Source organism: Melanaphis sacchari, unplaced genomic scaffold, assembly GCF_002803265.2.
Source record: "Melanaphis sacchari strain LSU unplaced genomic scaffold, SCAv2.0 Contig31_pilon_pilon, whole genome shotgun sequence".
NCBI lineage: Eukaryota > Metazoa > Arthropoda > Insecta > Hemiptera > Aphididae > Melanaphis > Melanaphis sacchari.
Window position 1 is genome coordinate 808547 of NW_020271193.1, and position 118512 is coordinate 927058.

Sequence of the window (118512 nt, forward strand, 5' to 3'; positions counted from 1 at the left end):
ATATGAAGAATTCAAATCACACTAAAATTTGTTGAAATATTAATACTAGACCACCTCTAACTAATACTAGTTAATAAAAATTAAAATTTTTTAACATAATATATTATTTATCAAACATCCTCATGGTTGATTAAAATAAATACATAAATATACAACTAACTGTTAAAAAAAAGGGGGAAAATGTTTGGAAATTTTTAAATACCTATTCTATGAATTCAACAATAAATATTTTGCAAGGGAATATATACTAATGCTTCTAAAAACAAACAAGACATAGATAAAGTAGTTATAATCAATAACAAAACAAAAACTAAAATCACATTATTAATTTAAAAAAAAAAAATTATCGATCTATATGCCTGAAGTCGTCATTACTGTATGTTAATGTTCTTAATAATAAACTTTAAAGTTATAAAACATCCACTGAGCAGTTTAATTTTATTCAAAATAATTTCCATATCAACAACATAGCAAACAATATAATAAATAAAAATCAATATTTAAAAGCACAAAACCAGAATATCCACTTTATCTGATCACTGAGAAATTGACAAATGCTAAAATGATTTAATCGATCAATAAACTAACAATTTATCTGTAAGCATCTGATGTTTTCAAATTAAAATGCCATAAAAAAAAATGTACACATTTTATAAAATCAGTGGTCAACCCAAAATACAAAATTATGAAAGTAAAACAAAATATAAATCCTTGTAATAGTTCAAAACACCTAGACAGATAGAAATGATAATACATCAACTAAGGGTCGATAACGACCATCTGACACATAGACACTTCATGGCTCATACAAAACAAACCACTAACAGAATGCACTTCATGAGAAGTAATACTTTGGTATTGAAAGTAAAACATAAAATGATAAGATACAAATTCAATGAACGAGATAGAAAATAACACTACATACCAGAGAATCTTTACACATTCTAGCCAACCAAAAAATGTCATTTAATTTCTTTGGAGTACCAAAATAGTTTTAAGTTTCTTATTTGTTATTATCAAATTGTTTATATAATTAAGTAAAATATTATAAGAAAAGTTAATAATCTTTACTGTTGAAGCTTTTGAGAGTTAATTAATTTAAAAAAGTATAATTTTTGATACATAATAAACACATTCAATAAAATTAGAAAGAATGTCCATAAAAAATATTTTTCAAAGAATTTTAATAAAATCACACATAAAAGTTTATACTCCAATACATTTTTTGAAATCCACAATTTAATTTTTATAATTGAACATTAATATTATACAATAAATTAAGTTCTTACAGAAAAAAACAAATATAAAAACAAAAATCCTTAATATTACGAAAAATTTAAATTAATTTTTTGATATTATCAAGATTTATGATTCAATTAATCATTAAACCAATAAGTGGTTATATTTTTGTATTGATTCATTTCCACGCTTGTTTTAATGCTTTTTGTGAGGCGAGATTTTTTGTTACATAAGCACTTATTAAAAGAATTGTAGTAACAACAATTATTACTAAATAATCAAAATCTTCTTTCAGTACATCAAACGTTTTTGAAGGTGCAACTCTTGTATAAAATAGATCTAAAACATAAATTGTAAATATTTAAACGAATTACATAAATTATCAAAAAACAATAATAATAATAATAAAATTACCCAATCCATAAACAAAAACTAAGCATGTAGATTCTAGACTGCTAGGTGTAGTGTATATGCCATCAACTCGCATAAGACTTTTGTTATAATTGATCATAGATTCAGATGGCATTGGAAGTTCAGGAATATACGGTATTGCTCCTTCTTCTTTAGGTTCACCTAATGGTCTACGAGGGTCTAAAAATGCCCATGGAACTTCTAATAAATGACCAGTTGTAGTAGCCACTGAAAATGTTATTATTGATAATAAATACAGCATAGGCTAAACTATAAATACTAAGATCTAAAATCAGTGGCAAAAAACAAAGCATTATAACTCACTTAATATATGTTTGCTTGTAATTCCTTTTTCAGTGATGGTTGGTTTCATGGCTTGTAAAAATCCAGGAAGTATGTAAGCTTGCTTTTCTACAATTGGAGGGATCAAACTACCACCAACAGAAGAAAAATCTAAAATATTCACATAATACTGTTTAACAAACTAAAGTTTAATTATAAAATTAAAAGGTATTTTATAATACTTGTAGAATTTGAAAGTTGATTTCCATCATAAAGCTCATAAGATGTTATTTCAGTTCGTCTAGTTTTGTCATTGTAATAAGAACATAACAACCAGTTTTCAGAATGAATTAAATGAATAGGATGAGAAGCTCGTTTATGAACAACTGAGTAAATAATTATACCACTGACTGCATCCAATAAATGTAACGTCAAAACACCTAAAATCAACTAAGTTAAAAACAATATAGTTTTTATAAATTTAACATACTTTTATGAGTAGTATCTGGAGCCAATGTCAAAATAGCCACCATGTTAGGATTAATATATTTGTATAAAACACTTCTGTCACTCAGTACTCTACCCTGGGAATGTACATGTTCCATAGCATCTCGTGAGCCAATTGCTATAATTTGAGTAGGTTTATTAAATTGTATTTTCCAAACTTCTTTAGCAGAAAACTCCTGAGAATAAATTTATACAATTAATTTTAATTTTTTGAAAGTATTACTAAAATGTCAAACCTTTCCTGAAATTGGTACATCAACAGTAAATCCTTGCAGTAAGCCATTTATAGGATTAGCAATATATATGTAAATAGGAGGTGGTTTTGAAGATAATGGTATATCAGCAGGATAAAGATGAGGAGAATTGGAGCTATCAAACAATATTAGACTACGGATTGATTCAATATTCAAAACTGGAAGAGGAACAGCTTGTACAACTCTATATGGAAGTTGTGTAATACCATCTAAATTAATCAAAAACAAGTAACAATAATTAACAAAATTATAATTTTAGTAAAAGACTGAATAATGAAATATTGAAATAACATACTTTTGGATTCACCATTAATGGGATTAAATGTAAACAAAACTGTATTTTCTGAATCCTAAAATAATAGCAAAATTTAAAATTATTTAATGTATAATAAAAATATAATAAACAAATTACTTCGCTTTTCAACAACAATGTACACATTGGTGAATATGATAAATGCTTTGAATTTCTTTGTAAATGCATAGGAGCTGATGGCAATCTATTAACCTTGTTTTCATAAAATGTTCCAACACCACATAACAGGACAGACCATAGTATTTCACCATTTAAATTATCAATGCCAAATACCTAATATATTAAGACAAAATAATCATTTAGTAATTATAATTACACAGTTTGAAGTATGAAATTTCATAATTTAATCACCTTTCCTGCACTAGTAACAGCCACAATAATTTTATGTAAGCCAAACTGATCCCGGACTAAATTACTTTTGGTTCCTGTCGTTTCAGATGGTGATTCTATAATTCCAAATACAGTTTCAAATAGAATACGTAATTGTTGTAACTGACTGAACAAACGACGAACAAACATACTGAAAGCGCCAGCTACATAAAATACAATAAAAAATAATTTTACACCAAAAAATAATACTATATAGAATAAATGTAAAAAAAAAAAAATATCAAAAACTAAAAGAAAAAAAAAAACAATTATATTTAAACACAAAAATTCAAACTTTTACAACACTACAAATAAACCTTTATATCACTCATCATCACTCACTTGAGACACTGTGATCCAAAAATGCTTGAGCACAAACATTTATAAATATGTTTAAACATAACTTTTATATTAATTTTCATTATGAATTTATATTATATTTACTGAGCATAAAATACTTACATTCTTTGTTTCCAAATTCCTTTTCAATTGCTGCTTCAATATCAGAAACTGGTAAATCCACCAGCTCTACATTTATAATATTAGTTAAAGATTCTTCTCTATGCCATTTTATTGAACCTAATTAATATAGAAATTTTATATTATTTTGTTTTTTGTATAAATTATTTCATAAGGAAATAAATAATACAGTCAAATGTATTTTAAATTCTGAAAGAAGTGATGAATGTATTGATTTTACGATTATGAGTGGATTTTTTTTTTTGTGTCTGAATACACAATTAGCAGTCAATAAAATGCTTCAAGTTTTACTTTAAAGATGATTATAAATAGAATCTAGTTTTTACTTAAAGAGGTTCAAGATAAAAATTCTAGTATATTTCTTTTAATTGGAAAAACGAAAACAAAATTAAAGGAAAATAGTAATTTTCCCACAAATTTAATATAATTATTAAAATAATTGTTTTAAAACCATGGTTATCAAAATTTAAACAGTATTCGTTAAGAATGGTTTTTCATTGTGTACAATGAATTATCATTGAATTTAAATTTAACAAAATCCATTTCAGTGATTTACTTAATTATGAGTTGCATTCTATGTTTAATGTACAGCAGAACACTTATCTAAACTAATATTATTAATCTTTAAACCAGAATTTAAGACTACATCCTTTGAATCAATAATTAAATATACAGAATAAAGTTAAAACCTCTAAATATTTTATTTATTGTCATAAACTCATAATAATATCAAAATTATGATATAATTACTTATTATAACAAAACAATTATTAAGAATAATCTGTATTGTTTTGGAAGATTTTTTAGAAAGTTAAGATTATTGGAGTATTTATTTTTTTTTACATTTTTAGTTATTTGTAAACTTTTTTAAAGATTTCAGATGATATAATTATTTTTTATAATATCTTAATTTTAACAATGTTATTATAATGAATATAATTTAGGAGTTTTAGTTAAATTATGTATATAAAGATAAAAATAAATTAATACATCTTTGTACCCTCCTAAGAATAAATGTAATTTAGTTCTTAAAAAAATTGAAAAAAAAAAGAAGAATTTAATTTTAACTAAAAATAAATTATTACCCATAGTGTTCTTGACCTACCAATATTACTTATACTTATCAAAGTTGATTTAAAATTAATACCCGGATTTTAGATCAATGGTTTGATAAATTATAATCAAGGGCGGAGTGGCCCACCAGAATACCAGGAAAAATCCCAGTGGCCTGGAAGTTAAATGGCCTGTTGACCTCAAGAGTATAAAAAGAAAAAAAGAATTTTATTTTATTCAAGAAATGAAAATGTCGAATGGCCTGGAGGAAATTTATTTTCCTAGCCTGAATTTTTTTCTCACTCTGCACTTGATTATAATCTATATTGTAATAATAAGATAATATTATGATAAGGCATCTGATGATATTAATTATTATTACTATTAGTTTTCAGTATTATCTGACAACTTGTTGTATGCGCGTACATGTTGTACACGCTTCACGACACTAAATCAAAATTATTACATTATTATTCTTTTGTATGTTTTTATTATATTTTATTTGTATATGTTAAATAAAATTAATGTGTCGTATGCATTAATTGATTATTTGTTCTTTAATTCGCATATTATTAATGGTTATGATCATGTTGTGCGATTATAGTAATTGACCCAAAGAATCAATGCCCAACAAATTCAGAAGTGAGATTCAAATCCACACCCTCAAAAAAATATACATATATGTTATGGGAAAATTATACAATTTGGGCATCTTATACAATGCCTGAACATTATTTAAAATGGCCTTCATATATAAAGCAATATAGAAAATATAATAATTTATTTTTATTTTAGTATCACTTATTTTCACATGTACTGCTTTCGTGGCATTTTTTTTAATTTAGTAAAAAATGAATTAATTGAACTTTTTTTTTAACAAATTATTTAAATTTGCATTAAACTTTGCCATATTTTAATTATAAGTTAATACACAATCAAACTACACTATACAAATGATTTGTGGTTACTAAAAAGTTAATTTTACAAGAATTAACTCCATACGCGCAACTAGACCTCTAAAACTTGTTAAAACTGTTAATGCTTCACAAAGCCATGGTATTTTACTAAAACAATAACAGTTAGGTATAAAAAATAAGAGATGCTAAAGACCTTTTTTGCACCCCCTTAGTTATGCCATAGATGAACCCATATAGGTAAAAGGTCTTATTGATTATAGTATTATACAATAAACATTACAATCATAATATATGTCACATTTACTATGTAGACTTTCCCATTTAAGAAAACCAATAAGAACAAACCAAAATACTCACTAGCTAATCCAAATCTACAAATAATAATCAGCGCTTAATCTGGCTTTAATATTTTGATAATAATTTACAATTAATACTATATTATCTATTGTCCATTGTACAAAGGCCACTTTATACAACACCCAGGTATTGTAGAAAATGCCCAAATTACTTTGCCCGTAACACATATACACGAAACATTATTATTTAATAGGTTTTACATAATAATAAAACAATTAAATTACCTGGCATTTTAAGAAGCATTAATGATTGATCGTGTGTTGAAACTAAAGTGACACAGTTAACAGTATTTGCTTTACTACGAGCACAAAAAGCAGAAGATATTTTTGGATTAGAAATTTTTAATGTACTCTTAGACTCTTTTGATGACAAACTTTCAATCATAGTAGAATCCTCCAGTATTGATCCTTCTGTTACAATAGTATCCTAAAAATATTTAATGATTATTTTTTAGTATATTTGATTAGTAGGTACAAAAAAATGTGACAATAAATCTTAAATAAGAAGACAAAAAGTTAGGTTAGCAACACTAAGCAGACACTAATAAAAATAAGGTAGTATATTTTCTTATTATCTTATTTAGGTAAAAGTATAAGTGAATACAATTATTATTAATTCATTTATAATTTTTATTGATAACTAAAAAAAAATTGTAAAATAAATTGAAAAAACTTAGTTGTTAATTATACAAAATATTTAAAACAAATTGCATAAATTATGTAATACATACTTGTACAGGTGAAGAAATTTGTAATAAAATATGCCTGTCAGCCATATATGTATATATAAATGGTGATGATCGTTTTGTTAAAGATCGTGTATGAATTGTATTATCTTTGACATAAATTAATTTTTCTACATTTTTATTTGTTATAATAAATGCAGGTATTGGGCTTCCAGGAATAGCTTCAATATTATCTCCTATTATATCAAGACTTAGACGATCATTATTAGATTTTATTAATGATCCAATATTTAATTTTCCAGCTACATCAAAACAGGCTAAACTTCCAGATGATAATGCACAACTAAAAATATTTAAAATACAATCAAAAATATTAAATATATAACACATTAATATATTATTGTACCGATCAAAACCACTAAACCAATATGCTGGGAAAGTATAAGTAGCTTTTCCTTTGACACCTGTTTCTAAATGATATGTATCAACAGCAATTAAATTGTTTGATGAATACACATTATGGAGAAGTCCGTTAAAAACAAACAAATACAAGACGTTACTAGTCTCTGTACTCCATTCAAAATGTAAATATCCATCTTTGACATCCCATCCTCTCACTTTGATAACATCAATTCCACTAACTGTAATGATTTTAGATTTGGTTGGATGTATTAGTTCAACACTACCTTCGGGGCCTTTTTCCAAAATTTGTCTCCAAATAATGTCACCTTAACATAATTAACCATATTAAGAAACATATACAATTTATTTATTTATTACTTACCAGTATCTATGGCTAATGAAGCTACAACATTTTTCTTAGTTGCAACATATAACCTTTTTGTTGTTACATCAACATCAATTGATGAAAATTTAACTTCGCCAACATAATTTTGTTTCCTAAAAATCATAATAGTAATTAAAATTTTATTTAAATACATTAAGGAACATTAAATAATAATAAAAAATTATTCAATAGTTTATAATGACTGAACATGTCAATAGCAAATACATTCAAATAATTAAAGAATACTAATTGGTTGATAAGCAGGTAAATATGTACAAATAAATACAACTACCTAAAAATATTATTATTAAATGATTCATTCACCAATCATGATCACCCATATTTTTTATTTAATAACAAATTTATTTAGATCCTGATTTTCAAAATTTTTAAATAAATTTAAAAACCATATTTTCAAATTTGTCGAGAATTTTTATGCTACTTATAGAGCATATACTTTTGTTTTTCAAATGAGAAACCTTATATTTACTATAAATTATTCAATTGATAATTTTTTTGAAATTATTGATAGGTACCTAATTTGAAGTTAGAATAAGTGGTTTCTCAGTTATTGAAATCTATATACTATAGATAATAGTTTTAAAATATGAGTTTTCAAAAATATAACATTGATGTAATATTGAATCTAGTACTTATTTCTTATACTTTGACCTTTGACAATTTTTATAAATTACAAATATAAATAGATTGACATTAATTTCTAAAGTTTTTAAACCATCATGGCCTTCAGATTCTCCAAACTCATAATTAAACACTTATTTTATTCTTTGTACACAAAACTAAACAGCTCAGTTTAGTAATACTAAGTTTAACCTATTCATTTTTCTTAGTTTTGATTTTGAAACATCAAAATATTCAGAAAAAATATCTGGTAAATAATTTTAAGTATAAAAGAATTCTCGTTTGAAAAACAGAAGTTTTTATCTCTACAGCTTACTCCTTAAATAATGCAAAAAATCTAAAAAAATTTAACATTAAAGTATTAATTTTATAATTTAAATAGATTAATTAGTTTGTTAACAGTGGAGTGAAGTGTATGATTGTTGTTTGGCATGTTGAACTATTAGGAAAAATAATTTTGGCACTTTTGATGATAAACTGAATACTTGATAAGAATTTAATTTCTGAAAGGAAGTTTAACATTTCGTTTTTTGTGTAAAATAAAAAGGTATTGATGTAATGAATTACATAAATATAGTGTTAACATCCTAGTGTGCTTTTTTCACACTGGATTGAGCAAATTAATGTGCATGATAGTCAAATGCACCAAGCACAGTACTTACCAGTCAAATTTTCCAACTTGATCTTCATACAATCCATTGACAGTAAATAAAAATGAAGTTAACGACACAACAAATGTAAGTTTGGAAACCATATTTTTTTTATTTAGTGCTTAAATTATTTTATACATAGTCGTGAAAAAAAAGTTAATAATGTATAAATTCAGTAGATCGTAAATAAAATTATTTAACTATTTTTAAATTAATGATGATGAATTACAATGATGATCATTTTATTAAAACCTAGCCTTTCGATAGTTATTATAATTGGTAAATACTTTTTATGACAACCGGAATACCGACTATTGCTTTATCATAGAAGATCATCCTTTTAGTTAATATCTTATAATTCTCGAAAAAGAACATGTTCATATCAGTTTCAGATAACTATTATCACGGATTAAAAATGTTATGCATGATGCGCCGCCAAAAATATTTGATTTGAATTTTGAACAAGTACACAAAATTCTTTTCTTCGGTGGTTTTCATGTTATTTTCCCATAAACTACATAAAAAGATATTAGTTGATTTCAATTTATTCAATTGCATGTAATTATATCAAAATGTATCTGTTTAAAATAAACAATATTTAAAATGATTTAATTTAAATCATATTATTTTACATTTCAGTTAATTTGTTAAAAAAGTTTTCTATTATTTCGAAGATAAAATGTAATATTTTTTCTAATATTACTCTTGTTCCTTTTTTATTCATAGAACTGTTTTTATATCCAGCAACTAATTTTTGTTTAATTCTAATTCTTTTCCCATAATATTATTATAATAATTATTTACCATTATTTATTACTCATTTCAGATTTGTAATAAAAATATTCAATTAAAATTCCGTCTTTAATTTGTTATTTTTTTGTCAATTATTTTAGATTCAGGACAAAGTTTAACAAATCTCAGGAATGAATTGATTTTAATCTTTTTAACAATATAATATTTCATATATATTGTTTTTAAATTAAAATTGTTATACTCAAAAATTATAAAATTACTTTTAAATGTTATGGAAATTTAATCTAAGATTTATTATACTTGATCTATCTTAATAAATTTATTAGTAAGCTTTATTACATGCGTTTAACTATTTAAGCCTTAAAGTGGAACTCTTCAAGATTATTTACTTATATTAGAGCCTATACTCTATAGAATATTTGTTCTGCTGCCCATTAAAATAATTAATAATAAGATATAATATGTCATATTAATTATTATATTATATTTAATACATTCTATTCTATTTAAAAATTACAAATATTAAAAAAGTAAAAAATTTAATTTAATTTTTTTTTTTTAGTTAATTCATCAATTACTTCTTTAGAATCAGAATTAGTAGGAAATAGGAATATTTCTACAGAGAAACTTTACTATTGTCTATTAGGTATTTAGGTATCCACAAAATTATTAATATTTCAATATAAATGCGGAAAGTCTAAACGGCTAAACGCGCTACTTATTTTTAAAACTGTTTCTAATGTATAGGAAAATATTTTATTAGCTAACGAACATAATATGAATGTTGTTACTTGTTTTAGTGTTGATATTGGCAGCGGTGGCGACAGCCCGCGCGCGGTCGCCGATTGGTCAAATTTTATACTTGTAATAATAATTATTATTTAATAATATATTTTATGAAATTAATAAAATACTATTATTACTGATTATTTATTAGTAGAGCTGGGTTTTTAATGCCCTAAATAATCTCAATAATTCCTTAAAAAAAATTCAAAAATGACTTAAAAAACTCAAAAAGTGCACTATAAAAATGCATTTAAACTATATTTATTATAGCTTAAAAATTGAAAAAAAGTTTTAAATGATACTACAGTAGTGTATTTTTTTTTTTTTTAATAGTATTGTTCGTTGTTACTTGTTTAGTTCTATTGTATTTCTGTTTTCTTAATCATTTATTCTAAAATAATAATTTAAAAAAAAAAAAAGTTATCAATGATAACTTACCGTGTTATATAATTTATTATTCATACCATCGGCAGTTTGCCGAAAGTCTCTTGTTAATCGCAACAATTTTTGTTCATTTTTTAAATAAACTGTGAAAAATGCTCTAAAAACTAATAAAATGTATTAAAATCTTCAAAAAATGCTTTTAAAATACATTTAAGGATAATTTCGTCAAAAAATGCAGAAAAAAAATTTCTTTAAAATAATTAGTATCACGCAAAACATTTTTATACTTACGGACCAATGCTTCAAAATACCAGAAAAAAAGATGCCTTTGCATCAAAATCCCAGCCCTATAGTCATTAGTTTAAGTTTAACTGTGTACTATCTTTTGGATATAACAAAATAAGTATTTAAAACAATCCCAGCCATTTTTTTATGTTTTCTGGTAACGCTTTTACACAAGGAACAGTAGGAACACTACATTATAATATTTAAAAAAAATACATGTGGGGTAGGATCTAACCTCCACAGATACATCCCCCTTTTTACACAATCTTGTCCACAATTTAAGTTGTAACTTATTCAGCAGTTAACCACTATCTATTCAATTACTCAGATACTTATTAAGTAATTAAAAGACATTTTTATTTGTCAGCACTTAACACTTACTTATAAAAACATTATTAGTTATTACAACATTATAAGCACCTACTAATAACTAGGTACAGAAAATATATATTTATTTCAATAAACATTTTAATAGATATCTCATTTAAATAATCAAATAGTTTCATATATTACTACTGCAAAACTAGTTTCATTTAATATTTTTCTTCAAAATATCAGCTAAATCTTCCATATTTAAATTCTATAAAAAAAAGTTAAAATTTGTTATTTATATTACATTAATAATTTAAAAACTATATGTTCTTGAATTTATAAGCTTAGCCTCTTAGGTTTTAGGCTATTATTTTTTTGTTTATTTTAAAAATAATTGTTAAGTGAATATTGAATAACTAACCTTATTGATATAATATAAAACAAAAGCATTCTAATATCTAAATAAATTTTATGAAACTTTCGTGGGACATGGATGGTGGATGAATTTATCACCTCGAATTTATCATTTAAATCAACATAAATTTATATTTCCGAAAAATTCAACAGTAAAATTTATAAAATTACACTAATTTACTATAAGTACAAAAAATACATTTACTTAAAACTTATAAACTATATAGACATATAGTATAAGTATATTTTATAAGCATTTATATTTTTATTATACTATTAACTTTTATATTTAGCTGTATTATTAGACTCCACCCAAACAGTAAATAGTAAATTATTGGTTCATATATATAAAATAAAAAAAAAAAAATTAAAATAACGCGCTAAAAACATCAATTGGAGCATGTTTGAAATAACCTAACCGCTCTATAGTTTTCTAGGGACAGGTGCTAGATTAGTCATAAAAATGTATATAGTTATGAACTTTTTTGAAAAATAATTTCTGATTAACGAAAACCCACATGTAAATTGAGTTTGTAGTTTCGGAAATTATCATAGGCAAATAATAAACATAATATGTTTATTTAAATATTGATATTATCAATATTTTTTTTCTGTATAACCCGAGAAAAATGAACAAACGTACGGCGATATAATATCTGTTAGATATATCTCAGGTTAAATGTAAGTTTACGGGCAAATCCTTATTTTTTTTTAAATTTTCATGAAGCTAAATGAAACATTTTAATTTAATACAATACTGATAATAATTCATCTAGCTGCATAATCCGATTTCACATGGAATATTTTTTTTAATTTTATTTTACTGGACAGATGATGTTACTGATGTATTTCTATTTATCGCTCAATATTTCGTGAATAGGAATTTGACACATACAATTATACTTATAATTTACTAAATGTTGTACTTCTTAAATCGAAAATTACTAGTTTGATCCGTTCGGTAGTTAACGAAATTATTCCAAACATATAAGTGCATTTTGTTTCATAAATATATAATATGTATACAAATTATAAAAGTATTTATAGCATTTAGTCAATACCTACTTAATATTTATAATTAAATATATTTTTGAATAAATACCTTTTCAGCAATTTTTAATTCATCCCAACTGATATCTTGAACTAATGAAGAGCAGAAACTTTCATAACAAGTATTTTTTAAAAGTTGCATGAGCTTTTTCGATAGAAACCTATAAATAAATTTGATTAATATATTTATAATTAAAAACTTTTCATTGGGCGATTATAGGTGTGAATAGGTATTCGATATTTGTTTTATTAATTTCTAATGTTTATTAGGTAACTATAGTTTAATTTTTTCAAATAAATTAGATACCAATTTTTTTCATTGTAATATTTTAAATTTTCGCTATGTAGGTAATATACAATACCTATTATTCTAATTTTGAACTCCAGAAGAAAAAATATTTACAAAAAAGCAAGCAAGCTGTCATTATAAAAAAAAAGCTGTTATTTTTTATTTATTTTTATTTTGGTATACATCTTGGCCGTTACCTGATATCTGCGTTAGCATCTTCTATTGTAGCTACGCAATTTTTAAGAATTAATTGTCTAGCTTTTTTTAATCCGGTTATTCCACTTAATATTTTAATTGGATCTGCAATTACAGTAACACAATGCATCAGTCGCAATTGTGCTAGTTTAACAGCCGGATTTTTGTGTTGACTACAGTTGGCTAATGAATTTATGGAATATAACGGCGGGATACTGATCACCATTTTATCAAGTGCCCAATTCGCATCAATACGAATGTTTTGATTTTTATCTGCTGTACGGTTCATAAGTCCAGTGACAATGTTATCAAATAACTATGTACATAATAGTAACAAATTTAATAATGTTCATTTTTAGTCAAGTTACTACCTATTAAAGTAGTTAAGTTAAAAAAATAGTAAATATGTTATGGGTTTACTGGTCGATCTGTGCACCGCATTGTCCTAAAAAGTTCGCCAGCTGACTGACACGCTAACCGGACATATAAAATTCGTTGGCTGTTGAGAAATTGAACAATTTTTCGATTAATTAAGTTTATATGTGGTTTTAATAATTTCTGGTGATTTCGTGCTACCTGCACCGCATCAGAAATAGCTCGTATGTGTTCTTCTCTAAAATTATTGGTTTAAATACGTTTTAATTAGACAAATTTGTAAAGTAATTTAAAAACTATTACGAATTAGTATTTTTTAAACGAATTTGTACTGATTTGATAACTTCTTTTGGATTATCAAGTGATGCTTTTTCTGGTAATAAGTCTGTTACACATCCAATAATTGTATCCATTTCTGTTAATAATTTCCTAAAAATAGATTGGTATTTTTATTAATGTTTAAATTTAATAAAAGTACACATTTATTTCATACAAATTGTTGAAATTAGATGCCACGTTTGTATTTGTTTGGTTTCCGACGTGTACAAATGCCTTAGATTCCTAAACAATAACAACATATTAAACTTCTTTGTTGTAAAAAAAATTGAAATTCTTATTTTTTTAAATTAAAAAATATCTATTAATAAACATTTCAAATTATTTAAAAAAATTTAAACTATTTTATATTTTAATTTATATTTTATATTAATTATTATCAGTAATTTTAAATTATAAAAAAATGTAGTTTTATACACTCTGAACTTGTGGAATAGATATTTAATATTAATAAGTTTAAGTTAGGACTACTGTGAGTTGTAATTTAAAATCAAAGAAAAGAGTTTAGCCTATTCAATTATTTCTAATGCTTAAAAGTCGGCCCAATATCTCCGTTTATGCTTGCACTGTAATCCTTACTTTGAACAATGAATATGTCTTTTAAATCGTATAGCGTAAAATATTATATAATTGTATACCTACTACAAACTTATAGTTTTCATGTTGTTCATTTTGATTTAGAATTGGATCTAAATAAAAAATTTTAAAATATTATTTACAGTAGGTAGATTACCCACCTAGTTTGAAAAAAATGGCGATTTAAATATTTGATAGTGCCTAGTTAATCGACTGATAAGTCTTTCGCATAAATTTATTACAATGCTGGTAAATATAAAAATTATAAAAAAAGCTATTGTCGTTTAACTATACATAATACTATAGTTGATGTAATGATGTAATATTAAGTAATAAAAATAATAAGATATATGGCTATTCAGCTATTTGCCACCTATTTTGAAAATTGAAATATTGCCATAATTTTATGGTCAATACTCTGCAATAGTCAATAGGTAGCTACTAGTTATAGTAGCTTCATAGTATGATGATTTATGACTATTATTATTATTATTATTATTATTATTATTACCTATTATTACTTTACATTGTTATTAAATACATGTTCAATAATAGTATAAGTAAATAAATTATCAATTTTAATGATAAATAATACAAAAGATTAAGTTATTTGGGGAGCTTGAACAGTTAGTACACTAATATAAGCCCCCCTGCTTGTTTCCAAAACTAGCAAAACAAATTTAAATTTCCCAGTTACTTGAAAATTCTATATAATATAAGAAGTACTTATATAGTATAGTATACCTATATTATATTATATATCGTATTATATTGTGATATATGTATGCCAAAATGGTAAACTACTTGCCTACTTATAAGTTATAACAGTTTAACTAATAATTATAATAGATTTCACGACTTCACCCATGGGCGTCCCTAACAGGAGGCAAGACAGAGCACTTGCCCCCCCCCCCCTAGAATTTTAAATTTGTTTTTCTAATCGTAATAATTTAATGTTATACTACCAAAACATAATAATGTTCTATAAATAAAATATATAATAATAATATCTAATTGTAATAATGACAAAACATGTAATGTACTATAAATAAAATTAATAAAACAAATCTTTATTTATTTTTTAAATTAATTTTGCCCCCCTTGAAAAATGTCTGGGGACGCCCATGACTTCATCTACTTACACCAAAACACCCAGAAACCTCTTCTAAAGTCCAACATCTTACAAAGTGGATCTAGGACATTTTGATGTGAAACAGTTTATTCCAAATAACTTTTTAATAGGATTTAACTAAAAAAAATTCCAATTATATTATACTCTCAGTTTCATTTTGGCAAAGCCAAAAACCGCATTTTCCGTCACTACTTAATGCATCAAATAAATACATATAATTATTATTCAATATAGCTTTTCTATTTTATGTAATAGATTCAATTCATTTTGATATAATAATTAAATTTAAAACTCACTATTTATATAAAAGATATAGATAATTAATATTTACCTAACGTTGATATTCAAAGATAATAAAGGATACATTTATCGAATGATAGAAAAGAAACGACAAATGTTGCTAAACATATCGCCGAAAACGTAAATAACCAATCTTACACAACGATAGGCTTTATATTGAATATTTGATTATTTTATTTTATGTATTTATTTTTAAGAGTACGCTGTACTCGCATGCGGCGTCTTAGCCTTTTAAGTTACAAGCGCATAGCATAGCAAATTGTTCGATTTGAATAATCTATTTAACTCTATCATATTTAATATTACAGTTAATTGACCTATTATCAAATTAAAAGTAAGAATATTAATGGATTATTCAAATTGAACAGTTAGCATTGTTATGCGTTTGTAAGACACTGTATACGGGTACAGGCGTACAGCGTCCTCTTAATGTAATCTGAAACATTTACGCCAAAATGTCCTATTATGTTATAAAGTTGTTTCTAATTTGAATTTCACTTTATACCTAAATTAATTTTTAATAATAATAATAGTAATAATGTGTATTAATATTTCCAATAAAATTGATATACATAATAAACATCATGTATAGTGTTAAAACTAGAAGTTACAGGTTAAAATTTTAGGAATATGTATACATTTACCCACAAAATGGTAATTATACGATTATGTTGTACAAATAAATTTTTTTTTTTTTTTAATTTTTGGGATTTTTTAATTAGATAAGATTATAGTTAACATTTTTTTAGAAAATTAAATTTGTATATAATGCATGATATACAAGGCGATTTTTTTATTAGCAAACACTGATTATCTCAACAATAAAAAATTACAGTTTTGGAATTTTTTTTTTCTTTAAAATAGTCATTGCAAAATAGCATTTTAAAAAAACGAATAATTTTTATTATTTTTTAAGTTCTTACGTTTTGAATGACAGTATACATTTATATTTCATCGAAACAAAAAAAAAAAGTTTTATTTTTGTTTTTAAAAATTTTGTTTTGTAATGATTTAAAATAAAAATAGATGTTCACCTTTAAAATAATCACCCTGTGTTAAAATTGTTTATATCTTTAATGTATATTATTTAACAAGAAATTACGAAATCGATTACATCACCATTTGAAGGAACTTTTCCTAGACCTCTACATGTAGGGCATTCAACGTCGTTGTTATGTTTAGAATCCTAGAATATTATAAAATTACAAAACAATTTTAAAAAAAGAACATATTTTTTTCATACCATCATAATTTTTTTATAATAGTGGAATAGGCACCATATAAAAAATAAATGTAATAAGTTTTTGTGAAATATTAATTATGTCCAATTTTATGGATTACCTGTTATTTGTAAACAAAAATAAAAAAAAATAAAACTTGGTAACCAAAATGTATATGTTCTTACTATATAATTAAACTATGATAATTATTGATTATTTCAAAATAAATAGTAAATATAAAGTTGACTTGGTTACGCGTATTTACTGTATTATAACATACATTGAAATTTTAAAGTTATTCGTATGACAGAATTTGGCACAATGGCTTACTATTTAAACTTCGAAAATGTCTTCTTCAACTCTTTTTTTCTCAATCAAATCTTACTTAACCGACCGCCATTTCCAAATTTGTGTTGGCTCAGAATTTTCAGATATTTCTTTGATCAATGCAGGAGTACTCCAAGATGGTATACTCTCTCTTCAATTCTATTCAATATATTCGCTTGCCCATTCTCGATAATAATATAGTACCTAGCGGATTATGCAGATGACAAAACCATAATATTGATACAAAATAACCTAGTCACATTTCTACCAATCTCCAACGACATTTAAACTTTATGAATGACTGGTTTAAAAAATAGAAAATTAAAATAAATAACACTAAATCAATTCATTCAACCTTCACCTTAGTCCTTAGACTTGAACACTACTTAAATGTATTTATAATTAATATTTTAATCCCTACTTTCGACACAGTTAAATATCTAGGACTCCATCTTGATAAAAAAAACTCACCTGGAACAAATATTTAAAAACTAAAAGACCAAATCTTAACGTCTTTGGGTTCCTAGTCATACAGGCATATATGGTAATGAAGTTGCTGACCACCTGGCTAAATCTTCATCCAATCTCATCTTTCCTTCTATGTATCAACTCCCCCATTCTGACTTCACACCTCTTATAAAACTATACTCTACTAATATTTGGTTCTCTCTCTGGAATAATCTACCTGCTGATTTCGCCTCAAGATACAGAAATATTACACCAAATATCCTCAAAAAAACCTGGTTCAATAACCTACACTTACATAGACCATATATAGTACAATTTAATAGGCTACGCATAGGGCATCACCTTCTACCCAGCCACTCCTTTAAACTTGGCCTTAATGATTCTCCATTCTGTACTCTTCACCTGAATGAATGCATTTGTGACTTATCCCATATTCTACTTGACTGCCCTGCCCTACAACTCAAACGCATTATTTTAGTTAATGAACTTAAGACTCTTGATATCCCCTTAAATATCCACTCCATACTTAATACAAAATCTACTACCGCCATTAAATTAATAATTACCTTTATATTGGATGCTGGCTTTATTATTTAATATGTATTATAATGTTTAATGTATAATGTTAATTTATGTATTATCTCTGTAATAGTCGAGCTGTCATAGTTGTAAACTAATAGCTAATAAAAAAATAAAAATAATAATAAATCTTAACGAACGCTACCGTGTGCTAATCATTTTAATCTTAAGGTCAAGTTCACCAATTTGAAAACAAAAATTAAAATTTACATATCACTTCTAAACCCTATCTAGACTTACAGATTCCAACTGTGGATTCGATCAAAAAATCTAATTCAAATAAAATACTAACAATTAATATCATAATATAATAACCAATATTAAATTATTTTCAAGGAGACGAGACCAATGTTTGCTAACATGTTTAATAATCAATATTAAGGACATTTAAATCTATTTCTGTGTGATAGAACTACTAAAACCTAATGAATAATAGAAAATTATTTCATAGTTGTACCTATCCATATCAATAAGCTGTAGATATAGGTCGTAGGTACTAACATAACATATTAGGGATATGTTATTTTATTGTGCTTCTGTAATCATACAAGTTTGCTATGGATACAACTTTGATCGATTTATTCATTTTTGTATACGAGAAATAAACACTAAGCAATTTTGTTTATTTTGTGTATTAAATGTTATAATAGTCACATATTAATATATTAATTATTATTAATTGTATTACAATTTACCTGCCCAGTGCCCAATTACCTCAGCTGGGTTAGTCTGGGTTCAGATAGTTTAGTTCTACAGTAGTCTTGTTGTACAGTTTTTTTTTTTTATGGATTTTAGGGGTCAATAGCAACGGTTATTACTTATTAGCCAGCACAGAAATTCTACAATAGAAGACTTACAGAATACACTTAATTGTCTTAATTGAAGGACAAATACCTAACAATTATTATAGCTGATCTTGAGTGTTGATTTGTGATTATGTTGGGTAAATTCCAAAGATAATGTTCATAATTATCTGTTATCTGACAGCTGTTTGTTGAACATTGATAAGCGAGGGGCTGAGTATTAAATAATATAACAATATTTGATTACTTTATGCCTTTGTACCTATTGGTTATTATTACGATTTAATATTTACTATTTACTATATTCTTAAACTATTCGTTACTTTTATAACTTGGTTTTAATTATAAAGTTTGGGCTTTATATTATATTCTATAAAAAATATTTACAGAGTAAAAGCTCAATAAAAATCAATAAAAAATGATGACCCTAATAAATCGGATACTTGATTGGATTAAGAGTAAATTTTGGACAGAAGAAATGGAACTTACCCTCGTTGGATTACAGTGTTCTGGCAAAACTACATTTGTTCATGTAATTGCAGTAAGTAACTTTGATTTTCTTCTAATTTAACCTTTTTTCCATAACATTTTTATTACTTACTCCTCTGTATATGGATAATATTAAGTTGTATTTACAGCTGTTTGAAATGTTTGAATACATTTTAATCTGAAAATATTAATTATTTGATCTTTTAATGATTTATAATTAATGACATGAAAAATTTCATGTATTGTATTTTCTTTTATATTTACCATATAATTACATATTAAATGTTTCATTCATAATATTAAGGGAGGGGTCTATTAATATTGTTCAGTGTTTTTGTTTTATTATATATATCTGTTAAGTTTATTGAGTAATCTAATTTTGTCTACTTGAATAATAATAAATAATATAATAAAAAGTGTAATAAGATCAAGGGTGTTTTTTATAAATGTATTGGATAAAATATTATAACAGGTAAATTTATACTTTTTATTTTATGAAATATGAATAGTTCTATATGTTAAATTAAAAACTTAGTTATTAATCAATATGATAATAGGGACAATAAAAATTCTTATAAATAATGCAAATAACAAAAGGAATATAAATTATCTACCTATTTAGAAACATACTTAATACATATAAACTGTTGTATATTTACAATTTAAATTTGAATAATATATAATTAACCTTTTATTAAATGTTCATATGTTATAGTTAAATATGGTAATTATGTAGGTAATATACAATAATATATAAAATTAACAATTGAAGTTCCAACCCACTTTTATATTATATCATATTTTGTCATTTATTATATTTTATTTGGTAATAAATAAATAAAATTACATTTTTAGTCTGGGCAATTTAATCAAGACATGATACCAACAGTTGGTTTCAATATGCGAAAAGTGACAAAAAATAATGTCACTATTAAAATATGGGATATTGGTGGTCAGCCACGTTTCAGATCAATGTGGGAGAGGTATTGCCGAGGAGTAAATGCTATTGTGTATGTATTCATAAAATTAAAATTCATAATTATATATTTGATTCTTAATTTGTAAATACTTACAGTTATATGGTAGATGCTGCAGACACCGATAAATTAGAAGCTTCAAGAAACGAGCTTCATAATTTAATAGATAAACCACAATTAGCTGGTATACCTGTCTTAGTTTTGGGTAACAAGAGAGATTTGCCAAATGCTCTAGATGAAGTTGAACTGATTGACAGGATGTTAGTAAAAATATTAGAAATTTTATTAGTATTGTTAAAAAATGTAAATTATATTTTTTATTCAGGAATTTAAATGCAATTCAAGATCGAGAAATTTGTTGCTATTCAATATCTTGCAAAGAACAAGAAAATATTGATATTACTTTGCAATGGTTGATTAGCCATTCAAAATCTAATCGTCAGTCATCAACGTAAAACTAATATTGGAAAATTTCATATCTAGCACTAAGTTTGTGCTAAAAATATTGAATCATTTCTAGATTTAATTTTTTGTTTAAGGCTGATCCACCTTCAATTTTCTTTTATCCAATAAAGATAAATTAATGCCATTTTTATCAATGCACTCCTGGTTATAAATTTATAATACAGCAACTAAGTATAGAAGTTCTAAATTTTAACATTTATATAGAAAATCATATTTTTGGATCAACCCTCAGTATATGTATTATACTATTTGCATTAATTTATATGGGTTTTATTACTTTTTTTTCTGTATTTATAACATATTGTATGGTTTTGTTGTAAGACGACTAATTTAAACATTTTTATGTAAGTTATAATTTAATCATTCAAAATTTATACATTTATATTATTATTTTATTATTATTTAAATTATATTTATATATATATGTATTATTCTATTAATCAGAAGTATATTGCTTCTAAGAATATTAATAATTTATCCAACTATTTTATACCTGAAAGCTGACCATTGTTACTTGGGTTTATTTTTTTTTGTAAATATTTAGTTGTTTAGGCATTAAGTCTATTATTGTAATACAGTATTAAAATAATTTCTGTCATGCCTAACTTAAATATCTTATTCTCATATTTTCTTCCCAATCTTAAATATTTAATAATTATATCGAACTTTAGTTATTATATTGTGTCTATAATATTATTTTATTTTACCTTTAATTTATAATCTATGAATAGTGTGTAGTTGTAATTGTATGTTACTTATGTAATTAGTTAGTTATTTTTATTTTTTGTTTTATTTATAAATAATCTTTAAACAATAGTTATTAAAAAACAAAGAACTGATTTCTAACAAGTAATGAATATTAAATATGGTAATGTGGCGTTTTATTAACTTATTTGAATAAGTTAACTTAATTAATAATTTTTTTAATTCGCTGAATTTTATTTTCAATGGCATAATTGTTGTTATGGTGATTTTATCTAATTATTTTTACAAGAACGTAGTAGGTAGTAATTAATTTGTGACCATAATTTCTTTATTCAAGAGCATAATAAACCCATTTGTTATCCATTATAAAATTAATATGTTATAAAACTAATTGTATTATTATCAAATATGAAAACTATCTTAGTGTGATTTTGTTTGATGCATTACTTATTCAAAAATTATTTTAATATTCGTTTGGGTATATTTGCATAACTTTAAGCTTATATATGGTTAAAGTGTATAACATGAAATACGAACTAGTAATTTAAATCTTTTGGCAATTATTGATTGGATTTGGGATCCGTTGTTGTTATAGAAAGGATTGGTCCATGGGGTTCAAAGCTCAATGTAGTCGATCGTTCAACTGTGATATATTATTTGAGTATATTTGATTTTTTTTTCCAAGTTTTCTTGCCACATGGTCAATCATGGCTTATCATTTCATGTCTAGTCACCTATCATCTTATCTAAAATAACACCATACCAACTCTTGAATGTGTACACGAGTCACGAACACGAAATTAAGAAATTTAGTATTAAAATTAATTATAATGCAAATTATCATAAAAAATTATAAAATTTATTCTAAATTTAATTTTTAATATAGTTGAAAAAATAATGAATCTGTTTATTTCTAGTTCAAAAACAAATAGTTTATGTTTTTTTTAATAATTTATATGAAAAAGACTAAGTTTATAGTTTCAAGCAGTTGAAAATATGAATTTTATGAAATATATTTAATTTTAAAGAATTTAGTAATTATGGTCTTAGCATCTAAGGAAGTCGTTACCGTGGCTTTGTTGTGCTGTGTATGGTATGTAGTAAGTTCCAGTAGCAATGTAGTTGGAAAGACACTTTTAAACCAATTCCCATATCCAATGACTGTGACCATGGTACAGCTCCTATCCATAGCTGTTTATTCTGGTCCGTTTTTCAACTTGTGGGGTGTGAGACGGTTTGTAGACATAAGTTGGCCCTATTATTTTAAGTTAATAGTGCCACTTGCTCTCGGAAAGTTTGTAGGATCAGTTTTTACGCATGTCAGTCTATGGAAAGTACCAGTTTCCTACACACACACAGGTAATATAATACATGAAATTTATGATTTCAGTTTTTAATAATGTTTATTTTGTTATTTCAGTAAAAGCTACTATGCCACTATTTAGTGTTGTTTTATCAAGAATAATACTAGGAGAAAAACAATGTTTAAAAGTGAGTAATTGAAAATAATATATGATATTTTTAATCTAGTATTTATAACTTTTGTTATAGGTCTATTTATCATTAGTACCCATAATTGCTGGAGTTGCTATTGCATCTTTTACAGAAATATCTTTTGACATAATAGGGTTGATGAGTGCTTTGGCAGCTACATTACAACACACATTACAAAATATATTTTCTAAAAAAGTACTTCATGATACTGGTATTCACCATTTACGGCTATTACATATACTTGGTCGTTTAGCATTGATTATGTTCTTACCAGTGTGGCTTTATTTTGATTTTTGGCACCTAGTGACAGTTTCAAATTTTAATGTAATTTAATATAATAAATTATTAATAAATAGTTAATTAATTTTACATTTAATAAAAAAAATTTTAGATGAATAATGAATCGTACAAAGTAATAGGTTTGCTTTTTACTGATGGCATACTTAGTTGGTTGCAAAATATATTAGCATTTAGTGTTATGTCAATGGTTACATCTTTAACTTATGCTGTAGCCAGTTCATCAAAAAGAATATTTGTTGTGGCTGCATCTTTATTTGTAATTGGAAATCCAGTTACTATTAATAATGTCTGTGGTATGGCATTGGCTCTTTTTGGTGTTATTGCATACAATAAGGTATGTATTCTAAGATAACTATTTGTAAAAAAAATATATATTTTAATTAACTATTTTAGGCAAAATATGATGCCAGACGAACAGATCAGAAACGTGTAATATTGCCAATGACATACCAACATACAAACAATTCTACATTTTGGCATAATGGTAATGTAAGTTCTGGTTATATTAATGGCAATAAATCATTATTTGTATAATTTTAAACGTGACAACTTCAATACAATTATAAAATTTTTTTTAAATTTAACAATGAAGTTGTTCATATATATGTTTTAATTTTGTTAATATTTTTATCTATATACTTATTGTATTATTTTATTTTTGATTGTATTACTTGTTGAGTTTTTATTTTTTTTTTAATAATGTTAAAAAATGGTTCTTTAAAAGTGTTATGTATATAATTATTATTTTATGTTATAAAAAGTGATTTTAAATTCTACTTTATTATTTTTGTATAAAATTTGTCATAATCAATTTTTTTTTTTACTATTTACAGTCAATACAAACTAAATACATTCATGTAAAAATCAATTCCATTGTTTATTATGATCTTTTAAAAGTATTGCATTTAGACCTTATTTATATTTTGTAAAGACTGTTTATTTTGTTTATGTTGCAAAATATCATAATATTAATTATTCTTTTAATTTCTCATTATAGTTTATACTAATTATTAAAATATTTTTGTAATCAATGCCAATTAAATTAAACTGTTACTTTTATATATTAACAAGTTTAATTTTTAATCTTTATTGAATAATTTTTTTCTATGAAAAATGTAACTAATGATTGTAAGCTTACTGACAGGGGATTATATAATAATTTATATGTTGTTATCTCTAATTGAGATTATGTTATATTTTATTTAAACATTAGTATGTTAAGTATTTTTTTTAAAATAAAATAGTTATTTTTGTAAACATAAATTGTACTTAATTGTTTAATTGTAATTTGTCCAATAATAGCTTAAAATGTAAGTACTTTTATTTTTTATGAATGTAAAAGTATTATAATTTGATTAAATTATATTTAATACATTTTCATTCATTTTTAGTATGAATGTAATACCTTAAATATTGGTCATATTATTGTCATTTTAGTTTATAAAATAAATTGATAATTAAAGCATAAGAATATATTTACAGGAGTTCTCATAAAACCGCATATTATGAAAGTTTCTTCTGTATTAATATTGAATGATGAGTATATATGCTATAGTACATCTAGAAACTGTTAATGTTATATTACGTATTAATTATTATAATTAATAGAAAATACGAATACAATAAGAGGATTAATATAAATGTATTCACCAATTGGTAAGTGGGCACACAAATACACAATTAAGACATCAATTGTCAATACTTAGTAGTGACATATGTAGTATGCATTTGTAATATTCTTCACTTAATTGTGCCAGATTAAAAATTATAAAAATAGTCTAGACACACAAAACAAGTATGTAAAAAAATATAAATATCACACGTTACAATGTATAAGCGATAATTAATTATTGAAATATAGATTGAAAGTATTAACTGTAATCAGCTAAATTATCTAAAAATTATAAGACTTAATAGTCACTGAATATTCTATATCTCTTATATTATATAATAAATATATGTTCTCACATTATGTAACAGCGTCAACGTAACTCAGAAATTGGCAATTATGATTTGTAATTGAACTCAGAAAGTTAGAACTATACATTATATAGTTATCTAGACCACATACTTAATAAATGTAAATATTATTATCTTTATAATGTCTATGGTCTAGTCGAAGGTCGAACAACGGTTTATATTGTCTACAATAGTACGAACAGTATGAATGTATGATGATTGATGAACATTGAACAACATCTCGGTTGCACTATGACCATTGATAAAAACGTAATCGACAATTGTGAACTATGATAAAAAAAACTCATCAAAATTAATTGTTATTGATAAATCTAATTTTTTTTTTTATGGTTTAGACCATTGAACTCTATATGATAACTGGAATGCTCACCAGTCATAAGACCAATGTAAACATAACCGAGATAGCGTGTTAGAAAAAGACAGCAGATAAGAATGGTGTTGCTATCTTTTTTTATCACACATAGTTATATGAATTGATTACCAATACATTTTAAATTCGTTGTTCGTTTAACGTTTTGACTTTTGTTCTGCCTTCTGCGTTCTCAAAGTTTTAAAAATAATTAAAATAGTGTGTACCTACTGTGCAGTTAAGACTTAAAATGGTGAATTTTTGTAGTGCCTTTAATTGTGCTAGCTCTAGTGATGTTAGAAAAGACTTGTCATTTCACAAGTTAGTATTAAGTTATTATATGGTGTTATTGATTTTACTCATTGATATTTTTAAACAGATTTACATCTATTATTTTAATATATTCTGCAAATATAAAAAATAATAACTTTAAAAAAGATATTATATTAAAAGTGCAAAGACAATTTTTGGATCAAGTAAAAAATGTAAATCCTATACATCCAATTATTGATACGTGCACTTTAGAATTACACGAAATGAAAATAGTAAAATTTATATCTTCATATTATTGTACTTTAAGAGTCCATACTGAGTATAAAAAATTGACACAACAAAATCAAGGTTTAAAATCATCCCTTAGACACAAATTAAACAAACTTATTTTATTTAATCATGTTTAGCCTGAGTTTTATAATATTGATTACATGTGTTTATAAATTTATTTTGTGTGTTATAATATATAACCACTTTATGTTTAATTATACTTTTATATCCAACTTCAGCACTCTTGTCATTGAAAATTGTGCATGTTAAATACTTTTATATAAGCTTGATTTATTTTATAATTAATATATATTTTCATTGTATGCTTTTATTTCAACACTACTGCTCATTTATGCACTTATTTATCATAATATAACATTGTTAACTTGTAGTGTATGATTTTATTTTAATATGCTTTATGCTTAATGCTTTAAAATTTAATAAATCTATTTATTTTAAACTATTATATTTTACAATGGTTTCTTATTTAAATGAATATCTTGATAGTTTATTTTAACTGTAATACCTTTTTTATTAATTTATAGTTTTATTGTCATTACAGGAAAAATATCTAGCTGAAGTCAACTCAACATAAGTTACATTAGTTAACTTAACAGATCATATAACTCCAAGGTTATGAATATAGTTAAAGTATCTACAAAGTATCATAGTATCTTTAAATATTTATTTATTTTAGGAAATTTGGCCATGAAGTATAACAAAATGTATTGCAGATTTTGTTTTTCTGGATATTTCCAGTACTAATATTTCCTAAATTATAAATCTACAATATTAAGCTTAAGTTAGGAAAGTAGTAAGTACAATCTAAAGTAAGTAGTAGATATAGCTCCAGGTAAATAGCGTAAGTACACTTTTATTTCAATTATGATTAATATTATAAATACTATGTTTATATTTTAATAAATATTATTTTACTAAAAATGCAGTTGTTATTTCATATGCTTGAGTTATGAACTAAAACCTTCTAACTTTCAATTTACAACTTAATTTATTCCCAACTTAAAATTTCCTATTACTTCCTTTATATGACAAAAAAATGCAGAAGTCTACAAAAAAACATGTTTCAATACTTGTTATATTATTTTAAATTATAATTATAAACTAATAAACTATTTATTTATCATTTAATTATTTATATTTTATTAAATTAATAAAAAATATTTTGTGGAAGTTAAAAAAAATAATGAGGTGCAACTACATTTTAAGAACCAAACTAAAATAATATCGCGGTAAAATATGAAATTAAGACATTAGCGCCATGTGCAAGACAAAGATAGTAACACCATTAGTATGTGCTATCTCATTCTAACATCCTCTTTCGGGCAACACTGCTTGGTGAGCATTCCAGTTATCATATAGAGTTCAATGGTTTAGACACAGAATATATTTAATAATATTTATTCTGTGATCTATGCACTCCAAAGTCTTTGGTACTTTGGTAGGCTATAAACACTATAAACACTATAAACAGTATAAACATATTAAACATTATGATACACTATGTGTCTACCTGACTGATATGATAACACTGTATTCCATAGAATAAGAGATTTATTCTGTGTTACTATTACGATATATAATAAGTGATAACATGATATTTTTTAAATGTTCGATTCGAATGTCCCAAACACGGACTAACATAGAAAGTATCTGAATTTAGAAATATAGAATACATTATTAAATCTAAATTCAAACCTTTTCAGTCATACGTTTAGTAGTTGTTTGGGTGATTAATGATGAATAAATAAACTAATCTAAAATTTTGTTGAAATGACTTGCTTGTACGGAGACGTACTGAGCTTAAAGCAGCTGTTGAGAGTTGACAATATTGTAAATGCTGTTAGTTTTCAAACGAATAACAGTAATATTTTTGCACTGGTACTAAGGTAAATGTTTCAGTATTTTCAATATATTATAAAATGATTAAAATTTGAATTAATTAGGAAAAACCTTCTATTATATAATTTTGATTTTATGTTTACAGTAGCAATGATCTCATACTTTATTGTGATCATGTCCCTCCATCTCTCAAATGGTTGCCTTGGCCCAAAGATGACAGAAAAAAAATTGTTTCCTTAGCGTTTAAATCTACTAGTGAAAAGCTTCTTGTATGTGGTAAGTTTATAGTATATTCAAGCTGTTCTAGCTATATTTATTTATAAACTAGTTTATATTTTTTTCACATTTACATTTAAACGCTTGATGATAAAATTGTTGATACTGTTGCTGGATAAATTATGAATATATTTAAAATATTTTAGGATTTGATTGCACTTTATATTTGGTGTTTGTTCGTGAAATTTTTGAACCAAGAGATGGTGATCGAAGAAATAAGGTAAAAATTATTAGACCAGCTCCTGGGGAACCTACTAGTTCCTTAAATCCAACTGCAATTACTTGGTGGACTCCTGTAGTTCCTACATATTCAAGGTAAATTCATTTGTATGACGTGTTTTTACTTGTATTTAAATAATATTAGGTATTAATTAATAATTATTGTTTGTATAATTTCAAGTGATATTGGTATTGTTGGAGGAAATATAGGAGAAATTGTTTTTGTTAATCTCCGTACTGGAGCTTGCCTTGGATCCACTTGTGTGAAATGTTCTATAAAAACTCTAGAAATATTAAACGAATCATGTTCTAATACAGTTTGGTTGATTGTAAGTTTAGTATAATAGTTATTACATTTTATTAGTATAACATTTGTTGTTATTGTAATGTTGTTCTTAGATAATCAGTAGTAATGGAGATCGTTGGAAATTATTGCTTGAAAGTTTTGATGTAGGGTACTGTTGGCTGAATCCCAAACCACATAGTGTACATGATAAAACAACTAAGTATGACTTATTAGTTAATTATCATTTGGTTTAATTAATTTATTGTAATACATTCATGAAACAATTAAGGCCAACTAATGCATTGAATATTGATACCATTGTTCCTGTTATATCAAATTTTCCTTCTACACGAGCTAGATTATTGGGATTACGACAACTTTTTATAGAAAAATTATCTGCACCAAAAAAACAAAGATCCGTGATAAATTGTGTTCAAAATGGTATTTATTGTACATTTGTTTTTGGTTAAAATTTTTATTATTAAGTTTAGTTATAATATATTTCGTAATTTTTTAGTGCCAAATGAAAATAAACATCCAAAACGAAGTTTTTCGTCTGATACAATCACTTCTGGGTGTTCTTGTCCTAGTACTGGCCCATCACCTGAACCTATTGCTAGTGTAGTTGACATGAAATCTAATGTACAGAGTCATTGTGGTAAACAAACTATTGTGAGCTTTTGTTCTAATCATATTTTGGTAAGCTAATAAATATCATATAAAAAATAATATAAAAATAATTATAATAATTAATAATTAGGGCTCGGAAGTTGTAGGAATTGCATATTATTCTGTATGCTCTCAATTTATAGCTAACCAAGTTAGAAATTTGATCTGTATAATGGAGAGTTAAAAAATTGAAAATTGAAATGCATATCTTGAATATTTTGTCAACTTTAGTTATAAAAGTGCATATTTCATTGATTTTATACGCATATTATGCACATTTAATATTTCTTTAAATAGGATTCTTTTCTTTCTTAACCTGTATATTTCAATTAATATTGAATATAAAACTCAAAATTTTGAATGAAGGTATTTATTGTAATTAAAAAAATAATGATAAAATATTTTTAGATCAAAAAGATGTCAAAATGCCAACCAGTTATACATTTTTTTCAGTTATAAACAGTTTTTATATATACAGTAGACGCCGCTTATAAGACTCACTTTGGGACCAGTACAAAATGAGTCTTATAACCGAATGAATCTTATAGGCGAAGTGGAAAAAAAAATTAATTACGTATTTATAAATTTTATTTTACTACATATTTTGCTTTGATTTTAATACATTAACACATATTACATACTTTATTATTGAATAAATTTAATAATCCCGATAAAAAAAAACTAAAATTATAATCGATATAATTATCGTTGCGATAAATGTGAACTTTTATCTGCGATAAAAATTATTATACGTTATAAGGTACCAACAGAAACTAAAAATAATCAACACGAATATTATTTCATTTTTCAAAACCAATTTATTTCTAAATTATAACCAAAAAAGTTTATTTTCTACTATTTATTTTACGAAATTTGAGCCTTATAACCGAAGTGTTGAGTCTTAAAACCGATTTTTTTTTAATGTATTTGGATACGTCTGAACCGTTTCAGACTATTTTGAGTCTAATAAGCAACTGAATCTTATATCCGTGAGTCTTATAAGCGGCGTCTACTGTATTATTATTTTATTAATTTATTAATAAAATCTGATGTATTTATTTTTTATTTTATTTTTGAATTCAGAATGATTTTTTTGTATATTTCTCAATTTTTTCGTGCATATTTTATCTTTTTTAGCTCTTACAACTTCCGAGCCTTATTAATAATTAATTGAAATATATTCAATTAAGTTAAATGTATTTTTCTTAAATAATAAACTTATAAATGTTATTTTCTTGTTACTACTACTAATGTTGTATCATAAATTTTCATAATTATAGGTACACGCTTCTGGATTTAACATTAATCAACCATTGGTGTACAAGTTATTTAAAGGAGGAGATGTCGATAAGTTTTTATATACTGATCAGTTTATATTTACCTCTGAAAATGGCGGTACTAAGTTGAGTGTTTTTTCTTCTAATCTTTGCTTACTTAAAAATGATATGGTAATTTGTTTTTAAAAATTTTGCCATAATCGTTTTGTACAAATTGTATCGTTGACATAATTTTACAGGAAGATGACAAAGAAAAAAGTCTTTTAGGTACTTTTAATTTTAACAATGGAGAATTAATTTTGGATATGTTTAGAGTATTGGGAAGAAAAGTAATAATTACTTAAATTATTCTATTGCTATTAGAATTAATGTTTGTATATATTTTTAGATAAAAGAAAATTTAGATGTTTCTCAAAGTATATCTCCTAAAAATAAGAATCGTTCCTCAATTAATAAAAAAAAAAAGTGTGATCGACAACATACTCGAAAAGATAATACTGTATCAGAATTGTGTGCAATTGTTACTAATTGTACATTATATTTTTTGAATTTAAGGTAAAAATGGCAAATTGCCTTTTTATAATTTAATATAATTCTTAATAATTTGTGTATTTATATTGAATTTTGTTATAGTATTAAACCAGAAGAGATAATATTTAAAAATATTATGGCTGGTGCATTAGATCATGCAAATAATTTGTCAGAAGCATTTGATGTTGATATAAGGCCTATATTGGAAAGAGCTGCTGATCAACAGCTTAGTGCTAGAAAATTTGAAGAAGCTACTCTACTTTATCGATTATCTAAGGTAAATAAATTATTAATTTATACTTTATTTAGAATAGCAGTACATTACTTTTGCATACATTAAATGAGGTCCTGAATAATGCTGTTTCTTGTCGTTGGAAAGTTATTCTATAATTGGCTACTCATTGATGGTAGTTTGTAACGGTTGTCAGTGGGATATAGCATATTAGCAGAGTCAAATTTAGGAGAGGACTGAATGAGGTGAAGCCCAGGGGCCCCCACAATTATATGATATTTAAATTAGAATACAGGAAAAATATTTTATTTATATTTACGCACATATAATTAAATAATATTGAACTTAAAAATTTAAAAATTTTAATTGTATTCACATTTATTAACAATGAACGGTGTCTAAAAATCTAGATAAAATTGGTCTTCATGCCGTTTGTGATCGGTATGCACTGTCGATTGTAATAATATTAGTAAATGCATTTCTAAAATATATGCACGCGTGGGTCTGGAATTTTGTCAAAATGTCGTTGTTCTTCGCATTTATCTTGTTTTTATGATTAAAAACAGCAGTAGTGAAAGATTATTCTCTAATTTAAAGTACATAAAAAATAGTTTGCATACTTCTGTGGACAAAGACAGGCTCAATCATCTAATGATAATGAGTTCTGAGTCTGATATTTTAAAGAAAACTTGATTTTCAAAACATTATTGATAAGTTTGTACAAATAAAATTAAGAAAAGTTTCAGGCATTTAAATTTTAATTACTTGACTCTATTATTTATTATTATTTTTTATTTAATTACTTACACTTAATATTATGATGATATTACTTCTACTAGTTATACTTAATTTGATTGTTTTTATAATTATTTATTATTATGTAAGTATTTAATTGTTACTACTACTAAATATGATAATAAGTAAAAAAATATATTTCCTTGTTTATGTATAAGGGGCCCTCACAATGCATTCTGCCCAGGAGCACCACATATACCTAAATCCGCCCCTGCATATTAGGAACAATTATTGTTAATGGTGCGATGAACACATACTAACAACACTAGTTTTTATTTGCTACTCATTGAACTTTTATTCTGAATAGAGCATAGTTATTTGTTTTTAAATTGTCTAGTTTATCTTGATATTTTTGACAACTGTTGAAATTTGAAAAATTCATTAGTTCGTAAATTATTTTATACCAAAAAAAATATAGTTTTTAACCATTTTTCTTTTTCAATTTTAGCAGTTTTTGAATGCTAATTAACTAGACTGGTTAAACATAATTACAGTTAAAATTTTTACTCTGAAAAATGTATGTTTAATCTAATAATCTAATCATTTATATTACAGACAAATCCATTAAAACGTGTGCTTAGATTAGCATCTTCTGGAAATACGGATAAAGTTGTTCTTTTTGTCAGCACGCTTTTAGAACAAGCTCATCCAAGAGATCTCACTGCTTTAGAAAGGTTACATATTTCAAATTTAGCTGTAATGAGCTATACAGAGCAATTATTACGTGCTACCAGCCGAGAAAAAACTAGACTCGAAGCTAAATTTTTGTAAATAGACATACAAATTAAATAATTTTGAATATTTAATTTTAATACATTATTTTTATGATATAGGCGTTTATTATCAGAGAACAATCATTATGATGAAGTTTTATGTGTCAATATAGTTGGTCAAAGTCGTTTATGCAATGTGTTAAGATTTTTAGCAGTTGAAAGAGGATTACACAATGAAGTTATTACAGTTTTAGTTAGTTTAATGAGTCAACAATCTACTGATAGTCAATACTTGCACTGTAAGTTATTTTCTACAAAATATTAAAGAACTTAGTTGGTCTAATGTTTGAAACTTACTTTTTATGACCTGAGGTGACTGGCATTGTTAACATACTAAAAATAACCGATAGGCTACTAAATTAAAAAATATATTTTATGGCAATTTAACACCACATGTTTGAATCAAAATTTTTATTTGTTGCTTGTATTTTTATAAAATTACAATTTTTGAAAATAATTTGGCAAACAAAATAAGTTTGACCCTAATTACATAATTTTTTATTTTCAAGACATACTATAGCAATTAAAGGTGATGGTAATTAATTGTTATTTTAACTCCATATTAAATCTGAACATTTTTCATCAATATTAAAATTAAAATAATATGGTGGTGTAATGAATACCACAAAGTTTTTAATAAATGACTCATATTTGATAATTAGACATAAATGATTTTACATATTTTTAAAAATAAATATGGTGTTTTAGTAACCGAAGGATTTTGGGATTTGGTGTCTGAATCAATTTTTACAGAAGCATTAGTTGCCTGTAATAAATTTACAACACTTCATTCTAAGTTTGTACAGGCAAATTTGCATAATGTTTCTCAAGATGTTCTTTTGGTAAGTTTTTACAACGGTACATTACATGGCATAATATTTTTAACATTGTTGTTTCTACTTTAGAAACTTAAAATACTTTATGATCCAACCAACCCAGCTTTGCGACCAATTTTACGTAAGGTATTCCAATTTAAAAATGAAACTGAGTCTATATCTGAACAAGATAATAATGTAAGTACATTCTACTAATTTGAATAAATTTAGTATTTATTTACTATTTATAAGCTGCTTAAGAACATTAAAAATGTTGAAATAATAAATAAGTTTAAAGCTTTTAAAAACAGTCCAAATATTCATATTTCAATCTTTCTCTGGTTTGAAAATTGATTATAAAGAATTAAACTTTAAAAAATTAAATCTATTATTTTTCATAATATGTACTTGAGATTTTATGTTGCCAAATATTTTTCAGCTGACTTATTCTATTAAAGAATGGTTAACTACTTACCTTATGATTATATCCAGACTATCTTCAAATCAATATTCAGATGATTTTGTGGAATCAGTATTATATTCTCACCAACCTATTTCTAATATCTCTGATTCTGAAAATGAGATAGAACACAAGTCTAGTCTTGGAGCTGGATGGGCTCACGCAGCTCATATACGCAATCATAAACTTTATACGTGGGGACATTCATCATATGGTTGTTTGGGTGTTGGACCACATATGACTAAAATTGCTACTCCAAATCCAGTCTCTTGGTTTGTTTACATACGTGTTGAAGTTATTCAAGTAGTATGTGGTCGAAATCATTCGTTAGCTCTAACTACAAATGGAGTAAGTGTAATTTTGAATATTAAAATCTTTTAACTAAATTATAAACTATATAGGTCTATTCTTGGGGATCAAATCATTATGGGCAATTGGGTACTGGCCGCCGTGGTCAAGCTCCATATCCAATGTTGGTGGATAGTTTATCAAATGAGTTGATAGTAAATGTTTCTGCTGGACAATATCATTCTTTAGCCATTTCTACAAATGGAAAATTATGGACATGGGGTTGGGGTGTTTACGGTCAACTAGGTCATGGAGCTATTGATGATTGTGAAAAACCAAAACTATTGAAGACCTTAGAAAATGAAGTAATTTTAATCTTTAAAAAAAATAAATAAAATAAATAGATTAATTTAATTCATATTTAAATATTTCTAGAATATAATTAGTGCATACGGAGGTTATTCACATAGTATTGTTCTTACAAGCAATGGAAAAGTGTTCACTTTTGGTTCTGGTTCATTTGGTCAGTTAGGTAATGGTAGCACATCAAAAATTACTTGTCCAGTTCCTGTATATGGACTCTCTGAACCAATTAAATGTATTTATACAGCATACTTCCATAATGTAAGTATAACTCAAAATTTCATGATAGAAATATTAACAATAATATTAATATTACAGTTAAAAAAATAATTTGTATCTTAAGCTAAAGAAATTATTAATTTACTAATAATTATTAACATTAAATATTTACAAAATCAATTGTATAAATACATAAATGTTGAATGTAATGGTTTAGTTATAATTGTATAAATAATTATTTATATATAATATTATACAATATTATCATAAACAATCAATATTTTTGATTATTCTTCAAATCATCTAGTTAGCTTTAAGTGATGTTGGTCGTTTGTATACTTGGGGTAGTAGTCCACAAGTACTTCGGTTTCATGCACAATCACAAAAACGAGCTAGAAATCAACTTGTATTAAATGAAGGTGATCAAGTAAGTTTTTACATTATTATTATTATTATTATTTTTTTATATATACTTTTAATTAATATATAATAATAATTGGCTTTAAGGCAGATGATACAGAAATTGATGCCTTGACTGCTGATGATGGCTTATTACATTTAAGTCCAACACTTGTGGATACATCTCATATTGTTGGAGATATTTTTCAAGTATAATTAACTTTATATTTTTAAAATATAACTATAATAATTTAATGATCCCATGTTTAGATGTGTTGTGGCTGTCACCATTCAGCTGTTATTAGTACAACAGGACAATTATATACCTGGGGACTTAATTTAGATGGTCAATTAGGAGTGTCAGGTATACGTGAAAGACTTGTTCCAACTTTAACATTAGTTGGCCCCCCTTCAGTTATAGTGGATTCATCATCAACCAGTGGCTCACTAATAAAAGAAGTTAGATGTGGGGCTGATTTTACATTAGCTTTAGATGCAGCTAATAAACTTTGGGGTTGGGGTAGTAATCATGAAGGACAAGTAAGTATTTATTCTTTAAATTAACTTTTAAGTATTGATTACAAATTATTAAATATTTATTAAATAATTTTTTTTAGTTAGGTAAAATTCCTGAAGAAGACTTAGCCAAGACATTATTAGATGGTAAAATGGTTATGATAAAGTCAACTAATAAAGTAATTAAAATCCAGCATGGCACTGTAAATAAGTTGGACTCTCCAATTGAAATAGTATTGCCACAATTAAGATTTTCATTTTCCAACATCAAAGATATACTTTCGATTCAGGTAAGTTATACTTATTATAATTTGATAGTTTATTTGATACTAGAAAAATTAGTTTTAATTTTTTTTGTTATTGGTTTTCTAGGTTAAACGTTGTATTAATTTTCCTGGATTACCTTCATTTGAATGTTTTCTTGAAAATCTAAATAATTTAAGCAATTTATATGGTATAGATTATTTGTTACAGTATGCAATAGAATGGTTTTATCCTTATTATAATATTTCTTCTGTTGTGTCAATGGTAAACTTGTTGAATTAAAATAATGCAGTATGATAACTTAGAAAATTTTATTTTTAGTGTCTTGAAATGAAAAACCATCAAGCAATTAGCAAAATTCGATTGATTAATAATGAATCTTCTACAGCATTGTTTCATCAATTTGAAGCGTTTGTAGAAACAAGAGATTATGGAGAAATGTTTGGGTTTAATATTGAAGGTGGTCATGAAGAGCGGGCTTCTACTCCTCTTACACCATCTGAGGGCTTTACTATTAATCTTGAAGAAGGGGAGTTATTAACTTCTCTGCCAGAGTCGTTTGCATTACGTATGGCCACTGAAGAAACCATTGTAAAAGAATGGCCTGGAATCGCTAAACTTTCTCAGATGTTTGATTATTATTTCAAATTCCTACTAAAAGATGATTTGGTTTCATTTTTACATGAAGTATGTAAAAAATAAAAAAACTAATAATTTAAATCTAGTATTTATAATAATTATATACATTTATATATATTATTATAATAATAATTATTTTTTAGTATCTTACATACTGGTTGACTAAGTCTTTCCCAGTTGATGCTTTAGAACAGTTGTTGAAGGATCGATGGGATCAACTTAATCATTCATTAGGAATTTTGTTATTATGGTATGTTATGACAGTTAGTGTTTGGTAGAAATTATATATATATTTATTATTTTAATCATATTTTCATTTATTTTAGTAACAATGATGTATCAAAAGCCTGTGACCTCAATGAATTGAATATAAAAATTATGGACCCCAAAAAAATTCTAAAATGTTTTTCTGTGAATTTTTGTATGGAATTATGCTCATCTGTTTCGAAAAACATTCAAATCAAATGTTTGTTTATCATTGTTATTTTTTACAAATATTACAAAATATATTTATTTTTATAGCTGAAGATCAAAGAGACTTTATAAAGTTGTTAGCTACTGTTACTAATTCACCAGGTTCTTCATGGATTGAACCAGTATCAGAAACTAAAACTGAAGATTTATTAAACCGTTCAGTACAAATTCTTAATACTGATAAACTTCAACCATTTATGCACTTAGAATTTCAAGTATAAATGATAAATTTATTTTCTAAATTTTGTATTTAATAAATTTTATTTTATTTTGTAGGACACAGAAGTTTTAGGGAACACATTATTGGCTTATTCTTGTGGCCATCGTTATTTATCAAATGAACAATTTAATAAGGATTCTCAACAGGTTGTTGCTTGTTTAGATCATTTACCTAATACTGCTGCAGCCATTCAATCACTTCTACAAGATGTTAGTAATTCAGCTTGTCCAAATTGTGTATATGAACAAATAAACGGTCTTATTCAAAGAGATTAATTAAGTTTATAATTTTAACACCATTATTTATTACAATTTTACTATGTAATTTAGTGCTTACAAGTGTTTTAAATTGAAATAATCTAGTCGAAATTAGAAAATTTATACTTTGTTTAAAATTTAGTTAAAATATTTTTGTTGTGCAATTATTTATGTTTGCTTTTGTTATAGTAATTGATAAATATATATACATAATACATTAATGTATTATACATAATTCTAAAATAAAATAATATCAAGTTATTTTTATTTGTAAAACTTATTAATTATTGTACTGATATTTAATGCAAAAAAGGTAAAGCAAATGGCTCATTTTTTCCATGGATTTGAGGTTTTACAGAAGTTTCCTTATTTTCAAAAGTCCATAGTGGTTTTAATCCTAGATTTATAGTTGGTTCATCTTTTTGATCATATTCTTGACTTAGTTCTTCTAATTCTTTAGGGTTATTTGTCACCATACAACATGCTCTTAGTGTGAAGTAATATATGATTTCCACTCCGCTCAGCAAACTGAAACCTAAAAATAAACCTGCTATGCCACCAAAAGCCACTATAAGAAATATAAAATATTAGTAAATTAATATTTATTCAACAATTATTTTGAATTTATGATTAACCTAGTAAATCTACCCAGCCAAATAATACTTCTCTTCTGTACCTCACCATTGGCCATGATACGAAACCGATTTCTAGAGATTCATTAATCTTATCAAACCTAGTGATGATTATATTAGTCCAACACTTTTATTATTTATAATTTATATTTCCTTAGATATTTTGTCTTAATAAATCATGTATCAACATACTGAGCATCTTGAAGTTTTTCTACTTCATAAACTGTATTCATACATCCCAATTCACATTGACAAGCAAGTCCATTTAATATTTGATCTAAAACATGTAGGTTGAATCAATAAGTTGTATTAAGAGAACGACATACCTGCATGTATTGTCTCCATCTTATTAACGCATACTATATCAAAATATACATTCAGCAGTTCCAATTTTGTATGTTTAACTTAAATATTAGACTATTAAAGTGAAATTACCTACTATTAAACTTAATATTATACGTTGTCTCGTTGGTTTTTTACGATTCTTTAATTTTTAAGTTAATTATAAGTATTTTTAAGTATTTATATTTTACATACTCATAATTATTATGAGTCATAAAACACACAAAAGTTAAAATTGAAATTATCGAACTTATATTTTGGTATTATATGTATGAGTAAGACGAAGACAACACATGCAGGTACGATATCTTAAACATCCATTGTGATTATACTAATTGGAGATTGAAAATTATAGATTTTTGTGAAAACATTATTAAGTAGTAAGTGCTTATGTCAGTGACGCAACTAGAAAAAGGCTAGGGTGGCTTAGCTCCCCAAAAAATATTCTTTATTGATTACAAATATACACGTAAAATTGTATTTTGTCACTAGGAAAAAAAAGAAATGAATATTTCCAAATTTATACAAGTTCTTTGGTGTTACATACACTTTGCCATAATAATTAGTTACTTATTGCACTACTGCATCTAGTGAAAGATTGTTTTCTGCGACGAGATGAGTCAAAACACTCAAAACATGGTTACGGTAAACTATGTTACAACGATGCAAAAGCGGTTTTCAAATTTATCCATAATTTATACACATCAAACGATATTGAAAGAACTACAAAACAAATTTTAAATAATTTTGTAAATGCTAACGATAGAAAAATACTGTTATGTATTAAAATGTTACCTAGTTTAAAGTTAACTTTTTTTTTTTTGTCATTTTACAGGTAAGCGACAAATTTAGTTATAATAGTAAATAGTAATACGTTTTTAAGAAACTAGTAAGATACTAGTGGTTAGTGTATAAAATATTGAGTAGAATATAGATACCATTTTCATGATTAACTTATATTGCTCACAATAGTGTCACATACCTACATAAAAAAAACAAATTGTTGTAAATCCAATGTGTTCTTCTCTTGGTTCAGATTTAAAAATGTATTGTGACTGTATATATAGGAGAACGATGGAATTGTCTCCTACAGAATATTTTAAATTTATAGATTTGTTATGGGGGCTATAGCAACCCAAAATTTGAATCCTAGTTGCGCCTATGACTTACATGGATATGTATTGTATCATCGATAAAATCTTCATGAGATCAAATATTAATCTGTAAATACGTACTAAGATTTTTACCAATACACTTTAGTCCGTCTAAATTGCAATATTTATATCCATCTGAAACAATAGTATAAATATAATTATATTGTTCAATAAAATGGTGCTATTTGAAATTATTATAAACAGATTATTTGTGGAAAAAACTAAAAACTTCAAAATTTGTCCGATCTAAATTTAAAATAATTAAAGTTATAATGTAGACATAAGTATACTGATTCTTTTATTATTAAACATTCGTTATTTCAAAACTTAAGTTTCAAAATGTTTTACATAATTTATAGTTGATAAATAAAACAATATTTTTAAAATAATTATATTTTTGATATTTCTTTTTAACTATAGAAGTACTCTTTTTACCTTTTGTTGACTGTTGTATATTTGAATGAAAGACAGATAATTATCTATATGCTTACAAGTCCCATACAAACGTGCATTAATATGTATTATAATGTGTATGGGAATTGGGAGAGAGAGATAGAAAAAGGATAGATAGATAGATAGATAATAATTCATTTTTGATAAACCGAGGATAATTAATAAATAGATAATTTTACTTTTTAATCATATAAATATAAATAACCAATAACAATGTTTTAAGTATTTACTATTTTACGGATAAATTCTGAGCGGAGCGATTAAATTATAAATATATTGATTTTACAATGATGTGCATTATTTTCTTTTTATTATTATTTACAATACATTATTAATCGGGTTAGTTACTAGTTATTACTTATTATTCCTTAATACAAGTCAATATTTACATTTTGTTAATGTGTTATTATTATGTACTTACTGACTACTAAAGTACTACTTGTATATAGTTAATACTCATATGAGTGTTACCAGCTTAACTCGATTTAAGGTATCTTAAATTTATTGGTTGTTACCGAGATCATTACCGTAAAGGGTAAAGTTGTTTCAATAATTATGCTGATTAAAGGGTTATCTTTTTAAGTTTTCGGATATCAAGGATTTTGGTTGACTTCATCTTTGTGGTCGGCAGAAAAATAATTATTGGAATTCATAATTTATTAATTTAAAGTTTATGGGCTAAACCTATAGTTTAAAAATCTATACTTGTTTGATTATTTAATTATATATTATAATAACAATACTTAACTGAAATATAAAATTAGGTTGGAATGAGGTACCTATGTATAAGAATTTACAACATTATTTAAAGGCTTTAAATCACGCCCTGTATTAGAGAACAAGGTTCACTGTTGATGATATTTTAAGATAAATTGTCTCCACGGTAAATGAAAAAGGAATATGTAAACATGAAATCATCAAAAAGTTATCATTCATATTGAACGATAAACGAAGTTGAGTAGTGTTTAACATTTATTTACTACAAATGATTCAACAAAAATGAACTATATAATTGTGGTTTTAGTAACAGATGTTAAAAAAAAATTTGTCTCAACTGCAAGGCTATAACAAACCCTCAATCCCTATTGACCAGTGGTTCCCAACCTTATTTATTCTACGCCCCCTTTGTAGATTTTAAAAAATCTCGCCCCCCCCACCTATAAATTGAAAAAATTATAGTTTTTTTGTTTACTTTACATTTTACAAATTAACTATATAATATTCAGAAAGACTACTTTTTTATTGATGATAGTAATTATAAAATATAAATACTTGTAAATAATATAATATTATAGTGGAATTTTAAATATAAAAAAATTTGATAAATAAAAATTTTACTTTGTGATGACTGCTTGCGCCTCCCCAGCGATGTGTATACGACCCCTAAAGGGAGCGCGCGCCCCCAGGTTGGGAACCACTGCTATTGACGTTACTATTATTTATTTATATTTATCAAGTTTCAGCGAAAGTAAATTAAAAATCAAAGATGTGTTTTTATATACGTATTAACGAATAGGTATAGTCAAGATAAATAAAAATAAAAATAATTGATAGAAGTTGAAGTTGTACAAATATTATCAAATATTATCTCATCTATAAATGTCTATAATTATTAGACTAGACAAAATAAAAATATAAAATTGTATTTTATTATTTTTTTGGTGTTTTTCATATATTTTGTGTATATTTCATATTTCATATCAGTAAGAACTAGGAAAGCATTTACTTTAATTTTTAAACCTGATCTTGTGACAACTGATTAATTATTTATTTATTGAATAGAAAAAAATTGTTAGAAGATTGGATTTAAAATCGGTATCAAGTTTATGGTTAAATAAGTCGTAGCGAGATCTGACGTAGCTAAAATAAAAGTTAAATAATATATTAAATTATTAACTCGCATCGTAAAGTACTAATTTTTTAACATTTATTACAGGATTAATTTTTATACGGTTTACTGTATTCTGGGTCGAAATTAGATCGGTTTCTTAGAACCGATAGTTCAATGTTATTAACGGGAATTAGTTAAATGCACTTAAATTACCTTTTTATAAGACAACTGCGCTCCGAAATAATGTATTATAAGTATATTTTGATATTAGCTAAGTGGTAAGTGCGTAAAATAGAATATGAAATAAATAAATATAAATAGATATGTTTAGAAATCAAAATATATTACATATTTGACGTATTAATGAAATATATTAAATATTGCTGACACACATCGACGTTAAATTAAACAAAATAATGCAGTCTTAAAATATATTAAGTAATAAAATAATACATATTTCAGTAGGTAATATTTTCTATAGTTACATCGCCAGTAAAATATTTTATGAAAAATTCATGATTTTTTAAAATATAACCCTATCTATATAATACGTATAATTTAGCATTATGTTGACTTAAAACTTGATTTTTAACTTAATTAATATTTTTTGTAACCGTGCCTAAGCACTACTTAACCCTACTGATAATGACCGAATGAAATATTTATGAAGTTCTCGTAGTATATTGATATTTGATAATTAAACATTTTTTTTTTTTTTTTTTTTTATTACGGCACTAGACTTTTACTAAAGACCTAGATTACTTATTGGGGATTATGATGATTTATGAATATCACTAGATCAAGCAAAGTTTACTATCACTCTATTGAACAAACCTAGAAAACCATTCCTATAAATTACTGCAGCTGTTGGCTTTTCCCGACAAAGGCGACAATCGCATTGTAATTTGGTAAAATTTAAATAAATGGTACTAAATTACATTTACCAATAGATTTATAGAGCCAAAGGACACATCCACATAGTTTCCTGCTGGTATCCATTCGACATTGAATCATACATGCACTAAACGTGTAGTTGGAGTCTGTCAGTAATGAAATTTCGTCTGGAAAAACGCATTTCCTTTGTTTTATCGTTAACTGTCGAGCGCCTTCGGTGGTGTACGTTTGTTTGCTATTAAAAAATATTTTCGCTATTCTCCTGGTCCACAGATGTTGCGGTAACGAGTCTACGATTAACATGTCGTCTATGCTGTGTATGAATACCTGTTGCATCATTGAAAATTAAATTATAGGGAATTTATAAAATAAATATATACTTACATAGTTTCAAACTTAATAGTTAATACCTATATGTGAAAATATTAACGGACGGACACAGTAGTGTACCATGTACTTTAAGAGTAGGTAGATTGTTAAATTAAATTAAAATTATAAATATAAAATAAAAAAATCTCACTCACCAGAGCAATAATTCTACTTATAGTTGTATCTCATTTACTCGACAAATTTATTTAAATACGTTGAAGTGAAGATAAATAAGTCGTAGGTGATATAAAAACGGGCACTTGTATACTCCCATAAAAAAAATTAATGGTAAATTCCTCTAAAAAGATTTTTCTGCCGTTTTATGCTTATGATAATTTTTCCAAAAACATTTTACTATCTTAAAATAATTAGAACCATTTAGCATTATCTGGAGGAGACCACTTAGAAGCAATTCTATAGTTATCCTTCAAAAATGTTTGTATTTTTAATTGCATTTATTTTATATTTACAAAAAAATTATATTCATCATTATTTTAATTTAATCAAAATTATATTTGTTGTTATTTTAATGTGAAACAGTTTTTATTTAATGAAATGTAGTAATTTATTGTTATGCATGCACGATTTTCTCAATTATTTGATTATTATTATTATTTATTGCAAATGATTAAATAAAAATTTTAAATCTTATAAAATATAAATGCAGTTTAATTTATCTCTATTATTTTTTTTAGGAGAATTAACATAAGTGTAATACTTATCGTATGTTTTTTTTAAAGAATTTATTTACGTAAAAGTAATATGGTATAAAAATGTCTGAAGGAGAATTTACAATATTTTTTGGGAGTTTAAATTTACATATAGAAACAGCTATTTATAGGATTTATTGTTACCTTAAATTGTTTATATTCGTGTCATTGTGCATTCTTCTTACCTTTAATGGGTTTTTAGTTACATTATCCATGTTAAACGTAATGGTCAATTTATTGTCTGTTTCGTAGACGTATTCTATATTAGCTTTTAAATAATTTTCGGGTAGCCTGTTGACCAATAAATAAAATCAATTCAATGGTATTTACAACTTGTGTTATACTTTTATAAAATGTAGATATAGATATGTATTGTATAAAATGTCAACTCTGATGGATGTGGATATGGATCGCACTATTTGAATTACCATGGCCAATCCAGTTCTACGTGTTTAGTATTGAAACTGTAACAAAATCCGTATTCTGTGAACACCGGTTCAAATCCCAAACAACAATTGTATGGTTCGCCTTTAAATGTGCAATCGTATAGTAAGTCTTCGCAATGATATACTACCTATACATAAAGCATTCCAGTAATTATTAAATATGTTTATAGTAATAAGCAGATAATAATATAAATATATAAATAAATAATAAATAATATATAAAAGTAAAAATTACTTGATAAGCTAAATCTTTAAATTTATCCTTTGGTAGCCAATTGTATTTTGAAAATTGTTTAAACATTTGAATATTTTCGTATGAGAACGACGCTACTTCGTTAACAAACTTAAAAAATATTTCTGCGCGCTCATTATCCGTGTTGTTATCGTACACACTAAAGTAATTTGTTTACAATTATATTAATATATTATACAACAATTAATTGTATTATATAAAACAAAAGATTATGTAACATATTAATATTTGATAACAATCATAATTGATATTCTCTGTTTTAAATAATTACGGGACATTTTATCAAAACTCATATGATTGTTTATTTTTAGTTTGAAGTGTTTAAGTGTTTTTCTATATTTTTTAAAATATTCTACTTTTTATGGTTTAGAACAATTCAAATAGATATAAATAACGTATATAGTCGTATAAGGTTAAACTGAATTATGGTTTAAACTTTAAATAGATATTATTGTATTTTTTTTAAATTTTTATTTTTTTAATTTAATTTCACTATATATATAAACATCATAAACATACATGTTAAGATTAAATAGTGTCGTATAATGTATTTAGAATATATTAATATTAATTATGATTGACTTACTTATTTCAAAGTAATAAGTAACAGAAAAAATATCGAGTTCGATGATTTATAACTACCTATCACTTGTTCATCGGCGGAACATAAATCGGTGATGTGTCCTTGTAATTAATCAGAATTCAGATAAAATATACTCATAATTATATGCAATAATATACAACTTACCCCGTAAAAACATAAAATTTCTGAGCGTTAAATAAGAAAGTATTGATCATAAAAATACTTGTATTATACTACAAAAATCTGCTCACCTCGTAACGTACTCCCATACTTTTTCATCGGAAGTTGGTCGTTTAGGACATACCGTTATAGCTGGAAATTGTACGTCCCAACTGTGGAAATCTGTATCTAATCCGGTAATGGTTGGACTTGTTTGAAACTTCTCCCAGAGCGATATAATTATGATAGAAGTAACAACGATACCCACAGATAAGAAACTAAACCACATGAACCTATAAATGAAATATATATCTTATGTGTCTTAAATACGAATATTTCTTTTTAAAATATAATTATTTCACCATTTTTAAAAATTGTTTTGTTTTTTATGGGATCTTTAATATTTAATATAGTCATAATTGTTTATGTTGTAGATTGAATTATAAATGAAAAATAAATGAAAGTTTTTGATATAAGTGATTTGTATTTTAGGGCTGGAAAACAAGTCATGTAAATTTATGGCATCAGATATAGGTTTTTAAAATAACTTTTTTTTATTGTTCAAAAGGCTTTTTCCTCTCCCAATACTAGAAAACAGTGTGAAGGTGTCAAGACAAAATGCATTTTATTCATGATTTATAAGTTATATATACCTATATATTACGATGTAATTGTGCCCTTTATCAAAGTCAGTTTCTTAAATTTCCATTCCTATTATAAAAATATTTAATTTCTACACTCTCTAGTCTTCAGTATGTTTTTAAAATGTCGCCTATGGATTTAGACACATACTTGACGATGAATAGGAATTTTATCAAATATGTAGTAGCGGTTAGCTGTAGCCGGCCTGTAGTTACTTATAAATATTTTTCTAATTATAAAATATAATGACTTTATTTAAATTTTGATATTGGATAAGTTTTCTTGACCATTAGTTGTTAAATAAATGTACAATTAATCAAATTAATTTTAATACCGTTCGTGAAGTGGTCGATCGCTTTGTGCTATGTATCTAACGCCGTGTAATGTGCTTTGGTTGAAAAATTCATTGAATTGGAGACGCATGCTGGTCTTCAATAGCTTTATTTTCGGAGTGTCGACTTTTTCTATGTTATTTAGACCGTCAAACATCATTAATGTTGTTTTTCCAACAGTTTACTTTATATTGAAACATTCAAACACATCGGCTGTGTATTTTATACATAGCACATAATAGGTATAATAATGACTTTGTAAACACGAACAAGTTATCTCTGTTAATCTGGCGTGTACGAAATATATGCTCAAATTATTGGTAATCGACTATGGTACCTATACTTTGTTATTGATTTATTTGGATTGGTATATAATGATAGTGACACGGACAACAATTATTTTGGATATATTATAGGCTGTATCTCCTAGTTTACTCTAAATAATTAAACATAATAGCGTTGAAAATGTTTCATGATAAGAAAAAACTATATTGGAAGACATATTATATTAGATCTAAAGTTTTAATCCTTTATGCTTTGAATAAAAAAATCAAAAGAGATTTGTTAAAATTTAATATGAGTTATATAACATTTTAAAATTTAGTTCAAGGTATAATGTATTATTTCAATTTAAATAGACGTAAAAATATTACACTTAATTACATATTTTTTTAGAAATGAACATTACAGATCAAATTATAACTTTTAAGCCGTTTAATATAACGTAGAAGCAGTTACATAAAGTTATTGTTCTCATTTTTATTTTTAAAATATTATTTTGTATTTTAACAAAATGTTTAAAATTATTAATCATTTTTTTTTAAATTTTTAGTTTTATTTTTAAAAACATATTTTTGTTATTGTATTTGTTTCACACAAGTGCTCGTTCAAACTATACACAAGCATATCACTCTTGTTTTTACAGACAAGATATTGTTGGTATTATAAACTAACAATTATCGTAAATGCGGGAATATGAACTATTTAGTTTCTAGTAATCTATTATAAATTATAATTAATAACGTTTTGTAATATTTTGTATTAAATAATAAATTTTGAATGAATAATGAACAATATAGTTTTTAACAATTTTATTATGCCATATTTTATTGTTTTAAAGACATATTTAGATATTTTTTGGAATTAGGTATTTGCATACATTCTTTTTTAGAGTTTTTAAGGTCAAGTTTAAGAAAAGTACTAATGTTAGTATAGTTATATTGACCTAATCGTATAAGGGATTTATTGGTATATATATAGACACAATATAAGAGTTTAAAATTTTAAAACTAAATAAATATGGTTTTTAAAAAGAAAAAATCATAAATTTAATAGTTGATTAAAGTTAATAAAATGTGTGTTATGTAGTTTTTGTAATTTTTAAAAATACATTTTTTTATTAATTCAATGGGAAAAAATAGTTAATTTTTTAAATTAATTTAACTACATTATTTTCCTCTAAAATTTTAGTTTTACATAGTTGAATATTATTAACATATACGTCATTGTATATTTGAGCCTTCGCGTTCATTCGTTATGCCTGTCTCCAATCCCTTCACTCTATAATTAGACTCACTCCCCCACTGTAAAACGCGTCAACGCCAGTCCTTGGACGTATAAAAACTAATATAGAATTTGTTTATTTTTCTGTCCTTTTTTTGTAATTGTTTTTACACGTAAAGGCTGATATTTATTATTTTGTGTGTAGTTTGGCAAAAGGCGACTTTAACGACAGAGTCGTAAGTGCGTACTGTACAATACATATGAAGATTTTTTTACCAAATTGTATTTCTTTTCATCGTTTTCAGTATCGGTGGAAGGGACGCGGGTGTATTATACAGCAATGAGTCGTATGTTCCAAAATTAAACTTCAGCCAAATGGATCACCGACACGGTTGTGTCTAGTGTACAAGTTTAGTGTACACCGCGCCGTCATCTCGTTGCGTCGCTCTTTTAACTGCACTATTCCGCGAATCAGCATGACGGTGGCGCAATGTTTTCGTCGTTAAAGTTTTCCACGTTACGGTCAAAGAAACACACGTCTCCGAAGCAAAGTGTGCAACACCGGAAATCTACAAGCAAATGTAAGGAGCCTACACGTGAGCAACATTGTATGTTCAAATATAATATTATAAGCAGTCAACAGTCAATTCACAATGGTGTTATCATAATTTGTTTAAGGGTTGCTGGAGAAGGTGTGTTCGACCCAGAAGAGTGAAGACAAACGAATGGTGTCCAAGCACAAGATTTATGAGTCCACTAATTACACGGATCAATGTACGGGTAAATGTTTATAATAATAGTAATATGCCTGTAATGTAGAACTAAATATAGATAATATAATAGGAATTCAATAGAAAATTAACTAGATAGTAATATGTATACCCACTATACATTATCATTGTAAAAGTCCCAAGTTCAAATTATTTAATATTGTGTAGTTGTTATTAATATCAGTTACTATTTAATAATTAATGGAGCATTGGTAAAGAAAAGTAGTTATAGAACAAATAGGTGGTTTATATGTACGTATATATAAATAAACATATGAACATTTTATGTTTACAGCGGAAATGTATTTATAAGCATGTATTGATGGTCAGGTAGATACTTTTATGGTAATAAAGATTAAATATAGGGAACAGTAAATTAAATTTAAAAATCGTATATATCCCAATAAATAATTTTGAATTAATGAATGAGTAATCATATTAAAAACTAATAGGATTTAAACAATTTACGATACTGAAACCTAACATATCTACAACTTTGTTTATATTAAATCCAAGTTCCTTATAATTTGAGCACATCATGTCATCATAATAATATTCTTTATGATACTCGAATTAGTATTTTAGTGTATATACCTTTAGTCTTCATTTTCAGATCAGTATGTGAAGCACAAAATCATCGACGTGTTCATTGAACGGGAAGACGGTAGTCTCGGGATAGTGCTGCGCGGTGGTGCACATCCGGATCCTGACATGTGCAAACCATTGACCGTGACGCACGTTAGACCTGACGGACCTGCCGACAGGTTAGTTATTAACTTAAATTAAGCCCAGATTTTTGTTCAAAAGTTTAAATATTTTTAAATTGATGATAAATTAAATACTGATCAAAATAATTATGATTAAATAATTGTATAATATAATCAGGACAGACTTGGTGGATATCGTGACTAAATATAAAATTTTCTTGGTAATCCTATTTTTATAATGTGTTTAGGACTATTTTGAGGCCTTAATGGCAACCTGATTTTATCATTGCATCTGGATGATAAGATGAGTATACGAAAATAATTCGTTTTATTACCAATCATCATTAACCAATAAATTTTGTATAACAAAATTGATTTATAATTAAAGGGATTTAATACCTACTGTTTCCATCTTTAACACACGTGGAACGGTGGAACATATAAAATTAGATATGCTTTTTATCAAACACACCGATTAATCTAGTGAAGTTATAAGAAATCTGAAAACTTATTTTAATTTGTTACTTGAGAGTTGATATCGATTTTCCCACTTTTTTTTTAATTTTTACTTCTTCAAAAATTGACAATTCTAGATACTGAGCTGATGTATTGATTTTATCATGATGCGTTTATTTTGTGTATGAATACACTATAATATATCGATTAAATGCTTCGATTTTCAAAAATAAGGGTAGTTTCAGATATTAAATTAGATCTAATTTATACTACAGATAAGTAAAATTAAAAATTCCCGGTACTTATTCTTATAACTCAGAAAAACAAACAGAAAATTGAGGAAAAACGGGAATTTTTATGCCAATTAAATTTTTGAAAAAATTAATTTTATTTTTTTGATATAACACAAGAAACTTGAAATTTTCACCAAATAATTATATTATAATTTTCTATTTACAATAACATTTTTATAATTTTTTCACTCTTTTTGAGTTATTTATAAATTATAACTGATAAGTATGAAAAATTTTCAATTTTTTAGTTTTTTTTTCTATAAATGTCTTTAAAAATTATTTACTGAGTTAATATTTTTGAAAATTCAATACTAGATCCTATATATGAATTTATTATATCTGTACAAAAATAATAAAATATAGGCACACATTTTTTATATTTGTATTTAAAGTTAAAATTTTGCTGAAATTTCTCAAATAAGCAAAAACTTGCAAACTATTTTGTAGTAAAAAATGTACAAAATCATTTATTTTTGTCTCTAAGTTTTATAAATTTAATACAATCTTTTTACGTAGGTATTTTATATTATTATGAAATTTACTATAAGCAATAACATTTTTAATTTATCTTAAAATATTATTTATTTATAGATACTATGAATCTATTTTTATTATTTCACGGTGTTTATAGAAAGATGTTACTAAATTTTGAGTTATATAAGTTGATATTATATGGTACGTATACATTGTATATATTGTTAATTATTATTATAATTAAATAATAATAATATTATAAATGCTATATTTTTAGAAAAAATTATACCAAACCTACTATAATACTTTTTTTTTATTTTATTAAAAAGTCCATAGTTATAATCTATAAACATGTTGGTACAATAAGTAATTTTTATATTAGATTAAATAGTGGGAAATTACATCCTACAAGAAGGGATGTAGGTAGGTATAGCACCACAGCACCACCTGATCTAATATAATACTAAAAGTAAAATAATTTATTTAATAACTATATAAAAAAACATACTACCTACTTAGTTTATAAAGGCTGAAAGACTTTTTCCGCTGAGAATCATTTTTCGTATACAATGACATATTATTGAATTAAAGTTTAATACACCATATGTTTTTCAGTCATATTTTGTTCATAATTTTTTAATTTATACTTTATCAGTATACATTTTTTTTTTCTGAACTTAAGGTGATGAAATCAAAAATGTAGAAAAGTTGATATTAAGTAGACTTAGCGAAAAAATCAAATATGCTTTTAGATTTATTATCACTTCAATAGATCAATACCAATAAAAATATTTACATAGTCTAAATTCCTATGTTCCATGTTAACAGAAATATGGTTAACAGCTCATACTATACCCTACTTAACTGTAATGAGGCCACATGTGATTTTCAAGTTTTAATATCTATTCATTAATTAATGTCTTTCTCTCTTACACTCTAGAATATCTTTAAATTATTTTTTTTCCTATCTTGATCTTAATTTATCCTATATTAATGCTCTTTTTTCTAATATAAAAGCCATCCTTAATTTAATTTTTCAAATTAATTTAAAAATGTAACCGTAAGAGTTTTACATATATTATATTACATTTGATCTTATTGTTGTTTAGTATTTAACTCCAAACATTTGTTGAAATTAAACTATTTCTGTTAAAATCTTATTAAATAAAAATAAACCGTCAGGCGTCGATTAGAAAAATAATTTATTTTTTCCGATTGGCCATGGAGCCTATAAATGAATGTCTTCTGCGATTAGTTAGCGAATAACCATCCTGAAGTAGATACCTATTTATAAGTTATAAGTTTCGTATTGTATGTTTTATACCAGGGCCAATTAACGTAAAATCACCCTGCTAGGTCCAATTTAAATGCTAATATTTTATTGGAATAATAACTAAAGAAGTAATAAGCATATTATTACAATACATTGTAAATTTCAATACATATATTAACTTACTGGATTTTTTTTATCAAAAAACTATTTATATAGTTATAGCATTTTTTATGATAACAAATTAGGTTATTAAATAAGTAATCATTGATTGATGTAAATAAATAATGCATTAATTTATTTTTAGAGAAGGCACAATTAAGGTCGGTGATCATTTATTAGCTGTTGATGGTGTTTCATTAAATGGTTTGATATTAGCTGACGCTGATGCAGTACTTAGACAGTCAGGCGGAGCATGCCGATTGACCGTGCGATACCAAGTATCGGCGGCAGAACGAGTTGGTAACGCCGCTTGTCCGCTGTTGGTTGAAGTCGAAAGTCCGAGACCCCATCAATTAGGTCTAACTTTAACAAACACAATCAATAATAGCGCGGTTGTAGTCGATCACGTAAAACCTGGTAGCATTGCCGAACGGTAAGTCTTAAAACCCAGATATAATTATATTACAATTCAAACACATTTCGAATTTAAATTAACGATATTTAGTAATTTGTACATGAAACATTTCAAATTCAAATATATATACAATTTAAAAATATTTCTTTATTTTATTGAAAAGCTGTACGTATAATACATATTATTATCTGTATATTCTGTCTATTATAAATATTATTAAGATAATTAGTGTCTTCTCTTTCTAATCCACGCACAACAACAAATTTGTGTTTAAGGACGAGATTTAATTTCAGGAATATTATCTGTGTTCTTAAGCTAATGATGCTTTTAATAGACTTATATAGACAATACTATTATATACTATTAAATAAAATCTTTTTAACTATAAATGGAATACTAAGTACACCTTTTATACCCCACATTATGACTGTATTCCATTTTTCTGTATAAACATGTACTTTTAACTATCCATATTACCATGTGAAATTATATTTTTATCGAAGTTGCGGTGCTATATTTCCGGGTGACCAAATAGTGGCAGTCAACGACACGAGAGTGGCCGGGCTAAGGACAGCCGCCAGTGACGTGTATAAACTGCTACGAACGTGTGGAGGCGCTCAGTCCACTCTCAGATTAGAAATAATACCGGCATTTACTGCAGACTTAATACACGCTGAATGTAAGTGCGAATATGTGGTTATATTTTATAATCAAGTATACTACCAAATATGCTATATAGTTGTTCTAAAACGATGTTTTTCCAAATCAATTTATTTTAATTTATTATTATGGACGACGACAGTGTGCATATTTGAATGTTTATTTATGAAACAAAAAAAGGCAAAAAAATAAAGGCATAAATGGTATAAAATATCATGGAAAAACTCATACTTACAAAATAAGATCTATATTTATTTTTCTTTTTTTGTGTAACCATCATCTAATAACTTAGTACTTACATAAGCTTGTAACAAAGCTCATCAAAGCTCATCAAAAAAATTATAATCGCGCAATTCATATATTTTCTAATTAAAAAATTATCAACGAGAATAAGTTCGATAAAAATATCGAATAAAGGTGGGATCACCCTTTTAGCATTCCCTTTAAATATATGATTGACAAAGGTAGGTACCTAATATCTATATTTATATAAAATTATAAATTCCTATTACATTCATATTTATAGACTGTTCGTCGTACGATTCTCGCCAACATTTATATTCCGTATACGAAGATCCTATCGATCCGGTAGTTTGGGAACCAACGGAAACGCGTAAGATTAATTTTAATATAATATTTACGAGAACTTTGTCATCTCTCTCGTCATTATAACATATTTTTAATTTTAAAAATATCGATTTGTGCATAGATAACGTAGTACGTGTAGATTACACTATATTGACTTTGGTAGCTGACGAAAATGGTTGGTTTGGAATGGACATTCGATCGAATAATTTGTCACTGATCGTTTGTTATATTGAACCAGGAGGACCCACTGACAGGTTACATTCATATGAAATGTCCCTTTTTTCTACCAACTTTCCTGTTTAATTATCTTTAATATATATTTTTCTTCCTTACTAGAACCGGTTGCGTACAAGTGGGCGATCGCATATTATCTGTGAATGGATGCAAAAGCAGCAGTTTTGTGCCTTTATTCCAGCAACCATTACACGAATTTTTAGGACCTGAAGTAAAAAATGCCTGCATCAAGGTGGAGTTTGATATCACAGATTCTGTAGTTCCCACATCGGGAGAATTTACAGTGAAACTGCTGAAAAATGACTACAGAAGTCTCGGAATTACGATAACAGGTAAATTATTGTAACCTTTATCACGTATTTACGTATAATAGATAATAATATAGTAGTAGCCGCTTATAGAAACATGGATAATTGATATAATCGCGTTATTGAAACAAAATGTCCCGGAACGGGTTGGCTGTGTATTAGAACAATAAAAATAAATCGGATTATTGAAACATCATTGGTTATGTGAAACAATTAGGCAAAGGTCAGTTGACGCATGTACACCGTCTATCTAACGATAACCAATGTTCTTTAATATTATCTTTGGTATTGTTACGTTCATTTTTACTGAACTTTATCGAAGTACAGCACTTATTAAAAAATGCTCTTTCCCGTACGTATTATTTTTAGTTTGAGGCACCCTTGGCACCATCACCAAGCAAAGAAATTATAGAAGCTCTTAGTGTCCTCAGAAGAGCAGATGCACCATTACTCGTATGAAAATATGGTCATGGAGTTATTACTCAATACAAAAAATAAACATTGATAGATACTTATTTTAAATAATATAGTAAAATATACACATATTTTTCTAAATTATACATATACATAATTAATAATACATAATATATTTTTTTAAATAGATACATATTAAATATATTTTTTTAATTTTATTTTTATAGTAAAAATTAAACCAATTGTTTATTTGAAACAATCGGTTAATTGATAAATTTCACCGTGGTCCCAATAAGTGTTCCTAATAAGTGGCTTCTACTGTATATATACAAGTACATTAATACAATGTATATTATTAAACGAATAGGTATTCTGTTTTTGCATTAATTGTTATACATGGACAGAGGATATTTATAAATTATAACTAATTATCATATCACATTGATCGGTGTTTATATAATATTATGTAGACGATGGCAATGGGCAAGTGTGCATTTCGGAAATCGTACCTGGTTCTATAGCTCATCGGTCAGGCACATTAAAAATTGGTGACACATTGTTAGCTGTAAATAATAAATCATTGATTGATTGTACTAGACAAGAAGCAAGTAGTATACTCCAAGAATCTGGAGACGTAGTGACGCTGCGAGTACGGACTTCTAATACAGCTATAGGTAATATAAATTATACATCTTAATACACCAATAGATGTAATAATATATAATCATTATTTTAATTAGGACAAATTTGATTTTGATTGTAAAATATTGTATGTTAAGCAAAACAATTATACATCATAATTATTTAAATATTTTTAAACAAAATTAAGTTTTAAAGAAAAAATAAATATTTACAAATTAATAAAAATATTATATTTAAATAAATAAAATTTCTACATCTACATCTGCTTTAGCTAAAAGAGATATTACAAATTTTTTTTCTTATTTTAAATTATCTAGATTCATTTAATTTTTACTTAATTTTAGTAAAATATTCCAATCACCTTAATGAAATGAATATTTTATTTTCGATGGAAATCTGATATATTTCTGTTATTACGGATAACTAATAAAAAAAACTTTGAGACTAAATTACTTAATATTTAACACTTGTACGTAACCTCTATCAAAAATAAAAATAATGAGTTGGCGTAACTTAGTGTTTTAATACTTATTTTATTAACTGTATACAATGTAATATATATAATACGTTTTGGCACTGCTAGGTTAAAAACACATAACTCTAAATTAAGTGCATTATTTTATATTAATTATCAGGTGTTTGATGTTTGTCATTTAATTAATGTTTTTTAAAAAATATATATATTTATAACATGAAAGAATTTATCTTTATTTAACAAACACGATTTTAATTGTTTTTTTTTTTTTTAATTTATACTAATTATAAACTAAGAAATTAAAAGTTATACTTGAGAAAACAAATTTATTTTTTATTTATTATATTTTTAAATGATTGTTTTACTATTATTTTATTTATTTTATTGAAATGATACGACATTTACTATAGATCTAACACAAACATACCAAACATTTAAAATAAAATAAATGATGTCTTCAGATAAATGAAAAATATACCTAATATTAAACAATAGTCAAATTAAAATCGTATATTAAACAATTAGTACCTAATAGTTATTTTTTATTGACTATTCTTATTACCTATTTTTAAATTAAAAACATGTTTTACTTATTTCATTTTATCAAATAATTAATTAAGTTCTTATTATATGGTAGGTAGATAGGTTGTAATTTAAAACTTATAATGTATAATTTGTTTTTATTAATATTTATATCAAATTATTTGTTATTAAATAGTATACAATATATTCATTATTGTTTATTTGTGAATATTTAAGCACGATGATTAAAAATGTAGAATGATAAATTGTAATTACAAGGATTAAACATAATTATTTGATATGATTATTAGATGATTATGAAAATGAAGATGATTTAGTTCAGTATACAGTAGAACTATACAAAAAAGGCGAACCGTTGGGTATTACCATTACAGGTTCAGAGGATTCCCGATTACCAATTTCTATACAAGAATTATCACCAGGTATTAAAAATTATTAAAATAATCATTAAGTTTTTATAACATTTTTTTTTTTTTTTAATACATATTTAATTGTACTATATTATTTTACAAATAGCCAAATCAAAATTAAATTATAACTGTGCAAGTTTTAAAATATTAAATTTAGGTTTAATGTATATAATTGGTTATGAATTTAGTTTTGTCCAAAAAGCGTTCCATATAGTTTTAATTTTAAAACTTGACTATACACGGCATTATGGTAACTATTTTATTCCATTGGATCCAATAACACATGTATGTAAATCAAGTTTGCGTGTTGCGTAGAAAAATGGTGACGTACAATTCAACAGATAAAATCTTTATAATAATTGGAATCATTAATGTAAGTTACGGTTATTACATTTACTCAATGCACGCAAACCATAAAATCTAATTTTAACAGCAGCATAAATATTACAATACCTATTACTTATAAAAGCTTTATTTTTTGATTTTATCACAGGTATATAATTCATTTTATTTTTAAACAAAATAATGCCTAACATGGAATTATATTTGTACACAAAATATATTTTATTTTTATTTAAGTATACAGAGTGATTTATAAAGTACGCTCACCTCCCATTTCTTCTAAAAATAATGCAGTTGGAATCTAGATTTTGGAATTTTTAAGAATATTTGCATCATGTTCGCGCATCAGTTACCGGTCGCAATATTATCAATGTAATGTGCTGTTATCCTGTAGGTGGATTGGCTGATCGAACGGGTGCCATACACGTGGGTGACCGTTTGCTGGCGATCAACGGCGCAGATCTATCTGAGGCACCGTTGTCCACTGCTATAGCACAGCTACAGAACACCGACGACAGGGTGGTAATCACGGTTTCACGGCCGCAACAACGATCGTTGTACACCAGTGCTGGTATGCTGTCTGGTTCGGCCGTTGCCGCAGAAGACTCGGCTATCGAGTCGGACACTTGTACCCGATCGGCGCCCAACTTGCATGAGCCAACACCCGACCGGATTGTATTCCGACACAGGTCCAAAAGCGCCCAGAGAAAGGTGCCGGAGTTCGACAGTGACTATTTCGGCGGCACGCTCCGCCCGTACTACATACGCGAGCACGCCGACTATGACATTGATAACATATTCAAGATTGCCGAGAACCAGGATCGGGATGGGCTGCTAGATTTCGACCTGTTTCAAGTAAGTCGATGGATGTTCTAGCTCCAAAATCGTGTGTTATAATAATATTATACTACAGTTTGCTGCAAAATTATTCACTAAGCGTGTTAACTTCATTTTTTCAATTAATTTATTTAAATTCTGATATTTGCTCTTTTAAATACCTATACTTTAAAGACCGTATTTTCAAATTCTTATGATATTCTGTACTACTTTAGGAATTTCTAATGGTGATACATACTAAGAGCCTTTCATTTTTATTGTAAATTATTTAGTATATAAAAAAAATCAAATACTTTAATTTTGATGCGTCTCTACAAGAATTTGAAAATATGATCCTAAGTATGTTCAAAAAGTCCAAGAATCAGATTTTGAATAACTGCATTATTGAAAAAAATAATTGGGATATCCAATATACTTATTGAATCACTCTATAATACTAATAACTAATCTTGATATTAAGTTTCCCAGTTGCAGGATTTCAACCTGTTTCACTAGGCAATTGTAAATTCCGTTGATTTTAATTATTAAATATATTATTTTTTTATAGTTAAATTTCAGAATCCAGTGGTATTAATTTTTGTTCTATATTATTATCTCTTACAATAGGTATTATTTTTTAAACAAATGTTTATTAAAATTGTTAATAAAATGTGTACTAGAATTCTACATTTACATTCATGGTAGATTTTTTTAATTTACTCCTTTTATAGTGAGTCTGTATTTTGTTGTTAGACCTAAATATAACATCATAAATGGGAACGGGGTTTTAGGCCATATTTATAAAAACTACAGGTATAAAATAACACCGCCTTCTTTTGTACAGGTTACTCTGTTCAAAGACGCGGTGTACGAAGATTTCGGATTCAGTATATCAGATGGTTTGTACGAGCGAGGAGTGTTCGTTAACAATATCCGAAAAGGTGGACCGGCTGACTTGAGCGGCATGCTGAAACGATATGACCGTATAATTCAAGTAGGTGTTTATTCAATTTTTTTAAATATATTTATTTATCGTACAATGTTACAAACAGTATATTTACGCTAAGAAGTACCTCAAGTACCATTAATATAATTATTTTACTTGTTATAACTGATGCATACATAATGATCTTCCCTTACGAATATGTATTAATAAATGTCAAACAATTTAAGGAAAACACTAACCTGATTTTTAAATATAATTAGCTAATAGGCGTTTAATTTTTGTCGTCAAATTATTGTAGTGGCGTTTATCGGCTGGGTATCTAGTGTTTTGTTAGACAACACGAGCGCGTTGCTTTATTGTGATTAGAGATCTTATATAAATAAGGAGATTGTTAGGTGACTTTTTTGGAGGTAGTCATTTGGGTGATTCTTATATCAATGATTGTATGTTGTCTGTGAGTAAATTAACAACATCGTCAATATCATTTGTTATTTTTAAATTAATTTTTAAGTCAGTTTTTCTCGTAAAGAGTGTAAACATTTTTTCCCAATTAGTTTGATATTGAGATATAACCGAAGTGTTCAGTTTCTTTGGAGGTTGGCAGTTTATGATAAGCAGAACTGGCAAGTGGTCAGATCATGAGTCTAAGAGGTTGAGAGTTTGTGTATGGAGGTTATTAAAAATTTTAGTGATAAATATACCCAATATATCGGAGGTTTTATGGCGAGATGTAAGCCAGTATGTGTAGTTAAGAGAAAATAGAATAGATATGTTAGAGTGAAATATAGACTATAGGAGAGAGAGTTTCCTCTAAGGTTTGTTGCACGGCAGCCCCATTAGATGGAAACATCGTTATTGTTTCCATCAGGCTCGAGGTCAACGAAAAACAGAGGTAGATAGTTCTTGGCTTGATAGCGCAGGATATAAGTTATTTTCCTTACAGAGCAGCCAATTTTTTCTAATACTGAGCTAATTTCGATAATGTTTTGTCAGATTATAACTGATATGTATGGTATTCAGCATTGTTATCATTTATAGAATGAATTATTTTTCTACAGTTCGTTTTGGTTTTGTAGTATTGTTGGCTGGCATAATGAGTTATCTTGGTTCAAAGGTCACCGCGCGCGACGATACCTCGGGAAATGTTAATTTGTAGGTATTATTTTTATTTATGATTTATATTATATTAGTAATAGTTAACTTAATTAAATTAGAATTTATCGAGTGTTATACCTACCTATCAACGCATTTCTTTTTTTAAACTACAGAAGTAATAGCGTTCTTCAGTCAACTTTCGCCTTTCTTCCTTCCTAGGAATTGAAGCACACGTATTTTTCATACGTTTTAGAACAATAAGCGGTGGTAAATTACACATACTTCGAATTGTTCGATTTAAATTCTTAACATATGTATAAATTCTTTGACAAATTATCTAGGCTTTTTAGGAAGTTCATTTTCAATTTTCAATTTTAAAAAACCTTAAAATTAAAATATATTTTTCAAAATCCCTTGAAATAATTGTATAAATTTGTATTTATTTTGAGCATATCTGATTTTAAATAAAAAATGTGATTCCTAAAAAACATAGTATAAAAGCTTATAAATTCAACTGTTTTTTCGAAATTTTAGGAAGTATGTTTAATTTACTACCACTTTTAGTAATTTTTATAGTTATGATAACAAGAATGTAATTTTTTTCGTAATATATTGACATGTGCGCAGCGTACACGTATGAGAGTTACTTCCGGTGACTCAGCGGTAGCTCGATGCAGCGAAACAGCGATTCTTGGAAACAATTATCCGATAAAGATTATTAGATAGGTATAGAAAAATCACTAATAGACAATAATTTTAAAGTGAGTTATGGGCATTTTAAAGTTTCAATATTTTATATACCTAGTTATAACTCAGCTTAATATTAAAATATCAATAAAATTTTATGTCATTGTCTAGATAAACATCTTACCTTTAAGTTGATAATAGGTAAATTTACTCTAATGTTAGAGCTAACAACATCAAATGGATTCTGGTGAACGAAAATTTGCTATGTTGTATGTATGTAAGACAGAGATAACAAATGCGAGTGTGGCGTCCTCTTAATGGGCGATTGGCAGTATGATAAAAGCGATAACAGATTATACACACTAATGCTCATTTACTACTCACTCATAGATATAGCCAAAATGTTCATATCAAACAAATTGCTTAAATATTACTCCTAAAAATATGATACGCTGGAACCCCCTTAAGATTAGATACGTTAAACTGAATATTTCACGAGCAACAGTTCGCGTGCGCACTGTAAGGTAGTTGCGCGAGAACTGATTAAAAAAATTATACTTATTAATTAATTATATACCAAAAATATTAAAGCATACTGTCATGTATTCTATATGCAGTCAATATAAAAATGTTTTACGTATAATATTCTATTACTAAACAATATAATATATTGTTATTTATTAACCACCTATCGACATTTTCAGGAACATAATATGATAGATAATATAATGGACACTAATCATTCTGTGATATTCTACAGGTCAATAATACCAGGACAGACGATTCTGATTGCTGTCTGACCGTGCCATTGGTGGCGTCTGCCGGTGACAAAATTACACTGACCGTGGAAAGACGGCACAACATGCAAAGAATTCAATTTCCTTAGCGAATTGACAGTCATGCATTAAATTTACTCTTATGTTATGCTGTACTACATTGGTTTCTCTTTAAGTTGATTCCTCGAACCCTAATTTTTTATTTTGGGTTGAAGCTCCTTGCGTTTTATGTATAATTTATTATTATTATTATTATTTTTGTAAAACGTACTGCGTACAATACAGATAACCAGTAAAAACTAATTCTATTTAACCATTATAACTATTTAATAAGTATTCGTTAATATTGCAATTATAATTTAAGCTACAATCAGTATGTTACATTTTTATATTTATTTTTTTTTTTTTTGTACTCATTATTTTTATTTTTCCGTTAATTATAAAGTTTTTATTTATACGTTTACGTGCGTGTGTGTGAGCGTGATGTATGTGTTCATACTTGGATATCCTTTAACTGGATATTTTGAGTAATTGAAAGTATACTATAATAAATTACTATTTAAAAGTAATCCTCAATGATTATTTTAATATTCAGGATCTGATTTTTAGCATACAGTGCACTTTAGAAAAATACTCATTTATAAACTGTTAGAGATTTTATTCATTAATCCAAAATAATATACCTATTTCTTTTTAAATAAGTAAGTACAATGTTCAATTAGAAAAAGTGGTATATACTCGTATATAAATAAAATTCAAAAAACAAGGTACTGCCTAAATCAGTGATCGCCAACCGATGGTCCACGGTAAAAATTTGGTGGTCCACAGAAAAATATGAACATTATTTGTCATGTTGTGTTTATAATCGTAAAATACAAATATATTTTAAAATGACTATAATTTTGCTGTATGTAGGTTCAGTTTACGATAAAAAAGAAAAAACGAGTCTATAAAAATATGTATATATTATCCTAAAAATACTGTCATTACTATCGCATGTTATAAAATATATACATCTAATATCATTATCGCAATACGTTCTAAGAACGCTAATGATTCGAATCCAGTCTTCATTTTAACTTTTATTTTTTTTGTAATCAATAATATCTAAACTAACTCAAATAATTTTATTATAAATAAAAAAAAACTTTTATTGATCTTTTATAAAAAATGTGTTAATTAATTTTTTTTTTTAATTTGGAACTTAAGATTTATGAAGTATCTCGTATAATTTAGAGTTATGAATTAAGTGGTCCGTGAAGTCTAAAAGGTTGGCGACCGTTGGCCTAAATTGTTCAGTGTTCTATGGGCTATGGCTATAACTATATTAATATACATACTTTGTGTATGTGCATTGTGCATATGTATTAATATTATATAATCAGTGTTCTAGTATGGCAATATGCCGGATAATAATAAATGTTAGATATGTTTTTAAAAATTGAAAAATACCTATCAGAATTTTAAGCACTCACCTAGACGGCTAGACCACATCGACAAGACACAAAATATTTCAGATCACGTTGTAAAGAAAATATTTTTACAATAGTCATGTACTAGGTGTCTAGATGCAAAAATAATTATGATGTTATGATGTTATATCTAGTGTTTAACATACAACATATACGATTCAGGAATTATAGAAGGTAGAAGGTAATTAAGAAAGATCCAATATTAGTATGATAATGTCTATACTCTATATTTATTACACAATTGGATTTCATATGACAAAATGTGATATGTGTCTTAGTAGTTAAATATTGAGAATTAATAAATGAAAATGCATCAAATTACAATAATTCACATAAATATTTACCATCAAACATGTTAAAATATTTTATTTTATGATAATGATAATAAAACACATTATTTTCTAAAAATTAAAAATATTGAAAAAAATAATCTGGACATTTTAGTATAAATTACCGAAAGTCCGAAAATATAACAAAATCAATATATAGAAGTTATTAAACTAATTAGTACTAACATTTCCATAGTTCTACGCATTTATTGTTCTAAAATTCTAAACTGGCTTACAGAAGTATTTGTTTGAAGGTGCCACCGTGGTAAATTCCCTTCTGATCTTAATTATTTCAACATACCATCAATCATATTTACGCATTATATTTAATACTTATTATACCTATTGAACCAATTGTAAACATATTACACATATAAAAAAAAAATTCTTCTACCGACTACCACTCACTTATTGGTTGCACTGGAATAATGAGAATAATAATTATATTTTAATATAAACTAAGTCATAGTAACTATCATTCTGTGGTACATTCGATTAATTAAAGTACGGTAAAGTATAGTTATTGTGTTGATAAAAATGTAGATAACTATTTTTAAATCCATTATTGCCGGGGTTGCAAAGTATTTAATTTCCTTGAATTTTTACCATGGTTTTAACCATGATCTGGTGGTAACCGATTTCTACTATCTGGTCAACGATTTCAATACAATAAATTTCGGTATTACACACAGATTGTATAGTGTATTGGGTTGAAACTTGAAACTAAACACAACACAGCACACTACATTATATTTATTTTGTGATACAGTGATTCTCTTAAATTTAAAATATTAATTTTTTAGTTTTTAACAAGTTTTCAGCAATAAATACTTTTAAACTATCCGTAAGTATTGATATGAATACCTTTGTTTTTACATAATTTACCACTAAAACATACGTTTCGCAAGACATTTTTTTTTCGAAGTATTGAGTTTAAAATGTATTACTATAATTTGTATTTAACGATTCATCGTATTAGAATGTAATTTTCAACATCGAATTTGTTTGATTTATTTAGTAAAATAATATTCATTAAGTTAAGACTGACACTTTAAAGGAACTTAATATACAAATAATTATTAATTTTATCTGATTTTTTTTATTTTTATGTTCTAACAGAAATATGTCGGGGCGTGAAGGAGGAAAAAAAAAACCTTTAAAAAACCCTAAGAAAGAATCTAAAGAAATAGATGAAGATGATTTAAAAATGAAACAAAAATTAAAAGAACAACAAAAAGCATTGAATGATCTTAAAACAAAAGCTGCTCAAAAAGGACCAATGGTCAGTGGCGGTATAAAGAAATCTGGCAAAAAATAATGTACTAACTATGTAATTAAGAAAAAAATATTTAAACATCCTTTGTTAAGAATCAAACCTGCTGTATGATGTTTTCAAATTAAAATGCAATTGTATGTTATTTACCATAATAATAATTACAATATTATTTTATACTTTAAGAGTTGTTCACTATTCTTATAGTTTCATAAGTTCAAAAATGTATATTAATTATTCAAATGTAACACATCTACTTCATTTAAAATAAAGGGGTGTTTATATTCAATAGGGTGTTGGCCAATTCTTTCTATGTTAACCAGTCAAAAGGACTCTTAACCAATTTATTAGGCTATTTTAAAAACATTTATTAAGTTCAAAAAAATAAATTATATTTTTTTAAATCTTAATAAAATATAGCAACAAAATGCTAAAACGTACATTTATACAGTCTAAAGTAATACAACAGTTACTCTTCTCGGGTAAGCTATTTAGAGTACTGAAGCTAGTATTTTAAGATAGAGATCTAACTAATAATATTCTGAGACGTAGATGTGACTTAAATTTTAGTAGGTAATATAATAAATCTTGATGTTTTGCTAAGTATTATTAATTTTATATATTCATTTATTTTTTTAAATATTTAAAGCTTTTAGTATTTTCTTAGTGAAAAAAATTTTACCAAGAACTTTTTTAAATTTACAAACCCAACTTGAGTCTTAACATTAAACTATAGAGTTAGAGTTAGTGATGGGAACAATCGAGAGAAAATAATCGAGTACTCGATTATTAGAAAATAATCGATTACTCGATTATTAGAAAAATTATCGAATTGCTCGGTCAAAAATAATCGAATGAAAAATTAGTAGTTAGTAGTTACTTATTAGTAATTACTATTTTTATAATAACTAGTTTATAGTTACTTTATAGTAGTTGGTATAGCTATTCGAATTTCGAACACTGAACCAGTAGGCAGTAATCATTCTTATCTACTAATCTACTATTCACTAATATTATAATATAATAATAACTAATACATATTTAAAAATACCCAGGCGGCCGCGGCCCGCGGCGTAGTATAACTATACTTTATTATTAATCTGTACTATCTGGAATTGTTAAGGAAATGGTTTCTATTATTATTTATATCTATTATAAATAATAATTTTGATCACATATATATATTATTTTGGTATAATATACTATATTTCAATTTAATTTATATGTTGTATCAGTTGTATCGTACATTTGTTATCGGACTAGCGACTATCACTATATAATAGTGACCATTCTCTCGATTAAAATAATCGAGTGAATTACTCGATTATTATAATATCTCGATTACTAATCTCTCGATTATCGAAATCATTCGATTATTCCCATCACTAGTTAGAGTAATATAAATTATTCTATGGAGTATGGACCTAACCAACAAAAATAAATTGTAAATTTGTAATCACGATAATCACAATAATTTATGTTTACTTTGTAATATTATTCTGTGATTACGATAGTATCATGGAATAAATCACGGTTTAAGTTGAGGTAGAGACTATTATTACCACAGCAGGTTGATGTATATCATTATATTTATCTCTGGATTATACTTGGGAATTGTTGATAAAAAACACGTGCATATCTGATAATATAAAAAAATGATAACAATTTTATTGTATTATTATTTATTAACTATTAAATATTAATCTAAAAACAAAAATTTCAACCATAAGAAAAATTCACTCAAAAATTTTGTTTAAATCAATTTAAAATTTATTGGTAAGTTATTTAACCAATATAATCATTAATCGCACAATTGTATTCATTATTATTTATTATTAAGTTTATTAAGAATGTTAACATTATTTCTTGTTATTTTAATGATTTTAGATTTTGTATACATTATGGATAAAAGATTTTCAAAAATTGGCGATGATCCAAAGTTTAGGCGTTTGCCTAAAGCTGATCGCAAAGTTAAAATTGATAAACGGTTTCAATCAATATTTAATGACAAACGATTTAAAGTTAAATACACCATTGATAAAAGAGGAAAACCTTTAAGGGGTTCTACTACTGATGACTTTAAAAAGTTTTATCATTTGTCCGATGATGAAAAGGATGACTTAGATTCTGAGCAAAGTTCTAGCGATGATGTTACTCAAGGATCCGAATCAGAACAGCAATTATTAATTGAAGAGGTTGATAATGTAGACAGTAAGATAGCCAGTAAAAGTATCAAAGATCGCTTAAAAGATAAAACAGTAGATTATGCTAGGGGAGATGGTGAATTGTTGTCTGACAGCTCATCAGATGATACATCTACTGATGAAGAAAATGAAGGTAAATATATTATCCATAAAAGTGTTAGATAATGTTTTATAAATTTATATTTAATAAATATTCTTCATTAATATTACTTCTATGTAGAAAATGTGGAACATGGTTGGGGAGAATTAGACAAAGATGCAGATAGTATAGAAGAGGCCACATCTAGATTAGCTTTGTGTAATATGGATTGGGATAGAATTCAAGCTGCTGATTTGATGATTCTCTTTAATTCATTTTTACCTAGTGATGGTTACATAAAATCTGTAACTGTAAGTTTATGAACAAATATCTTTACCAAAACTATAAAACTATGTTATGTTTATCTAGATTTATCCATCTGAGTTTGGTATGAAACGAATGCAAGAAGAGGAAGTTAAAGGGCCTCCTGAATTAATTTCTAGTGACCCCAAGGAAATTGGTTCATCTGATGATAGTGATCAAGTAATATTGATATTTTGTAAATCATAAGTAATTAAAATTACACTTATTTTTATAACTTTTTTTTAGGAAGAAGAAGATGGAAGAAAATTTCACATGGAAAAACTACGTAAATATCAACTAGCAAGACTTAAATATTATTATGCTATTATTGTATGTGACTCTCCTGAAACTGCTGGTAAAATATATACCGATTGTGATGGTATAGAATATGAAAGTAGTGCCACACGTTTAGATTTAAGATTTGTCCCAGACGACACAGAATTTGATCAAGTAACTATCTGATTGTTAAGTCTAATAAAGAGCCAATAAGTATTTTCCTTTTGTTATGTATCTAAAACTGATAGCATTTTGTATTGTGTATGAAAAATTCCATGCTTAGTTTTTAAAAATGTTTAGTATTATTTAATTGTTCGATACATACAATATTCAGTATATACAGTGTATAAATATGATGTTATATTATAAATAACTATGAATGATAAAAGTAAAATAAATAAATCTTATTAAATGGAGAAAGAAGTTTAAACTAGTGTAGAAAGTAATTTAATTAAAATTAAAAAAAATTAAATTTTTATCATTAATGATAGAATTTATTCAGGAGAATGTTATAGAACAATTAAATTATTACTATGTATAAAATATAGGTGCATTATAATCTATTTAAATACTTATGCATATTTATTTTAAATTGAAAAATTCTTATAAAATGAGTTATATCTCATCTTTAACAATTAATGATTAAATTAAGTATAATTTTTGAATTTTTCATTAAACTTAAATTAATGTGATTTTGACTTAATTAATGGTGATCAATTGAATTTTAATTGAAAGTTTGTTCAAATTTTTTTATTAATCTAATAGTTATCAAATAAATAAATGACCTTTGTATAATAATATATTATTATATAATCTTAATTTTATTAACAGTTATTAAAGTACCAATATAATATATGTATATATGTATTAGTCTGGAAGTATTAATGGTGCATTTAATATGATTTTTTGGTCCTTTCAATATGATTAAATCAATAAATTGTCCATGCTATCTGGCTTTTATTTAGATATTATAATGAATATGCATAATACAATTTTTATGCAATTATGTAATTATGTTATATCATTTTATAGGAACCAAAAGAAGTTTGTGATAAATTACCAGATTTAACCAAGTACAAACCTCATTTATTCACTACTACTGCTTTACAACAAGCAAAAGTGAATCTTACATGGGATGAGACAGATCCAAGACGTAGTGAATTAGTAAATAAGCTGAAAACAAATCCAAAAAGTGAAATTAATGATAGTGATTTGCAGAAATATGTAGCTTTTAGTTCAGAAAATGAGAATAGTGATGATGAAAGTAATAAATCTGTTGAAGAAAATTATGAGGAGAGTAGTTCTAAAAAAACTCCAATAGATAAATATAAAGAATTATTACAAAATATACAAGATGAAGAAGAAAAAAAGGCAAATAAAGATTCAGAATTAGAAATTTCATGGGGTATTGGTTTACAAGAAAAGGTACAAAAATCAGTCGATGAAAAATCAAAGAAAAATTTGACACCATTCCAGAAAATGATGGAAAAAAAGAAAGAGAGAATGAGAGAAAAGCAAAAACTGAAAAAAGAAATGAATAAAACTAAAGATAATGAAACTGATTCAGAGAATGAAAATAAGCAAATCAAGCAACAAGCAGAATTGGAATTGTTATTGATGGATGAAGAACCTAGTGAAAAAAAACATTTTAATATGAAAAAAATACAAGAAGAAGAAACTAAAAGCCTAAAAAAGAAGAATAAAAAGAAAATTTTAAATGAGAAGTCTGTTAGTGATGATTTCTCTGTAAGTTATCAAATCATTAAACAAACATTGGTTTCTTGTTTTTCATTAATCTTGAAAAATTTTAGGTCGATGTAAAAGATGATCGATTTTCGGCATTATATACATCACATCTATTTAATATTGACCCTGCTGATCCAAAATTCAAAAGAACGAAAGGCATGGAAGAATTTATTTTTGAAAAGGCATCAAGAAGGCAACAGTATGATACTGAAAAAGTTAGTAAGGTTTTAATATTATTTTAAATTTCGTCCTATATTTAGTTTTTAATAAGATGATATTAAACTTTTACATTTTAGTAATTGAGCTTACTAATTAAAATATTTAAAATTGGCTTTAATACAAGCACAGATTAACTTCTCTTTTACAATATCGATAATAGGTGTTTTTACTTTGAAACCACCCAATAAGCCATATTATTGGAAATATGAAAATTAATTGTCATAGGATATTTTTATACTATTGATACCCTTTAATATAAAAGCTTGATTTGAGATTGAGTATTCTTTCTTCTTTGATTTCATTGGAGCAAGATGGTATTATAAACTATTATTGAAACATATAATTTTTCAAAAAATGCAAAGAACAATATAAGTTTATAAATTAAATCCAAAACAATAAAAACAGAATTAATGTTGAATAAAATATAATCAATATATATACTTTAAACATAAAAAATTAAATTGCACTTATATATAAAAAAGAAAAAGTATACAGACACTAACAGTAAAATATTTATTAATCATAAAATATTAAAACTAAATGGAATAAAAAATAATATGTATATTATCCAGTATATTTATATAATTAATTATTTTTTTTATTTATAGGTTGATGTTCCTCCAAAAAAGAAATCCAAACAATCAATTATTAATCCAGAACTATCTAATCTTGTAAAATCTATCAAAAGTAAAACTAAACGTAATAAATAAATGTATGTTTTGTAAAAATGGTTTTTCTTAAAAAAATAATTTACTGTCAGCTAATGAATAATTATACTTGTTTTGTTAACTCCCTATTATTATACTTCCATTGCATCAATATCTGGAATAAGTAAATATATCTGTATCCAATAAAAAATATCATTAATACAGGGTACAGCAGTTAAACCCAACAATTAAAAAAAAATAGAAAAATTATTTTAATTTTTTGCCAAATGAATAAAAAAATACATTAGTGGACATTTGTGTTATATAAAAAAAACTTCATTTTTAAAAATTGTGTCTTACAAATGTCCTCCTTGGTTAGTTACACATTGTCACCTGACAGGCGATATTCAGTGACCTGCTTGTGTTCTGGACTTTCAAATCATCAAGTTTGACTGTCGAATCCTATATAGTTGTAACTTGTAAACAAGAGTTCAGTATTTATTGATTTTGGTTGTTTGATTTTGATTTTATTATAATATTTTTGATTTTTATTCTATTGTTGTGTCTCAGATTCCTTAAGATAATAAGTTGTAGAATAGCCTATGGCATACTGGCATATTTAGAGAGGCACAATCGCACAGATATATCTGCATCCATGGCCTTTTTTTCATGTGCTGTGCCTTATAATAACTGTACTTCATTGTTATATTGACTTTCAGAATTTATTTATAATTATTAATTATTATATTGATTTCATAAGTATTTTGATATCTGCTCTCTATGACTTAATAAATACGCAAATTAAGTAAGCAATAAAATTGTATTGTACTAATATATTTACAACACATAGGACTTAAATTTAACTCTTGTACCATTTTTAGGTTCGTGAACTATTAATGAATTCATAATTATTTAAACTTGCACTCATAATTATCATGAAATTTAATAATGATTAATAATACATGTAAAATGATGTTTAATTTAATGAACATATTAAATAGTAATCAGATTTTGATAACTCAATCATTTAAACCCATTTTATCAACCATTTTATGCATATATATAAAAATAATATATAATATAATAATCTGGTGTTATCTTTTATTATTTTATCCTATCTTAATACTTTAATAGATACCTTATACAGTTAAGCAATATACATATACATTATATATATTATTTTTATCTGTTTTCTGGATAATGTATTTAATGATTTCTGTCAACGTAAATTCTATACTTTCTAAATCCAGAAGTCCTTTTTATTGTTACATAAATTATTTCCACTTAAAGGCTTTTTGTAGGAACTTATCACTATTTTACTTATAACACAATAGGCATTAATTGATTTGTCTTTAATTAAAAATGAATTTTATGCCTAAATGTTGAACTTAGTTGAAAAACTCAATATCTAAAACAGAATCCCACAATGGTAACCCATTGATGGCCGATGGCCGATGGGTACTATAAAAATAAATACACTACCTAATATATACATTTAAAAGTTTGCTAAACTCATAACACTGAAAAATTAACAATTGTATTTTTCATGTTTTGTCTTCTACTCATTCACTCTGATAAACTTTATTAAATTGTTCTATCAATAACTATTATTATTAGCTATAATCTATAAATATTTAAAAATTTCGGTGATAGATATTAGATACCTAAAATTTCAATTAATTTTGGAATGAGTTTGCACGTGATACAATTTTGCGTAAATATTTGCGAGTAATAAGTAATAACCAATATTATTATTTATTTTTGTCTGTCATAGATAATTTTAACACAGAATGGATAAAACTAAATCTATTCTATAATTCTAATCTCTTCCTTATCAATTTTTCAAATTTTCCACTGTTCATTAAAATTTTAAAAATTATATTTTATATTTTGATTATTTTATTATAATGTTTTTCATCTAATTTATTACCTACCCGGTATTAAGGAAGATGGATATTGTGTGACTTATAAACAAAAATAATTTTTTGAAAAACTTCAATTCCTCGTAAAATTGTTGAATTTTGATAATTGTTTTTGTTTTTTGAAAAAAGAATTTTCTTTAACTTGTATTAGATTTTGATTTTTAATGTTATTTCAATTTATGATTTAAAATCATTTCTAAAAAAGGTTAAAATTAACTTTTTTAGATGTATTTTAAAATTTAAGATTAAAATATAAAAAACAAAGTTCATCGTTGATGGTAGAAATTTTTCATTAAATTAAATTGTTTTTATAGTATGTGATTGCCGTAGCCTGTAGAGTGTATTTTTGTGTATAAAATTACATAAGCACCAGTTGCCTTAATCGTAGAATATTTTAGTTTAAATAAATTAATAATTGCATTTTTCAAAAAAAATATTTAAAACTAAATTAATAGGATTACATTTATAATTAAATGCAAATTTATTTTATAAAGTAAAAAGTATTTACATATACCTAATAACATGGTGATATATTCAATTATTTATGATAATAATATAATAAGAGCTAGTCGTTAGTGTCTAATATACTTATATAATATTATGTAGATGTATTATTATAATAATACATGTATACCTAAGGTACTTTTATTATAACTTTACAGCTATACACATTATATAATTCTTTTAAAATAAAACTGCAGTGTTTCTACCACCTGCTAATAAAAGGTCATACTTAATTCTACTAGATACTAAATGTCAATTATTTGTTATTTGAAAAATCAAGGTCTACCTGTGAGTATTTTATGTTACTTTTTAAGTTTAAAAATTAAATATAATTAATATTGTAGTTGCAAAGTAAATGTGCAATTTAAATCTAATAAAGTACCTATTCATATTATATTGTTTTCTATTAAAACAGTAATGTTCCAGATTGTGCCTATATAGTAGGTATCTGCTTACTGCAATAAGATAAATAATATGTGGATAGGTAGGTATGTACTTGTTTAACTTGTTCGAATTTCTTACCTAACATGCGCTATTTTGTTATTTTTATTTAATTTAAATATATCTAATCATTTTTAATTCATGGTTGTTGAGCATTGCACAACCATTTTTTTATTAAATAAATACATTCTAAAAATAAATTTTATTTAGTAATAAATATTAATACCAGTATATTGACGTTATAAAGAGACCAGTTCAGTATTTCACAATTTCCACAAAAACAAAGGTTTTCATTTGTAATATTATTTATTGACCCTAATTTTTGTCACATTAGTTAATCTTAATTGATGACTATAACGACAAAAACAAGGAGAGATATAATGAAAATAAAATAGCTTTAATATGTTTACATTGTTATTGTATTAAAACATAAATCAATATTTTAAAATATACATACAACTATAATAATTAAGAATAGTAGGGATAGGTAAATACGTAGTTAATAATCTTATGACATTATTAGGTATTATTAAACATATTATGGCAGGACTTAATGTACATACCCATATTCTACCTACTTAGAAATATTATTTTTTAATATAACTTTAATACCAGGGCTTACAAATCCTGACAGTTATGTTGGCCAAAGCCAAATTTAAACATGATATAAACGTATCCGGTTGACCGGTTCTGTACCTAGTACCTACTGGCTAATATAGTATACATTTGAATAATTGCAGTTATAGTAGTTATAAATATTGACGAATCACAGGTATTGAGTAGGTAGGTAGGTAGTTATTATTATTGTAGTATATGTACCTAATCTAATAGGAACGAAATACGAAATACAAAAAAACAACTCTGTTTATACGTCCCGGGGAGATGATTAATGGTATAATATGTAACCTACTCGTGACGCCAAATTCTTAAATGCGTCGTTTTAAAACGTAGTACCTACGGTTGAAGGTACTCACCATCATTAACTACAGTCTCAATTTTTTTAAGTTTTTACGCAGCAATAATATCAACATTAATATTACCCTTGTTGTACACACTATGCAGTGTATTTATACCTAGCATACATAAATATATAATCTATATTATTATACATATGATGTGATATGTATAATATGTATATAGCCATTTTCTACTCTATTTAGGTGTATCGATTTATATGTATAATATTATGTTTGTCATTTATTGTACATATTTATTTTAATGGAAAAATAAGTGAGATATATATATATATATCTATTACGATAACAGTTTATAGTATTAATAGTAGGTATTAATGTATTATACTTAATAATAATTTTTTTTAAATTTATAAGTACTATTATAATATATACCTAATATTAGTATAAATAATTTCTATATTTTTTTAAAGGTAAGTTAGGTACCACCTAGAGTAACCTAACCTAACCTATATATCATATGCATTACCTATGTAATTTAAATTATAACTATGACAATCATTACTTAGCATAATACTTACTCAAAAAATAGTTATAGATCCATTATCTTATATTTACATACAATATGACGTTTAAGTATATTTTAACTTTTAGGTATTTGATTTTTTATATTTATTGTTTGATAGAATAATTTTACATTTAAAATAGAGCAATAAACTAATTAAAGTTAAAAAATTATGTTTTTATTTTTATTTTTTCAAAACGCTTTTTTCTTTTTCGATGTATAGTAAATCAGTTATAGGCTCAAAATGTTGTATGCACCAGTAGTAGCACTCTTTCTATATTCAAAAATTTAAAATTTTATGAAACTGATGCCTGCTTAGTGCGTAGATTATTATCTTAAGCGGAACGATGAATGTACCTACCTACTGAATTAACAATAGATATTTTTAACTTCAAGCAATCCTGTTTACAATGCATATCATTATAAAACAGGTGTTTTTTTTCATAGTTATCGAACCTGTGAATACGTTTTAAACTATGCATTGTTATGTAACACATCGCATAACTCTAAATTTTAGAGTCTAAAACTTATATCTGATTCTCGCGCTTGTACACTCCAAGCTAATGCAAACTATATTCAAAAATCAATTAGGTTGATATTGTTAACTTGTAGAGTAATTCTAGGCATACAAATATCGTCTTATGTCCGTTCTTTTTAAGACTTCCATAACTCATCATAATATGGTTTGTATACCTAAAAATTTGATTTCGTTTTTTTTTTAGAAAAGACAATTATAAAAAGACTCAGATGTAATTCATACCTAAAATATACTGTAGCCTGAGTTAGTATTTAAAGGTTGAATGTAAAACAATTATAAAGAAAAATATAATACAATTATTGAGTTATGGACTTATGACAAACGCTCGAAAAACCTTTATATTACATTAGAGCAAACATAAAATATTTTACTGAGGTCTATATGATAGCCACTCACCTCTCCACGTATTATCGTTACCAACAATACCAACACACATACCTATATTGGCTATATTCTAGATGAACTTTAATATAACAGCATTGAAACTCCTGCACAGCAGTAGTAGCATTAAAATTTAACCTGAACACCATAGAAATAACATAATATTTATATTGTTTCTGCACAATTTGCTTTTCAGGCCCTACTTCTATTAGTGAAAAGCTAAAATATATTATAATAATGTAGGTAATTGTAATAAAGTTTGCATAAAAATAAAAGATATAAATTAATACATTGTTTTATAGTTTTTATGCTTCATACTAAATTATTGCGTGTTTTAGGTACTTCAAATTGTTAGTGTTTTAAATTCTAAGCGAAACAACGAATGTATTGATTTTACAATGATGTATGTTTTTAGTGTATGTAAACACTTTTGAGGCAGTAAAAATGCTTTTATATTAAAAAAAAAAAATGGTGAAGGGAATTATTCTATTAAAAATTGGATATAATTGATACTTCTGGAGGTCAAATTTAAATTCTTAAAAGTTAATTTAATAATTAGGAAAAACAATTAAGGTAAAATAGGAATTTTTATGCAAATTCAATTTTCGACAAAATTGATCTTGTTTTTTGGTGTGTATTGAAAACGAATTACTAGATACATATGTTCTTTATTAGTTTTCAAAATTTTATACTTGAAACAAAATTCTACCAAAATATCGAATCAATGTTTACAATATTGGATATTCACCCGTAAAATAATTTTTTCTCCTCAAACAACCAATATTTTATTGTATTTTATATAAAAAAAATATATATATTAATTACTTTTAATTTTTCTATGTTAATGTTTATATTATCATTTATCACTGTCATTACACTATAAAGTTTTCAAAATTTGTCGACTATTTATTAATATCAAAATTTTTTCGATTTTTTTTTTTTATAGTTCTTTTATAAAAACCTTAAGACTGCCAAGAGTAGTTGAGTTTTATTTCGTAAAAAATATTTATTTTTATTTGTCAATATTAAATAATATCAAATTATTTATTTGATTATAATGGGCTGGGCTACCCGATTCTGTAGTGATCAATTTTGTCAAGTTTTCTTGAGTTCGGAGTAAGCAAAATGTAGAAGAAAAAACATTTTTTTAAATATTTTATATATTTTATAGATACCTAGATATAATCGTTTGAAAGTTTGACCCAAAACAATATTTATAATCGATCCACGATGGTAGAAAAGAGAAATGGAATATAATATCTACGTATACCTAGTATTATACATTCAAAATAATATTGAGAAAGTTTAAATATTTAAAAAAATAAATAGTTGTGTTTTTTAATATCAAATTGTATTAGTAATGTTCACGTTAAATTTCATCTGACGTAAAATTGTGTTTTGAATAATTTTATGAATATATAATTGTTGTATAACAAAGGTTTTGTAAAAAACCATTTTTTTCTCGATAGTCACGCGTGCACATTCTGTGTTAGTCGGAATCGGGGAGGTGGTAGAAAAAAAATGACATTTTTCTTTGACAGCAAGGTTGCGACCCGCAGACCGTAACGTGGGCCGCCAGTCCGCCACGCCGATCGTGTAAGCTGTTAGCTGTTAGCATTCAGCCGGCGGCGTGTGGCGTGTCTCGGTACTCTCGTCTTACCGTGTTTTTGTTATGACGTCGAGCATGGTAGTTGTTCACACGCGGTTGCACACACCACGCGGACCATAGAGTCCGTCCCGCCATAGACATAATAATATGTACATGAAGGCTGCGGGGTGACTGCGGTACAGGCGCGAACGCGGCAACACCGCCCGCCGGTAACCGTCTCTTGCGACGTAATCGCTTCGATCGCCGCTCGCCCGCCCGCACACATCTATGCGCTCGTCACTACGGCGCGCACGATGCCACGATACATAATAATAATAATAGTGAATAGTGATGATATGTACAGTGGTGGCGGCGGGTGCATTCGGGCTGCGCGCACGCGTGTGCACCGGATTCTAGATACAAACCCGCGTGCGCGCGCACACAGTACAGCAATAAAGGTAGAATAGTTCACGTTCACCCTTCACCACCATCACCACAACCATCCCCACCCCGTTTAACATCACTACCACCACAACACCACCGCCAACACAATCACCGTGCATTTTGATTGGTTTGTTTTTCGCGTCGTTGGCCGCCCGTGCGCGTTCTCGCCGCATCAATTTTTTTTTGGACTTTGACACCCATTCCCGTCGTCGCCGCCGTCGTCGTCGTCACGATTATGGTTGTCCGGACGAACAGCGAACGAAACGATATGCAATCGTCTAACGGCGGTACAATGTTTCGATTACAATGTCTCTAACTGACATTTGTCTAATGTATCTCTTATTGTTTAATTCTTAATATCCGTTTTTTCCCCGTTTTTTTTCTATTTTATTTTTTTTTTTGTTTTATTATAATTTTTTTACTTTTTTTTTTATATACATTACGTATTAAATTTCTTTATTTTAATTTAATTTTAAATTAAACTACTTTTATTCAAATTTTTATACTCGTACTTAGTATTTTAAATCCGCTTTAGCTCGTATATTTAATATAACTCAAAAAATCTACCATATTTTGTCGTCTTATGTTTATATATTATTATAATATTATATACGTCTTTTATACACGCGGGTAGATTTTTATTCGTCGTGAAGTAAAAGAAAAAGCCACAATTGCTCGTTCATATTCCAAAAACACAATCTTTAAATTTAAAAGAAAAATGTCAACTGTCGTTGATACATCTCATAGTTTTACCTAATTTATTTTTCCAAACAATCTACATCTACCTATTATACTAAAGATTTGTCTTTAGAAGTTTTTCCTACTTACGAGGACGTCAATTAATCAGAAAAAATGAAAGATAAACCGAATTCAACTCGTATTTATGACGAGGATGGATTTCGCAGGCGAGCTGCTTGTATATGTGTACGCAATGATTCCGATGAGGTAATTATAATTTTGTATATATTTCATATTACAATTTGGATACATGATTTATTAATAATATACTGTGCGTAATACATCGCTTCCACTATCATTCTGATGTTACATCACGGTTTTTTATAATTATAATATGTTTTATTTTTTATACTAGGTATTTTATTTTTTGTAATTTAAGGCAGCTAAGATTAATTTTATTCATAGAATTCAATATTTTTTATTGTGGATGTAAACTACATAACTATCAATTGAATAAATGTCTTACATTGTTAAATCATCACTATTAATGTTGCTAAATAGAATTAAATTAAAAAAAATTACATATGGAATACCACCTACTTATCTATACAATATACATGGAATTATATTCATTTTATCTTTAAAACCTCATTTAAAATTTTTCAAATTAAAATCTTTTGATAGATTAGTAATTTGTAAATCAGGATTAATCCATAACATTGGGCTGGGTAGTAGTATTAGTCAATGTTTTTAATTATTTAGTTATTATTTTTAACTCTAATATATTACACAAGATTTACCAATAGAATTTGTTATTTTAATCGTAAATATTTCTATTGATTGAGTTTTATTTTATTTTTACCCAACATTTGATTAGCTTTATTGGTCATTTAGATTTTAGATTAGATAGGTATTACAAATTTGATTATCTTATAGGTTATTTTTAGTTCTTAGAAGTATTAACTAAAAATAGTATTTGTAAGGTATTTGAATATGTTGGTCAGATAAACTAATTGTCTTTAAATAAAGGTACCTACTCATATTATCTGTATAGTTTACTTATTATAGTAATATTGTAATGTAAGTAATGTAACTAATGTAACTAAATATTGGTATGAAATTTAATTTCTTAAATGATTCTTTTAAATACCAAGATAGATAATTGTAATAGACTTGACATATTTTAAAGTAGTTTTATGTAATTTTTTATCTGAAGTTTATTTTTAGTAGTATAGTCCACATGTATATCTATGCATTAATAAAAAATGATAAAATATTTATTTAAAATTATATTTATAGAGTTTTGTATGGTTTGTTTGAAGTTTAAAGTTCTCAATTATTTTGTCCTTAAAACTTGAAGCTTTTGTAAAATTATTAATGTTATTTAAATTACTTCATTTACTATATGTTAATTGTTAACATATATAGTTAATTATTTCATATTATTATATAATATTTACTTCTACCTACCTTATTCTTTGATTTTAACAAACTTATAATTTTGTGTAATATAACTTTAAATATATAATGTAGGTACCCAAGAAAATATGTATTCTAAACATGGTCAACAGTAAATATTTAAATATCATAATTTAATAAATACACATACAATTATAAAAATATTAGTGAGCTAAAATTTGTTAAATTTGATTACAAAAAAATTTAATGTTTTAGAATTAGTTTCCTTCTTATTACCTATATTAATCTAATATTATTATTAAGTAATAATAGTAATATGATATGTAATGGAACCTTTATTATATTGTGTAATAAATAAATTATCTTTATATTTAAGATAATTCTAACTACTTGGGTTCTTACTATGTAGTTCTAACATAATTTACATTATCTAATATTAATTAGATTAATTGAATTAAACTATTATTGTAATTAAGCCTTAATTGTTTTTAAATTATTTAACAGTGTAAAATGATTTTGATTGGGTTAAAATGATATTAAATATATTTTTTTTTAATTTCACTTTTAATTCTAATTATGTAGTTATACCAAATTATTAAAAATTTCATAAATTGTTATTCTTTTACAAAATATACGAGAATATATTATATTAAGTCAATTTTTGATATGTAAATACATGAATAGACATGTATTATATGTCAGAAGTAGATTTATGTTGAGTTTTTATACATTCAAAAATATTTAAAAATGAAATTCAAACAATCTTTTAAATTTCATGTCAAAAAAATTGGAAAAAAATATACTTCTATTCAATACTTTTAACCTAGATCTGCCTCTGACCTAAAATATTTTACAGGAATTATATTATCTTAAATATAAATAAAGAATTTATTTTCTGAACCTTTGCTCTATTACAATACATTTTTCTGCTATAGTTTAACTAGAGTTTGAGAATTACAGTGCCTAAAATTATAAAAATAAACTTTAAAAAAAGCACAAATATTTATTTAAAAGCAATTAAAATCATTTTATCCCATTGACTATAAATTAACTAATTGTTCCCAACTTTGATTATAACTGATATGAGTTATTAATTGTACAATGTATGTCCTTGATATTTATAGTATAAATTTTGTAATCTATATTTTCATTTGGGTCAAAGTAAACTCAGAAACTAAGTTAGAATAAGTAGGCAACATATTTTACAGATTATGTTTTTGGTATTATTACTAAATTAGTTACTAAATTGTTAATTTTATATTCACATCTTATGATGTACCAAAATATAACACTAAAATGAATAATTATTTGAAATTTTATTGTGTCTAGTAATAATAATGCCTAGTGACAATCATCATATAAGTAATATTACAATTAGATGTTTATTATTGACCTTAAATAACCTTTTGTCAGTTTTAACTTAAGTATTCAACCTATTTATCTATTTTAAGTGTTTATTCTAAACACTTGTATTTATTTTAGTAATTTATTAGGATAATTTATCTTGATTTTTGTTTAGTCTCAAAGTAATAACTTAATTAATGTTATATACAAAATTGTTGGTAATGGTTTAGCATTGATTTTTAATAGATATGCATGAGTGGTTATACAATTAATAATTTAAGATGTTTAAACTTTAAAGTGTAATTTGACTAGGCCCCAGCTAAGCATTAAAATAAATTACATATTCAAAAATGAAATCTTTGAATATTGACAAAAATGATATTTAAAGTAGTAGGTATTCTGTCGAAACCTGAGTGATGATTTCTTTTCATGTTGGATCTGTTCCAAGGTTATAAATGTAAGAGTTAAAATTACCTATATATACTTAAGCATAATTTAGAAAACAATGGTTATTTTTAAATCCAAGTGCAACTTATACTTGTATTTAAATATATATATTTTGTGAATACAAGTTACAACTATTAAATATTTTGTTTATTTTGTTAATTAAAAAAAAAAAAATCAATTACAATATTGATACTTCTATAATAGGTTCATATATTTTTTTATGTTAAATTATAACTGAGATTTAGTATCCCCAAAGTATTATATAAATAATTATTCTGTAATAAATAATGTATGCTAATATTCTTGTAAATTATTAATTACTAAATGTTAATGAAATATTTTCTTTCTCTATCTTTATGTATTGGTATATTATAACGAAACCAGGTGATAGTGTTACTTATGTTACATTAACTACAAGTACTCAAATTAAATCATTTTTATTTCTGATAAGTTACCAAAAATATGACTAAAGAGTTAATATGTATATTTAAAAATAACTGATAAAAAATATTTATTTTTATAAGCAAAGTTGGGAAAAAAAACAAATTTGTTATACTGATAATAAAAGCTTGGTATTACATATATAGACTATAATTTAAAATTTATTTATTTTTTAAATTACAGTTAAAGTAAAGGTTGATTAGCAAATCTAACAAATTTAACAGTGGGTAAAGCCCATTGATTATTTATAAAAATACAGTGAAACAATATTAACTATCATGAACTATAACTGTCAAGTATGATTATTATCACTAACTAGTATTTTTTGTAGTTAAACCATGTTTTATATTAACATCTTTATAGAAATTTATCAATAACTATTCATATAATATTTATAAATTTTAATTATTGGATAATCATAAAATAAATTGTTCAACACTACATATTACCCTTAATAGCTTATACAATGTTTTCATTATACATCAACATTGAGGTAAATCAAATAATTTATCTACGGCTTGTTGTGATTTACAAATTTTGCCTTTCCACTAAACTACAAGTGACTTTGGTGTAACTTGGTTTAATTGGTTGGTTAGTTTTATTAACTATAACTTGTGAGTAAATTAAAATCTTGTAATGGTACTTGTTTTCCTACAATTTTATTAATTTCCTTAAAATATATTAAATTCATATTATGGTTTTCAAATATCATGCATATACATATAGTACTAAAAATAAAGTAAAACATAATAATCAATAGTTAACAATAAATATTTAATATTGGTATTAATAATTTAGTTATTTGTGAGACTATCCTATTGATATGTGTACATTTTGTTACTATGACAGGTGGGTAGTTATTTTATTTTTTTTTATAGGTCATGGACTTTGTGCCAAAAAAGAACTAAAAACTGAATAACCTGTGTAAATTTATGTTATATATTAGTTAGGTATAAAATTCACATTACAACTACATCTAGTATGTTATATGATAAAAATATCTAGTTCAAGGTAAACTTAAGTAATGCTACATTAAAATGTGCTATTTTTTCATATCCCCACAAATTTATTTAATGAATAATGATAACAGACTATTGTGCACATTATATAGGTATATGATACTTTTTGAAGGTGTTGTTGGTGACTTCATCTAGTAGACCTGAACAATGGATCGTACCTGGTGGTGGTATTGAACCTGAAGAAGAACCAAGTGCCACTGCTTTAAGGGAAGTAGTTGAAGAAGCTGGTGTTGTGGGCAGATTACATAGAAGACTTGGTACATTTGAAGATAGGGTTAGTATTATTTATTTTTTAAATAGTAAACTGCTTGTTGGACTGTATTTAATTTTTAATTATTTATTTTTAGACTCATATCAGACGACATAGAACAGATGTGTTTGTTATGATTGTAACTGAAGAATTAGCCGAGTGGGAAGACTCTTTGGGCATAGGTAAAATTTTCTGAAATATTTAATTATAAGTTGAGCTGCATTCAATTTTGACATTTTACTTATTCAATAGTTTATTAAGATACATACATCATATTATAAGATTTAGAAATATTACTCATCATCAGGGGCGGTATCGGAAAAAAATTTAGGCTAGAAAAATAAATTTCCTCCAGGCCATTCAACATTTTCATCTCTTAAATAAAATAAAAAAAAAATTTTCTATATATACTCTTCAGGCCAACGGACTATTTAGTTTTCAGGCCGCTGGGATTTTTCCCAGTATCCTGGTGGACCACTCCGCCCTTGTTCATCATATACATTCTACTGATGACTACCTTTAAATTATAAATTGTACAAACTTTTTATTTTAGTATTTTGAGCCCAATAGAAATTATAATTGTGTCTAGTTGTTAATTTATAAGCTTTTCTTCTTTTCTCAACTTTTAAAATATTGTAACCAAATAGTCTAGAGTTCTTAAGTCTTGATGTAAATTTAGAAAATACACCTAGTCATACTTGAAATAAAACGTGAGCTGACATTATACCAAGATAATATGCTCTTAAAATAAGGTAGTGATAAATGTAATAGTAATAAATCATCAACAAATCATAGTTAACAAGGTAAATTGCTCAATATTTTGTTTTTGTTTCAGTTAAAGATAATAACTTAATTATTATTAACGATAATTTCATTGCCAAATGGTTCCTAATTTAGGTTGCCTAATCCTAAAAAAAATTAATATAATAAACACTTCACATTTGTAAAACAAAGTTAAGTATTATATTAATTATTGTAAAAGTATACAACACAATTATACTTAATATACATTTTTTATGATATAAGGATCGGTCCATTAACAGAACCAAAAATTATACATAACTTATGCCTTATTAGATAAATTTTATATGAGTGCATATTTATCTGAAGTATTCCACTTATAAATAAAGTTTTGATTAACAAAAAATAATATCTATAATAATTTTGTTGAAGCATTTTTCTATCAATCCTTTTTTTATGTGTATAAATAATTTTATTAATTTCAATTATTTTATATTTTGTGTGATTATTAATATCAATATTATTTAAAAATTTGAAAATATAATTTTTCTTAGTTTTTTTATGTACACATCCACTTATATTTTTACCAGTATCTTGTCATGACTTATAAAACTTATATAACTATACACTATAGTTATAATTTAACTCGCAAGTGCATATTTATTTAGATTGTGTATTCATCAAATTGAAAAAAACATTTCAAACTATAATAAATTTTACCTTAAATACAATAAGTTTTTAAAAGTTATTAACAGGGCAAACTCTATATACACATAAACAGTTCAAACATCAAGTTGACAAAAATATGTTTTGTCTATCAATAATATTTACTACTATTAAATATTAATTATATTTGATGTAAGTCGATAATAAGAGAAAAAATATCTCAACACAAAAATAGTTTATTTCCGGTTTACCATGCACATTAAACTATGTTCCTATCATTTTTGTTATTAATATCTGTTAATTTGTTTGGTAATAAGACATTGTAAACACAATAACAAATGAGTAATAGGTTATAGATATCTATAGTAGAATTATAATTTTATAGGGAAGTGACCTTGGAGTTCAATAAATTATTAAGCTCAAGCTAAAGAAACGTATATATTGTTTTTGTGGATATAAAAAAATAAAACTATGTTCAAAATGTTCTGAAATTTAATACTTTGTTGTTTAACATAACAATATAGAAACTTTTTAAACAGCTAATGCTATATGGAAAAATATTTTAACGTAAATTGCTAATACAGACAATTAGAAATACTTATTGTGTTAGTAATAATAAAAAAGTAGTTAATATAAATACATTTAAAAGTTAAAATACTAAGAGATAATTGCAGATTATTATTTATTCAACTATATTTTTAGTGTCATTAATGTGATGACATTGAGTAGTATTTTGTTATATAATTTTCATTTTAATTGTTTTTATATTATCCCTGTATATTAGTTCACAACAAAATATTTTTTAGTATAAGTAATATGTATATAAAATTCAGTTTGTTTATAAATATTAATCTAACATTATTATTTTGTCTAGGTCGCAAACGGAAATGGTTTAAATTGGAAGATGCACTAAATATGCTACGTTTACACAAACCCACTCAACACACGTACCTGGAAAGTTTTGCTCTCAATAAACAAAAAGCAAACATCTGAAATAGTCATCCTTTAAATAAATTATTTGCTCTAAATGGAAAAAAAAAATACTCCCTAAAATGTTTAGATTAAAAGTAATATCAATTTGCTAATAGATTTTAGTCTATTTTTAATCAATGAATTCAATTTTATGTTTAATATCAAGTTAAGTTTATTTACTTTTAGATATAAGGGAAGATTTTTTTTTTAATAATGCAAAATTTGTAACGCTTAATAAACAAACTAAATAAAAATCACTGAACTGAATAATAATTTATAAAAATTAATAACTTTGTGTATATACAATATTATGTTATAATAATATATCTTGTACGCACGGCTTCAGTGTTTATGTTACTCATTGTATAAACATTTGACAGACTGCCAATGGCTTAGTGGATTAAACTGCTGAGTTATATTAAATAATTTATATATATAATAGTTTATACATTTTTCAATGTTATATCTTTTATTTTCATTTTTTTTTCTCATTTGTAACCATAATTGTAATGCCCTTAACATGTTTTTGGTTTAAGGGGAAAAAAATACATTGGAATAATAATAATAAAAAAAAAAATCATGTTTATTTATTTTAATTAACATATTCTTGATGCCAATTTATAATATAATTAAAATGTAATTAAATAAATACTCTAGTTCTATGAGTGGTGTTAATAGAATGTGCTAATTATAAATCGTCTTGTAACAAGTTTCCAGCGAGTTGAACTTTCTCACCTGGTCTGAAAGCCGGCATACCAAGGTATGGACAACTGGCACAACGGAATGCATCACCCAGATAACACTAAAAAACATAAAAATCTGTCAAATTTGAGTTTTAATGTAGACGTGCAATGCTGTTTAAATGATTAAATGAATATAACAATTTCGCTTACACTTCCACAAGATGATTTAGCATTGGAAGTGTCTGGCACGGGTGTGTCTTTGAGACGATTTGTTTCGAGTTCTTCTGCCAATCCACAAGTACAGTCTTTGCAAGCCTTAGCCTTTTTGGTAGTAGCACAAACTAGGAGTTTAGGTGACAAAATTTTAAAATAATAATTAGTTGTTTTTGTGTTATTTGAATACATACCTCTGAGTGAAGAAGTATCTGGTTTTTTTAAATCGTCAGCTTCTAATAAATCGTCTTCAGATATTGTTTCTGAATTATTATCATCCAACTTCCAAGCTGAAATGACATTTTCTTTTGTCTCTGGATTTAGAGCGATTTTATCGCTGGTGCCGACCTTGATACAAAATAAAATAAGCACACATAGTCAGGTAAAATATTTGATAAACCTTAATTGCTTATTATAATCTAAGTCATATGCATTTACTTTGTAAGTGGGCATATTTCCAATAACCATTCCTGGAATGGATTTGTTTACAGCAACATTAAGAAAACCACATAACTTCATACGTTTTACCAAGGTGTCTTCAGTGCCAATTATGGTTTTTGCCATCAGTATGCCGCCAGCCACTAACAATGAGGTGTATTTTGGTATTAAGCTCAGATCGGACAGACTGTTGTCATCTACACCGAAGCCTAATAGAATGGCATTGTACAATGACCCTTCAGATGCTACTAAAATCAACAAATTAATAAATAGTCAAACTAACAATTTGAGTTTGCTACTTACCAAGGTTCAAGTTATCAACTAAGGCAAATTTCACATTGACCCTGTCGGCATAACAACTAGTTAATTCTTCTAATTTTTCAACGGTCGACGATTTGCCGACAACGAATAATAAATTTTTCCGGTCGGATGTCCCTTGAGTTACTGTCAAATGATTGTCGTCTAACAATTTCAATAGATCAACTTTGATGTAATGATCGTCCATGACTGTCGAAACTGGAAAATGATTGCTCAATATTTTGTAATCAGAACAAAATGTGTTCCTCTTAAGATCTAAAAATTTGCAATTGTCGTATTGAAAAATGAAACACTTCAGTATACAATCACGAACGACAAATTAACAATAAAAAAAAATAATAATAACTATACTAAAGTATGTGTTAACTATTAAGTTAAGATCATTGAAAAAAAACATTTAAATTTTAATCTTATCATTTATATAGTTAATGTTCTTAACCAATCAGTAATGAGTGATAATGTTATCTAATCACAGGGATTGATATTAATCACGAATTAAAAATATTAAAATGTCCTCTGTGGCTCTGTTTTCACTTTTATATTTTTATAATTTTATTGTTAAGCAATGAACTATAAATTATAATGAATAATGGACAATAGCTATTAAATATGTATACCTTTACATCTAAATTATAAAATATTACCACTGAATAAATTAATTCTATTATTCTACGATCTAAATTCGGTACATATATCTGTCCTAGTCACTTCGAAAAATCGATCTTTTCATGAACAGGTAGCCATTTCATAAAATGGAAACTGATTTTTTACACTTCGTGAAATTTGAAAATATTTTACGAAATGGTCATTCGAAATTAACATCGTGTAATTATTTTCACAATTTGGTCGCATTTTGTGTATTGAAGTACAACATTTAACGGAAACGTCAAATTTGATTAGATTCATTATAAATTATTTCAAGTACTCGTATTTATTAAGTACTTAATCATAACTTCTACAACTTGTTTTACCCAACTAAATTTAACTTTAATTATTAACACTATTAGTCATTAGAGCAGGAAAATGAACTGTGATAACACTGATAACGACTGTTATCTTTTAAAACAAATACATCTTTTGGTTTGACAAACACTCTTATACAAACAACTTAGGAATCCTCGACCTCAAAATACAACTTGGATAGTTTCATGCAAGGTTAATTCTTTTTTTTTTGCCAACCTGTTCAGCAGTGGCATTATGTTGCATATTTCCAGAATTATTGAATCGTTCTTTGATAAGAAATTCGAATGACCATTTCATGAAAAAGTGACCATTTCGTGAAATATTTTCAAATTTCATGAAGTGTAAAAAATATGTTTCCATTTTATGAAATAGCCATCTTTTCATGAAAAGATTGATTACACGAAGTGGCTACGACATATCTATTATCTTAATTCTGATATTAATATAATGATTGTGATAAATGATAATATTAAACTTATTCGTAAAAACGTAAAGCTGTTGCACTTGTACGTAAAACTGTAAGACTAACGTGTAGGAAAAGTGGCATTTCTCAATAATACAGAGCTACATATTTTTTTTTTTTGTTTCATTTCAACTCCTTTTATTAAGGTCAAATTTATCTAAAATGTTACTGATTAAAAAGTTTTATAGTGCTTTGTGCTTCATGAGATAATTTTTTATGCATCAAAACCTCATATTTCTACTCTGATAATATCATCGCAGTATTAATTTGTACTCTCAAGCCCACGCTATACACAGAACACATTTCTTAATACCAAATATATAATTTTATAATTTTTGAATAAAGTCCCTTACTATAAAAATGATAGTGGATATTATTATTTTTAGGATTTAATATATCAGTTTTATATTTTATTATTATTTAGCTTAAAAATTAAAATCAAGTGCTGTAAATTTTAATAAATAGGTACCTTCTAAACTGTTTTGAGACAATATTTTAACAAATTTATAAGTGTGTCAAATCTTTAAAAATAATATTCTTTAATATTTTGTAGACGAGGAGTGAAATTTTACTTTATAAGCTAGTAAATTTTAAAAAAACAAAAAATTATTTTGTTTGAGTGCATTTTGTTTATGTTATAAATGGATCAAGAGAAAGAATGCTTATTCTTTGCTGCTTAATACGTTGATATCTTTAAAAATATATAGGTGCCGAAAAGTATATTTTACAAAATTTTGACTCGTAGGAAAGATTTTTGCACGTCTTTTAATTAATTAGGTTTAAACAAAAAAAAAAAAAATTAATTTGAAAAATAAATACTACGCATCACATTTTTTTGATTATTATGATATATAATTTTCAATCGTCATTCAAAGTAAATTTAAATACTAAGCGAATTGAATAAAGTTTCTTTGTCAAAATAAAATAAATACTTAATGATAAAAATCCGACTATTTTACGAAAGCTGGTTCAGACAGCTTTGAGTTGACTACCTATTTAATTCTTTACATACAATTATGCAACAACATTGTAAATATATAATGTTAAATAAATTTATAACAATTAATGTTTGGCTTAAATAAAGTATCATAAAACTATGAAATTACATCATTTATCTCTTATGTTTATTGCTATAAAAATGTACTTACCTACACATTTATAAAAATAATTCCTGCAAAACCGAGTGAAGTTCTACAGGCTACATATATTATTAGATGCTTATTCGGTACACTTATTTTTGTGTTTGTAAATGTTTTTCTAAAAAGTCAAGTGTTATAAATAAAGCACGGATTTTTATACACTGAAAAGTATCAAAATATGCAGTAAAAATCATAAAAATATGCAATAAATTTTTTTTTATTTATATACAATTTACAAATTAAACAACTTACAATAATTAATTACTTAAATAAACGAAGTAGGTATTTGCAAAAATATGCAAAAATATGCAATAACCATTAAATATGCAGAAAAAAATTCACCATTAGATTCAAGTTGTTATGATTCGTGAAGACAACTGACAAAAATCCAAAAAAGTAAAAGGGAAAAAAATGTGCAATTGCATAGAAATTTGTAGGTACTCTAGATATAAATTATTAATAATAAGTATTTAAAATAATTTATATTTTTGAAATTATTACCAAAAGAAAAAAAGAGTTTTTAACTATTCTTCGAAAAGTAGTTTAAGCTAATGTATGTACTAAAAAGTAAAACCTAATTTTTGATTATTAACAGATGTCCGAATGAGAAACCTTCGAAAATTAATAAAAATCATATTTTAAGAAGATATTCTGTCGAAACCTGAGTGATATTTCCGTTCATGTCGGATGTGTTCCAAGTGTATGAACGTAAGACTGTAAGAGTCAAAATCACCTATACTTACACAGTTACACTAACACACGATGACTCATATAACAATAATTATTTTTAAATTCAAGTGTAACTAATACTAGTATTTGCAATGCATTTTGTTTTCGTGAATACAAATATTGAATATTATGTTGTATAATTAAAAAAAAAAAATAAGTAGATAAGTGGGTACCATTTTTCAGTAAGTACTGTAGGTGTCGAGAGTCACTGTGAGGAATATATTAAATTTTAATTCAATGATACACCATTGTCTTGTTAAAATTGTAATTGTAATTTTATCAGGAAAAAATAATAAAGATTACCATTATCATTATTCAATACCTACATACAAAAAACGATTTTGAATAGGGGTGGTCTATAATAAGTCTATATCACTAAGTAATAAGTATCTTTCATATCATGTTTTTTTTTATATGATTATAATAAATAAAGTAATTTATTATAGTACCTACCATAGGCGTAACTAGGGGGGACTTGGGGGGGAGGCTTAGTCCCCCAACATAAATTTTAGCCTCCCCCTGTTATAATTCCTAGTCCCACACTCCTACCAATAATAGTAACATTTTTTAACTTAAATTTAAAATATTGTTTTATTTTTTTTATTAATATCTTAGAAAAATATTAATTTAAACTATATTATTGTATGTAATGATCCGGTGTGAGACATATCATGTAACATGTTGTGTAATTTTTACTACACAAATACTCCCTACTAAGAAGTTGTCAATAAACTAAAAATCGTTTCTTTATATCTAAAATAATATTTAATAATATGTTAATATATAAATATTTAACCTCAATACCACTTGGTTTATTATTTGTTTTATAATTAAATATTAATTTACATTTATATTACATGTATAATCAATGAATGTAAGGTGTTTGTTGGGGGGTATGGGGGGCAGAGTCTCCCACTTAATTTACTTATAATAAAAATTCTAGGGCTAAAGCCCCCCCCCCCCTAATTTTAAGGTCTAGTTACGCCTATGGTACCTACCTACTGTTATTAACATTAATAATATACCTAATAAGTTAAATTAATTTTACCAAGAAATTGCATTTGAAAATACCATTGTCAGTATAAAATATGGGATAAAAGTTATATGTGCACAGGAATAATGTTTTTGAACTATAACTAAACAACAAATATTATTATTCATAGTTTCAATATGAAATTTCATCCAAATTAAAACTTAAAATGGGTGTAAAAAAAATTATGTTTATACATTTTTTAGTTTCAGCAAAAGTTATTTATGAGGAATTTTAAGTTAAATGTGTAAGTCTTGAAAATGCTTATTTTACACATTTTTAACCACAGAACAATTTTTAATTTTTTGTTTTTTTTCTCGAAATTTGACTTTAAATGCTTATATAAATTGTGCCAATTAGTTATAAACATTTTTGTAAGGCTGTAAGAATTAGCTATGTGAAATCTTGTATTAAATTAGCAAATTTTTTTTTTTTATTGAATATGTGCATTTGGTTAATTAAATTATGGACATAAGCGTCTAATTAATAACAAGTATTAATCAAATCCGTATTAAGTTTTTTCAATACGCTTGGAGTATAGAGTAAAGCCTATAGGTAGAAATATAAAATTTGAAAATTATTCTACGAGTGATCTTGTTCACAATAATGATAAATATACACAGACTACTTAATTTATATTATTGTTTTATTTTAAGTTTTAAAATTTTTTAGATACATTTAGAATACTTAAAAATATAGATGCATAATAATATTGGACATATTAAATAAAAAATTTCTTAGTAGGACAGTAAATTATATCTAAAAATTTTATTATGTTTATTGTCCAGTCAATAAATTAGTGATAGGTGATGATTGTGAAAATGTTATAAAATTCTAAAGATTCATCACTTAATATAAATTTAAGTTCCGTATATCAACGGTAAAGTTGTAGGATTGATAACTGTCACAAAAAGTGGCATTTTTCACGATGAAAGTATTATTATGTTTTGTATCATTTAATCTATATCTTTAAATACAATTATTTGTTTTTTCCTTAGTTCAAAAATGAGATTGCTTGTCAATTTAACATCATATTTCTACTATGACAATTATTATCATCTTAAATCAACTGCTTAGGAAGCAATTCTTTGTACACTTGGTTAAAAACGATGAAAACATAGTAAATAAATAGAATTAAATATATTTAAAATCAAATGTTTAGTATAAAATATTATAAAATTATATAGTTACATAATAAATTGTGATAAAAAAGTATACAATTATAAAAATAATTTAACATTAAAATTTTAAAAATTATATATTCAGGCTGCAAAATAAGGAGCAGAACTGAGTGGTCCATACATGACACGCCGAATCGGAGCACTTCTTTTTGTGTTATTAGTCAATGTTTCACTAAAAATAACATAAATCAAAAAATATTAATAAAGATGATTTCAATAATTGATAAATATTATTGAGATGGAATAATTACCTGATGTTAGAACTTAAGGTTTTTGAGTTCAGTTTGCGACCATTAGAGGATGATTTAGGGTTAATATTTTCCTAGAAAATTAATGAATGTATAGATTAGGATTTTTCCATATTACATACCATTTAATAGCCATACAGTTTCAGTAGTGGCTGGAGTTGACGTTGAAAATTTTTCCACACTTTTAACATTAGCATTTTTTGTTACACCAGTTGTTTCTGATAACACACCACAATTACTAGACGACTTTGCTACAATCTCACAGTTGTTCAACTTGCTGTTTAACCAATGAATCACTAACAAAAATAATATAGTAATGTATCTTGTTCTCTTTAAAAATCATTACTTAATAATTAATATTGTATAATAAAACCAGAATTACCTTTGTCGTTGCTGGCCAAACGCTCTTCTTTTTCTTTTAAGTTCTGTTCTACGATTGTGAGTCTATTTTTGGTTTCCAGCAATTGAATATTAAGATTTTCAATACTGGAAATTTTTTCTTCAAGGGATTTTGACAACTTTGTGTTTTCACTTTGATACCTAAGAATATCTTCTTTTTGTTTTAACGCAATGTCTTTGCTTAATATAAGCTAAAATTATAATTAGAAATGTATGAATTATTAAAATTATTATTTAATCGCATTGATGGGAAATTAAAACCTTCTGTGTCTGCTCTTGATTGGAATCATGCAATTTTTTAATTATTTTATTTGCTTGTTTCAATTCGTCACACATTGATTTTAAATTGTCTTCATTGTGTTTCTTTAGTTCTTCATTTTCTTTTAAAGCAATTGATAACTGATCCTAAAAAAAAAAAAAAAAATTAATATATAATATTATAAATAAACAAAAAAGTTAAAAAATAGTTTTAGGTAAAGTATAAATAGGTTAAAGATTATAACAATATAGTGAAATAATAGATTGTTTAATATTCATTTGAAATATTTGAATGTAATTGATTAAAAATATTTTAAATTGTAATTTGTAGTTAATAAAATGAAAAACAAAATATGATTATAAAGAAAAAAAAAATTGTCACAAAACTGGTTATAATAAATAATATGACTTTTTTTGACGATATATGGATTCCAAAAATTACAAATATGTTTTGGATATTAAGAAGACATCATATCTTTAAATGTATAGTTTAGCAAATTTTCTTTCAGAAAAATCAATTGTGTAATATTAGAGTAAATTGACCAATTTTCAAAATTTAATGATAAGAAATTTATTTCCCGTGTTTATACATCAGTTTTTAAGATATTCCAATTTTTAATTGTGTAATGTGTATTATTATAAATGATTACAAAAAAAAAAAAAAAAAAATTGGACATAATTTGTTTATTCTCTGTATTATTGTCTAATTATAGTTAAATCAATTATACGTCTGTCAAAAGATTATAATTTAATTTAAATTGAGTTTTTCACAATTTTTTTTTTTTCAATATTTTGGGTAGAATAAGTAGTGCTTGTGAACTCTTCATAAAGAGCTACCACTGACTAAAAGTCATCTTTACACATAATAAAAAAAAAAATAATTAAATAATTTAACTTCCATAATATATAAACATATTATATAAATTAAATAAATAAGTTACATACTTGAAGCTTATTAGATACATCATAATAATTATTTTGTTTTTGAAGTAACTTTGTGTTTTGTTTTATTTCCTGAAAAATCATTCAAAATTTATTAAAACTAATAATGCTATTTTGAAAAAATACCAACATTTTCTAAAGATAAGATATGATTTTGCATTCTTTCGATAATTTTTTTCTTTATGTCTCTGTCTGATACTAAGTTTTCATTAGTATTAATTAGGGATGTAGTTTCCTCAATTAAAGTTTTGTTTTTGGATTCCAATGTTTTAATGCGAATTGACATTTCACTAAAATAAATGATAAATTGTATTTATTTAATAATTAATAATGGGTAGAGCATAATAATATAAAATGTTTGTTTATAATGAATGTTACTTAGGTAGCAGAAATTGTGAATTAAGCAGTATGCTGGTTAGAAAATGCATTGGCTAGACACGATCAATTGAATGATTGAGTAATAATCCGTAACATGTTTAGGAACCACATAAGGAGCGAGGGTGCATTAGATGAACCATGGCAAGTATATATAGAAATCATAAGTTGGCATAAATTTATCTATTAACTAGATTTGACTAATCTAACTTATGGATAATGGGATGAAGAATATTCAGAGTAAAACTATTGAAGGAAAGGAAGTGTCTTTGAACTCTTTCTAAAATAGAAAAATTATTAGAAGTATAAGAATCCTAAAAAATGGAACTATGCTTAACTACAAGACAAAGAAATGAACAGTACATAGCCTAGAAAGAAAAAGATTTGTAAGTCTGAAGATACATGAATAAAAAACTAAAATTTTAAAAGCATTGTAACTAATAGTCAGAATATGCAAATGATACCTAAAGTCAGTAGTTAAAAGTACACCTAGGTATTTTTAACTAGGGTTAAACAATGTAAAAACAATTCAGCCCTCATATAGAGATTAACAATGAAAAAAAAAAGAAGGTAATTTTAATTAAGAATGGCTGATATAATAAAACCATTTATTGCATTGTTGTAGGTGGAGTGTTGAATAAGATCAAACAAATTACATGGACTTGCATTTGATAAGTTAAAGTCTGACAAAGCTAAACCACATGACTTGGTTAACAAGTTTACCTTGCTGTAGTTCACATTCAAGGATTGAGATATTTTTGTAGAAAATGTTTAGGTCATCTATAAAGCAGAAGAGGATGCAATTGGATTAAATTTGATGCCATTAGTGAACAGTGAAAAAAGTAAAGGGAAGATTGTAATTTAAAAATGGGAAGTTATTAGAGCAAACAGTAGGCATAACATAAATTTACCTAATTTGTTCAGATCTATTTTCTGATTGAGTTAATAAACTTTGAATTTCTTTATTTTGCGATTTAATAGTTACTTGTAGAGAAGTACTTAATCTTTCCTGTTGAGCAATCATTTCTTCATGCATTTCACGTAATTGTTTCATTCGTTCAGCATCTAACTAAGTCATTAAACAACATACAATTAACTAAATATATACAAAATATTAAAAAATAAATTTAAATCACAGATACTATATTTTAATAAGTAATAAATCATGAAATTACTTTTTCATATTTTTCTTTCCATTGGTCTATAACTTGTTCTTGTTTGACAGTCAAGTTAATTTTTTCATGATTCATTGATGATTGAAATTTTTCTAATTCATCGTTTTTATTTGCTAATTCATTATGGAGTTTTAAGAGTTCTCGTTTCAAGTGATCAGTTTCTTTATCTTTTAATTCAATTACATTCTAAAATAAAAATAAATTATTTCCTTACTAGCATCAGACAAAAAGTTAATTTACTTTAATTGATGTCATTTTATTGCATATGTTTTTTGCTACATCAGAATCAGATGCTTTAGACATTTCAATGGCCAAATGACAAAGGTTTTTAAATTCATTTAGTTCAATTATTTTCAATACATATTTTGGTCCTTTATATATTTTATTACCCATATATTCATCTTGAATTAACAGTTTAAATCTAAAGAAAGAAAATTATAGTTAATGTTTTTTACAATCAAATATGCACCTTAGAGGATAATTGTCTAGGATACTATAAGATTTCTGAACAACTTTTTACATGATAATTATAATTTTAAAAACTTCTTACTTGGGACCATCATCACCAGTTGCATCTGAATTATTTAAAAGTTGAATTATTTGATTTGGAAAACCATCAAAGGAGACGACCAAGTCTTGAGACTCTTTGATAGCTTTAAAGCTCTCTTCACTAACATTTGATGTGATGTAGAAAAGTGGGTCATTTTCGTCAGAAGCAGAGATAAATATAGTCTGAAAGTATTTAAAATATTAAAACATATTTGTGTTTTTATAATCATAGATATTTACCCATTTAATTAACATAGTTACATTTATTTAACCATAACTATAATTAAAATCAACTATATAATCATTTAAATTGTACTTCAGAATTTAAAAAAAAAATCTCATCACATGGTTAGAAACAAAAATTTATCTTTCTGGCTTTCCCTAGATTAATGTTTAAAAAATATATATTTAGTTTAAATGGAATTGTAAGTATGATATTATAATTGTCAATAAGGTAGAATTTAATAATAAATCATATATATTATGCAGATTGCTGATATTATTAATTACTGTTATTGAATAATACATTGTATAAAATTATAATTGACAGTGTATAATCGGTGCAATGCACAAGCATTTAAAAATAAACTCTATAATATTACAAAAATGAAATTATTTATGATGTGATCGGTAAGTGCCTAACATTCTTACTTTTTCATTGTCACGAAAAATTTGTTCCACCGTAATAACAATGTCTAGAGGAACCTTTTCGTTATGCCATGTATCTTTTACATAAACGTTTTTCAGCTTAGAATATATCTGCCCTTTCATCTCAACGTTCCGTCGACATTACCGTTTGAAAAAAAAATGTTTATGACTTAGACGATGAAAGTTTAAGTCAAAGAATTAAGTTTGTCGTGGCCGAAGATAAAATTATCATAAATCATTTTAATATGGAGTTACATAGCCATATAGCTCGTTGCTCACAAACTTCTATATAGTCGTTCTATTCGTTCTTGACTTTTGTTGACATAATTCGTTGAACATAATACACAAAATAACATTCAAATTTCTTATCATCATTAGAATGATTATGTTTTGTAATTTTGTTATCAGTTTAAAATTGTTAAGTAGAACTGTTAATGCAAGTCAAAAAGTACTCGAATGAGTCGAATAGTTTTTTGGATGACATTGTTTTTATGAAAATCTTATAAAAACTGTATTAAACGGTGGTCAATTTTCTAATTCTTTAATCCGTAACAAGCGTTTTTATCCAGATGAAATATTTGCTAATTACTTGTCCTCGCAGTCAACAATCACGGTGAAGTGGAATATATCTCAGACCTCTTTGGAAATAATATGATTTACAGTTTCCTTGTAAATGACTACATCAGTTTCTCCAAAAAAAAACTTTTTCCTATCACATTAATACATTATCCGCGAATCCATTGTTCGTGAACTAACTAAACTAATAATTAGGTAATATTTTGTTATATTTTTTGTATAAATATTAAATTCCTCTTTGTGTAAATTCAAATTTTTCGTACATTGTGTTTGTTCGTGACGAAATTACAAAAAGTATATTTGTTATTTTTAGTAACGTACGGTAGTGTCAAAAACAAGAAGCTGTGGTAACGATTATGTCAAATCGTCGCGACGGTATGTCGTCGAAACAAATTTATGATCTCGACACCATATGGGGAGATTTGAAGAACGGAATTGAGCATGTGTACAATCGTCAGTCGATGCCTAAGCCCCGTTACATGGAGCTTTATACTCATGTTTACAATTACTGTACTAGTGTGCATTTAAACCCCAATAAAAACGCATCTGTAACGAGTAGTCGTTCCAAAAAAGCATCATCCACATCCACTGCACAAGTTGGTGGTGCTCAGTTGGTGGGTTTAGAGTTATACCGTAGGATTAAGGAGTTCTTGAGGCACTATCTGGTTGATTTAATCAGCCGTGGTGCCAATTTCATGGACGAAGATGTACTGTCTTTCTATACTCGTGAGTGGGAAGATTATCGTTTCAGTTCAAAAGTGTTGAATGGTGTTTGTTCATATCTTAATCGACATTGGGTACGCAGAGAATGTGAGGAAGGCCGTAAAGGTATTTATGAAATATATCAACTAGCGTTAGTGGCATGGCGAGACTGCCTATTCCAGCAATTACATAAACGTGTTACTAATGCTGTTTTAAAGTTGATTGAACGTGAACGAAATGGTGAATCAATCAACACACGTTTAGTTAGTGGTGTAATTAATTGTTATGTTGAGCTTGGCTTAAATGAAGAAGAGCCAACTCTAAAAGGTCAAAGTTTGACAATTTATAAAGAATCTTTTGAAAAAACATTTTTAGAAGAAACTAAATGTTTTTATATTAAAGAGAGTGATCAATTTTTGTCTAATAATACAGTAACAGAGTACATGAAAAAGGCAGAACAACGTTTACAAGAAGAACAAAAGCGAGTGCGAGATTATCTACACGAAACCACATTGGTTGGTCTTGCAGATACTTGTGAAAGAGTTTTAATTAGAAAACACATGGAAATTTTTCATGCAGAATTCCAAAATTTATTAAATTTCGAAAAGAACGATGATCTCGGTCGAATGTACCAGTTAGTTTCACGTATACAAGATGGTCTTGGCGAATTGAAAAATATACTAGAATGTCATATATTGGCACAGGGTCAAACTGCTATCGAAAAATGTGGTGAAATGGCTTTTAATGATCCAAAAACTTATGTCAGTGTTATCCTAAATGTACATAAAAAATACAATGCACTGGTTGCCATATCATTTAATAATGATTCGGGATTTGTTGCTGCTTTGGATAAGGCTTGTGGAGGATTCATCAATAACAACTTAGTTACAAGACAATACAACTCAAGTTCTAAAAGTCCAGAGATGTTAGCCAAATTTTGTGATCTGTTGTTGAAAAAATCTAGCAAGAACCCAGAAGAAGCCGAACTTGAAGATACATTAAATCAAGTGAGTACTAATAACTATTTTAGAGGATTTTGTACCTGTATGTGTTACTTCTGTCTTACAACATGACACTACAAATACTGAAATACCTATAGGTATCAATTAATCATACATTGGTATGAGATTCTTACTAAGTTTTTTTTAATATTTATAGTTAATAGCGAGGTTAATAGAGCAAATTGATTTATTATAAAATTTGTAAAGAACATTAACTGTGCTAAAGCAAATTTTTTTTTCACTTTTTCATTTTAAAATGAGTTGAGTATAACTTATTTGTACTTAAAAAATTGAAATTTTGTAACTCATTTTGTTTTAATATTAATATATAAAAAAACTTTATTCAAGTACAGTTCATCTCTTTTCATTCTTTTCTACAATTTTATTTTAATATTATGTAAATTTGCTTTAACATTATCTATGAATAGACTATGTAAGAATTCGGTTGTTAGATTTTCTATTTTGCGTATATGTAAGACAGATAAAATACATGAGGGAGAGTATGACCATTACAACAGTTATTGTTGATTTAAACTTATTTTATTAATTCATCTGTTTGTTAATATAGGTAATGATTATGTTTAAATACATTGAAGATAAAGATGTGTTTCAAAAGTTCTATAGCAAAATGCTTGCCAAACGTCTCGTTCAACACATGTCTGCCAGCGATGATGCTGAAGCCTCAATGATTTCTAAACTCAAACAAGCCTGTGGTTTTGAGTACACTTCAAAGCTTCAACGTATGTTTCAAGACATTGGTGTGTCTAAAGATCTTAACGAAGCTTTTAGAAAATACGTAGCCGGCTCAAACAAGCCTCATGATATTGACTTTAGTATACAAGTTCTATCATCAGGTTCGTGGCCCTTTCAGTATCTTCTTACATTTTCATTACCGTCAGAATTGGAACGCTCTGTTCAAAGGTTCACCTCATTTTACAGCGCCCAGCATTCAGGGCGTAAACTTAACTGGCTGTATAATATGTCCAAAGGTGAATTGGTTACTAACTGTTTCAAAAATCGGTATACATTACAAGCCTCCACTTTTCAAATGGCCGTTTTATTGCAATTCAACCTACAAGAGTCGTGGACAGTTAATCAATTGTCAGAATCAACACAGCTAAAGACCGACTATTTGATACAAGTTGTACAGATATTGTTGAAAGCAAAACTCCTGACATGCAATGAAGATGAGGCGAATGTGGAAGGTAATTCCCTTGTAAAGCTTTTTCTTGGGTATAAGAACAAGAAGTTGCGCGTAAACATTAATGTCCCAATGAAACAAGAAATTAAATTAGAACAAGAGAGTACACACAAGCATATCGAAGAAGACAGAAAAATGTTAATACAAGCCGCTATTGTAAGAATCATGAAAATGCGTAAAGTCATGAAGCACCAACAGCTGACGGCTGAGGTTTTAACACAACTGTCATCGAGATTCAAGCCTAGAGTTAATGTCATCAAAAAGTGTATAGATATCCTGATCGAAAAAGAGTACCTAGAGAGAACCGAGGGACAGAAAGATTCGTATAGTTACTTAGCTTAAGTGATGATTCGTTTAAAATTTCTATTTACAAATATTTTGTATTATGTTACATATTTTACTAATATTTTTAATTTTTAAGTGTAAAATAAAACGTTCTTTAAAAGATGGTTTGACCTAATTGATTGATAACCTAATCATTATTATGTGATTTACCAATTTATAACTGTTCCGCAGAGATGTCAACTATGTCAAATTATGTCAATATATAAAATTCTGTAAATATAATGTATGTATGTGTGTGTGAGTGCATGTAATTATGTGTATATGTACGTAAGCGTCCATGTACATAATAATATGGTTTTTCTTTTTTCTATTCTAGATAAACATTAAATTCATACTTAAACAATGAAATTGCGTTTTTGATTGGCGGTATGATGATTTCGGACGGCCGTATTTTTTTGAGTTGGTTGTGTAAGGGGGTGGGGGATAAGAAGTGAAAGCGTTTTTTTTTTAATTTTTTAACGCCACGCCGCACACGTCCAGTTCCGAATTTCTCGGTGGCTTTCGAATTATTGTATTTTAATACATAACATTATTATATTATGTTTAGTGGTCAGAATTGGCACAGTTGTACTGTCCCATTTTCCACAGTGTTCAAACGTCATCACATCTCGGCATTATTATTATACAGGTTCGAGACGAAGTTGGTGTGTTGCTGCATGTAGTCTGCCCACACGAGACGTGAATACTACGTTGTCCGTAACGGTTTTCTGGAGTGTATCGAAAAAAAATTACCAAAAAACAGTAATGATCGACTAATATAATATTTTAATATAAATTAATATCATAAATTAGAACGTCTATTTATTATTAAAATCAAAGATAGTTATTATTTCCGGATTACAGGCGTGTGCTATGCGGAAGTTATATAGACGTATACGTATTAGGTAAATTGATTTTTAAACCCTCAAGGTCAAGTGTATATATCTCAATAAATGATTTAAACAAAATATCTAAACAAACGCAATTTACTACCCACACGTATTAAAAAAAAAATTAATTTAATTCGAGAAGTACTGCTAAATTATGCAGAAGATCGGTGGCGAATTTAATAGAGCAAATGTTCATTTGTGGATTGAGCCCATATATCGGCCCTACAAATTTTTTTTAACTATTAAAAGTAGAACGGATTATGATGTAATCTAATAATTCCAGGAATTGTGTGTCATGTGTTCAAATGTTTAGCCTGTGCTAGTAAGTACCTACTAATTATACGTATATTAAACGCATATCCGCATTCGCATAATGACAATTTATATGCATGTAAAATTATTTGTTATTAATGTTTATATCGTATAAATAAAATTGTAAATAATATAACTAATATAAGTGTTAGATAATTTACAAGAACCGAAATCGAGGAGTAGTTTCATAATTAAGTAGTAGGTATTTTGGTATTTATTTATTTTTTCATTCATTTGCATAATATTATTTTCTTTTAGTTTTTTTTTCAATTGGTATGAATAATATTTCATCTAAAATAAAAGTATTTATTAAATTTATTTATTTAATTATACATTTTTGATATTATTTTTCATAGACAGGCGTTTAATTCGTTCATAGTTATTAAAACACTAAAATGTTTACGGACTTAAACTTTTTCTTCAAATCTAATATTATGCAGTGCATATAATTTAAGTACATTCGGTTAACAGAATTGTATTTTTTTAATAATTAGATATTTTCTTTTAATTTATAAATAATACTTTAATTAAAAACTTCTACGATGCGTTGGTGCATAGATACACGTTTTTTTTGTTCTAGGGAGAAGGGGTTTAACCCGGGAACCCTCCCCCGTAAATTCGCCATTGTATAGGTCACTTATCTAGTATTTAGTGTTAATGGTAAATCAATGGAAAAGTTTTGTCATATTGACATTAAAAGAATAAAAAAATAATAAAACATTAACCAATACAATAACTACATAATATATAAGGTATGTACTTTGAAAAAAAAATTGACTTCTATGTGTTAAGATATAAATATAATATGATAAATATTTTTATGTTTATAGATAAACATGACTTGAAGTTTTGCATAGCAGTTATAAATTTAAATGTTGACCTCTCAAAAGTAATAACTATATCCAATTCACTATAAAAAACTACCTTCAAAATTGAAGTCAGAAGTATTTTTTTACTATTTACCGTGTATATACAAACACACATAAACAAAATATTTTATTGTAAATTCTGACAGTTATAATAATCTCATATTTTAGGAAAAATGTTGTTAAATTTAAAAGTCTAAGTCTTATATTTATAAAACTGATAATCAAGTAATTAGCCCGCGGGTATGGAAGGAAAAGCCACAGATTTGTTAGTCTTGTACCAACGTTCGGGTCGATGACAATACCGAACGTCCGAACATTACGTGATCGTAATATCGAGTAATTGCCTTATTAGCGAATATTTATTTATTTATTTTTTTTATTGAAGGAAAACCTTCGGCAGCATTGGGCATTGCCCATTGGATGTACAAAAGTTATACATTTGTTTACACAAGCTTACATTAAGAGTTTTTGTCTCTAAATAAAGTTATTAGGTATATTTATTATTATTTGGTTATTCAGTTTATACAGTCCACTGTTTATTTCTTTTCAAAATTGCAAGCTCAAGCCGAAACAAAGGTTGTCATTCAATCCCAGTTTTCTTAAAATCAAACGGTCCAATACTGCATACACCGATATATGTATATATATGTACATACGAGTATATCAATAACGCACACATTTATATAAAATCACATAACCGTTTAGAATTACACATTAGTTAACCATATTTAATCAAAATTACAAAATCATAAATAATATAAATAATTCAGTTAATTTATTTCAATTTAAGTGTTAAGTATCTATTTTACATACTTTATTTTATCTTATTATTACATTAAATATTTTTACGATAATTTGCTTAGTAATAATAAATTTCTAATTTCCGAGCTACTCAGAAATTCAGTACACTATAAAATACGCACTTAGCTACCTAGCAATATATTTCAGAAAAAAAGATTTGAGATATATGAAGAAATAGATACAATGCTTGGTATATACTGAAGGTAATAGCCACCAAAATGGGAGGGCTGATATAAATATCCTCAACCGAACAAAAAACAAAGGAATGGTTCTGGACCCAGCGATCCGATAAGAAACAAATGACGTTAACTAAGACAAATTAGTAGACGAAGAGAAGAAATTCATTTACGAGCCAACCATCCCTTTTTTCAAGAACAGTATTATATAAAAAATTGGGAAGTTTATAGTCTTTGGTTTGGGGCACGATGAAATGCATTGCCTCTGCTCAAAGACTTCTTTTTCTTCAAAAAACATATAGGTACTAGAATTAAGAGAACTAAAAGAAATGCGTGTATGTAGTTATCATGTGAGACACACTTAACATTGTAGATAAACATAAACATTTATATTTCTAATATTTTATACAATTATGCAAACTAGCATATTTATTTTCGTTTATTATTAAGTATACCTAATATTTTATCTTTGTATTTTAAGATCACTTTATATTGCATATTTTGGAGTTTTTCTTTGTTAATTTTTTTTGTTTAATTTATATAATATGTTGTTTGTATTTTAAAATGTTGTAACAATCATTTTTGAACGTTTACACTGTTATTTAGGAAAACTGATTAGCGGACAGTTCGTTTAAATAAAGTTGTTTCTCTCTAATATTAGAAAAAATGTATGTGGTTTTGAATAACGCCCAAAAATTCAGTCATTCATTGCTCCAATGATTAGAATCCAAAAAATGTATCTTATTTAGGTAATTATTAATTTGTATTACCTACATATATCTGAAAAGTTTATATACCCGCCTACAACGATTGTTTATTTGTTGTTTAGTGTTTACTCATTGTGCCAATGGTTAAACAATATTTTTTATTTGATTAATGTATTTTTAATTTGTAAAATATACTTTTATCCGCGGTCTTCGAATACGCCTTTTTTTTTTAAATTTTTATTTTAAGATTTCATACATTATCATTATTGCCTATGTTATGAGAAAATGGTTTTACTTTTTGGCATGAAAACACTTTCGAGTTGTATTATTATTATTACACCATACTAAATACTCAAACACGAGTGTAAACTCAATGCAATTGGCACATATACAACAATTCGTTCAGAACTTAACACAACGCACACGCATTCATAATATTACCTATATAGGTTTACACCATACACACGATAATATATTTGGCTGTTTTATTTGAAGTCGAACAATATTATACATAATATGTAATGTATTATAAATTATAATGTTATTGCTATAATAATGGTTTGTTTATAGTGTGTATACTTATCCTTAAACGTACATTACAATTTGTAGTGTACACGAAAGCAGTGCTTACGCCTCCCCAGAGTAATATTATAATTTAATATACTTATACCTACATTGGCAGTTGTTGCCTATGCATTTTGTTCTACTGTAATGGGTAGGTACTAGGTATGATATAAAGACCAAAAGTAATCTTTGTTTGTGGGCGGTGGTTAAGCTGAAAACCACTTAATATACTATATTGCACCATACTAGTATGTGTTATAGTTAATAATATACTGTATATGAATAGTAGGTAACATATTATATATTATTAAAATATAATTATTTAGTTCTATTGAAGTTCCGTCGTCCTAATATTTGGCGTTGGAGAAAATTAACGAAACAACAACGAATACGATGGCAATAATAATTATTAATACTTGGTTACATGTTTTTAGTACATTTTTATTTTTTATACAACTCGATTATGACTGTATGCGTAGGTACCTATGGTTATCAAATGTTCAGACTGGCGATAACGTATATTTACTGTCGATTTTCCACATGTCTACACAGATGCGTAAGTATATGTATATATATTTGGGGGAAAGGGGTGTTTGCGTACATTTAATAAAATTACAACTTATTTGCGCGCATTTTACAATTCGTTTGCGTACAGATTATTTATCTAACAACTACTCGTTGGGCAAACAATATATATTGTAAATATTAAAATGCTTATAGGAAGTTTCAGCTTCGTTCGTTGTATTTGGTTGTTAATAAGTAATAACATTTAGTTTTCCAGCCCACAGGTATGGGTAGAAGTGTTAATTAGGTAAAATATATGATACAAAAACACAATCAGAGAACTGAGAGAAGTTATGTATTACATATCAGGTGGATCAATTATAGCTATTGAATTTGTAAAATATATTAGTTCTATTCTGGTGAAAAATATACATTGAATCGAAAAAATTAAATATTTAAGCCATTTACCTATATTGAAAATATTAATTTTATACTATTGTAATAATAAACTACTAATTTGTATTCGACTAAATCAAGATTTTTCAAAAAAAAAAATTGCACAACATACAACAAGAACCTTGAAATCAGGTTATGAGAATATTTTTTTAAAGTTATAATATGGATTTATTTTATAATAAAATAATAAGTCACCGATGAGAATGTGAGTACGTACATTTTTGATCATATTTCCTTCACAGTTATATACGTCAAAGTATGTTTATCTTCAAAACAACAAAATACTGTTAGCAGGTAAAAATAATTTTATACAATTAATTGATAAGTATCTATAGCTAAATAATTCCGGTAATAGGAAAATGATATTTTGTTTATTGTACGGAAGAACGCAATGTGTATTATTGTTTAAACGGGCGGTTAATTTTATAATTCTATAATATATTTTGCATGAACGAGCTCCGGATTTTAAATTGAAAATTTAAAAATATGCTCAAATCATTTGTAGACTCGAGGGACTATAAGGACATGGCATATAAACTTTCTTATTATTCATTATATTAATTGAATCATTTTTTTTTTTACATCAGTTGTTTTGATTTAAAATGCGCTAAAGAAGATAGTAGGTACCAATTTATCACGATTCATGATCAAACGTTTGCAATAATAATTAATCAGCTAACTGTTAATATAATCCTAAATTCTAAGCTGGTTCAAAAGGCAAAACCTATTATCTATAATGATCAAATGATCTAAGATTTGTTTGAAGTAATCAGTAGGCAATAAGTAAATATTTACCAACGTGATGTACTGTTGTAATTTACATTTTTATCGCTCTATCATTTATGTAGATACAGTAACTATTATGCAACAAAAAATGTTTTTAGAAGTTATCGTACTGTCTCGCAACTTTATTAAGCGTGACTAGGAATATAAATTAAGAGGCCATACAATTTTAATTATTTAGCCAGTTCAAGCTTGTCCATAAACAGAGATTATAGCTATTGACAAGTGCACACAGATTTTAAACATATTAAAGTTAAGAACACATTTCTCCACAATATTCTGTTATTGATCAATCTCTCTGTTTCCACAATGTTTATATATTACTGTAAAATGTGAAGTTCGGAATTAGAATTGTTGGCTGCTTATTGATAAATAACCACGAATATTAAATATACCTTTAATTACAATATAAACAAATAATTAAAATCATGTTTATAATATTTATAAAGAGTGTTTTTAACATGTAGATGTGTATGTGTTTAATGCATATACATAGTTATACTTGTTACCTACCTTCAACCTTGTATACATGTTTAGAGTTCAACTGTGATAGATTTAAAACAACATAGTAATGTGCTAGTTCCAATGGAATAATTGTATACTATTAAACGATTTGAAAAAATTCGTTTCCGTAAATAGGATGTGTGTAGACTGAAAATTATTTTACTCATTATTGCATTTGCTGCTTGTATTTTATAGTACAATAGCAAAATAGCAATCATTAATTAATATAATAAATTATTAGTTTTTCATAAATCATACGATTACGTCACACCGTTAAAAGCTTGGCGATGTGTAATAAATAATAATTAATAATTATATTATAATAATAATATGTGATAAAAATGATTTTATTCATCATTTATATATACGTCAAAGAAGTAGGCAATCTGCTAAGAATGAATATATTACCTATATTATTATAATATATTTGTATGCTTATTTTCTTTATGCGATGGGCTGCAAGGATGCATCAAACGCGATTCACGATCATTTTTGTAATTTTGTGCTGCACTGGTGATCTACTGGATTATTCTTTTATTGAATAATACTTATTATTTTATTAACGTTTTTGAAAATCATGTTTTACATAATTTTCAGTTGAAATAAAACAATATTTTTAAAATTTTTAAAAAATTTTTGAATGAGACTTTAATTTTTATTTGTATACTCTGAAGTAGAATATTTTCCGACATATATCGATACGTACAAATCGAAATTTGAATGAGTAGTTTATGAGTTATAAGTATTTAAACTTCAATGTTTAGGTTGAACAGTAGGTTAAAATTTTGCGGGATATCCGCATATCTTTCCATTATGTCCACAGAAATTTAAAATACTTATACTTATACTTATACTTATTTTTCGTCCGAATTTTGATTTTTATCTTCAAAAAATATTCTACTTCTGAATATAAAATTAAAAATGTATGTTGATTAAAAAAAAAAAAAAAAAAATAATAATAATATAAAACTTAAAAAAAAATATTAAAAACTATAATTTTTATAAAAACAAATGTATTGTTTCAATTGAAAATTATTTAAAAAAAATAAAAATATTTTTAAAAACATAAATTTATTTTAAAATAATGAGTGTTGTTTGATAAAAGAATTACCTTTTATAAGTGGCCATTAAATTGATAACTAACAATAATATTATAAAGAAATGACATTTGTGAACGATACAATTCTAGAAAAATACTTCAAACCAATCTTATTATAGCTACGAATCTATTTAATTAGTAGGTATATATAATACATTTTACTCGTTGTATTGTTTAAAATTTTAAAACATAATGTGTACTGCAAAGTGCAATTTCTCAATAACAACAAATTATTACAAAACAAACTTATTTTACGTGACGCTGACGGGTATAAACGTGAATTTTATTCTTACTTTCAATAGTTGTGGGGATATAAACGGTTAGGATATATTTTGTTTAGAAAAAGTTAAATATATAGGTAAAAACAACTTATATAACGTTTTATTTTCAAAAACATGTTATTATTAAACTTAAAATGTGTTGAATATATTATATACATTTTATTTATTTCATTTAAAGTTATAAGAGTACTATACAAGTATGGGATACTTAAAAAACAATACAACTAATTTTTTTTAACCTAATAAAATATAATATAAAAACAAAATAAATGTGTGCTGTGTGCTGGGTATACCTTAATGGATTTTAAAAACAAAAAAAAATGTGTTATAAAATAGGCAACAATTTTTTTGAATGAGTTTTTATAATACATATTTATGTAAGAGAATGTAGGTTTTTTCTATTTTTTATTTTTCTTTACATGCTAATATTTTATCTTTTTCTATTTTTGTAACTAAATTACAGAAATTTTAATTAGTTTTGCAGAAAATGTGACCTTACTTTGGACATAGAATCATTAAAAGAGGATTTTAAAATTGTAAGATCCTTTTTTTGTTTCTCGAAGTACGGTTTTGAACTCTGAACTTTGGTGTATGTATCAATAATTCTTGTTATGGCTGGTAATAATGAAAGCCAATGAATTTTTACACTTTCGAGAATATTTTTATATTCAACATTTGCATAATTGCAAAATTCTTTCAAATATTCAACGAAAATTGCAGTAGGTATGTCAACAACAACAATGTGGCATTTTATTAATTAGTTTTTTCTGTAAATAGGTATAACATTATTAATTTCATATAAGCTAATAATTAAAATCGTATTTACAATAATCCAAAAATTTCATTGAAAAGTAGAGATTCTAATATTATATTAAACAATGTCATACCTAAAAATAACTCGTAAAAAATTTTTTTTTTCATATAATGAATTTCAAAAGTTATACACATTAATATAGCAAGGAAAAAACAGAATTAATATGGGACAAACTTGAAAAAACAAAACAAAATGCGTCACGTATAACTTTTGTCGGAGCACCGGAATACAAAGTTGAAATACGGGATAATTCCGTAAATGGTCACTCTATTTAAAGAATATAAAATTAAGTTTTAGAAAAGCTATTTAAAATATAACATAAATTTAACTAATATAATAAGAATAATTAGTATGAATTAGATAAAGATAATTAATAAAATAATACATAATTTATTTAAATGCATATATGAAGTCAAAATCATTACAATTTTTAATTTTTATAGCTAAGATTTAAAAATATAATATCATTTTCCTTATGAGTTTTTCATACTGGAACTAAAAAATCTAAAAATATACAACCACAGTTAATTTTTATAGTTACTTTGACTTAAAATTAGGGAAAAATTACATATTTAAATAATGTTATTTATTTTGTTAAAATTTAAAAAAATTGATGTGAGGTTTTAATATTTTTACGTATATAATACATTTTACTATATATACGCAAGGACAGTTTCAAAATTGTAGATTAATTTTAAGATATTATCTTTTTATATTATGAACCTATTCACACTGTCTTACGATTAAGTGGCATTAACTGAAAAGTTGAAAACATTAATAGAATATTGTATTAATATAAATTATTAAAATAATTGAATAATAATGCCTGATAAAATAAATACAATTTTTACGGCAAACACAGATTCAACCTATTATAAATACTAATTAAAATAAATAACTTTAATGGTTGTATCAAAAATAAATTATGAAATATTTTTAAATAAAATTTAACACATCTATTACATTATTACGATGACCCACTCAATATCTAATATATATCAGAGCAGTACTTACTTGTCTATCTTTTTTATAAATTAATTATATTATTTTCTAAAAAGACTTACACAATAAAAAATAAATATTTGTAAAAAAAAAAAAAAACTGTAATTTAAAAGTATTTTTATTAACATATCAAGTATTATGTTTAATTATTAATAATAAAAAATAAATAGGAACATTTGAGCTATAGAAAAAAAAATTATAAATAATATATTTTGATAGGATGAAAGAATGAGACATCTTATTTTTTAGAGATGTTATGATAAAATTATAAAAGCTTAAAGAGTTTAGTTTATAGGGTCGTGAAGATCTAACGTAGTTACTGGTTGACACTCTAAGAGATTTCCAGTACTTATTAACGGCATTGAAGACAAGTCTTCATATTGAGAGTGATTCATCAAGCGTAGTCATCCCAATTAACTTTAAAATATTTATTTAAATTGTTGGAATTTTCTAGATATTTAAGCTTCATCATTAAAATTAAAACTACCTACTCTTTTTAATTATAAATAATCTTTAAACAGATGATAGTAAATATGAATAGAATTAATTCCGAGTATTTAATTTTATGTACTACTTATACTGAATACTATAACTATATTAAAATCCAAGGATAAAAGTCTATAATTAAAGTTTTATATATATATATATATATATATATATATATAGTGGTATGAAGAGATTTTTACCCTTTTCTTTAATGCCGTTAGTTTTTTCTTTTGTATACATTTGTATACTACCATTGTTATAAAACGGCGTTATGAATAGGCAATTTAGTTATACTATTGCTATGATTTTGTTTTTTTGGTATCCTTTAAGTTTAGTTTAAATTGTACAACATTTAAATACATTTCATAATAATAATAATAAAAAAAGAAAAATGTTTTTGAAGTTCACGACAAATGAACAGCTTTAATTATATAATTATATTATTTGTTAAAAGTATAAATTGTTTTTTGATTTTACAATAATATAATATGAGACATTATATCTACGTTCTTTTATTATTTATAAATCATATTTCTATTTTTGATTATATTGACTTTGAAAACAACTAGAAAAAACATTTTAGTATTGTAATTAAAAATGTACACGTTATACATGGCTTATGTATTGTAAGTTTTTCGTCATTAATACCTTATTTGTTATCATAAAACGTTCGTTTTCTACCTTTAACCTACTATACGTATTTACTAATAACAAAATAAATTAATTTGATATTAATTTAATTATTTCATAAAATATACTTAGTAATATAGGTTGACAGACTATCTCCGCTCAAAATCGTTTTTCGCGTGCACTAATTTATTATATAATTCAAATTTAATTTATATATTAAAGTAATTTGCTTAATTATGAGATACGATCGACAACTATTAGACAGTAAAGCAGTTGCTTACTTCCCCTTTATTTTAAACATAAACGTTAACTTATTATTTATTTCATAAAAAAAAATTTAAATTAAATTAAATTCTGAGATTAAGATTAAAATAATATTAATGAAAAATAGTAATATTTAAAAAAAAGAAGTATAAAAAATAAAATAATATTTGTAAAAAAATTCTAATTTTCTTTTTTTCTTTGAAGCAAATGAAGTAAATATTATATTATTTAAGTAACATTATGCAACTATATCTATTTTTTATTAATAATTTTTGTGGTTTAGGATTTAAAAAAAAAATTTAAAAAATCGGGTAGGCACTGGTCCTACTTGGTTTACCCACTGGCTACGCCATTGCGCCACTATCACTAATTTAATCACATAGGGAAAGTAATCGTAATACTCAACAGACAGTAATGCAATGTGAATAACTTCATACTATTATATTATTTTTATCTTTTTATATTACGGCATACTTGTGGTGGCATACTATTCAATTGAATAAACAAGTGTTTTGAAAATTGAAAATAACCAATTGTTATTTTTTAAATATTAATATGAAAATAAATAATGAATTCATATGAAAACTGTCAAAATAATGATCACTCAAGCGTGTATTATATAAAATATTTATTAATTGAAAACTTTTTTAATCGTAAATTTGATAAAAATATTTTTTTGTAGTAAATTTTAATATATCATTATAATACGGAATTTAAAAATAATACGAGTAGTTATTAGTCTTGGGCTAGGGACTTCATGCTCTTAAAAACTTTAAAATATGTATGCATTTATACCCTTAAAAATTATAATATATGCTCTAAAAATATGCAAAAATGCTAGAATATGCTTATTAAAATATTTTATTTTTCATTAAAAATCAAAAACTATTAATTAATTAGTTATTAAACTAGATTACTATACTAACTATATTCATGCCAGACGAAAATATACGATACTAACAAACGAATTGACATCAACTGACCGCATTTGGCGTATTTCTTATCGAATGACTATGAAGAGTGACGACTATGTTTTTTACAACACACAAATAATTGGGAAAATACATGGTAGATAGATTATTAATTATTTATATTTAATTATTCTAATCTATTTTTTTTTTAATTTCTAGAAAATTAATATTAAATATTGTATAGTACGTACAAAATATTATTTCTTATGTCACATTTTATTAAAAAAAATTTTTTTAAATAAAATATGTGAAATATGTACTTAAAATACAAATATAATAAAATATGCATTTAAAATGATTGATTTAAATTTCTAATACTAAGAAACAAATTTCTATATTACTTAGCTATGTTTTGAATGATTATTGAAATACATGCAAATTTCTTTAAATCCCTAGCCGGTCTAGCCTTAGTTATTACTAAGAGTCTAAGGATGGACCCAGGGTCTCCTACTCTTAAATCCGATCCTGAATATCATACACGAACTAAATTTCTAAATTAAAGATTTGAAATATTAAACTGATTATCAATGCGTCTTCATACTTGTCTCGTTTATCATAGTACTATAGTTACAGATTTTTGAATCGATGTGATGATGTCACTAATTAGTATTTCTTCAAGCACCTTTCGTCTTCTCTACTCATCATTGCCTCACAGTCAGTTGAATTTATAATATTGCGGTACTACTCTCAGTATTTGAAGCAACAGAAGTATAATAACCCACTAATCTTGATTAATCACTTCCTTAATGCCAATTGGAACGATAATATCGTGATTGTTTTGTTGCAACAGACTTTACTTGTATCATTGTCGTTGGTTCCAGATTACAATTGTCATTTTTAGTTGTCCCGTCTTAAATTATGTCTACTTATAGTACCTCAAATTGCGCATAAAAGGATTGTAGTTACATTCATGTTCGTGTAATCACTAAAGCGATGGACGACGGTCGGTTTACTAGCTATTGGTCAACTTATCTAGTATTTACTATCTTCATAAAGAAGATAAAGCGAATGTAGGGGTGGCCTTGTGCAGGCTAACACTATAAACCCTTAATGTAGTGTTTCTCGAGTGTTTTTTAAACGTACTGGTGAAAAATTCAACTGGAATTCCATAATATATTTTGTTCCAATTTTGTAGGAGAATTTGATTCTTTAATCACACCATTGGTTAAATGTTTGGAACAGGTGGCCTTTATGTAATTATAATTCGTTTATCTGAGGTTTTTTTTTTTTTCTTGATTAGAAGATTTAGGAAAACATTACATATTTGAATGTTTCATGCTTAAGTTTTTATTAAATTTTAACTATAAAGATTATCGAAAGGTACTTACATGTTAACAAGAATACTTGTATACTTGTGTAATAAAAGAATATATGTATTTTTTTTTTAAATTAAATTTTTTTAATTCCTAGATTTTTTGACTAGGTGTACAACCCATCTAATATCATTACAGATAATATTGGATTGTATGGTTTAAATAAAGCAGAAGTAAAGATAATATGTGCACTATTAGATTGAAGATGTTGAAATGTGCATTAATATATACCTGCACGTTATTTTACTTACATTGATGTTAATAAAGTTGCTTGTAAGTGTTATCAGGGTTTTTTTTTTTTTATTCGACGATTTGTAGTTTATTGTGGGTTTTAGATTTTATTAGTAGGCTTATTGTTGTAATAATTTATTAAGATTTATTATTAACAGCGAATAATTAGCTAATATTTAAATCTATCGCTGTGTTTCAAGACACGCAGAAACCATAGCCTTATTATTGGGTTTAAACAGAAATGAGTATTTTTATAGAATTTTTTTTTGTTTTTATATATATTTAGGTAGTGGTGTTTTAAGTTATAAATAAAAATATAATATAGCGTGATGGATGATATCTACGTTAATATATTAAATTAATTAAATTAACTATGAAGACACGTGGTTAATTACCTATTATTTCATTTTATATAGGTAATGACACTAGTGTGAACATTTTTGGGAGGATATTCGTACATGATTATAACTAATTGATCATTGAACGCAACTAGTATATTAACTCTTTTATTTATACTATGAATGAGAGAAAATTCTTTGAAAGGCAGCTAGTATGCACCGGTTTAATCTTAGAATATCCACTGAAATATTCAGATAATTAAATACAACGTTCTATTTTACGTTAATTTAATATAGGTGGTAAATATTTACCATAAAAAATGTTGTACTTAAATTTTATTAAGTATAATAAATCTTGTTAAGCATTATTGATATTTACAGTAATAACTATAATAATATAATTGCACAATGTAAGCTTTTTAAGTCATAATGTTATTGTTAACATAACATAATTATTTTAATGTTGATACTCGTACCTGTAAGTCCACTGTCCAGTGTATCAAGTGTGCAATTAATAAACGTCTCACTAATAAAGAGAGATACGGGGAACAAAGCTTTTTACGACTTAGGTATCGTATATAGATAAACTCCGTATGAACACATTTATTACAGTTTTTTTACAGTCTTGAGCTTTCCTTTTAGAGCTATTGATTTTTAGATCTAATTTACTACAGTGATGGTAGATTAATGTTCATTTGATTAATATCAGTGAAATAAAACAATTTTTGCCATTGTAGTCGTAACAGTGGTTCGTTTAAACTGTTCATTTAAACATATTTTTTCTGTTATTAATAATACTAGCTGAATTACTCGTCGCTGCCGGGTTACAGTAAAAAATAAGATTTTGTAACAATTACTTATGTATATATGAAGAATGAATATATAGTTATAATAATGGGGCAATAATGCTTAGGCAAAACATAAAATGGAAATTAATTTAAGTTCTTAAGTTTTAATAAACTTTATAAATATACGCAAAATACGTATATTCATACGAAATAAAACTGCAAATATTTCACCCAATACAAACAAATTGACAGTTAAATAAAAACTTTAATGTATTTGTGTATTATTATAATAGAATTTTTTTAAAACTATATCCGTTTTATCTTTTTTGTTTTTCGGTATTATTTATATTTTTAATTTTTCAAAAGATTAATCTCTAGACATGGCTATATAAAGTTGACTATGACTAAATACAGGTTGGGGCAAATAAAATCCTACTTTATCCAACTTTTGTTTCTGTTTTTCTTTTATTATCATAGCAAAAACAATTCTTATTGGAAATTGACACCTAGAAAGTGAAAAGAAAATATTTGAATAACCCATATTTTTTAAGAGTTTTGTCGATGACGATAACACAGCAGTAAACGGTAGTATAGTTATTTTTATGGAGGATCATAATTACGTACATTACGCTAGACCTCTTTTAAAAAAATGTAAATTATATAATTCTATCATTTAGTACGTTATTTGTACAAAGTGGAACTGATTTGTACGACAAAAGAGTCTAAGGTATATTAAAAATTCTTCAGGGGGTTAGGGTGACGTTAAAATAGCCCTCCACATAAAAAAATAAATTCTTTGAAAAATATATAAACATTTCGGAAAATATATTAACACTTCATATAAGCTCTTTGGAAAATAAATAAACTTTTTGAGAAATATGAAAGTTTCTAGGGTAAATAAATTACCTCTTTAAATAAGCTCTTTGGGTAAAATAAAAACTCTTGGAGAAATATAAAAGCTCTTTGAGATAAATAAAATCTCTTTCATGAGCTCTTTAGGAAATATAAAAACCTTGGAGAAAGATATAAACTCTTTGAGAAATATTTAAACTCTTTTTATGAAAATCTTTAAGAAATAAATAAATTCTGAGAAATATATAATTTCTTTGAAAAATTTAAAATCTTGGAAAAATGTATAACCTATTTAAAAAATTTAAAATCTTGGATTAATATATAATCTCTTTGGAAAATATTTAAACTCTATTTATAAGTTCTTTGGGAAACATTCAATATTTTGAAAAAATATATAATCTCTTTGAAAAATATTAACTCTTTTTATAAAATCTTTAAGAAATAAATAAATTCTGAGTATTATATAATCTCTTTGGAAAATATTTAAACTCTATTTATAAATTCTTTGGGAAAAATTCAATATTTTGGAAAAATATATAATCTTTTTGAGAAATATTAAAACTCTTATAAAATCTTTAAGAAATAAATAAATTCTAAGAATTATATAAACTCTTTGGCAGAATTTAAAATCTTGGAAAAATATATAACCTCTTTGGAAAACTTAAACTCCATTTATAAGTTCTTTGGGAAACATTTAACATTTTGGAAAAATATATAACCTCTTTGAGAAATATTAAAACTCTTTTTATAAAATCTTTAAGAAATAAATAAATTCTGAGAATTTTATAAACTCTTTGGCAGAATTTAAAATCTTGGAAAAATGTATAATCTCTTTGGAAAATTTAAAATCTTGAATTAATATATAATCTCTTTGAAAATATTTAAACTCTATTTATAAGTTCTTTGGGAAAAATTTAATATTTTGGAAAAATATATAACCTCTTTGAAAAATTTAAAATCTTGGATTAATATATAATCTCTTTGGAAAATATTTAAACTCTATTTATAAGTTCTTTGGGAAACATTCAATATTTTAGAAAAATATATAAT

At 25.7% G+C, this 118512-nt stretch overlaps 13 protein-coding genes and 1 long non-coding RNA gene across 22 annotated transcripts; 9 read left to right on the plus strand and 5 right to left on the minus strand.

Moving 5' to 3' along the window:
* Positions 1–1340: 1340 nt before the first annotated feature.
* LOC112596395 (ER membrane protein complex subunit 1) lies at positions 1341–9116 on the minus strand. Of its 2 annotated transcripts, XM_025342053.1 has the most exons (16): positions 8959–9050; positions 7652–7767; positions 7274–7595; positions 6913–7210; positions 6407–6608; positions 3838–3954; positions 3718–3741; positions 3358–3539; positions 3106–3279; positions 2989–3043; positions 2676–2902; positions 2423–2615; positions 2175–2372; positions 1975–2103; positions 1654–1878; positions 1341–1578 (listed from the first exon to the last, which is right to left on the minus strand). In XM_025342053.1, exons 1-16 carry the CDS (start codon positions 9048–9050, stop codon positions 1418–1420), a joined length of 2715 nt encoding a protein of 904 aa, XP_025197838.1. In that variant the 3' UTR covers positions 1341–1417. The 2 variants fall into 2 exon arrangements, with proteins under 2 accessions (XP_025197838.1, XP_025197839.1); XM_025342054.1 differs by lacking the exon at positions 3718–3741 and having other exon boundaries at positions 8959–9116.
* A 2567-nt stretch (positions 9117–11683) lies between these two features.
* LOC112596444 lies at positions 11684–18270 on the minus strand. Its single transcript, XM_025342133.1, has 9 exons — positions 18214–18270; positions 17253–17319; positions 14768–14814; positions 14283–14350; positions 14093–14218; positions 13835–14027; positions 13417–13730; positions 12983–13091; positions 11684–11734 (listed from the first exon to the last, which is right to left on the minus strand). Exons 1-9 carry the CDS (start codon positions 18268–18270, stop codon positions 11684–11686), a joined length of 1032 nt encoding a protein of 343 aa, XP_025197918.1.
* Positions 18271–19791: 1521 nt separating this feature from the next.
* Positions 19792–21665, plus strand: LOC112596368 (ADP-ribosylation factor-like protein 8B-A). Its single transcript, XM_025342010.1, has 4 exons — positions 19792–20071; positions 20875–21029; positions 21095–21256; positions 21322–21665. The coding sequence occupies exons 1-4, from the start codon at positions 19949–19951 to the stop codon at positions 21449–21451; spliced, it is 570 nt and encodes a 189-aa protein (XP_025197795.1). The 5' UTR covers positions 19792–19948; the 3' UTR covers positions 21452–21665.
* A 1395-nt stretch (positions 21666–23060) lies between these two features.
* Positions 23061–24520, plus strand: LOC112596354 (solute carrier family 35 member E1 homolog). Its single transcript, XM_025341994.1, has 5 exons — positions 23061–23525; positions 23587–23657; positions 23718–23984; positions 24052–24294; positions 24354–24520. Exons 1-5 carry the CDS (start codon positions 23207–23209, stop codon positions 24492–24494), a joined length of 1041 nt encoding a protein of 346 aa, XP_025197779.1. The 5' UTR covers positions 23061–23206; the 3' UTR covers positions 24495–24520.
* A 1768-nt stretch (positions 24521–26288) lies between these two features.
* LOC112596384 lies at positions 26289–27774 on the plus strand. Of its 2 annotated transcripts, none has more exons than XR_003114765.1 (2): positions 26289–26610; positions 27395–27774. It is a non-coding gene; the product is annotated as an uncharacterized LOC112596384 (long non-coding RNA). The 2 variants fall into 2 exon arrangements; XR_003114766.1 differs by lacking the exon at positions 26289–26610 and adding an exon at positions 26677–26774.
* A 198-nt stretch (positions 27775–27972) lies between these two features.
* Positions 27973–38821, plus strand: LOC112596310. 2 transcript variants are annotated; one of them, XM_025341918.1, is made up of 28 exons: positions 27973–28739; positions 28838–28968; positions 29115–29283; positions 29369–29516; positions 29587–29693; positions 29763–29914; positions 29991–30172; positions 31423–31590; positions 31659–31748; positions 31808–31974; positions 32053–32227; positions 33533–33744; positions 33811–33989; positions 34459–34592; positions 34656–34763; positions 35005–35373; positions 35427–35678; positions 35749–35937; positions 36203–36322; positions 36403–36504; positions 36565–36834; positions 36912–37100; positions 37183–37338; positions 37396–37761; positions 37857–37963; positions 38040–38179; positions 38236–38402; positions 38464–38821. In XM_025341918.1, the coding sequence occupies exons 1-28, from the start codon at positions 28624–28626 to the stop codon at positions 38680–38682; spliced, it is 4884 nt and encodes a 1627-aa protein (XP_025197703.1). In that variant the 5' UTR covers positions 27973–28623; the 3' UTR covers positions 38683–38821. The 2 variants fall into 2 exon arrangements, with proteins under 2 accessions (XP_025197703.1, XP_025197704.1); XM_025341919.1 differs by having other exon boundaries at positions 28841–28968.
* A 137-nt stretch (positions 38822–38958) lies between these two features.
* Positions 38959–47631, minus strand: LOC112596376 (sodium channel protein Nach-like). Of its 2 annotated transcripts, none has more exons than XM_025342025.1 (10): positions 47467–47631; positions 46583–46783; positions 45731–45887; positions 45478–45623; positions 45235–45340; positions 44021–44297; positions 40874–40927; positions 39489–39573; positions 39300–39397; positions 38959–39232 (listed from the first exon to the last, which is right to left on the minus strand). In XM_025342025.1, exons 1-10 carry the CDS (start codon positions 47622–47624, stop codon positions 38964–38966), a joined length of 1551 nt encoding a protein of 516 aa, XP_025197810.1. In that variant the 5' UTR covers positions 47625–47631; the 3' UTR covers positions 38959–38963. The 2 variants fall into 2 exon arrangements, with proteins under 2 accessions (XP_025197810.1, XP_025197811.1); XM_025342026.1 differs by having other exon boundaries at positions 39118–39232; positions 39313–39397.
* Positions 47632–49319: 1688 nt separating this feature from the next.
* LOC112596375 (glutamate receptor-interacting protein 1) lies at positions 49320–62833 on the plus strand. 3 transcript variants are annotated; one of them, XM_025342021.1, is made up of 13 exons: positions 49320–49575; positions 49646–49747; positions 50351–50501; positions 53245–53532; positions 54018–54193; positions 54701–54787; positions 54884–55016; positions 55099–55328; positions 56189–56392; positions 57669–57800; positions 58525–58985; positions 59791–59940; positions 62435–62832. In XM_025342021.1, the coding sequence occupies exons 1-13, from the start codon at positions 49458–49460 to the stop codon at positions 62558–62560; spliced, it is 2358 nt and encodes a 785-aa protein (XP_025197806.1). In that variant the 5' UTR covers positions 49320–49457; the 3' UTR covers positions 62561–62832. The 3 variants fall into 3 exon arrangements, with proteins under 3 accessions (XP_025197806.1, XP_025197808.1, XP_025197807.1); XM_025342023.1 differs by having other exon boundaries at positions 49321–49548; positions 62435–62833; XM_025342022.1 differs by having other exon boundaries at positions 49323–49575; positions 49646–49741.
* A 2094-nt stretch (positions 62834–64927) lies between these two features.
* LOC112596389 (translation machinery-associated protein 7 homolog) lies at positions 64928–65813 on the plus strand. Its single transcript, XM_025342043.1, has 2 exons — positions 64928–65095; positions 65371–65813. The coding sequence occupies exon 2, from the start codon at positions 65375–65377 to the stop codon at positions 65567–65569; it is 195 nt and encodes a 64-aa protein (XP_025197828.1). The 5' UTR covers positions 64928–65095; positions 65371–65374; the 3' UTR covers positions 65570–65813.
* Positions 65814–67236: 1423 nt separating this feature from the next.
* LOC112596321 (ESF1 homolog) lies at positions 67237–71066 on the plus strand. The gene is made up of 8 exons (XM_025341932.1): positions 67237–67300; positions 67412–67861; positions 67949–68118; positions 68177–68290; positions 68357–68560; positions 69419–70132; positions 70198–70347; positions 70960–71066. The coding sequence occupies exons 2-8, from the start codon at positions 67426–67428 to the stop codon at positions 71059–71061; spliced, it is 1890 nt and encodes a 629-aa protein (XP_025197717.1). The 5' UTR covers positions 67237–67300; positions 67412–67425; the 3' UTR covers positions 71062–71066.
* A 7772-nt stretch (positions 71067–78838) lies between these two features.
* LOC112596348 (diphosphoinositol polyphosphate phosphohydrolase 2) lies at positions 78839–86471 on the plus strand. The gene is made up of 4 exons (XM_025341985.1): positions 78839–79240; positions 83756–83917; positions 83991–84075; positions 86175–86471. The coding sequence occupies exons 1-4, from the start codon at positions 79148–79150 to the stop codon at positions 86291–86293; spliced, it is 459 nt and encodes a 152-aa protein (XP_025197770.1). The 5' UTR covers positions 78839–79147; the 3' UTR covers positions 86294–86471.
* A 378-nt stretch (positions 86472–86849) lies between these two features.
* LOC112596349 (anamorsin homolog) lies at positions 86850–88309 on the minus strand. 2 transcript variants are annotated; one of them, XM_025341987.1, is made up of 5 exons: positions 87910–88309; positions 87607–87851; positions 87363–87516; positions 87166–87296; positions 86850–87074 (listed from the first exon to the last, which is right to left on the minus strand). In XM_025341987.1, the coding sequence occupies exons 1-5, from the start codon at positions 88109–88111 to the stop codon at positions 86961–86963; spliced, it is 846 nt and encodes a 281-aa protein (XP_025197772.1). In that variant the 5' UTR covers positions 88112–88309; the 3' UTR covers positions 86850–86960. The 2 variants fall into 2 exon arrangements, with proteins under 2 accessions (XP_025197772.1, XP_025197771.1); XM_025341986.1 differs by having other exon boundaries at positions 87607–87854.
* A 5130-nt stretch (positions 88310–93439) lies between these two features.
* On the minus strand, positions 93440–98402 carry LOC112596352 (spindle assembly abnormal protein 6 homolog). Its single transcript, XM_025341990.1, has 12 exons — positions 98027–98402; positions 97377–97558; positions 97067–97247; positions 96827–97012; positions 96563–96720; positions 95407–95566; positions 95280–95348; positions 94338–94481; positions 94060–94267; positions 93816–93973; positions 93681–93751; positions 93440–93601 (listed from the first exon to the last, which is right to left on the minus strand). The coding sequence occupies exons 1-12, from the start codon at positions 98144–98146 to the stop codon at positions 93511–93513; spliced, it is 1728 nt and encodes a 575-aa protein (XP_025197775.1). The 5' UTR covers positions 98147–98402; the 3' UTR covers positions 93440–93510.
* Positions 98403–98700: 298 nt separating this feature from the next.
* Positions 98701–102130, plus strand: LOC112596351 (cullin-1). 2 transcript variants are annotated; one of them, XM_025341989.1, is made up of 3 exons: positions 98701–98794; positions 98913–100308; positions 100871–102130. In XM_025341989.1, exons 2-3 carry the CDS (start codon positions 98956–98958, stop codon positions 101843–101845), a joined length of 2328 nt encoding a protein of 775 aa, XP_025197774.1. In that variant the 5' UTR covers positions 98701–98794; positions 98913–98955; the 3' UTR covers positions 101846–102130. The 2 variants fall into 2 exon arrangements, with proteins under 2 accessions (XP_025197774.1, XP_025197773.1); XM_025341988.1 differs by lacking the exon at positions 98701–98794 and having other exon boundaries at positions 98801–100308.
* Positions 102131–118512: the final 16382 nt, after the last annotated feature.

Excerpts from the sequence above, each read along its gene's own strand:
- LOC112596395 (XM_025342053.1), bottom strand. The coding sequence starts at position 9,050 with ATGGTTTCCAAACTTACATTTGTTGTGTCGTTAACTTCATTTTTATTT. Across the intron at positions 2,373-2,422 it reads TCCAGATACTACTCATAAAA|GTGTTTTGACGTTACATTTA; the intron begins GTATGTTAAATT and ends AGTTGATTTTAG. Across the intron at positions 2,104-2,174 it reads TCAACTTTCAAATTCTACAA|ATTTTTCTTCTGTTGGTGGT; the intron begins GTATTATAAAAT and ends TGAATATTTTAG.
- LOC112596444 (XM_025342133.1), bottom strand. The coding sequence starts at position 18,270 with ATGAGATTGGATGAAGATTTAGCCAGGTGGTCAGCAACTTCATTACCA. Across the intron at positions 14,815-17,252 it reads AGGAAAAGTTCCTTCAAATG|ATCCAATTCTAAATCAAAAT; the intron begins GTGATGTAATCG and ends TTTTTTATTTAG. Across the intron at positions 13,092-13,416 it reads GATGCTAACGCAGATATCAG|GTTTCTATCGAAAAAGCTCA; the intron begins GTAACGGCCAAG and ends ATTTATTTATAG.
- LOC112596368 (XM_025342010.1), top strand. The coding sequence starts at position 19,949 with ATGATGACCCTAATAAATCGGATACTTGATTGGATTAAGAGTAAATTT. Across the intron at positions 21,030-21,094 it reads CGAGGAGTAAATGCTATTGT|TTATATGGTAGATGCTGCAG; the intron begins GTATGTATTCAT and ends AAATACTTACAG. Across the intron at positions 21,257-21,321 it reads GTTGAACTGATTGACAGGAT|GAATTTAAATGCAATTCAAG; the intron begins GTTAGTAAAAAT and ends TTTTTTATTCAG.
- LOC112596354 (XM_025341994.1), top strand. The coding sequence starts at position 23,207 with ATGGTCTTAGCATCTAAGGAAGTCGTTACCGTGGCTTTGTTGTGCTGT. Across the intron at positions 23,526-23,586 it reads AGTTTCCTACACACACACAG|TAAAAGCTACTATGCCACTA; the intron begins GTAATATAATAC and ends TTGTTATTTCAG. Across the intron at positions 23,658-23,717 it reads GAGAAAAACAATGTTTAAAA|GTCTATTTATCATTAGTACC; the intron begins GTGAGTAATTGA and ends CTTTTGTTATAG.
- LOC112596310 (XM_025341918.1), top strand. The coding sequence starts at position 28,624 with ATGACTTGCTTGTACGGAGACGTACTGAGCTTAAAGCAGCTGTTGAGA. Across the intron at positions 35,374-35,426 it reads TAGCTCTAACTACAAATGGA|GTCTATTCTTGGGGATCAAA; the intron begins GTAAGTGTAATT and ends TAAACTATATAG. Across the intron at positions 36,835-36,911 it reads GTAGTAATCATGAAGGACAA|TTAGGTAAAATTCCTGAAGA; the intron begins GTAAGTATTTAT and ends AATTTTTTTTAG.
- LOC112596376 (XM_025342025.1), bottom strand. The coding sequence starts at position 47,624 with ATGATGTTTGACGGTCTAAATAACATAGAAAAAGTCGACACTCCGAAA. Across the intron at positions 45,624-45,730 it reads TTAAAGATTTAGCTTATCAA|GTAGTATATCATTGCGAAGA; the intron begins GTAATTTTTACT and ends CTTTATGTATAG. Across the intron at positions 39,398-39,488 it reads GAAAAACTTCAAGATGCTCA|GTTTGATAAGATTAATGAAT; the intron begins GTATGTTGATAC and ends AATCATCACTAG.
- LOC112596375 (XM_025342021.1), top strand. The coding sequence starts at position 49,458 with ATGTTTTCGTCGTTAAAGTTTTCCACGTTACGGTCAAAGAAACACACG. Across the intron at positions 50,502-53,244 it reads CCTGACGGACCTGCCGACAG|AGAAGGCACAATTAAGGTCG; the intron begins GTTAGTTATTAA and ends ATTTATTTTTAG. Across the intron at positions 55,329-56,188 it reads TCTCGGAATTACGATAACAG|ACGATGGCAATGGGCAAGTG; the intron begins GTAAATTATTGT and ends AATATTATGTAG.
- LOC112596389 (XM_025342043.1), top strand. The coding sequence starts at position 65,375 with ATGTCGGGGCGTGAAGGAGGAAAAAAAAAACCTTTAAAAAACCCTAAG.
- LOC112596321 (XM_025341932.1), top strand. The coding sequence starts at position 67,426 with ATGGATAAAAGATTTTCAAAAATTGGCGATGATCCAAAGTTTAGGCGT. Across the intron at positions 68,561-69,418 it reads ACGACACAGAATTTGATCAA|GAACCAAAAGAAGTTTGTGA; the intron begins GTAACTATCTGA and ends ATCATTTTATAG. Across the intron at positions 70,348-70,959 it reads AACAGTATGATACTGAAAAA|GTTGATGTTCCTCCAAAAAA; the intron begins GTTAGTAAGGTT and ends TTTTATTTATAG.
- LOC112596348 (XM_025341985.1), top strand. The coding sequence starts at position 79,148 with ATGAAAGATAAACCGAATTCAACTCGTATTTATGACGAGGATGGATTT. Across the intron at positions 83,918-83,990 it reads TTGGTACATTTGAAGATAGG|ACTCATATCAGACGACATAG; the intron begins GTTAGTATTATT and ends ATTTATTTTTAG. Across the intron at positions 84,076-86,174 it reads GGAAGACTCTTTGGGCATAG|GTCGCAAACGGAAATGGTTT; the intron begins GTAAAATTTTCT and ends TATTTTGTCTAG.
- LOC112596349 (XM_025341986.1), bottom strand. The coding sequence starts at position 88,111 with ATGGACGATCATTACATCAAAGTTGATCTATTGAAATTGTTAGACGAC. Across the intron at positions 87,855-87,909 it reads AGTTGATAACTTGAACCTTG|TAGCATCTGAAGGGTCATTG; the intron begins GTAAGTAGCAAA and ends TGTTGATTTTAG. Across the intron at positions 87,075-87,165 it reads CTAAATCATCTTGTGGAAGT|TGTTATCTGGGTGATGCATT; the intron begins GTAAGCGAAATT and ends TATGTTTTTTAG.
- LOC112596352 (XM_025341990.1), bottom strand. The coding sequence starts at position 98,146 with ATGAAAGGGCAGATATATTCTAAGCTGAAAAACGTTTATGTAAAAGAT. Across the intron at positions 97,559-98,026 it reads TTTTTCGTGACAATGAAAAA|ACTATATTTATCTCTGCTTC; the intron begins GTAAGAATGTTA and ends AAATACTTTCAG. Across the intron at positions 93,752-93,815 it reads CTCCAGCCACTACTGAAACT|GAAAATATTAACCCTAAATC; the intron begins GTATGGCTATTA and ends TTAATTTTCTAG.
- LOC112596351 (XM_025341989.1), top strand. The coding sequence starts at position 98,956 with ATGTCAAATCGTCGCGACGGTATGTCGTCGAAACAAATTTATGATCTC. Across the intron at positions 100,309-100,870 it reads TTGAAGATACATTAAATCAA|GTAATGATTATGTTTAAATA; the intron begins GTGAGTACTAAT and ends TTGTTAATATAG.